Source organism: Conger conger, chromosome 6 (assembly GCF_963514075.1).
Source record: "Conger conger chromosome 6, fConCon1.1, whole genome shotgun sequence".
Classification (NCBI taxonomy): domain Eukaryota; kingdom Metazoa; phylum Chordata; class Actinopteri; order Anguilliformes; family Congridae; genus Conger; species Conger conger.
The window spans coordinates 4,314,310-4,436,809 of record NC_083765.1 but is presented as its reverse complement, the minus strand read 5'-3'; the positions used below and the strand labels follow the sequence as shown (position 1 = coordinate 4,436,809).

The 122,500-nt window shown below is 45.0% G+C and overlaps 12 protein-coding genes and 2 non-coding genes across 32 annotated transcripts in view; 5 read left to right on the top strand and 9 right to left on the bottom strand.

Annotated features, from left to right (window-relative positions):
- LOC133130215 (polyamine-modulated factor 1-binding protein 1-like) overlaps window positions 1-5,487 on the top strand; it is a 20,808-nt gene extending 15,321 nt beyond the window's left edge. Inside the window, exon 13 of the mRNA XM_061244613.1 lies at window positions 4,641-5,487. Within this exon, the coding sequence (XP_061100597.1) occupies window positions 4,641-4,722 (82 nt within the window). The 3' untranslated portion in view covers window positions 4,723-5,487. The remainder of the gene's footprint in view (window positions 1-4,640) is intronic.
- Window positions 5,488-17,159: 11,672 nt separating this feature from the next.
- zgc:162297 (uncharacterized protein LOC555865 homolog) lies at window positions 17,160-23,078 on the bottom strand. The gene is made up of 6 exons (XM_061246560.1): window positions 22,718-23,078; window positions 22,553-22,635; window positions 22,112-22,292; window positions 20,383-20,533; window positions 19,733-19,860; window positions 17,160-18,792 (listed from the first exon to the last, which is right to left on the bottom strand). Exons 1-6 carry the CDS (start codon window positions 22,788-22,790, stop codon window positions 18,602-18,604), a joined length of 807 nt encoding a protein of 268 aa, XP_061102544.1. The 5' UTR covers window positions 22,791-23,078; the 3' UTR covers window positions 17,160-18,601.
- Window positions 23,079-24,806: 1,728 nt separating this feature from the next.
- On the bottom strand, window positions 24,807-40,001 carry si:dkey-181f22.4 (receptor-interacting serine/threonine-protein kinase 2). 7 transcript variants are annotated; one of them, XM_061244386.1, is made up of 12 exons: window positions 39,871-40,001; window positions 39,207-39,385; window positions 38,056-38,218; window positions 35,444-35,593; window positions 34,665-34,795; window positions 34,516-34,565; window positions 32,915-33,076; window positions 32,074-32,159; window positions 31,476-31,544; window positions 28,038-28,182; window positions 26,875-27,186; window positions 24,807-25,920 (listed from the first exon to the last, which is right to left on the bottom strand). In XM_061244386.1, the coding sequence occupies exons 1-12, from the start codon at window positions 39,871-39,873 to the stop codon at window positions 25,631-25,633; spliced, it is 1,740 nt and encodes a 579-aa protein (XP_061100370.1). In that variant the 5' UTR covers window positions 39,874-40,001; the 3' UTR covers window positions 24,807-25,630. The 7 variants fall into 7 exon arrangements, with proteins under 7 accessions (XP_061100370.1, XP_061100371.1, XP_061100367.1 ...); XM_061244387.1 differs by having other exon boundaries at window positions 39,867-39,965; XM_061244383.1 differs by having other exon boundaries at window positions 39,713-39,959.
- Window positions 40,002-58,132: 18,131 nt separating this feature from the next.
- Window positions 58,133-65,699, bottom strand: LOC133130154 (zinc finger protein OZF-like). Of its 6 annotated transcripts, none has more exons than XM_061244470.1 (5): window positions 65,143-65,311; window positions 64,924-65,054; window positions 64,114-64,285; window positions 62,453-63,764; window positions 58,133-61,892 (listed from the first exon to the last, which is right to left on the bottom strand). In XM_061244470.1, the coding sequence occupies exon 5, from the start codon at window positions 60,536-60,538 to the stop codon at window positions 59,117-59,119; it is 1,422 nt and encodes a 473-aa protein (XP_061100454.1). In that variant the 5' UTR covers window positions 60,539-61,892; window positions 62,453-63,764; window positions 64,114-64,285; window positions 64,924-65,054; window positions 65,143-65,311; the 3' UTR covers window positions 58,133-59,116. The 6 variants fall into 6 exon arrangements, with proteins under 6 accessions (XP_061100454.1, XP_061100451.1, XP_061100455.1 ...); XM_061244467.1 differs by having other exon boundaries at window positions 58,133-62,639; window positions 62,845-63,764; XM_061244471.1 differs by having other exon boundaries at window positions 58,133-63,764; window positions 64,868-65,054.
- LOC133130487 (oocyte zinc finger protein XlCOF6-like) lies at window positions 65,576-71,314 on the top strand. Its single transcript, XM_061245106.1, has 5 exons — window positions 65,576-65,933; window positions 67,008-67,150; window positions 67,361-67,481; window positions 67,613-68,946; window positions 69,689-71,314. Exons 1-5 carry the CDS (start codon window positions 65,657-65,659, stop codon window positions 69,938-69,940), a joined length of 2,127 nt encoding a protein of 708 aa, XP_061101090.1. The 5' UTR covers window positions 65,576-65,656; the 3' UTR covers window positions 69,941-71,314.
- Window positions 71,315-72,222: 908 nt separating this feature from the next.
- LOC133130149 (zinc finger protein OZF-like) lies at window positions 72,223-75,653 on the bottom strand. Of its 2 annotated transcripts, XM_061244459.1 has the most exons (3): window positions 75,310-75,397; window positions 74,148-74,224; window positions 72,223-74,012 (listed from the first exon to the last, which is right to left on the bottom strand). In XM_061244459.1, the coding sequence occupies exon 3, from the start codon at window positions 73,945-73,947 to the stop codon at window positions 72,574-72,576; it is 1,374 nt and encodes a 457-aa protein (XP_061100443.1). In that variant the 5' UTR covers window positions 73,948-74,012; window positions 74,148-74,224; window positions 75,310-75,397; the 3' UTR covers window positions 72,223-72,573. The 2 variants fall into 2 exon arrangements, with proteins under 2 accessions (XP_061100443.1, XP_061100442.1); XM_061244458.1 differs by lacking the exon at window positions 74,148-74,224 and having other exon boundaries at window positions 75,310-75,653.
- An 898-nt stretch (window positions 75,654-76,551) lies between these two features.
- Window positions 76,552-76,624, top strand: trnar-ccu (transfer RNA arginine (anticodon CCU)). The gene has a single exon. It is a non-coding gene; the product is annotated as a tRNA-Arg (tRNA).
- Window positions 76,625-76,954: 330 nt separating this feature from the next.
- LOC133130138 (oocyte zinc finger protein XlCOF6-like) lies at window positions 76,955-94,504 on the bottom strand. Of its 5 annotated transcripts, none has more exons than XM_061244437.1 (3): window positions 93,497-94,504; window positions 91,952-92,147; window positions 76,955-80,774 (listed from the first exon to the last, which is right to left on the bottom strand). In XM_061244437.1, the coding sequence occupies exons 2-3, from the start codon at window positions 92,049-92,051 to the stop codon at window positions 78,601-78,603; spliced, it is 2,274 nt and encodes a 757-aa protein (XP_061100421.1). In that variant the 5' UTR covers window positions 92,052-92,147; window positions 93,497-94,504; the 3' UTR covers window positions 76,955-78,600. The 5 variants fall into 5 exon arrangements, with proteins under 5 accessions (XP_061100421.1, XP_061100422.1, XP_061100420.1 ...); XM_061244438.1 differs by lacking the exon at window positions 93,497-94,504 and adding an exon at window positions 92,513-92,664; XM_061244436.1 differs by lacking the exon at window positions 93,497-94,504 and having other exon boundaries at window positions 91,952-92,299.
- LOC133130485 (zinc finger protein 2-like) lies at window positions 93,706-96,423 on the bottom strand. Its single transcript, XM_061245103.1, has 3 exons — window positions 96,115-96,423; window positions 94,421-95,051; window positions 93,706-93,970 (listed from the first exon to the last, which is right to left on the bottom strand). The coding sequence occupies exons 1-3, from the start codon at window positions 96,395-96,397 to the stop codon at window positions 93,706-93,708; spliced, it is 1,179 nt and encodes a 392-aa protein (XP_061101087.1). The 5' UTR covers window positions 96,398-96,423.
- Window positions 96,424-100,151: 3,728 nt separating this feature from the next.
- LOC133130143 (gastrula zinc finger protein XlCGF57.1-like) lies at window positions 100,152-104,498 on the bottom strand. 3 transcript variants are annotated; one of them, XM_061244447.1, is made up of 3 exons: window positions 104,478-104,498; window positions 103,882-104,140; window positions 100,152-102,928 (listed from the first exon to the last, which is right to left on the bottom strand). In XM_061244447.1, the coding sequence occupies exons 2-3, from the start codon at window positions 104,120-104,122 to the stop codon at window positions 101,274-101,276; spliced, it is 1,896 nt and encodes a 631-aa protein (XP_061100431.1). In that variant the 5' UTR covers window positions 104,123-104,140; window positions 104,478-104,498; the 3' UTR covers window positions 100,152-101,273. The 3 variants fall into 3 exon arrangements, with proteins under 3 accessions (XP_061100431.1, XP_061100430.1, XP_061100432.1); XM_061244448.1 differs by lacking the exon at window positions 104,478-104,498 and having other exon boundaries at window positions 101,512-101,679; window positions 101,766-102,928; window positions 103,882-104,192; XM_061244446.1 differs by lacking the exon at window positions 104,478-104,498 and having other exon boundaries at window positions 103,882-104,192.
- Window positions 104,499-105,180: 682 nt separating this feature from the next.
- Window positions 105,181-108,315, bottom strand: LOC133130156 (zinc finger protein 235-like). Its single transcript, XM_061244474.1, has 2 exons — window positions 107,998-108,315; window positions 105,181-106,951 (listed from the first exon to the last, which is right to left on the bottom strand). Exons 1-2 carry the CDS (start codon window positions 108,278-108,280, stop codon window positions 105,864-105,866), a joined length of 1,371 nt encoding a protein of 456 aa, XP_061100458.1. The 5' UTR covers window positions 108,281-108,315; the 3' UTR covers window positions 105,181-105,863.
- Window positions 108,316-111,783: 3,468 nt separating this feature from the next.
- trnar-ccu (transfer RNA arginine (anticodon CCU)) lies at window positions 111,784-111,856 on the top strand. Its single transcript has one exon. It is a non-coding gene; the product is annotated as a tRNA-Arg (tRNA).
- Window positions 111,857-115,161: 3,305 nt separating this feature from the next.
- Window positions 115,162-116,274, bottom strand: LOC133130484 (gastrula zinc finger protein xLCGF3.1-like). The gene has a single exon (XM_061245102.1). It carries the CDS (start codon window positions 116,272-116,274, stop codon window positions 115,162-115,164), a length of 1,113 nt encoding a protein of 370 aa, XP_061101086.1.
- A 4,794-nt stretch (window positions 116,275-121,068) lies between these two features.
- Window positions 121,069-122,500, top strand: part of LOC133130159 (tetraspanin-5-like) — a 28,776-nt gene continuing 27,344 nt past the window's right edge. The window contains exon 1 of the mRNA XM_061244477.1: window positions 121,069-121,473. Within this exon, the coding sequence (XP_061100461.1) occupies window positions 121,393-121,473 (81 nt within the window). The 5' untranslated portion in view covers window positions 121,069-121,392. The remainder of the gene's footprint in view (window positions 121,474-122,500) is intronic.

Sequence of the window (122,500 nt, the reverse complement as noted above, 5' to 3'; positions counted from 1 at the left end):
GGGTGAACACACCTGACTCCCAGGTAAAGGGAGGGTGAACACACCTGACTCCCAGGTAAAGGGAGGGTGATCACACCTGACTCCCAGGTAAAAGGAGGGTGATCACACCTGACTCCCAGGTAAAGGGAGGGTGAACACACCTGACTCCCAGGTAAAGGGAGGGTGAACACACCTGACTCCCAGGTAAAGGGAGGGTGAACACACCTGACTTCCAGGTAAAGGGAGGGTGAACACACCTGACTCCCAGGTAAAGGGAGGGTGAACACACCTGACTCCCAGGTAAAGGGAGGGTAGAGAACCAGCAATCACCAGGACCGTCTTTTTGATGATCGCAGTCGGAAATTCTCTTTCACAAATAACATAATGGCCAGTGCAGTGTGTTTTTCTGTATTAAAAGTGTGTATTTAGGCCTGGCAGTGTACGTTCAGACCCTTCAGACCAGTAGTGCTGCTGCTTGTCATTCATTCCTCCAATCAGAACTGAGTTAAAGGTGCAGTAGGTCATTTTGGGCTTCTAACGGTCAAGAGAGGAATTGCAGCAACAATTGCAGCTCAAACCACAACACTGTTTATCCCTCCCCCTTCTCTGTGAACACGCTGACGTTGAAACGCCATTGGCGGCGGCAATTAGAACCAATTTTCAACCAAAGAGCTTGAATAGTACAGCTATACGATGCTTTGGTACAGAGTGCCGGCCCGTCAACTGCATATTTTGAAACCCGAATTTAAGGACTATAAACACAGGCAGAGGGTGAGTCAACATGTCAGTGAGCCTTTTTCAATGATAGGAAGGGATTTACAATGGTCTTGTAACAATGTTTTAACACAAAAATCTTACCTATTGTACCTTTAAAGCCAGGTACACCAGCTGCATTAAATCTCTGGCCAATCAGTGGCAGTAATCAATCAATGAACTATCCGATGGAAAAGAAAACTTCAAGGGCCAATTTGACCTGGAATATAGCAAAGACTTCCTTTTGACTTTGTTTGGCTGTAATGGATGTTTACTCTTCTGATGGAGGGCTCACTGAAGCAGATAAGCTGCTAATTGGTCAAACTAAATCACCATAATGCTACCCATATTTTTCCTTCCATTCTTTGAAACCAGGCTCTTCATCCGTAGTGGTTAAGGTAAATGACTGGGAGACACAAGGTCGCTGGTTCGATCCCCGGTGTAGCCACAATAAGATCCGCACAGCTGTTGGGCCCTTGAGCAAGGCCCTTAACCCTGCATTGCTCCAGGGGAGGATTGTCTCCTGCTTAGTCTAATCAACTGTACGTCGCTCTGGATAAGAGCGTCTGCCAAATGCCATTCATATAATGTAATGTAATGTAATGTAATCCCACACATTTCTATCAACACATATTTAAATCAGGAAGGGGACACATACATTTTTAATGGCACTAAATACTTTCAAAATCTAGAGCGAATATTATAGGAATTGTAGCGGTCAGTACCGGGGGCTGCCAACAAAACTGGGCGAGACCCTGACTACGAACGCCCCTCCATCTCTACCAGGGCTAACACTTGATTGGCTGATATATACACTGTGAGCATCAGAGTGCATTGCACAGTGACACATTTGCTGTTATTGCGGTTCTGTGCGCTGTAACGGTTGTGTTCCGATATGGATGAAAACACCCTCAAATGAAAGCTGACAGTCTGCACTTCAACCCCATCCTCAGCGCGTCCTTTCAATCTCAAAGTGTGAGAGAACAGAACCAAACCAAAGTGACAAAAAAATGTGCCACAGTCCAATGAATTGCTCACTGTATATTTGTATATGTACGTGTATATACATGTCATATAGTGGTATGAATCATATAGTGGTATGAAAAATAAATAGTGTGTGTCCTTCTAACCCATTCTGCTGGAAGTTGTGCAGGGAGAATGTTTGCTGTATGTGAAGGTTGTTCATCTCCACAGAAGATCTGAGGATCTTTTTCCTTTTGCCTTGATGGAAAACCTGAGATGTTAGTGCCTCCCTTTTTTTATATATATATATATATATATATATATAAAGCAGCTTTCCTTTTAAAGAGAAAAAAGAGAAAGAAAAACCCTCTCCCTGTGCGATGGCTGTCCAAAAAGCATCTTGTTTATTAGCAGTTTCTTCTCCCCCCCCCATCCCTCATCTTCCAGTTCACTTCCAGCTTGAAGGTCCCCTGATTGATTGAAAGCTTGTCTTGTTTATTTGGGCTATCAAGGAATGAAATATTCATATTGTGCGCTTTTCCGAGCAGAAGTTATCTAGATGCAGCGTAAATGGTACTTGGGATTAGATTTTCGCAGCAGATTGCTGTTATTAAAGGGAGGAAGAGTGCGTGGGGGGGTGGGGGTTCGGCAGCCATCTTCCTGCGAGGCAATCTATTTATTTACACGCTGAGATGGAGCAGCGGACAGCCTCTTAGCGCACTGGAGCAGAAACGCTCAAACCCCGTACACAGGCCTTCACCACCTCCCTCTCTCTCTCTCTCTCTCTCTTCCCTCTCTCTCCATCTCTATCTCCCTCTCTCCCCCCTCTGTCTCCCTCTCTCTCCCTCTCTCCTCTCCTCCCTCTCCCTCCTCCCTCTCTCCCTCATCCCTCCCTCTCTCTCTCTGTCTCTCTCTCCCTCTCTCTCTCTCCCTCATCCCTCCCTCTCTCTCTCTGTCTCTCTCCCTCTCTCTCTCTCTCTGTCTCTCTCCCTCTCCCTCCCTCCCTCTCTCCTCTGATTGAATAGTTAATAGCTTTGACTCGACTTTAAAAGCCAGGCCTGAGGTGACACGTGGAGCCAACTGGTGCTCTGCCTGCCCGTCTGTCTGTCTGTACGTACGTCTGTCCATCTGTCCGTCAGCAGGGAGGGCAAAAGGGGCTCGTTAGCATGGCGATTAGCACCCTCTCGTTAGCATGGCGATTAGCACCCTCTCGTTAGCATGGCGATTAGCGCCCTCTCGTTAGCCGTCGCTCGCCCTGTTCACTGGCTGTAGCGGGGTGAGGGCGGTGACTGTGTGTTTGTGCGTTAAACGTGCGTCAGGGCGGTGAGTGTGTGTTTGTGCGTTAAACGTGCGTCAGGGCGGTGAGTGTGTGTTTGTGTGTTAAACGTGCGTCAGGGCGGTGAGTGTGTGTTTGTGTGTTAAACGCGCGTCAGCGCGGTGAGTGTGTGTTTGTGTGTTAAACGTGCGTCAGGGCGGTGAGTGTGTGTTTGTGTGTTAAACGTGCGTCAGGGCGGTGAGTGTGTGTTTGTGCGTTAAACGTGCGTCAGGGCGGTGAGTGTGTGTTTGTGTGTTAAACGTGCGTCAGCGCGGTGAGTGTGTGTTTGTGCGTTAAACGTGCGTCAGGGCGGTGAGTGTGTGTTTGTGCGTTAAACGTGCGTCAGGGCGGTGAGTGTGTGTTTGTGTGTTAAACGTGCGTCAGCGCGGTGAGTGTGTGTTTGTGCGTTAAACGTGCGTCAGGGCGGTGAGTGTGTGTTTGTGCGTTAAACGTGCGTCAGGGCGGTGTGTGTTTGTGTGTTGAACGTGCGTCAGCGCGGTGAGTGTGTGTTTGTGCGTTAAACGTGCGTCAGCGATTCGCCTGTAACAGGCGCAGAGCGGGGTTTGTGTGCCGCTAATAACCAACAGCCAGAGGTTAGAGGTCAGAGGTCAGACACAGGCAGGCAGGAGCGAGGTGAAGCACCTGGAGCTCACTGCGTTTCATTACCCGTTACGCCGTGTGTCTCGAGTCCTGACCGGCGCAGCTCACCAAAACCTGCACCTGCTGGTAGCTTTATTCTTCATATCTTCATATTAAATGTCGCCTTTTCCAACGGCCTTTTTGCCATTTGCTTTTTTCTATTTTGCTTCTTTTTTTTTCTTCATATATTTAAAAGGTACTAGATTTTTGTGTTGAAACACTGTTACAAGACCATTGTAAATCCCTTCCTAACATCGAAAAAGGCTCACTGACATGTTGACACACCCTCTGCCTGTGTTTATAGTCCTTAAATTCGGGTTTCAGAATATGCAGTTAACGGGCCGGCACTCTGTCTTAAAACAGCGTATAGCTGTACAATAATTCAAGCTCATTGGTTGAAAATTGGTTCTAGTTGCCACAGCCAATGGCGTTTCAACGTCGGCGCATTTACAGAGAAGGGGGAGGGATAAACAGTGTCGTGGTTTGAAGGTGTTTGTTGCTGCTATTCCTCTCTTGACCGTTAGAAATCAGAAATTACCGATTGTACTTTTAAAACAAAGTAAAAATAACAAGTCAGAACATGAGTCCTGTTGTTTTCTTTGACTAAATTTAGAATTAGATTATAAATATATATATCTATATATCACTGCTAGCTAAAGGGCCTTAAATGTTTCACTGAAGTTAAACTGTCAGGGATCCTTTGGAAGGGAACCAGGCAAACAAAGCAGCAAGGTGTCTGAAAACATCTCTCTGATCCATCTTTGATGAAGAATGATCTGTCAGAGACAAGCAGGGCTTTTACTGAGAAATACAAGTCATTTTTAGCTCTATTTTTCTCTCTCTCCCCCCTCTTTCTCTTTTTCTCCCCCCTCTCCCCTCCCTCCCTGTCTCCTCCCTCTCTCTCTCATCCCTCCCTCCTGCCTCTCACACGCTCTCTCTCTCTCTCTCTCTCTCTCCATCTCTCTCCATCCCTCCCTCCCTCCCTCCCCAGGCTCAGGTCTGACCAGGTCGTTAGGGGCTCCATTAACGCACACAGGAAGAAGAAACCACTTGCTGCCAACCTGCACAGCTAAGGCTCAACACAGGGAGCCCCACACCTCTCCAACCTGTAGCCGCACTGCATTGTGGGACACGTGCGTGGACGATTCTCCGGTGGAAGCTGTTACAAGGGAACCGTGTGCCACTGCTGCCGCTGACTCACAATGATGTTTCTGAATTATTAGCTTTTTATTTTATTTATATTTTGTGCCAATCCGAAGATTATATTTTTTAAAAGCTGCAGGACATTTTAACGTGTCGTCATCTACTCACAACTACTCTCCCTTTGTCCAGTCGGCCACGTCTCTCCACACCGGATCATTTCACAATATTAATGCTTCTGCGTGGCAATTTTCTAGGATGGATATTTATATGTAAAATGCATTTGAAAAAAAGAATTCACATCAAAATTACTGGTGAAAGTGTGAAACCTGCCCCGCATTATCGCAACCGTATTCTGACAGAGGAGAGGCTAATTATGTTCATGAATATAGCAGGTTTTTCTATATTTCCATATATATTTTGTTTTAAATGTTTGGGAGGGTGGGTCACATGGTGAGGCCATTTTAACTGAAAATCAGCAGAACTCAGACAATCACTGTAATTACCATGGACGCCAGTTCTGCACCTTTTTAAAAAAATAAAAAAACAGGGTTCGTTTTAGAAATGTGATTTACGGTGCTAATGTAATCGTGTCATTTTTTAAAAGCCATTAAGTGTAGTTTGTGTGCCTTCATATATGACGTAATAAATAAATAATATACAATAAAATATTCAATAAAATACACATTTTGAATTCTTCTGTGTGTATGTTTGCCTTATTCATATTGAAAAGGTGGGTCTGTGCTATTTTGTGTTGGAGATCCCCAGGGCTAATGTCTGCGTCTTGCATGCGAACATCTTGTCCTGTAGCTATTTCTGATGAATGTGACTAAATTGCTCTTGACCCAAACGGCTTTCATGAAAGAAAATGCGTTCACATTAAAGAATGATGAGGGTATTCAAAAGTGAATCCATCTTTTACTCTGCTTTTTTTATTTTTTTTGTTGTTGACTGTTTCTCGGTTTAACTACAGTAGCAGCAACAGACAGACAAAGACACAAAAAAAAGGAAGATAAATAACTGCTGGCCACATGAGGACTTTTTCATTTATGGAATTAGAATGGCTGAATATATGTGTGTATATATATATATATATATATTTGCTCTTTTTTTCAGGAGTGTCGATCGACTATGACGTTCCACTTCTCTCCGATTTGACGTACAGTATTTCATTTGACGAATACCTCTGTACTCTCATAAATTTTATCCAGTAAGGGGCTTATTGGGGAAGCTTGGTCAGTGTTCTATTCAGAGGAGAAACGGAGAAGCCTCTCGCTGTGTCCAGTGAGTTGATCAACTGTAATTGGACACTGCAAGTCTTTTTTTGGTAACTGTATTTTCCCCTTTAGTTAAACCTAACCTCTTCACAAACACACACTGGAGTGTACCTCCTCAGGCGACAGAAGTCACCTCAACGTGTCCACCCGGCCCATTCAGGCTGGGGGGGGGGGGAGGGGTTGTGGGTATGGAGCAGGTGAAGGCCCCCCAGGGAGGGGGGGGGGGGACGGTGTTCCCGGTCGATGGCATCGAGCCGCGGCATTCCCACGGCGTTCCCACGGCGGCCCGGGAGGATTGATCGGAGCTGAGCAGGAAGCCCCGCTCGGCCGGGCCGGATCGATACCCAACATTCTCCCCGACGCGGCGCTCAATACCCAACACTTAAGGTGTCTGAGCCAACGGAACAACGCCAATAAGTGTAATTAATGCCCCCCCCCACCCCACGGGAGCGGTGTTTAAGGGTCATTCCAGCGTAACTGACACTGCTATCGTGCGCGCACACACGCGGAAGCACAGCACACGCGTGTGAACACGCAGACCACAGGCGCTGACGGGCACACGTTTTTTTAACTCTGGTTAAAAAACAAAATATTCTTTCAAATTACATTCATTCAAATACTCTTCTGTGCTTCTAAAATACGGAGGGAACGAGCCCTCCACTCCGCTGGGGGCCACGAGGGCTCCTCCAACACAAGGGCCGATCCGTTTCAGGATTTTGCGGCAACTTCTGGTCTTAATTATTGAATTGGCTCAATCATATCATCTGACATGTGAGTACCGGCTACAGCTGCAGACTGGGAGTGCATCCTCATGATTTTACGCTGCTGAACCCGAGCTGTCAGCTAATTAAAAACAAGGCAACTGGTTGGAACAAAAACCAGTAGACAGACCGGCTCTCGAGGACCGGAGTGGACCAGTGGAGACCGGGGGCAGTAGGGGCTGTGTTCTGATCCGATACTGTGCCCTGGGCTCAAAGGGGCTGGCTCTTTCTCTGCCGTTCTCCCATTTCAAACAGTGTTTGATGAACGCATCGCACTCAGAACTGAGGCTACTTTTACGCTGCTGAGTAGGGTTTACCAAAACATTTCTGGGAGGGGGAACGAAAATAAATAAATAAAAAACTTTTTAACGATTCACTCCGTCACCAAATGTCAGGATTCCCATCCCTGAAGTCATGAATAATGTATAAACTGTGACCATTAGTTTCCTTAAAAATGTATTTTTTACAAAATCCTTAAAAATGTCCTACACTTTGTATTCCCAATTGCAACTGCCTCATATAATCTGGGACAACATAACAGCGGATCCTCTGGCTGTCCAGGTCCGGGGTTGCCGACCCCTGTCACAGAACAAGCTGTAGTAGCCTGATTATTGGCTGCTGAACAACCAATCAGAGATCGAGGAAAGCCTTTAAACGATTGTGATTTTTCAGCATCTGAGTTCACCTGTGACCTCAAACCGTTCATTTCTACACCAATCCACCCATCACAAAACCACACTCTCAGTGTGTCCTCCACTAACAGAAAAAAAAAATGAAGGTTTAAGAACAAAACCACCTACTGTTTTATTTATTTTGGACTTTATGGATAACATTAGTAAACCTTCTGACCGTGCCGTTATGTTTATTTTTGAAGATGTCTGTGTCTTTAGGAAAGGTGAGGGCCCCCCCTGTCTCCTGAATGTTTGGTGATTCTGGTTAATCTCACCACATCCTAATACTCTCATTCAGGTTAAGATTATTACTAAGGAAATGTGTTCAAATCTAAAAGGGTGGAGTCAGAATGCCCCAGCGCCACACTGGGACACCTGCATGAAGTGATCCCTCCGACTCCCTCTGAAAAGGCGCTGGAGTGTTGGGTCACCTCTGGAGTGTTGGGTCACCTGTGGAGTGCTGGGTCACCCCTGGAGTGTTGGGTCACCTCTGGAGTGCTGGGTCACCTCTGGAGTGCTGGGTCACGTCTGGAGTGTTGGGTCACCCCTGGAGTGCTGGGTCACCTCTGGAGTGCTGGGTCACCTCTGGAGTGCTGGGTCACGTCTGGAGCCACACAGAGCCTGTTCAAGGGTCGTGTCTCTGAGCTCATCCTCTGCCGGTGACCTCTGCCACCCGATAGGCCAGTTTTACTCTCCCTCTCCATCCAATCAAAATGCATTCCCAAACAAATGTTCCATCAAGCCATTTTCTCACTGTGCCAGTCAATTTCCACATGTGAAGCAGTGTCATAAGGTTTTGCTCAGCGCAGCTCTTTAGCTCTACGACTGGACAAAAGAAAATTACGATCCTGGACGACACCAGAAAATCACCCTCCACTGGCAGCGACTCCCGTTGTTTGCCTCAGACTGACACCATTCTAAAACCGCTCCGCCATTTCAAATGCAATAATAAAATCCGCAGTGAAATCAGCGAAACAATCGTTGGCAACCCCCCCCCCCCTCCTCACCTCCACAGAACACAAAGGCCTGGGGTAAGGTCCTGGAGGAACGGGGAGTTCCTTCTTTTTTTAACGCGAGGCGGAGGACAGGCTAGCGCACCTCGGGCGGGTCGTCCATCACGATCTTAATTAGACAGAGCGAGCCCTCCTTTCTGCCCCATCAGCGGCCGCTGTAATGTATTCGCCGGCCGAGGCCGCGGCAGCTAATTGAATTGTGTGCCTGGATCGCAGGGGGACGCATTAAGCATCGTCAGGTCCGTCCAGCGAGCTCCGCTAATGAGCCAGCCGCGGCCGCAGCCGCGTATTTATTCAAATTAGCTTGGTTACGCGTATAATGTAGATATAAGTTCGGTCAGTAAAATATTGATAGTCGACACATTTTGTTCAATTTAACCAGGGATACAATATTATATCTTTGCACCCCTGAGGCTACACAAGAAAATGCCGTCACATTTCACATTTTGTACGTAATTAGCTGGGGGGGGGGTTAACTTCAGAACGCAGCAGAATCTGCCTTCTGGGGAAAACACAGACAAAATAACCCCAAACCCCGAACTCAAAATATAATTACTAACTTCTAAACCCTTAATCCTAAGTGCCACCAACCCTAACTCTAAACCCTAAACCTAAAATTGAAACATTTTAATGTTTTACGTAGAAAACATAAAAATATGTAAGACTATAGTCCACATCCATGTCATAAAACATGAAACATTTTCAAAATGTGTCACTTTTTGATTCAGATAGAAAATATCTGTAAATTTAACTACTGATGTAAAACAAATATATAGACATTTGAAGAAATGTAACAAATTACGGTTAGGAATGTGAATAAATTAATAGGAATGTGTTTTAAGAAATTATGATGAGAAATATATTTTGGTGGAAAACAGCAATATAGATCAGACTACAGTCTTATGTGAAAATAATGCAATCATGTTCATTTAACAGTCAAATAAATAAATAAAACTGTGCTTGATTAAATTTAGAATGACAAATTATAATTGTATAAAAAAATACATACATTAAAAAAATTAATTCAGACAGGAAATCATGTTAATACAAGGGGAAATAAACAAATATGTCTGAAGAAATGTTTGGGAAGAAATTTGCTGAAAAGTTAAAAACGCAAAAAACTATTCAGATGAAGGAAATCATGTTACAAACAACCACAGTGAAATAAATTAATTGCAATGTGTTATTTTGTGTGAAATCTATAATGAGAAATATATTTTGGTGGAAAACAATATAGATAAGATAATAGTCGTATGTAATTTTTTTTCCTGAGAATTTTTGAGAGTTGTTTTAGTTGAAGAAGAAACCTGAATATAAACATAGATATGATATAGATATAAAATAGATATATAATTTGGGCTTCTATAGAAAATTTAAATAATTAGGGTTAGGGCTAGGGTTAGGATTAGGGTTAGGGTTAGCATTAGGGGTTAGGCTGAGGGGTTTAAACTTAATGTGGGGTTCACAAATCTGAAATATTTCAGTGGAAAACAGCAAAACACAGTGGGCTCCAGAATTATTATGAATTTCTCTGAATAAAAAAAATCTGAAAAAAGGATGCATATAATAAACAACCTGGATAATGATCTGTACTTTATGTTCAATAATAATATATACTTTTATTTTAATACATTTCCTCTCATGTGTCAATGTTTTCTATTTAGTAATGCATTTTTTCTGAAAACCACAGGTGCCAAAATTGGCACATTTTAAAAAGTTATTTTTGTTCAGGTGCAAAGGAAATCATTCATTTAACAACTATGCTGAAAAATGAAAATAAATATGACTAATAGATCATTTTTAATACTCTGATGGATAGTAAATCTTGTAAATATAAAAACCATGTTGACAAAATGTAATAGAAATGTGCATATATAAGACTAAACTCTTTTTTGTCCAAAAAGTGTAAACAATGCTAGATTAGATCAGGGGTGCACAACAAGGGCCGGTCCCTTTCAGGATTTTGCGGCAACTTCTGGTCTTAATTATTTAATTGACTCAATCATATATCATCTGACATGTGAGTACCGGCTACAGTTGTAGACTACAAGTGTATCAAATTAAAAACAAGGCAATTGGTTGGAACAAAAACCAGTATGCAGACAACGAGTTGTGTACTCCTTTTTTTTTTTTTTTTATAGATTTTTTTTAGGCCTTTTTCAGCTTTATTGGACAGTATACAGTATAGAGAGAAAGGAAGAATGGGAGCGAGAGAGAGGGGAAGACATGCGACAAATGTCAGACGGCCGACGTTGCGCCTCGCAATGAGCATGCGGTCAGTGCTCTACAGGCTGCGCCACCGAGACACCCCACGAGTTGTGTACTCCTGGACTAGATTTCTGATGAGAGTTGTGTTTTAGAGGAAACCAGTGAAATAGATAAGATGTGTTTTTGTTGGGCGATGTTTAGAACAGGAGTTGACGGGGGACAGGTCAGAGTCCTTGGCCCAGCAGTCCCTGATCTCCACACCAGCAGTTCTGTTTCCCCAAAAAAAGGTGCAGAAATAAAATGAACGCATAAAAAGGTCAAAGGTCAACAGCGGGGTAAGAGCTGCACGATGCTAAACAAAATGGCCGGCATATTTCAGCCAAAACTCCCAAAAAGCCCAAATTCAGCACACAATTTAGAGAGAGGGATTAGACCACAGTCCTGCCCTTCAGCCTCACACAAAAACAAATTACTATAGGGGAAAGTGGGGTCTGTAGTTACACAGGGTCGATAGTTACGCAATGTTTTACACAATCAACTGCTTCCAACAGGGGGAGAAAACATACAGCACAGCCCTAGAAAAGGCAGAAAAACAATGTGTCAAATGGGCACATACTTCAGAACTGTATGTGCGCGTGTGTGTGTGTGCGTGTGAGCACTGTATGAGCACAGCACATTTATTAAACACCAGTTCCCATGAACACGAGACGTCTGTCTGTAACTCTGTCACTGACATTGAACAGTAATTTGTCTTTGTTTTGTTTTTTTAAGATCGGCTTGTTACTTTTCTGCAATATCCTAGATGACATTTACACACTGCGATTGATACACATTTCTGTGTGGAGAGAAATCAGGGTATGTAAAATGGGGGGGGGGGGGGGGGGGGGGGGCTCAGGTAAAATGGCATTAGCAGCAGTAGCTGCCGACAGACTAATGCTAGGAAGTTTGCAAGTGTAAAAAACCCAAAGAAAACAGCAGCCGAACCAGTCGCTCGGGAACAGCAGTCAGAAGAGAGCATTCTGGGTAATGAGGTCTTTTATAACAGGGTTGTGAACAGCTGAACACCGTGCAGAGGGAACTGCAGCACCAGCTGAAGAATGAAGGGGAGAGCTACAGTGACTACACCACTCTCACACATCGAATGTGCGTCCGCCATGAGCCTTATCTCAAGCGCAGGGCACTGCAGTCACACAGGCCCTGGAGGAGGGGTACTCTGCCAGTGGCTACACCGAGCCTTTCAGAGCTGGCCGTCTGAAACGAAGCACCAGAGTGAAGTTCATTCATAGGGCTGTCATTCCAGGCTCCGACCACCAGGTGGGGCTACTGCGGTCTTAAAGCGGGGGAAGGAGATATTATTTTTTTTAAAACAAAGAATGGGCTGAACTATCAGCTTTCGCACTGGATATGCGCCAAAGAAAAAGAACCTAGACGACTAAATTAAAATGCCTTTCGATTTGTTGAAAACCAGCCAGTGATTGGCAGCTCATTGTAGCCCCGCCCACTCTCTCTTGACGACACTGACAGTCAGCACCCTCATATGCGCGAGTGCTCTAGAACTCTAGAACTCTGGAACTCTAGAACTCTAGAACTCTAGAACTCTAGAACTCCAGTCTCATAGTTACCAGTAGATATTTTCAGATCAGCGCTAAAATGTCCAGTTAAGAACATTCTAATCACATATTTGTGATCTCACACCTTAAAGGGCTAATAAATACAAAATGGCACAATGACCACATTTGCCAGAAGGAGGGGGGGGGGGGGGTTCAGTCCCATTAATGTAATGAACCAATACCACATACACACTCATGTACACACATTCAGGCACATACTGTACAGACTGAGACAGAGAGAATGTTAGCAGGGAGTCCCAGCATTGGTGATTTAAATGTTTTGTAAAATGGGGATTTCAGTGCTTTTGAAGGGACAGGGTTGGACAAGCGTTGAAATGCTGATTAAACTATATTATGTTTTAATTTAGTAAAGGGCACATTAAGACATTAAGTGCAGCAACTCTTTTCCATGAAGGTGAATATGCGTAGGCTGAAAAAAGTTTTTTTTTCTGATTCATTTCACATCAAAACTGAAATGTAGTCTTAATGGCTGAATGGCAGAGGTGAATGTATCAAACATACAATACACACACACACACACACACACACACACACACACACACACACTCACTCACTCAGACACTCATACACGCACACAGACACACACAAACATACACACACACACACACAACACAAGTAAAAATAGAAGCCTTAACAGTTGCAGGCAGAGCTCAGCTTGAGATGGAAGAAATTAAATTTGTGTGGCAGGGAAATAAAACAATGGCGTTTTAAACGGATCCCCGGGGCTCCACATCGCTCCGAGAGCAAGCAGCAGGATGCAGGCGGGGGGAACACGCCGAATTAAATAAACCTGATTTAAAGATAGCCCACAATGAGCTCTAATTTCACTAAGTAAGTAAAGGAAGTAATTTCCTGGTGCTAGAGCACTGGGGATTAAAAACAACAAAAAAAACATTTGCAGTCTGCTTTCAATTAAAAAAAAATAATCAGCCCCGATATTACGAGGATTCAAAATGGTGCATATATTACACCGTTGTTGCTCGCTAGAGAGAACGGGGAAGGAAGGCTTTCAATTTAGCTGGAGGGGCAAGGCCAGAGCGCTGCCAGAACCGCAATGTTTAATACATGTGCCCCCTCTGCTGGTAAATCTGCGGAACTGCACCCTCGCAAAAACATGGAAACGCTAACGTCGAGGAAAAAACGCACCAAAGCCTTTCTGCAATCTTTGACATTGAAAAGGGCTCCAGGTGCTGTTTGTACACACGGTAGCCAACAGGAAACGCGGTTGAGACCAAGTGAAATTTCACGGAGGCACCATGAAAGAATGGGTTTTTGATATCTTACAGGGGGACCTGCAGGAGGGAGAACTACACACACATCTGACCTGACTCACTGACACACACACACACACACACACACTCACACTCTCACACACTCACACACTCACACACACACACACGCACACACGCGCACACACGCGCACACACACACGCGCACGCACACACGCGCACACACGCGCACACACACACTCACACACACACACACACACACTCACACACACACACACACACACACACACACACTCACACACTCACACACATACATTTGAGCTGACTCACTCGCCAGTCAGGTGACTCAGTCCTGGACAGAGAAACAGGACAGACGAAAAATTAAGAGAGGTACAGTACTGTGCAAAAGTCTTAGGCACCTGTATAACATTCTGTACAGATAAGATTCCTTCAAAAATAACACAATGAAAGGACAGTCAAAGCATGCCAGGCCCCGCAGAATGCAAGAATCTGAGTGTGCATATATGCTTGTCTGTGTTTGCATGCAGGCATGTGAGTGTGTGAGCCTGCTAGTGTGTATGCATGCATGTTTGTGCGTGTGTTTGAGTGTGCATGCGGGCATGTGAGTGTGTATGTGCGCTAAGCATTCTGGGTGTGCAGAACACAGACCCCGTCTCATTAACAGGAGAGATGGTACTACGAGAAAATCTAAATTCCATTTCCATCCCCAAGATTAAAGCCAAATCCCAAACAATGTTCCCATCTTCAGAGAATCCCGTTCAGAGTAACGCAGCAGAGAGGGGAGCTCACCGGTGGAGAAACATAAGAGCTTTAAAAGCGCTAAGATGGAGGGCTTCTTTTGAACTCTGTCCAGGTGCATTGTGGGCCTAACATAGCGCAGGAGTACAGTGGAGACAATGGAGACTATTATGCTGAGCACACGCAGACACACACTCACATACTCACAGACACACAAACCTGCACACAGACACACACTCACAGACACACAAACCTGCACACAGACACAAACACACACATGCACAAACATACGTCCACACGCAGGCAGGCTCTCACTCACACAGACATGCAAACATAGACAGACACACACACACACACACACACACACACACACACACACACACACACACACACACACACACACACACACACACACAGACCAGAGAGGCCGTGCAGGTGACCTTTGTCTCTTGCGCCAGGTGTGGGTATGGGAGCTGGCTCAGAAGGGCCGGTCGGCGTGGCAACCAGCCTCCACATCGCCACAAGGACAAGGAGCCCAGCGAGCAACAACCCGGGGGGGCGGGGGGGCGAAAATCAAAACCTCCCCAAACGCCATTAACGTGATTACACTCCGCCCATGTGGGCAGACACAGCTTCTGATCAACCGTTTGATGAGAGAATGTTGAAAGCATTGCTTTATCATTTTTTTTAAAAAGCCATCTCTGTTTATTTAAAAGCCATCTTTATTTTATTTATTTTTTTATTGTAATGCCTGCATGTGTACAGAATGTGTAGAAATAATGAATTACATTTCTGGGTATTTCTATTTCATTTTTAACAACCAAGACTGGATGAGATAGGAGATTCAAAGAGGGAGAGAAAGAGAGAGGGAGAGAGAGAGCGGGAGAGAGAGAGAGGGAGAGAGAGAGAGAGGGGAGAGAGGGGAGAGAGGGAGAGGGAGAGAGAGGGAGAGAGAGAGAGAGGGAGAGGGAGAGAGAGAGAGGGAGAGAGAGATGGAGAGAGAGAGATGGAGAGAGAGAGGGAGAGGGAGAGGGAGAGAGAGGGAGGGAGAGAGAGGGAGAGGGAGAGGGAGAGGGAGAGAGAGGGAGAGAGAGGGAGGGAGAGGGAGAGGGAGAGGGAGAGAGAGAGAGAGGGAGAGACCTGGTGAGAATGATGCCAAGTGAAGTGTAATTTGTAGAGAAGAAGCCTGAAGTCTTTACACTGAAGCCCCAGGAGCGGCAGGATGCAGACCCAGAGAGACCCCACCATTAGAGCTGGTCTGGGGGATATGCCTACACAGGCAGGACTAAACCCCCCCGCCCTGCGTCTCCAATCCCCCGCTCTCCCCCCTCCGACACTGAGCCCCGTGTCACACTGTAGCCCTGCTGAAGGGCACATCCCATCAACAGACCTCTCTCTGCATGTGCTGGTGCGCCATCTAGTGGTGAGAGGAGTGAATAACGCTTTCGCACAAAAGGCTTCTTCAGTTTGCAATCCAGGGAGACGCGCACAAAACACCCTCCGAGGCAGTTTTAACCAGCCCTGTGTCGGGAGCTCGACCGTACCGCCCGGCAGGTTTTCAGTCCCGTCCACAGTGTGGCGGGTGGGTTTAGACTCTTTTAACGCCATCGTGAAAAACAGAAATCGATTCTACACAGATGAGCGCGGTCTGTGAAGTGGACCGAGTGTTAGCTCTAAAGCACAGCGATACACATTACCGCGGACAGAAAGCAATGGTGTAATGCAGGGATCATCAAATCACGGTCCTCGGGGGCTGAGAACTGCTGATTTTCCACCCTCCTTTTACCTGGGAGTCAGGTGTGAAGGTGTGAAGTCTGGCCAATCAGTAGCATTCATTGTTCAGATAATTACCTGGGTCAAAAATAAAACCAGTGCTGAATTTGGATTCGAGCAAGGCCCGCATCCCCACACTGCTCCAGGGGGGATGGTCCCCTTCTTAGTCTAACCAACTCTAAGCCACTTTGGATAAAAGCGTCAGCCAATGATTATTTTTTTTATTATTCATCATTTCGATTGCAATAAATGGTAAATGGTTGGCATTTATATAGCGCCTTTATCCAAAGCAATTGATGCTTCTCATTCACCCATTCATACACACACTCACACACCGACGTCGATTGGCTGCCATGCAAGGTGCCCACCAGCTCGCCAAGAGCATTTGGGGGTTAGGTGTCTTGCTCAGGGACACTTCGACACAGCCCGGGCGGGGGATCGAACCGGCAACCCTCCGACTGCCAGACGACTGCTCTTACTGCCTGAGCCATGTCGCCCCCATTCAATTCCTTACAGCCCTGACAGGCAGTAGCTCGTGTTATGGTGCAGGGCCGTACGTCAGCAGGAGAGAGAAGGGAAGAGGACAGTAATTACAAGCCTCTGAAAAAAGCCACATTCTCCAAAACATCTCTTTAGTGTTCACCTGTTCACATTCATTCACACCTGAATATCAAACTCAACAAAGAAAACTGCTCTTGCCGCCTTCATTTCTCCCATAAATTCTCTGGCTCAGCGATTAAGTCACTTAAAACTTCATCACCTCAGTGGAAGTGAAGACGTAAGGATTATCCGACGCAACTACTCTCCGAGGTACATTACCCAGAATTCCACACATAATTAACACGGCGTCGATACACAGGAAACAAAGAGGCAGGTTTGGAGTCATTAGCCAAAGAGCCTCCAATGAACAAACCCACTGTTAACGATCCCGTTCCCAGCAACACAACATTAAAATCAGTCCTGCAGGGTCTTGAATTGACATCGTTATACACACATGTCACAGCCCTGAAACACTGACCTAACTTACAAAAATTGCAATATTAACACGTTTAAACAAGTAAATGTGATTTGTTTAATAGAATCAGTTCAAATATTATGTATGCGTTGAGTAGTTACAGAAATCATACAATCATTAGCCTTTCTTAGAATGACAGTTATTATACACCAATGAGCCAAAGCATTATGACCAGTCAGACGAAGCAAATAACGTTGATTATCTCATAACAATGGCAAATGTGAAGGTTCGGGGAGGTAGGCAAACAGTCGGCTCTCGTAGTCGACGTGTTGGATGTAGGAGAAATGGGCAGACATAAATTTGACACGTGCCCATCCATCCATCCATCCATCCATTATCTTAACCAACTTATCCTGAACAGGGTCGCAGGGGGGCTGGAGCCTATCCCAGCATACATTGGGGGAAAGGCAGGAATACACCCTGGACAGGTCGCCAGTCCATCGCAGGGCACACACACCATTCACTCACACACTCATACCTATGGGAAATTTAGACTCTCCAATCAGCCTAACCTGCATGGACTGTGGGAGGAAACCGGAGTACCCGGAGGAAACCCACGCAGACACGGGAAGAACATGCAAACTCCACACAGAGAGGCCCCGGCCGACCGGGATTCCAACCCAGGACCTCCTTGCTGTGAGGCGGCAGTGCGACCCACTGCACCATCCGTGCCGCCTTGACACGTGCCACCTCCCTGAAAACATGGTTGCAGACCTGGTACACCCCTTCACAGGTTCACCGGTATTCCCCGATAGCAGTGGCCTCTTGCAGCAGGCTAATGCTCCCTGCCACACTGCACAGACCGTTCCGGAACGGTTCGAGGAACATGATGAAAATTCACGGTGCTGCCCTGGAGCTCCGAATTCCCCAGATCTCAGTCCAATCGAGCGTCCGTGGGACGTGCTGGAACGACAAGTCAGATCCCTGGCTGCTCCACCTCGCAACTTACAGGACTTACAGGATCTGCTGCAAACGTCTTGGTGCCAGAGACCACAGGGCACCTTCAGAGGTCTTGGACAGTCCATGCCTCAGCAGGTCAGAGATGTTTTGGTGGCACGTTGAGGACTAACAGCATATTAGGTCATAATGATTTGGCTCATTAGTGTATTTTCACTTGAATTTGAGTTACTACGGAAATGCCATTATGTTCAAAACAAGCAGACTGTAATTACGCTGCAAGTCATTCTATACTATTCTATAGCCCCTGGTGAAAACTCCAGCTAAAACTAGCCTGGTCAAGATGGCTTGATCGGTTTTTGACACCTTCAACCAGCTGTTCACCAGCCTATATAGACAACTAGTCAAGCACTACCAGCTTAATCAGCTTTGACCAGCCACAGCCCTGCTATGTCTAGCTAGAGGTGTCAAAACCACAGCTTAAACCATATTAAACTAGCTAAGAACCCCAGCTGATCTTAGCTAGAATTTTCACCAGAGGTGTAGAGTGTAACGCAAAATTTGGATTACACAGCTTCTTAGAGTCTCAGCTCATGCATCTTTCCCATGAACCTTTTCACCCGCTCGGGATCCACCGGATTGGCCCAGTAGCCTCCGGTCTTGAAATGGGAGCCAATGATCATCGCGCTTGCATCGAGGTAGTGCTCCAGGTTACCATGGGTTACTCCTGAGCCAATGAGGACTGGGATTCTTACAGACTGTCCCACTTCTGCAATAAACAAAGGTCACATGACAGAGTGTTCAGCTGCACAGCATTCTGTGCAAATTTGCTTATCTTTACAGGCGGTGATGTACTATTCTTTAACCACATATTCAAGGTTTGATTTGAAATTGCGGAGTAGAGCAAAAAAAAAAAAAAAACCCTTTGTCCCAAACATTATGGAGCGCACTAAAAGTTGCGTATACAGTGACTCGGGGGGCGAGGCCTGAAGCTTGATTGACAGTGATTGGCGGTTATTGGCAGTGATCGGTAGTGATTGACAGCGACCGACAGAGATCGGCAACAATTGGCAAAGATCGGCAGAGATCAACAGTTATTGGCAGCGATTGGCAGCAATTGATTGGCAGTGAGTAACAGCGATTGACAGCGAGTGATTGACAGTGATTGACAGGGAGTGATTGACAGCGAGTGATTGACAGTAATTGACAGCGAGTGATTGACAGTGAGTAACAGCGATTGACAGCGAGTGATTGACAGTGATTGACAGCGACTGACAGTGATTGACAGTGATTGACAGTGATTGACAGCGATGGACAGTGATTGACAGTGATTGACAGCGATGGACAGCGATTGACAGTGATTGACAGTGATTGACAGTGACTGACAGTGATGGACAGTGATGGACAGTGACTGACAGTGATGGACAGTGATGGACAGTGATTGACAGCGATGGACAGCGAGTGATTGACAGTGATTGACAGGGATGGACAGTGATTGACAGTGAGTGATAGTGAGTGATTGACAGTGATTGACAGTGATTGGCAGTTATTGGCAGTGAGTAACAGCGAGTGACTGACAGTGATGGACAGTGATTGACAGTGATTGACAGCGAGTGATTGACAGTGACTGACAGTGATTGACAGTGATTGATAGTGATTGACAGTGATTGACAGTGAGTGATTGACAGCGGGACTCGGGGGGAACTGGCCTCTGAGCTCATGCGGATCGGCCTCCATGCCCGTGGCGGTCCCGGTGAGGATGACTCCGTCGGAGAGGAAGAACTCGGCCGCCCTCGCCGTCTCCACCACGCTCACGTCAGACGTCAGGGCGTGGGAACTGGGGCGGGCGCAGAAAGGGTCAAAGGTCAGAGAGGGTCTCGTTACGCCCCTCCGACCCTCAGAGGGGGGCCATCGAGGACCACGTCCGTTTCTGGTTTCCATGCCAACATCAGGCCTTAATTACTTCACTAGCCTGAACATTTGCGCCATCTGAGATTTTAACCACATTTCTTGATATGCACACGAATGACAGCCAAAGACTGTTTTCGTGTCCCTGAATGAAACTTTTTGCATTGAGCCAGTGTTGGCATCTACAGCCAATCAGCTCATTTAGACAAGGTAAACGGTCAGGGAAAGAAACCCTGCACACACACACACACACACACACAGGCCCTCCAGGACTGGAATTGCCCAGATCATGGCCTTTATGTTAATACCCAGAGTACTGCAGCCACAGCGGGAGACTACTGCGAACACAGGCTAATATATAACATCCCAGGTCCCTGCTGCAGTCCTGACAGGATCTGTCACTCATCTTATGCCACCCCAGTGCATCATGGGACACGGCGTCGCAGCGCACCTGTGCTTTTTTTTGACGTCGGTGAAAATCTGGACGCGCTCCGCTCCAATCTCCCTCCGGTACCGCAAGAGGTCGCCGGCGCACGCGTTCAAGAGGCCTTCGTCTGCGACGTGCGCAAACACGAACCCCTCCGCACGGACGAAGTCAAGACCTGCCCGAAGAGAGGAACGAGAAACGGGCCGAATAAATAAATAAAACTCACCCGACTGTAACGCGCGGAGCAGGGCGACTAGCCAAGGCTGGGCACCCCCGAAACGAGGATAATTCAACGTTAGATAGGGGCAGCCTGTAGTGTAGTGTTTATGGTAAATGGCCAGTAACGTAGTGGTTAAGGTACATGCCTGGGACACGCAAGGTTGGTGGTTCTAATCCCGGTGTAGCCACAATTAGATCCGCACAGCCGTTGGGCCCTTGAGCAAGGCCCTTAACCCTGCATTGCTCCAGGGGAGGATTGTCTCCTCCTTAGTCTAATCAACTGTACGTCACTCTGGATAAGAGCATCTGTCAAATGCCATTAATGTAATGTAAAGCTAGTAAATGTTCACAGGAACGTGCACATTAAACATGCACTGCCGCTTCATTCATGTGTACGGCCTTCAGACCTGTAGCATTACTTCACATTTATTTGGCAGACACTGTTGTATACAATTCTCATGAGGTTTCAGTATAGTCACAGCCAACTATGAACGTCAAGACGAATTAACACGGTAAGCATCGGCTAAGTCAGTGAAGTTCCGAACAGTGTGTGTCATGAACTAGGAGGGGCATGCCGACGGGAGGTACTTTAAAGACCTGAATGAATGAATCACTGAAACACTGCAGCCCAGCGGATGGGAGTCTAAACACGATCCTGGTCCCACGATGGTGGAATGACCTGGGATGGTGGGATGTCAGAATGGCAGAGTCTCTGACCTCCTTCAAGCGCAGACTGAAGACTCATCTCCACACCTTTCCCTCCCTAACTCACCACCATGATTAGCCTTATATATGCCATAGACTGTAATGGCACTTATATAGTTGTATAGATGTTGTTTTTTGTATTAGTTATTGTATTGTTGTATTCAGGGTATTCTAGCTGCCAACTGTGGTATGCTAGTTTGGAAGTTGATTGTACTCTTCAAGGGTTCTGATTATCTGTATGTTTACACTAGGACTCGGAACTGTACAGTCCTCTCAGGTCCTCTTAGCACTCATACTTGTGTTTGATTTGCACTTCATTGTACGTCGCTCTGGATAAGAGTGTCTGCTAAATGCCATGTAATGTAATGTAATGTAATGTAATGTAAACAATTGCCAACAGGCACAATACAAACAACAAACTGATAAAATCTGAATTTAGAGGGTGTGCAGACTGCAGATATCTTATGGGAACAACGGACAACCCTCAGAGCAGAACCACCCCAATCAACACTTCAATCAATACTTTCTACGGGTTTTTATTTTTCCATGCCATGGGAATTGAAGCAAGCATGGCCCACTAGCACCTTACACCTGAGTGAATCCTTTGACTCTTTACAATAGTCATACAACTATCATAAAGTCAGTATAACCCAGATGTTATGTTACATTTTACATTCATTCATTGCATTATTTCCGTATTGCGTTGGATTACAATATTATATTATGGCGCTTATCTGAAACCACATTGAGACCCTAGCGGGCGCTGTATTGGGTTATGAGACCTGATGTAAGGGGGGTTAGGAGCTGGACCGGCGGAAGACGAGCGCACCTGAGGCCAGAGCGACGGCCAGAGCTTGGCGGTTCGCCGCAGTTAGGATCTGAACCCCGAGGGGGAGAGAGGGACACGACTGCCTCACGGCGGAGCACACGGCCGTCATGCAGGCACACACCTCCGGCCCCGTGGTCAGCGTGTAGGGGATATCGTGCATGTTCTCAATGATCAGCCCATCCTGTAAGGACACACATGGCGTGGTAGCCTACGTGCATGGTGCTAGAACCACCTATTAGCGAGGCAGGTTGTCGCTTTCTATTAGCTGCACGCCGTGGAAGATAGATAGAACTTTAGATGATTGGCACACGTCACGACGAACATATTTTCACGAACAAATGCTAATGTTATGTGTCCAGGTCACGAGAGTATTATACAATAACATTTGAAGTAAACATTAGAAATTGTAACAATACAAATAAAATAAAAAGTTTCTCTTACAAGTCCTGCGTCGCTGTATATCTCAGCTTCACGGCACGCGCAGTCAATTATCTCCGAAATCGTAGATCTCCCCAACGGCGTGCCTGCAAGGTAAATAAGCATTTAGCCAACGCTGTATGTACAAACAGTGCCCGGTGTAACAGTAAACATTTAATATAATTAAACCTGGTAAGGCTTTGACGTGCACCATGCCAATTACTATTGACTTTAACCGTCCGAATAGATGTAAAAACTTCATTTTTCTTCAGTTTTTTTCCCAAACCAGTTAGGAAATCTTTAGCTTTTCGCGTCACGTGACAGGTCAAGGTGCATATTTGCCGTGAAACCGATTATTTACTTTCAAAATATTGTGCATTGTTGTCATACATAATGTGATGTGTACATTAAGACTTGTACATTGCGAACACAATCTGAGGCAAAATATTGACCACGTCTGACAGTAGGCGTGCTGTTTTGGCCTACTTGTTGTTGCAATGATTATGTTGTTGCAGGCTATTAATCATCTTCAGTGCAATACGGATGGCTCCCCAGAACTCAAAATGTCCGCAGGTGTACGTATCTTATGCATTTCAGTGATAATCTGCACATGGTCTAGACAGACTTGATCTCATCTTGTTCCAGTCAACACTGTACTATTAAGGGGTACCAGGCATTTTTTTTCACTGAAATAAATTAAAAGACTATCGTCTCCCTTCTGGTAAAGCAATGTATAATATTAAAGCTTGAAATATTTTCTTCAATAATATCTTCTCAAATTCAGTTAAAAAATATTGGCAGGTAAAAGGGATTTGTCAGATTTACCAGCATAGCAGATGAGATCACATGGTTTGTGACGTGTATTAAGAACGACGCAAAGCCTTATACGCTGTTGTCCAATCAAACGTCGCCGTTGGGTTTTATTCTCCCCAGTGAGACGCAGCGTCGGTGCAGGACAGTGTCTTCCAGGGTAAATGGTAAATGGTTGGCATTTATATAGCGGCAACCCTCCGACTGCCAGACGGGATCGAACCGGGGAGTTCTGTCATCTTTTATCACCCCTGTACACCCTCCGCTCCTCATTTGGGAGTAGTAACGTCTGTTTAGACACTTTGTCAGCTTTGATGTCAGATACTGTTCTTTTATTTCTTTTTAGTATGGTAACTAATGGTCACTTTTTAGTATGGTCACTTATACACCAGCAATACCCCTCCGTTCTGCCACTTCGTGCCGTCTGGCGCCTCCCCCTCGCCACACCTGCACTTCCCGATCACGACTGCTGTCTGTCCTGGTCCCACGGTGGTGGAATGACCTCCCGGTGGATGTCAGAATGGCAGAGTCTCTGACCTCTTTCAAGCGCAGACTGAAGACTCATCTCTTCAGGCTACACCTTTCCCTCCCCAACTCACCACCATGATTAGCCTTATATATGCCATAGACTGTAATGGCACTTGTATAGTTGTATAGATATTGTTGTTTTTTATATTAGCTATCGTATTGTTGTACTCGGGGTATTCTAGCTGCCAACTGTGGTATGCTAGTTTGGAAGTTGATGTATTCTTCAAGGGTTCTGATTATCTGTATGTTTACACTAGGACTCGGAACCGTACTGTCCTCTCAGGTCCTCTTTACACTTGTACTTGTGTTTGATCTGCACTTCATTGTACGTCGCTCTGGATAAGAGCGTCTGCGAAATGCCATGTAATGTAATGTAATGTAACCTCTGTGTGTGTGTGTGTGTGTGTGTGTGTGTGTGGTTGGGGCGCACCATATTGTTTCTTTTTTGCTGACAGTTTTATGTTGTGTGGTGAAACTTTGCTTTTACAAATGCTCCACTGTGGCTGTATTTGTCTGACATTGTCCTCCAAGCCCCCTAACTGACACCTGGAAGGGGACATTCTGAAGTAAGAATAAATACTAATAAAACTGAACAAGAACAGGACAAGAATTCTTATTAGCGTAAGCATAGTGTTTATTAAATATTTAGAATTGCAACCCTCCCTGTACCAAATATTTAAATAAATACAAAGTATATATGCATTCTGTCACCCAATGCAGATGTGTACATGTATAATAAAGATTTCCCCCTGCATGTTCTTGATACAAGATACCAGTCAAAAAAGTGATTTGGAGACATCCTCGCAAATTGTGGCTACTGCAGTCATGTAAATAAGAAAAAATATCACTGTGTACTGCTCCAAGAGCTTGGGTGACTTCCAGGAATTGGAAGAAAAATGTCAAGATAATATCACAACAGAAGCAGAATACATGTGTGCATGTGGTCCCACAGGAATTGGGTAAATGGTTGGCATTCATGTAGCGCCTTCATACAAAGTGCTGCACAATTGATGCTTCTCATTCACCCATTCATACACACACTCACACACCAACGGCGATTGGCTGCCATGCAAGGCGCCGACCAGCTCGTCAGGAGCATTTGGGGGTGAGGTGTCTTGCTCAGGGACACTTCGACACACCCAGGGCGGGATCGACCCGGCAACCCTCCGACTGCCAGACGACTGCTCTTACCTCCTGAGCCAAGACAAAATTGGCCAGCATGACTCCACACGCATGGAATCAGCCTGGAAAGCCCGGAAAAATGTTCCGTGGGCTGCCACGGGATTCCAGAGAACTGCGACTTGAAACAGTACGAGTAAAATAAGCAACATAATGTTAACCATGCGACCCTGGTGTACACGGCATCCCGACATTACACGATGCCGAAATGCGCTCCTTGAGAACTTTCGCAGTTACGCGGTAATGTCATTGGCAACGTCATCCCAATACTGGACACGGCATGTTTTATGAAAACTACACGGCCGTGTATAATGGCGTCTGTGGCGATGGCCGGAATTACGAGGGAGTTTAAACGGGAATGAGGAGGGGCAGTGGCCCCCACAAGCCACCAGTAATGACATCACAGGGGTTACATCGTGGGAGAGTGACTGCGGAGCGTTTCACCAGCGCGACCGTTAAAGGCAGCGCTGACCGCACGCACTTCAGATGGATGTCGGTAAAGTTCGGTTTGAGAAAAGCCCCGCCCAGAGGCATGTTCTTCCGGGGGGGGCGTCCCCAGACTCCCCAGCCTCACCACTGCACCCCTCAGTTGGAGCAGTGGCAGGGGTGGGGGGTGGTCGCCGTGGGGACCAGGCCCAGGGTGGAGACCACCAGAGCGGCCGGTCGCTCCCCCAGACAGAGGCAGGTGTCCAGCAGGGCGCGGGTGCGGGCGGGCAGGGTCAGGGCGACGGTGATCAGCTCGTACTCCTCGCGGTTCAGGGCCTGCCGCGACCGCAGCACGTCCAGCAGGTGGTTGAGACGACCGTTGGTCATGCAGCGCACGATGGCCTCGCGCCTCTCCCGCAGGATCTGGCAGCAGCTCTGGCCTGGGATGCCTGCAGAACCGGGGGAAGGCGGGGGTTAAAGGTCAGTGATGTCATAATAGCACCTCTAGAACCGGGGAAGGGGGGTTAAAGGTCAGTGATGTCATAATAGCACCATCGGAATGCCTCTAGAACCGGGGAAGGGGGGTTAAAGGTGAGTGATGTCATAATAGCACCATCGGAATGCCTCTAGAACCGGGGAAGGGGGGTTAAAGGTCAGTGATGTCATAATAGCACCAAGGAACATCAGGAGGAACAATGTCACTGGTATTTTCTGGTTTGCCCTCTTTATAATCACAGATTGGGAAGAAGGGGTGGCAGAAATGGCTTCAGCCACAGAGTGAGATACCGAAGCAAGCCACTAGAGGGCGGTACAGCTCCACTGGTACTCAGACCTAACGAGTCGATCACAAATGCAGGCCAGCAACAGAGGCCAGCAACAGAGAGAGAGAGAGAGAGATGGAGAGAGAGAGAGGGAGAAGGAGAGAAGGAGAGAGAGAGAGAGAGAGAGAGAGCGTGCAAGCAGCAACCCAGCTAATAAAGTGTGTCCCAATACTCAAAATATGTATCCTCCTTTCCTCCACTCCTCTCCTCCCTCCCGTACTTCCGGATAGGTGGTGGGGTGGCCGTGGAGCAACGGAGGATAAGATTTTCCAGTATTGGGACGCAGCCCAAACATTCTCATAATGTTGGGGCCATGTAGTGGCAACAATACCCTGCCGTAAAATCCAGCTATGACCAGCTAGAAATGACCAGCTACCGGCTGTTTAAAAACCCAGCCTCAGCTGCTCAGACTACGCTGAGCGTGGAGACGGTCTGAGCTGGTCAACCAGCTACCAGCCGGTTCAAGTTTTCTTCAGCAGCATATGACATTGACAAAGAGTGTGGCAACATTATGAGAAAGTTTTGTGTCGGCTGGGACCAAGCATGACTGCCCAGAGGAGGGAGGTGGTTTAGGGGTCTTACCCTGGGCACTGGGAGCGGGGGGTCCCAGGGGGGTGTGTTTGGAGGGGTTCAGGCCCCCAGGAGACGCAGAGGAGCACAGAGGGGCAGGAGGGCTCAGGCCCCCAGGAGACGCAGAGGAGCACAGAGGGGCAGGAGGGCTCAGGCCCCCAGGAGACGCAGAGGAGCACAGAGGGGCAGGAGGGCTCAGGCCCCCAGGAGACGCAGAGGAGCACAGAGGGGCAGGAGGAGAGGGGCTGTGTCGCTGTCCCTGCCTCCCAGAGGCACTCCTCGGGCGGGGAACCGGGGCATCCTGGCAGCACCACGCCTCTGGCTCTGAGAGAGGGAGACCGGAGAGACACACTAGAGAGAGGTCCAGCCCAGAGGGTACACCGCCCCACACGTAAAGGACTGCACCAACATTTTGGGAAATATACCTTTTTTCCTGGACTTACACAGACTCATTTCATTTTTGGGCATTCACTGGCTCGGATGCCCTGTTAGCATAGCGTGTTAGCCTAGCATAAACCATAAAATATAACCGATTAGCGCAGTGATCCGCGGGTTGTCCTGTTAGCATAGCATGTTAGCTTAGCATAAACCATAAACTATAACCAATTAGCACAGTGATCCGCGGGTTGCCCTGTTAGCATAGCGTGTTAGCTTAGCATAAACTATAAACTATAACCGATTAGCAGAGCGATCCGCACACCGTGTGAAGGCAGATCTAGGTCTGGCACGAGAGCTAGATACCTTCAGAAGGTGCGCGGATCGCTGCGCTCAACCGGCGGAAGACGGAAGTTCAGCGCTCATAACGTTCCAACCGTCTAACTTCTCCTTGCTGTAAGGAGGTAGGCTACTAACTCCTATAGGATTCAAGTCTTTATGCTAAGCTAAGACGCTATGCTAACAACGGAAACCAAGTCAGTGAATTCACAAAAATGAAAATGAAATTTAACATCTTGTCTTAAGTCCGGGTAAGCCGGGTGAAATATGCGTGAACACAGAGGAGAAAAAAGGCTTTTATCTCACAGGTGTTCTCGCCATCACATATGCGCATAGTGTCTTGACATCGAATGCTTTCTCTGGCTTTTCACAGAGAGGAGCGGTAGACTTGCGTAACTACTATTAATATTATTATTATTACTATCATTATTATTGTTATTATTATTTACCCATGTTCTCACCTGTGGAGCTCCTCCCCTGGCTGGGTGCGGGGAGGTGACTCGTGGGGGTGTTTTCGGGACTGAGAGCCGGCGGGATGGGCAGGGTGGCCGGGGCTATGGACACGGGCAGGGTCTTAGTCCCGGCGCTTTTTGTGTCCTGGCAGAGCTGTGGAGGAGAGGCACAAGCCTGCAGTTTCAGAGACGAACAGAGGAGCTGTGCTGAGCTGGAGAGCACAAAACCTGATCGTTTCAGATTAAAGAGAAACGTTCTCTTTATTCTGAAATAAGAGAACGGGCCTCGTGACAAACAGCGCCCCCTGCCGGACACAGAGGGACATAACTGCGTGTGCGTGCTTTAATGCAGAGGTGGAAAGTCCAGGGGTCAGAAAGTAAAAGTCCTGCCTTGTGTTTCATCCACCCACTAACTCATTCATTTCACTCATTAGTTCTACCTTCTGGCTGACGATTTGCGCTAATTAACAAATCCAGGTGACTGGAACAAAATACTGTGGAGGACTTTTGCTTTCTGGATCTGAGTTTCACATTTGTGCTACTCAGAACCCTCCCTCGGTACACACTCATGCATTACATTACTCTCTGTGAGCACACACACGCCTGTACACCAGCTTGTTGATGCAAATATTTCATCAGCCACTTATGTGGCGGCACCTAATTGCGTAAAACCATGCAGAAGTGATCAAGAGGCCCTCAGCTGCTCATCAGACCAGATGTCAGAACGGGGAAGAAATGTGATGCTAAAAGTGCCAGACAGTATCCCAGACACTGCTGAGCTAAGCTGGTTTAAAGTGCCAGTTTGAAATTGAAAAAAGGAAGAAAGTAGCATCTGGGAGTTTATGCGGTATTCTTTTACAGCCAACTATGCCCCACCCTCAACCCCATTCCCCTTTCTGTATGATTATGTCTTGTGGAAAAAAAACATAAAACATTTTTCCAATGAAGTTTCATTAACACATTACACTGCAGTCATTAAGCAGACGCTCTTAGCCAGAGTGATGTACACTCAAGAACCCAGGGACAAGTGCACCGAAAACCCTAAAGGGAAGTACAGTTTCAAGTGCCAGAGTGAACACGTGGATAAAAACCCGTAGAATAATCAGATAAACTGTCCAAGTGGCAGTGCCAGAGTCGGCAGGCTTTTCGCATTAAACATGAGAAAATTTAATCAGACTCTGAGGATAGGGCCTGTAGTGTAGTGGTTAAGGTACATGAGCCTGTAGCGTTGTGGTTAAGGTACATGAGCCTGTAGCGTAGTGGTTAAGGTACATGACCCTGTAGTGTAGTGGTTAAGGTACATGAGCCTGTAGCGTTGTGGTTAAGGTACATGACCCTGTAGTGTAGTGGTTAAGGTACATGACCCTGTAACGTAGTGGTTAAGGTACATGACCCTGTAGCTTAGTGGTTAAGGTACATGACCCTGTAGTGTAGTGGTTAAGGTACATGACCCTGTAGTGAAGTGGTTAAGGTACATGACCCTGTAGCGTAGTGGTTAAGGTACATGACCCTGTAGCGTAGTGGTTAAGGTACATGACCCTGTACCGTAGTGGTTAAGGTACATGACCCTGTAGCTTAGTGGTTAAGGTACATGACCCTGTAGTGTAGTGGTTAAGGTACATGACCCTGTAGTGAAGTGGTTAAGGTACATGACCCTGTAGCGTAGTGGTTAAGGTACATGACCCTGTAGCGTAGTGGTTAAGGTACATGACCCTGTACCGTAGTGGTTAAGGTACATGACCCTGTAGCGTAGCGGTTAAGGTACATGACCCTGTAGCGTAGTGGTTAAGGGACATGACCCTGTAGCGTAGTGGTTAAGGTACATGACCCTGTAGTGTAGTGGTTAAGGTACATGACCCTGTAGCGAAGTGGTTAAGGTACATGACCCTGTAGTGTAGTGGTTAAGGTACATGACTGTAGCGTAGTGGTTAAGGTACATGACCCTGTAGCATAGTGGTTAAGGTACATGACTGTAGCGTAGTGGTTAAGGTACATGACCCTGTAGCGTAGTGGTTAAGGTACATGACCCTGTAGTGTAGTGGTTAAGGTACATGACTGTAGCGTAGTGGTTAAGGTACATGACCCTGTAGCGTAGCGGTTAAGGTACATGACCTTGTAGTGTAGTGGTTAAGGTACATGACCCTGTAGCGTAGCGGTTAAGGTACATGACCCTGTAGTGTAGTGGTTAAGGTACATGACCCTGTAGTGTAGTGGTTAAGGTACATGACCCTGTAGCGTAGTGGTTAAGGTACATGACCCTGTAGCATAGTGGTTAAGGTACATGACTGTAGCGTAGTGGTTAAGGTACATGACCCTGTAGCGTAGTGGTTAAGGTACATGACCCTGTAGTGTAGTGGTTAAGGTACATGACTGTAGCGTAGTGGTTAAGGTACATGACCCTGTAGCGTAGCGGTTAAGGTACATGACCCTGTAGTGTAGTGGTTAAGGTACATGACCCTGTAGTGTAGTGGTTAAGGTACATGACCCTGTAGCGTAGTGGTTAAGGTACATGACCCTGTAGCGTAGTGGTTAAGGTACATGACCCTGTAGCGTAGTGGTTAAGGTACATGACCCTGTAGCGTAGTGGTTAAGGTACATGACCCTGTAGTGTAGTGGTTAAGGTACATGACCCTGTAGCGTAGTGGTTAAGGTACATGACCCTGTAGTGTAGTGGTTAAGGTACATGACTGTAGCGTAGTGGTTAAGGTACATGACCCTGTAGCATAGTGGTTAAGGTACATGACTGTAGCGTAGTGGTTAATTTACATGACCCTGTAGCGTAGCGGTTAAGGTACATGACCCTGTAGTGTAGTGGTTAAGGTACATGACTGTAGCGTAGTGGTTAAGGTACATGACCCTGTAGCGTAGTGGTTAAGGTACATGACCCTGTAGTGTAGTGGTTAAGGTACATGACCCTGTAGTGTAGCGGTTAAGGTACATGACCCTGTAGCGTAGTGGTTAAGGTACGTGACCTAGTAGCGTAGTGGTTAAGGTACGTGACTGGGACCCGCAATGTCAGTGGTTCTAATCCCGGTGTAGCCACAATAAGATCCGTTCAGCAGTTGAGCCCTTGAGCAAGGCCCTTAAACCTGCATTGCTCCAGGGGAGGACTGTCTCCGGCTTAGTCTAATCAACTGTAAGTTGCTTTGGATAAAGGCGTCAGCCAAATGACATGTAATGCAATGTCATGATAGACTTGCGTTTCAGTTTCTATTCACCCATTGGCCCTGGTTTTTTCCAGCACTCAATAAAAGCTGGTTTCGTTTTGATGCATAGTTTCCTCTCCTACGGCTGGTTCTCATTTCCTGAGCTCCGGCCAGGAGCTGGCATGCGTACAGGGCTTCGTCTGCGAATTTCAGCCAAGCCCCTGACTTTCACGTCAAGCTCCATCTCAGAGCAATAATGACGATTTCTTAAGCATTATTGGGCGTGTAGTTCCAAACTTACCTCCATATTGTTGAGCTCCATCTTAATTTGTCCGGCCTGTTGAGCCTTACAGCCCAGCAGCGCCCTCTCCTGGACACGGGGCAGAAAGCGACACACACATTAGCTCTCCCGCTAACTTCCAAACCAAAGTCACAGGAGAGCGGGCGCCTTAAACTCCCATACGGGACAGGGCTACTTTGATTGGCTGAAATCACTTGGATTGGGTGAATCACAAATAACTTACAGTGGGCCTGCACGTTTAACCCTTCGGAGAAGAGCCTTTTATGGCAAAAAAAATGTTTTCCAAGTTCTAGAACTCCACAGCATTCAGTGGCCAGCAGTGAATGTGGGATCAGTCAGAGCAGGCAGTTAAGCACGTTCTGATCACGTGTTTGTGATCGTACACCTTAAACGGCTAATCGAATAACGTGAATAACGCAACATAACGATGAAAGGACAGGCCACTCTGCCCAGCAACACTCGCCTGCTCCTACTGCTAAAGGGTACCCACTGGAGTCATTGTGCCACCCCTATCCAAACCGCCCCCACACACACACGACCCCCATCATCAGACCCCCTCTCCGGTCATGACCAGAAGGCTCAGGGACGTTTTCCGTACCTTGCGTTTTGTCAGCTGGACTGCTGCCTGGTTTGGGGAATCCATGTGAAAGGTTGCCAGCGCCTCCTTCAATTCCAGCATGCAGTCTGGAGTAATTCAAAGCATGTGATCATTGAATCACTCCTGCACATCAGAGTAAACACAAACTGCCCCCAGCAGGGAGCCGCAGTGAAATGGTGTCAGAGTTCACTTCCTTATTACACATACATACCAACGTATTATACAATCATCCCTGACTTCCTGATTTCAGTCTGCACTGACATCCTCAAAATTCCCTCTCACTCACTTTTAATGGAGAAATGCTGGTCACAACCACAACCCACCCTTCATACTGGTGAAGCCGACACTGTTTTAAAGGTTTTTTTACGTGCAGTGACCAGCTCGTGAATGCAAATGTCTAATCAGCCAATCATGATCTCAAATCAGGCCATGAGATTACAGAAATCCATGATTTCAGATCAGGTAATGAGATTAGAGCGAATTCTGCTTTCAGATCAGGCAGTGAGATTACATTATTACATTATTGACATTTGGCAGACGCTCTTATCCAGAGCGACATACAGTTGATTGGAGCAATGCAGGTTTAAGGGCCTTGCTCAAGGGCCCAACGGCTGTGTGGATCATATTGTGGCCACACAAAATTAGAGCCACCGACCTTGCGTGTCCCAGTCATGTACCTTAACCACTACGCTACGGGCCGCCCCACATATGATAATGGAGAACTCACTGCATGATCTGAAATCAGATCTCCCTCGCCTCTATCAGGCAGCGTGATAGTACTGTGTCAGTGTCGCAGAGACGCCACCAGGGGGCGCAGTGTGGCCCGGCCGGGGCCCCTTACCGGGGGCGGTGGGCCGGATTTGGGGATCTCCACTCCAGCAGAGGGCGATCAGCCGGGACAGCGCGTGCCTGTGGGGCGTCTCCGGGGGCAACGCGTTGTCCTGGGCGCCTGGCCACACCCCTTTCTGCACAAACACCAGCAGCTCACGGACGCTGGCGATTTCTGCAAGGGAGGGGGCGAGGGTCAGAAACACGTGTCATCAGTCACCCCCCCCTCCTGATTCACACCCACCCCGTCCGCCTCCTGGCACCCGCAGACTGAAGTGCATTTTCCACTTCCCCTTTTACAGCAATATCAGGCCCTCCTCACACTTTCTCAACATGCACTCCCCCCCCCCCCCCCCCACACCCTGGTTTTTAGCTGTTCCCCACCAATGCTCGGAAGTCCCCTGAAATCCCCCTTCATGACCAAGGTCCTGAGGGTGTTGTGCTGACACCAGTTTCGGGGGGAACACATTACAGCTAGAGACCACTTGTTTGCGGACATTCCTCGCCAGACCTGAGTGAAATACGTAATTGTTTCGGATTCAAATACTTTCCACACTTTGCTGAGCAAGATCACTCCAGCACAGAAAAAGTATTTCAGTCTGAAACAATTAGCTATTTGACCCAAGTCTATTCCTCCGCAAGAATCCTGGGTGTGCCCTTCTGCATTCTTCTCTCTAAGCAGTGATGCAATAGCCATCGGATACCCTGCAATAGAGTATCTAGCCCGTAGCCTGGTGGCTAAGGTACAGGACTGGGCCCTGGAAGGTTGGTGGGTAAAGCCCCGGTGTAGCCACAATGAGATCTGCACAGCCGTTGGGCCCCTGAGCAAGGCCCCTTAACCCCACATTGCTCCAGGGGAGAGATTGTCCCCTGCTTAGTCTAATCAACTTTACGTCTCTTTGGATAAGGGTGTCAGCTAAATAACATGTGATGTAATGTGACATGCGTGTATCCGTGGCTGTGGTCACTGTGGCCTCTGGTGAAAGAACGTCTCGTAGCGCAGGTTGGTTGTGAAACCGTTTGTACACAGTGACCTCTGCACATTACACAGAAGATTACAGTCTGAGCTGTTACTAACCCTTTGACACCGGTCCATCTCTTGCCAACATAGCTAAGATTCCTAAGATTCATTTTCCAGATTTTAACCACCCCATTCATCACCAGGGCTGTCACTCAGCACTCAGTGAGTTTATGTTGCTGTTACCTGTGACATTATTACAGGAAAGTGCTCCACGCCCACATAGCAATGCAGTCAGCACAACTCCAGCAGGACCGCAAGATTCACTGTGGCATTTTACATTCTCACGCAATCTCACACACACACACACACACACACACATACGCACACACACACACATATGCTCACACACATACGCACACACACACACATATGCTCACACACACACCCTCACACAGACACTCTCACACACACACACACACACACACACACGCACACACACACACATATGCTCACACACACACACACACACACACACACGCACGCACACACACTCTCACACACACACATATATGCTCACACACACACACACACACACATACGCTCACACACATATGCTCACACACACACACACACACACACACACAGAGTCTTACTTTCATATGGAGCTCTTCTGTTCAGGGTCTCAGAAAGCAGCAGTCCAAAACTACACCGGACAAAAAGAGAGACAAAAACTGGGTTTAATGTCTTAACCTAAATAATCACCCTCTCAGCTCCTCTGAGGTGTCGCCGCCCTCCTGCGCACCTGTACACATCTGCCTCGGTGGAGGAGTCGTCCCCGTGCAGAGCCTCAGGAGACAGGTACGCCAGGTCCGTCAGGCAGGGCAGGGGGCCCTGGGACAGAGCGGGGCCGGTCCTCTGGCTGAAGTCACACACCTGCAGAGCACAGGTGTGTTAACGGACACACAGGTACAACTCACAAGTAAAGGGGCGGTGGAGGTGCATGTTTCTGCTTTGTGGAACACATTTCGCAAATGTACCCTGAAAGTGCAATAATGCTGTCTTTGGGTACTATTTAGTATCTCTTCCAAGCAAAACATTCACAAATAAATTAAGTATTGCTGGCTAGCAATAATGGTATGTACCACCCCAGTGACACGCATTTGTACTAATGCGTAGTTTACCCAAAAACTAGATGGTATCTGGCACCATATCAAACCCCCAGACTTTCTGCCTCCACTACATGACCTGGCAAGCTGTTCCACACAGTGACCACTCCTGGTGAAAGCACCTGACCTTTTTTTTTTTTTCTAGCACATTTGCTGAAAATATAATCAACATTCGACAGTCCTAACTGACTCGCCAAAGTAATTATCCAGCGTCGCTGTAGTTTTTGCTAACCTCCTGCCCCAGTTACACAGGTTCGGTCAACGAGGCCGTACTGAATGAAATAAAACCACGTTGGCGCCCCCTTTGGCGTGAGAAAAATCATCAGATGAAATGCTGTTCTCAGGTTACTGAATAGGTGGAACAATAGCGGGCGCGTGGCGGCGCGTGATTGGTGGGAGGGGGAGCGCGGCCTACCTTGGCCCGGCCCTGCTGGTCCAGCAGCACGTTGCTGGGCTTCAGGGTCCGGTGAGGGACGGGGAGCGCGTGCAGGTGAGACAGCCCCTCCGCCACGTCCAGCAGGATCCGCAGCCGAAGAGGCAAAGGGAATTCTGGGTAAAGCTGCGTCTGAGGGGGGGGGGGGGGGGGGAGAGAAAATGCCGCCATTTTGATTTCTCCGGGTGTTGCTCGACCCGTTACACACGCACGCTCTGGATAAATGGAAAATGGTTGCCGTTTATATAGCGCCTTTATCCAAAGTGCTTCACAATTGATGCTTCTTATTCACACTCACTCACTCACTCACTCACTCACTCACTCACACACACAAACGGCGATTGGCTGCCATGCAAGGCACCAACCAGCTGGTCAGGAGCATTTGGGGGTTAGGTGTCTTGCTCAGGGACACTTTGACACACCCAGGGCGGGGATCGAACCGGCAACCCTCCGACTGCCAGACGACTGCTCTTACTGCGTGAGCCACGTCGCCCCTAATTACAAAGAAATCCCTCCTTCAGAGAGCTTTTACAGTTCCTCAACACAACTGCTCTTACCGCCTGAGCCAATGAGGCGACTGCTCTTACCGCCTGAGCCAATGAGGCACCTGCCCTTACCGCCTGAGCCAATGAGGCGACTGCTCTTACCGCCTGAGCCAATGAGGCGACTGCCCTTACCGCCTGAGCCAATGAGGCGACTGCTCTTACCGCCTGAGCCAATGAGGCGACTGCTCTTACCGCCTGAGCCAATGAGGCGACTGCTCTTACCGCCTGAGCCAATGAGACGACTGCTCTTATCGCCTGAGTCAATGAGACGACTGCTCTTACTGCCTGAGCCAATGAGGCGACTGCCCTTACCGCCTGAGCCAATGAGGCGACTGCCCTTACCGCCTGAGCCAATGAGGCGACTGCCCTTACCGCCTGAGCCAATGAGGCGACTGCTCTGACCGCCTGAGCCAATGAGCTGGGCTACATAGAGGAGCGTGTGTGGCACAGCTTGCGGGCCGGCCAATCGGCAGGTAAAACGCGACTCTCTTAAGAGTGTTCAATCACAGCCACGACACCTGGTCTCTCGGTCAGCCTCTCTGCTACCAGTGCGTATAAAAGCCAAGGACACCAAAAAACGTGAAGTGAAAGCCCGGTAATGACAGGTCATGTGCACACCACTCACCGCATCCTGGAGCCTGGAGTGAAACACAGAGACCGAAACATCTCAGCGAAAGACCGCAGCGACAAGGTGGTTACCAACTCGCTAAGCAAAGACGGGCTTTGTTAACCCAGAGCAGTGCGCCGTGTTCCCCTGAGAGTGCTGGTGTAGGGGACGCCGAGGGGCTAAAGCTGCAGTGGACTTGCACGCGCGTTCCCGTGAAAGTGGCGGCGTACGCAGGAACGGGCCTATGAGCAGTGCCGCTCAGGGCGTAGGCCACATCTCTCACCTGAGGAAAAAACTGATGCGAACGAATATAACGGACGGATATGAAGAATAGCAAAACGCAACACCGATTCTGCCAACAGTGCCAGGACAAGGGTTGGCAAAAACTGCTGTTAGTGTCAATTCGTTAGTGATAACCTTATTCAGGCTGTCATACCACTCTTAACAGATAAATCTACATACAATCTCGCAAATTTTTCCTACAGTTTATTTCTGCCGCGGGATTTAGGTGACTCCTAAAATTGATACAAGATATTAAAAATTATTATGCCTGAAGCTAAAATGTTGTATCCTCACGCAAAACTTTATTCTTAAACTCACAAATCTTATTATTACGGGACATGGTTCAGGCAGTAAGAGCAGTTGTCTGGCAGTTGGAGGGTTGCCGGTTTGATCCCCCGCCTGGGCTGTGTCGAAGTGTCCCTGAGCAAGACACCTAACCCCTAAATGCTCCTGACGAGCTGGTCGGCGCCTTGCATTGCAGCCAACCGCCGTCGGTGTGTGAGTGCGTGTATGAATGGGTGAATGAGAAGCATCAATTGTACAGCGCTTTGGATAAAGGCGCTATATAAATGCCAACCATTTACCAAGTAGATATTGACGCATAGGGTTCAAGAAGCTTGCGTTACGTCGGCTACTGTATTCTCTCCGTTGAGAATCTATCTCATATCTTTGGTACAGCGTAACCCACGGAGAAAGCCAGCCGATTCATTTCAGTCTCCGTCCAATGAAAACACCTGGAGAGAGACGTCCATTTCAAAGGAGCTGATTGGTCAAAGGGCGGCCTTTATGATTCAAGCAGATGGCCTGAGCATAACCTGCCGTGGACCAGGTTAGCCATGCAGCGGACGTTGCCCCTGCGATACACCCATGTTTAAAATAACCCAGCCTCGTAGCGCGGGAAACCCAGGGTTATAGTTTAAAGCACCTCGCTAACCCCATCGTCTTGCTTCTGATTTAACTGATGACCTAATCCCGGTCTTCAATCAGCACTTCAGTAAGGAGAGTCACGTGTCTTTGTGTTGGCTCACAGCAAAAACCTGCACAACTTCCCTCTGCCGGTTCCATCCCGTCCCATCATTGTTAGTCACTCTACAGAGAAGCGAAAGTGCTGTATTTATAAAATGTGTGGTTTTTTTTTTGTTGATTTTTTTTTTTTTTACCTCGTACAGAAGAGAGTGGAGAGAGCCGCCAGGCATCCAGTCAGACACCAGCCCAACCAGCCAGCCAACACTGTACCACCCCAGGGGAACCAGGACACGGTTGGAACAGGTCTGACGGACCAGTGTTAGATCCTGCATGTACTGCCTACTCCACCGCTGTCTTCTGGAAGGAGGGGGGAGGGGGGAGGGGGGAGGGGGGAGGGGGGGAACAGGTAAATGAAAGCATCACCTGACTCATGCAGACAGCCACATTTAGAAATCCCCTAGATTACCAGAAATCAGGAAACAAATAATGCATATCAATACATTTTACTTACAGCAATTTACATTACTTGCATTGAACCTTTCCCACATAGTAGCACAAAGCGCTTTAAAGATATATTATTTAAACAAGCATAATAAGCACAGTTTTTGGGAAGCTACAGCGCAGTATTTTTGGGAAAAAGTGGCACACACCAAAAAAAAGAAGGACTGGTTTTGGTTTCAGAGGTTGGAGACCGGGACAAAATCTCTGGGATGATTCATTATTCAAATTTATTATGTTTCCTGAGTTCCATTATATGAAATTATAGTCATTCAGCAGACGCTCTTATCCAGAGCGACCTACAATAAAGTGCACATCAGAACCAGGGGCAAGTTGAAGACCCTCGAGGAAAGTACAGTTCCAAGTCCTAGAGTAATCACACAGATAAAACTTGAACCCATGAACCCTTGAGTTGGAGCCAACATTGAATTAATTCAATAATGAAATTGAAACCGTGCTTAACTGCGCAGTTTTACGTTACGTGGTTAATAGCCTGTATATTGTACTGTGGGGTACGTCGTTGTTACAGTATTCGTCACGCAATAATCTCAGCCACGATTGAAAACGAGTGGTCTCAAAAGTTGTAAAAATGCAAAATAATTATTATTATTATATTATATTATTAAATTTCCAGTTGAAGATGGATTTGGTCTGTTCTCTTCAACGGGGCAGGCTATTCGATATCTTTTAGATTTACTTATAGATACTGTGCCCTTAAATGCAACTGTGGTTCGGACATTATCTATCACGACCGTGCTTCTGTTAATACGAGTTAATATCCTACTGCAGGCTACTGCTCAAACACTTTATGGATCAGATCTGTTGCGCCGTAGTAGCCCATACTCACCTCTCCGAAGGAAAGAATTTGAGACACACTGGGCCACCAGTTTTTCCGTATACACCACGGAGACACGCACCGGTGCTTGTCTGGGTCAGAACCACGTTGAGCACGTCCTGTTCTGCGATATTCACCAACGGGCCAGGCTGGGCCATAGTCCCATTCATTTGACAGCACGACATACGCGTCTGAAGAAAAATATTTTGCCGTGAATTAAAAAATAAAACAAAAAATGGAATAAACAAAGATCACGTAGATATACTCTTCAGCAAATAAAACATTACCGTTAAATCTGTCAACTCTGACTGCATTTTTGAGTGTTTACCCTCACGTTTAAGTGCGTGTATTAACTGTCCGCCTCCACAAATATCCAGTCGAACCAGAACAGACATGCAGCAAAAGCGAAAGAAGTTTTAGTTTTAGTGGGCTGTCGAAACGCTTAAGCAATAGCCTATTTCCATAAAACTAAATTGTTAAAAAATTGTTAAAAGAAAAAGAAGAACGTGTTTACGAACCATCAACATGCCAGTTTGCATCACCAGGGTATTTCAAATGGCCCGTCTCCCGTAATAACGCGACTAACTGTAGGCTACCTATCAACCTTAGCTTAAACAAAGCGTTCCCTGTGTGTAATCTGGATGAGAGTTAATAGACTTCACGATAAATTACCTACCATGTAGTTACATTCATTATTTTATCTTATCTTGCTCGACTCTTTCCCGAACCGTCACCACGTTAACCAAATCCTCTCTTCCTCACTCTCCGCTGGTTTACTGAAACTGTATTACCAGACCGCAACACAACACGTGCTATGACATGCCTGTTTACATGTTCGCTCATTGGCTGTAAACTTTCAGAAATCCCCGAATTAGTCGCTGCGCGAGCGCTCACAGATCTTGAGAAACGCCTATTTTTGTGTTTTGCCACAGTTGTCAAACAAATTGTGGACTTCACGAAAGCTTCCGCATATTTCTAATTATGCATGCTGTACTTAAACCGTATTCTGGTTTTAAGAGCACGCCGTTTATCCCGAGGGCAACGTTCAGTCAGCAAGAAACTCTGGCATTGAACACAGATTGTCGTTTAAAATTATGCTATTTTGACAATATTTCACGATTCACCCTTAAACGGAATGTGTTCACAATCTACAAAATGTATGTGTATTGCCCCTTTTAATACATTTTGATTGGATATTAACACATATTGTGCTGGAACAAATCTGATGTACTCTCTATAATGTGTATATCCAGATGATACCGTCTGTTTAGGAACAAAACTCCTTTTCTAAACGTGCGTAGTCTTGTGTTAATATTGCACATTTCACACATCTTTGTGTTCATCCATTTGACACAAATTCTGTGTAAACATCATTAACACACTGCTCTGAATATGCTAAAATATTGACACAATAAGTGTTCCAATGTCCCAGAACACACACATTTGCGTGTATGAATTTGATACGGTTTGTGTCATGTTAAGCACATCCCTTCTAAGATTGTTGTTTGTAGTATTTAGTCATGCATAGCCCACCCCATTCACTCAGTTTTCTATGTAATGTTTCGGTAAAAAAAAATTAAAAAATTCAACCATGCAACATGAGTATGGCTGGTTCTTTCAAATGTGGAACAGGAAAAACTGGTCTCGTTTACCCACTTACGACACTTTTTACTCGAAACCGGTCGATGTAATAAAACACACCAATCTTGTAGTGCAAGATTAACACACTCACACACACACACTTTAATAATTAACATACTCACACTCACACACACACACACGCACTCAGATTTGTCAAAGTTTTGAGTCTTTACTTGAAAACGGTGCCCACTTCAGCAACATCACGTCACTTACAAACGCATGTTCACACAAGGGGAAATGACACACAGTTCTGACCACTCTCCCGCCAATTTCGCCATCTGCAGAATCCCCACAAAGCCAAGGATGTCAGCATTTATGCCTGTAGGTCCTAATGACCATGAATAACAATAACAGGGAAAATGATCCTTTTAATGATAACCTTTAAACAGTACGTGCCCATTTCCCAAGTCAATCCTAAAACTGATGGTAGAAACAAGGTTAAGTGATTTTTAAAAGATGTGAAACACTAAATAGGGTGAAATTGACCCCAAACATAATAGGAGGGTTAAGATGTGTATAGTGGGGGTATAAAACTTCATCATGCAGGCATATGTGGTTTCCTTTCAATCCGCAGTCAAGGCCTTGAGAACAATGTGGTTTTATTGGTTTTGCATTTCTTCATTCTTTTGACCTTGAGAACAAGGCGTGTGAACTCTAGCCAATGAATGACTTAAACGAGTCACTCGTCCTGAAACACACCGAAGGCTAGCAGACACAGCATGCATGATCCAAAACTTGGGAAATGAACAGGGGAAACCTGATCCTATACCAGCACTTTCGCTGTCCAATATCCTTTTTTTATTGTTTTATTTTTATTTTTTAAATTATTTTTAGTTCTGGCCTACTTGAAGCTATGCCTCTGTCAAACCCCTGTCAAACCCCTGTCTGACCGTTCTGCTATTTTGTCAACATTTGGTCACACTTTACAATGAGGTTACATTAACTAATGTAGTTGTTAATCAAGCATTGATGATGGACAATGCAATAGTTAAGCATGAAATTAACTTGTTTTAGTTAACTAATAAACTAGTTTTGCTAACTGCTAACGAATGTATTAGTTACATTAATATTTATACATTAACACATTAACACATTACATTATAAACGTATAATTACTTAACCATTAGCAGCTATATAAACCTTTTTTCATTCCAATATGAATAGGCATTAACTAATGTAGTTGTTAACATGAATGAATTATGTACAAATGCATTAACAATGCTGTACAGATTGACTTCTCAGTAGTTAGTTAACAGCTACATTACTGAATGCCAATTCGTGTGACATTCTTGTAAATGTTACCTGTCAATGTTGCTGTGGGTTACAAGGCTTGTGATGTGTGTGATCTCACCGTTGAGTACTTTGAGTTCCCAGCGATTAGAGATTTCACCGCGGTTTTGTGTTATGCGTCATGTGCCGTGTTTGTGTACTCAATGTTGTCCTTGGCTCGTTTCCACCTGAGAATTACCTGAGATTGTTCTCATTCTCATCCCTCTGCAATTGAACACAACTTAACAGAATGACTTTTTGTACATTGTCTGTGAAGTTTAGCCGTTTAGCTGCGTAGGGCATTAATTGCGCTGCTTTCTTTATCCACGTAAAATAATGGATTTTCGTAGTCTCAAATTACCCTGACAGTAAAGAAAGCTGCTTAATTGTTGTTGTAACATTTGGCACGCTGGCAGAATAAGGCTCCTGTCTCTGAGGCATGCCATGTGTCTCGGAGTTTAAATCAAGGGGAAAAAAATGTGTGTAATTTTATACATTTACAGAGGGTCAAAATAAGTCCATGCAACAAATGCAAAGTTGGTACAGGACTTCTGGATACAAAGCGTTATGTTTATTGCATGTTTACTATTTAATCCCACCGAAATAGAAAAAATTTAAACTCATACAGTATCAAGATGAAAAAAATGTTAACTGGTTTTTAAAAGATGTCAAACACTGAATGGGGCCAAACATAATAGGAGGGTTAACAGAGCCAAAGCTTGAGAAGAGTACATCACTCAAATATAGTAATACAACCAACTATCTAACTATCTTTCTCAAGTCTAAGTCTTACACTGATCAATGTGAAACCTGTGTACATTGGCTTACAGCTCCTTGCTCCAAGGGCAGGGCTATTTTTTATTTTTATTTTAAGTTTTTTATTTTCGAATTCTTTCCTTTTTTCTCCCAGTTTGGTAGCCAATTGTACCCCGTCTGATTCAATCAGAGTTAGTGTTAGATACACCGCCCACACCCCGTCCCTCGGCGGCCCGAAGGAGAGCGACACGTCTTCTTCATGCCGTCTCGTCTCATGCTCGTGACTGTGATTCCGAGGCGCCCGAGGAGCTTTTTATTGTGCGGGGATCTACTAACCCTGCCAAGTCCAGAGCAGAGAGCCAATTATGCTGCTCCACGTGAGCTGACCAAGCGGGAATCGAACCCCGGTCCCCGGTGTGCAACTGCAGTGAACTGCAACCGCAAGTCCGCTGCGTCTTAGGGCAGGGATATTTTTAGTTCAGAGTACGCAGTGATGCAAGCCTGTGTCTGCCCTCAAGTCCGCTCTGTCTTCACTCTGAAATGATATCACCCAGCAAATGGGGGGGGAGGGGGGGGGGGGGGGAGGGGGGGGGGGGTGGGCGGAGGTTACCAGATGAGATATTGCTCCTTTCTTCCCTTTAGAAACTGCCTTTTCACTCATACAGTTTCCTAAAAGACTTTTGTCATTTCCCACTCGAAAAGGAGAAGTGATGTTTTCACGGCGGGCGGGGATGGATTTGGGGACATCCAGAAGCCCCCTTCCTTCCTCTGTGGTGTTGACTATTGTGTGCTTCAGTGCTGGCAGACAATGGGGCCTTGTGTTGTCCCTTTCATGGCTCTGGATCTTGGCTATGGTACCTGAGGCCTGCGTCTTGCTGACACATTCTAAATGGAATGTGAAGATAGTTGCACACACATACCATACAGTACACACACACGCACACACACACACACACACACACACGCACACACACACACACACACACACACACGCACGCACACACACTCTCTTACACACACACACACACACACACACACTCTCTCACACACACACACACACACTCTCTCATACACACACACACTCTCTCACACACACACACTCTCTCTCTCTCACACACACACACACACATACCATACAGTACACACACACACACAGACACACACAGACACACACACACACACACTCACACACACACACACACACACACACACTGACATACACACACACACACACACACACACACACACACACACACACACACATACACACACAGAAATTACAAATTCTCTTCGAGATTCAGACAAATAATGACCAATATGAATGAAAATGCATTATTTAGGTCACTCATGATGGTGGTGTTACCTGGTGTTAGACAAACTAATAATAAACAGGATGCATTGTCTGGGAGTTTATATGACCTCTTGGGCATCACCATATTAATGTGAATGCTAGTGCAGGGCCAGGCCAGTTTCACATACACAGATTAATCCTACACTGGACTAAATTGAGTTTTGTAGGTACGGAGAATCTCCATTCAGAATATAATTTAGTCTAGGATTATGCTAAATCCGTGTGTGTGAAACTGGCCCTGTTTGTAATAAAACAGGTTACGCCTCTCCTTAAAATAATATACACAACTTTATCTCTCTTTTATGGACAAAAACAGAGCAATTAAAAAAGGTTAATGATTAATATTGTCGACATTGACCATGAAAAATCCAGTCCTTCCATTCCATAAGGTTAATGGGTAACATTTTCCACCAACTGCCCAAATCTTTCAGTACCATTCCAAAAAGATTAATATTTTCTATCAGTTGACCATGAAATATCTTTCATTCAATTACAATCTGACTTTCCCCACCATAAAACCTGTTAATAAATGCAAATATTGTAATTATTAAAGTGGAATTTTAAGATTGTGCCACTTTAAATGGGACGGATACATACATAAATTGATATGCAGAGCAACCTGTCGGATCAAACTTCATCAAAATGCACAACTCACAGCCAAATTAAAATGAAGAAATGATTTTCATGTTACCACAAGTATTTCATGTCTAATCTAAAGGGGGAAGTTGAACAACCGTAACAAACAATGATTGTTACAGTTATAGATGACTAACAGGCACGAAATAAATGAATGGAAAATTACACCATCTGCAGCTTATCTTTCCCAAGGTAATCCTGAGAATGAAAATAATAAAACAGAGTATTCCCCCCGCTGACCTACCACTGAACCCGGAGCTGCCTGCAAATTCCAGCAACTACTATCCACACAGACTTCATGGGACAAAGATATCATACTGAAAGTCTTAAGGCCAGTTTCACAGGCACAGGTTAACTCTAGTCCCGGAAAGGGTTGCATTTACATAGCACTTTTATCCGAGCTTTACAACTGATTGAGGCCTCTCATTCACACACCGAGGGCGAGAGGCTGGTACCAACCAGCTCATCAACCGGGCAACCTTCCGACCGCCCGAAGGCCACTCTTACCTCCCGATGACTAATGCTGCCCCAGGCGTTAGTGTAGGTATGGTAAGGTAAGAGTCTAGTCCTCGATGAACTTCCACAAATTAATTTAGTCCAGTGTTAAATCTTGGTCAGTGAAACCGGCCTTTCAACTTTCAGTTGATCATTTCAAACATCCATCCATCCATCCATCCCATTATCTTAACCCGCTTATCCTGAACAGGGTCGCAGGGGGGCTGGAGCCTATCCCAGCATACATTGGGCGAAAGGCAGGAATACACCCTGGACAGGTCGCCAGTCCATCGCAGGGCACACACACCATTCACTCACACACTCAAACCCGCGGGCAATTTAGACTCTCCAATCAGCCTAACCTGCATGTGTTTGGGCTGTGGGAGGAAACCGGAGTACCCGGAGGAAACCCACGCAAACACGGGGAGAACATGCAAGGCCCCGGTCGACCGGGATTCGAACCCAGGACCTCCTCGCTGTGAGGCGGCAGTGCACCATCCGTGCCGCCCCTAATTTCAAACATTCAAACGTAAAATCGAAAATGAATTCCGTGACCCTGAGGGTGTTCCTTGGCCATGCCGGGCCCCTGGCCGTGTAGATGGCTCTGTGCTCCGGTGTCTCTTCAGAGCCAGTTAAAGCACAGAAGAAGCCTCGGCACACATCGATTAGGGCCTCAGCGTGTATATTACTGCCAATGGACACGCTTTCTGCCTGTGGAGGGGAGAAACAGAGAGAAACAGGCAGCATTTCTACGTTTCTAGTCAGGTCAACCCGACCAAACGTGGCAACATTGGCTCAGGAGGTAAGAGCAGTCGTCTGGCAGCTGGGGGGTTGCCGGTTCGATCCCACCCTGGGTGTGTCAAAGTGTCCCTGAGCAAGACACCTAACCCCCAAATGTGCCGGTTGGTGCCTTGCGTGGCAGTACGTGTGTGTGTTTGAATGGTTGAATGAGAAATAGATGGATAAAGGTTCTGTATAAGTTCCTATTTAAAAACCTGCGCAGGTAGGCCACTTAAAACAGTGTAATATGGCGTGCGCCAGAAACACGTCACATCAAATTATGTTGCCTTGAAGGCCGTAATATAAGCAAACATCTTTTCACTGTGACGTCTAGGCAACTCTCGTCCCGCAATACAAACTGACATCAAAGGACATTAGTCATTTTTACATTGTTGATGTCAAAGGTCCTTTGCATCAGCTTTCTATGGGGGAAACTCCACCTCACCTCAAACGATTTACCACAAGTCCAAAAACTAGATATCTGACAGCTTATTGCTAATAATACAAAAAAAAAATGCACAGAGAAATTTCTCCCTTTTTCAAAGCACTTTCTCGCTCTCATTTCCCCTCTGTCTCTCCCCAGTCTGTAGTGTTTTGTTGTTAAATCCCGACCCTGGAATTATTTGATTCTATCAGTGTTTTCCAAGCGGTCTTGAAAGATATACAAAGCGGACATGCTCCATGCAGATAGAACCTTCTAAACATTTTTCAATACTTCTTAAAGCAGTGTTTTTGTGTGAAACTTCACACCAGTAAATGGTAGATGGTTTGCCATTTATGTACACTACATTTAGTGCCCTATAAATGACACATTCACAACGCTAATGATCACAGCCTACGGCGTAGCCTGATGCGCAGCTCCCCGGAAATGTAACTGCAGAATGTGGCCCGACCTCTGCGTGGATTCGATGCCGAAGTATAACTCAGGCTCAGTGCATTTTTGTCAACAGTGTCTGTTATAATCCTTATAATCCGGGATATGTGGCCTGTCACCGCTATATGCATATTGAATATAATATTTTTATAGCGCTTTTTTTACAAGGATGCTTTACAGAAAAGGAAAAAAGGGCAAAGGCCAGACTTAAGTCCCCAAAAACGCAGCAGAAAAGTGCTCAAAAGGTCGACCGTGGTTGCCTAACTGGTGGAGTCTCCTCTTCCACATCCAGAAAAGGCACAGAAATAAAAATTGTGTGTGTGTGTGTGTGTGTATGTATGTTTGTGTGTGTGTGTGTTCAAATAAACCACTAACGTATGCGTATCTTGAGAGAATGTGCAGGTTAAATCATTTTATTACATTTTTTAAAAAGTAAACATATTGGGTGTCTCGGTGGCACAGCCTGTAGAGCACTGACCGCATGCTCATTGCGAGCCGCGATGTTGGCGGTTTGAATCAAACCCTCTGACATTTGTCGCATGTCTTCCCCCCTCTCTCTTTCTCTCTCTCTCCCCCCCTCTCTCTCTCTCTCACTCCCATTCTTCCTGTCTCTCTATACTATACTGTCCAATAAAGTAAACATATTTCCACTCTGGTGTCTGAGCAATCGTCCCTGCGCCACAAATACCGTACCAGTAATCTCAGGAGACCCTCTTCATACGCACAAACCAAAACCCAGATCGTAAAGGTGTTTGCTTTAACATGGCTGCTATCAGAATAGATTTAGCGCAGATGGCTTCACTGCGCAGGGAGGAACATGGTCCTGTGAGCTCTGGGTCCCACGGTTGACAAGAAGCCCTCTGCGAATCTCTGTTTGTGTGGGAGACAGGGACAGGGAGTCAGCCCCCAGCAGAAATGTTACAGTAATGATACTCCCTCTGCACTTTCCCCTTGCTCTTACAACCAGCCCTCAAACGCGTTCTCTCTTATTACACACACACAGGCACACACACACACACTCACACTCCCACACTCTCACACAGATATGCACACACACACAGACTCATAGGCATACAGTACGTGCATGGACACACACACACACACACACACACACAAACTCATAGGCATACAGTATGTGCATGGACACACACACACACACACACACACACACACACAAACTCATAGGCATACAGTATGTGCATGGACACACACACACACACACACACACACACACACACACAAACTCATAGGCATACAGTACGTGCATGGACACACACACACACACACACACACACAAACTCATAGGCATACAGTATGTGCATGGACACACACACACACACACACACACACACACAAACTCATAGGCATACAGTATGTGCATGGACACACACACACACACACACAAACTCATAGGCATACAGTATGTGCATGGACACACACACACTCACACACACACAGACTCATAGGCATACAGTATGTGCGTGGACACACACACACACTCACACACACACAGACTCATAGGCATACAGTATGTGCGTGGACACACACACACACACACACACACACACAAACTCATAGGCATACAGTATGTGCATGGACACACACACACACACACACAAACACAAACTCATAGGCATACAGTATGTGCATGGACACACACACACACACACACACAAACACAAACTCATAGGCATACAGTATGTGCATGGACACACACACACATACACACACACACACACACACACAAACTCATAGGCATACAGTATGTGCATGGACACACACACACACACACACACACACACAAACTCATAGGCATACAGTATGTGCGTGGACACACACACACACACACACAAACACAAACTCATAGGCATACAGTATGTGCATGGACACACACACACACACACACACACACACACAAACACAAACTCATAGGCATACAGTATGTGCATGGACACACACACACACACACACACACACACACACACACACAAACTCATAGGCATACAGTATGTGCATGGACACACACACACACACACACACACACACACACACACACACACACACACACACACACACACACACACACACACACACTCCCACACACAGCTGGAGTAATCGAGTGATCCCCCTAGCTGTGGTCAGGCATGCGGTGCTGTTGTGAAATGTTCCTCCCTGTCACAGAGAGAGTCTTGTGACTGCATCTTTTGAAAGGAGCGGGCTCCACCTCCCTCTGTATTTCCCCTAACCTACATACAGCACCATTTACAGGAAACTGAGGTGACCATGCAGTCGGTCAGAATTCAGCTTTTTACCCTTTGGACCATACTCCCACAGACTCTCCATATACCATATTGCCTGTCAGTATAATGGCTCAATACAAGCTGTCCTTACTGCCTGTGTGCGTGTGTGTGTGTGTGTGTGTGTGTGTGTGTGTGCATTAGGGGGATTCTTCCTCAGATATATTCAGTACATAGTACCCCCAAAACGTGCAATTACTGATATCTCCACGTGACCTTGAGATTTTGACCGTCCACAAGGCAGTTTTTCTAACACTGCTTTCAGACGGACGCGGTTCCGGTTCTGCCTCCGGTTCCGTTCCGGAGTCTCAGAACCTCGGTGCTTTCGGGCGAGCCGGCCCGCGTCCGTACCGGTTCAAGCAGAACCGAAGTTCCGCCGCCCTCCGTCATCAACGGAGTAATGACACGACTGTGACACGCCCACTGATGACATCACGGTTCATCAGGAAGAAAAAAAAAAACAATCTTTTGGTTCCAGCTGAGAACCAACATTTCAGGTTCCGAAACCAATTTGTTTTGGGTCCGGACATGCTGGCCGGTTCAAAATTAGGTTCGGGAACCGGAACCCGGCGGGGAGCCTTGCCGGTGGGAAAGGCCCATAAGCGCATGCCCCCCATTTCACACTGCTGATGTAATACAGAATATTTTTCCCATTATAGATTCAATGACACTTTATGGTGAATGAAATCTCACCATCGAAAGGAGAAAACGAGCAGGAAACGGGCAAGGATAAAATTAGCCGAAAAACAGGAAGGATGGGATGTGACTTTTTAAAACGGGCTCAATCAGTTTTTGCCTACATTGTGTGAATAGCAGGTGCACTCACCTAAATAAGGACCTTCCATTGTAAAGCAGTTCTCCAAAATTTTATTCTATTACTGTCGCACTTTATTTATAACTAAACAGTTGCACACCCTGGGAAGCCAGCCCTGCAGGCACAAAACACAAACAAAAAGAACAATACATCACATGTCAGATAATATCTGCATCTTCAGTGCTGTAAATCACCTGATGCATTACCTACATACACGAATATTCATTTAATGCACTTGATAGCATATTGAATTTGTTTAAGAAACCATTCTGTCTTAAATCTATAGTTTTTAAAATGGCCATTTTTAAAATAAGGGACTGAAGATTACATTAACTTTTCATTAGTCATTGCATGTGTTAGATGACACGGATGGTGGGGTGGGTAGCACTGCCGCCTCACAGCAAGGAGATCCTGGGTTTGTCGGCCAGGGTCTCTGTGTGGAGTTTGCATGTTCTCCCCGTGTCTGCGTGGGTTTCCTCCGGGTACTCCGGTTTCCTCCCACAGTCCAAAGACATGCATGTTAGGCTGAATGGAGAGTCTAAATTGCCTGTAGGTATGAGTGTGTGAGTGAATGGTGTGTGTGCCCTGCAATGGACTGGCGACCTGTCCAGGGTGTATTCCTGCCTTTCACCCAATGTATGCTGGGATAGGCTCCAGCCCCCCTGCGACCCTGTTCAGGATAAGCGGGTTAGGATAATTAATGAATGAATTGTATGTGTTAACTTCTAACAAATCTATGAGATACATGAAAATGTATACATTAGCAAACAAATACAGTAGTTTCTTCCAATATGATATCATTGAAACACATGATGTAGTTCTTAACATGAATTAATGATGTACAACATACAAAGCTCTACAGACTTTTCAGTGGCTGCGTAGTGTGGTGTAACCTCATTGTAAAGTGTTACTATATTAAGAAGAATCAAAATGCACAACTGATGGTCACACAAATGTTTGAGAATTAAGTTTTACTAGCTTTACAGATTTCATACATTACAGATTTTCCAACCACACCAAAAAGGTAAAATACATACAAAAATATATATTATTAGTTATTACAAACCAAATTACTGTACAAAAATAAAGTGCAAAATACAATAAGAATCTACTATAAATCATACATTCACTCTATCTGCCTCTGAGAATTCAGTCAAAGTTTAAAATAAGCTGAACTGCAAAAAATTGTTTTTTACAGTCACGTGAAGTCTGAGGTCTCTGTTGCCACCTTTAAGCAACATTCTAGAACACAGTATTGCCATGGTTACCTTCCACATTTGATTCCCTTTTAACAAATCAGTGCCTTTCACGCTTTCTGCCTGTCATAGATGACCTGCTATAATAATGTTTTCAGTGACTCTAACTCTTCCGAGTTATTCAGACTCGGAACACTCTATACCAGGAGTCACCAACCTTTTTGAAACTGAGAGCTACTTCATGGGTACTGAGTCATACTAAGGGCTACCAGTCTGTTTTGTCACGCGCACAATACTGACCTTTGAACTAGAGTAGGTCAGAGCTCACCTAAACTTATCTAAACTTCATGTATAATAAACATATTTTTAAGATATTGTCATTTTTAAATCTATATAAATGCAAGTGTGATTTAAAAAAAATAGCAACAGAATAAAATTAAATTTTAGATGCAGCTCACTAGTGAGTTGTGCTATTTTTAGAACAGGCCTGCGGGCGACTCATGTGGCCCTTGGGGGCGACCTGGTGCCCGCGGGCACCGTGTTGGTGACCCCTGCTCTACACACAGACGCACAGAGCTACTCCTGCATCAAACACACAAAGCAAACCTTGTTTAATTGGCTAAAGGTGGGGTTTCATTTCCAGATTACTCGTTTACTTATTATATAACATGCACGTACACAAAACCTCAAAAACTACAAGGGAGAAAAGTCTAGCAGGCAAGGAGAGGAAGCATATACATGAAAATAATTTCTACCAAATATGATATTACTGATTATGATATGAGGTGAATTAACAATGGTGTGATTGATTTCTTTGGTAACTCAATTTGAAATTCTCAGATCCTACGCGCAATGCTTTCCGTCAATTCGAGAGTGTGTCTGCTATGTGTGTAGTGAACCAGGGCAAACAGCTGCGGGCAAACAGGTGTCAGATTGACGGAGAGAGAGCGAGAGATGAGTGAAGAGACAGGGAATCCACCGCTGACACGCGCCCTCAGGCCCTGTCGTACGCGGCCGAACAAAGTCACATCACAGGCATGTGACTGGAGCGTTCTGAAGGGAACATTCTAATGCTGATGTAACGATCACCGCTGGCGACAGAAGTCTATCGAGTTTTGAAAACATTTAAAACATTACAAAATAAAACGTACTCTTCAAAGGGCTAAATAAAGATGCTTAAGCAGTTCAAGATCAGCTCTCAATGAGATCACTGAATGTTAAAAAAAAGAAGTAGTATTTCCGCAGTAACCAGCTCAAGTAGCTAAACAATTACAAAGTGCGGCACAATAACATACAATACAGTGTATGCACAGGTAGGCCTTACGTGAAGAAGACACGCTTACTCAAGGTCCACAGTGACCCTACAATGCCCAGGACGTCACGTTCCTTACACAAACCCGGTTCTGCTACTTCTGGAAGCGGTGCCGGATCTCAAACCCCCTTCCCCTTCCTGTAGGGCGACGTGCCGGGCGTAGATCCCTAAATCCGTCCTGGATGGCGGAGCGTGTTCTACCGGGTGGATCCCGTGGTTCTGCTCTCCTTCCCAGATCCGCTGCAGGAGGAAGCAGCAAGGCAGCCGCGGCAGAAACCCTGAATCCCTGAAACCTTGAAAACCTGAATCCCTGAACCCCATCAATCCCTGAAACCCTGAACCCCTGAAACCCTCAATCCCTGAAACCCTCAATCCCTGAAACCCTGAATCTGTCCATCTCCACAAACCTTCTAGACGAAGCCTTTCGTGTGAAGAGCGCCTGAAATGTGCAAGAATGCTGTTACTCAGCAGGGCCCCTGTGGCAGAACGTGTGTGGGCAGGTATCTATCACACCTAGGGCTGATAAGGCCATAGATTATACCTGTATGTAGATGGTGTCATAACAAAAAAGTACACTTGTTATTAAATGGACTGCATTTATGTAGAGCTTTTATCCAAAAGGCCGTACAATTGATGCTTCTCATTCACACATTCACATTCTCACACCAATGGCAATTGGCTGCCACGCAAGGCACCAACCAGCTCGTCAGGAACAATCGAGGGTTCGACACACCCAGGGTCGGGATCGACACGGCAACCCACCGAGTGCCAGACGACCGCTCTTACCGGCTGAGCCAATGCCGCCCACATATGGCACTAAGCCCCCCTGTGGAGTTTATCTCACAAACAGCAGGAATCTGCTCCAACTCACCCTGGAGAACGTTAGCGTTAATAGCTTATTCTCAATTCAATTATATTTTAGTTGTATAGCGCTTTTTACAGAAGACCATCACAAAGACGCAATACAGAGTAGCAGAAGGGCGAACACCAGGCCTGAACACCCAAACAGCAAGCACACGAGGTAAAGAAATAACAGCCCAGGAGAGAGAAAAACTGTTAACAGCAGTGAGAAAAGTCGGTTAATATATCAGCTGGAAAAGTAGGAATATGTGTGCACATGTGTAAGAGTGTATTTAAATTTGTATTTAAATGTTTAATGTACTATTATATAACTTTACATCATATTAATTGACAATTAGCTACTTCCCAGGTTTGTGATGACAATGAAGAATATTTCACATATACGCATACACTTGCATGAATTAAGCACATCCCTGCAAGCTAGGTAGTACCAAAAAAGTGTTGACTTATAATGAGACTTACAATCTTGTTTTTCTTCTCACAGGTAAAACATATTAGCTTAGTTTTAAGTTACTGTTTGCTCCACAAGTTACATTTAACATATTGTAGTGGTTAAGGTAAATGACTGGGACACGCAAGGTCGGTGGTTCTAATCCCGGTGTAGCCACAATAAGATCCGCACAGCCGTTGTGGCCCTTGAGCAAGGCCCTTGACCCTGCGTTGCTCCAGGTGAGGATCGTCTCCTGCTTATTGTCTAATCAACTGTACGCCACTCTGGATAAGAGCGTCTGCCAAATGCCAATAATGTAATGAAATGCTTATGTTTTGGGGGTTTTTGCAGTAAGCGGAGTGTGAGCTAAAGCTGCACCACTGAACGCCAGCAGGCTGAGGACTGTGGCCCGGGGCGGGCGGACGGGCCAGAAGGCCTTCAGCACCTCCAGGCCCATCCAGGAGAAGGAGCAGAGCAGGGTCGTAGTGGAGGGCGGCCCCCTCGCCCCCCACGTTCGCCCGCACAGACAGCGGGCGGAGGAGGAGCAGCAGCGATATGGCCAGGCTCAGCTGGATGTCTTGGCGGCCGTCTCCGCCAGGTTTCTTTTGTAAAAGAGATATAATATCTTAAGAGACTTCCTGGTTACATAAAGGTAAAAAAAAAAATTAACCAGAACCAGAAATTTGATGACAAAGTTTGAAGAGCAACAGGTTGCGTCATCATGCAAAATATATTTGGGGTTTAAAATTCAATCAAGCTGCTTTATTTCAGGGGTTTAGCGAAGGCGGGTACTTTTCTTTACCCTCAGGACAATGGGAGTATTCAGACTCGGTACACAGACAGTATCTGTACAGCTGTGCTTTCCTATGGATTGTTTTTTCGCTGAATAATTGGAGAAATGAAAATGGCCCTGTGCGGTAACTCGGGCGGGCAGTGGTCACGCAGGCTACATTAGAAACAGCACGAAGGGGGACCGCAAGGAGAAGGACGGGTAGGCAGGCTACTGGCTGTTTTCAATCGCTTATTTTTCACCTCCTAAGTTTCCTTGCCCATTTTCTTGCTCCTAGCTCCACCCATCAGATCGGGGGGGAGGCACAGCAGGGAGCGAGAAAAGGAGGTAAAGACGGGGAATCGAGAGACCGTGAATTAGGCAAATTTCAGCTTCCGCCTAGAGCTCTTAGAAGGAACATTTAACGGGTTGGAATTTCCGTAAAGATGGGGGGGGGACTTCGGGGTCAGGCAAATAACCAGGAGATAGCAGGCGAAACATAACGGATCGATCATTAATGGATTCAGACAATCAATCAACTTACCAACCATTCAGTCAATCAACTATCTTATCAATAATTAAATCAGTCCAAGTGCCTGGCAGCTAGACCTCGCTCCTCCACTGGTGCGTGTGAGCTGACCCGGGGACCCGGTACACACCAGGATGGCGGAGTAGGTGAGGTGGTCACAGCGACACTCCTTCCTGTCTCCAGGTCTGCACAACGCGGGCTACAGGTCCACTGTCAAACTGACATCACATCTTGTATATTCTCATTATATAACATCATATTTTCCTTTAGGGAAAATGTATTTCCATATTTAATTTAATTAGGTTTTTTTTTTTTTTACCTCTCTTTGTGTCCCAGACATTTAGTCCACATTTGGTCGTTTCATTTTTCTGTAAATGAACAACGAAATAAATTAATACTTCAGTTCCACCACAAGATGGCGCCGTTGCGTGTCTTTGGTCACTTCACATCAGCGGTATGGACTGAGTCATCTCTTGTCCTACAAACGTACGTTATGCAGTTTTCAAAACATTCGCGGCTCGTCCGTGATAATTAGGCGGTGCTTTTTCCACTAAGCATAGAGACCGTCCAGAGAACTATTGTTTCTGTTTTTTGCGTGTCAGCATTAGATAGTAAGGAAACCTTGTGAGTTTCCCAGCTCTGCTAGTTTTGTTAGTCAAATTGGCGTGTTAGTTAGAACAGCTGAGTTGCATTTTGATATTAGTTAGTGAACCACTGACTCTGCATCTTCCGCCCTGCTTTCCTCTCTCTCCTCAGCCCTTGACTCTCTCTGTCCTCTTGTCTCCCGGCCTGCTCGATCCTCCCCTCCCAGCCCATGGGTTTCTGACCTTCTCCGTTCCTCCAGGCCCAGCCTACGTGCAGCTGAGAGGAAGTGGAGGAAATCAATCGGACCTGTCTTCCTACCAGTCTCTCCTGGTGGCATTCTCCTCCGCTATCACCACTGCCAAAAGAAATTACTACCAAACCAAATTTCAAACTCCACCTCTAACCCTCGTCAACTGTTCTCCATTTTCTCCTCTCTCCTCAGCACTCCTTCCCCACCATCTCAGTCCTCCCTCACTGCTGATGACTTTGCAGTATTTTTTGATGAGAAGGTTGCAGACATCCGCAGCACCTTCGCGCCCACCACTACTTCTATGCCTTTCTGTGTCTGCCCCGTTTTTCCTCTTTCTGTCCCCTTACAGATGCTGTTGTGTCTTACCTCCTGCTCTCCCACCGCCCTACTACTTGTGCCCTCAACTCCCCACAAACCTCCCTCAGGCAATCACGCCTGACATCCTCCCGTTTGTCACCTCCCTTGTTAACATCTCTCTGTCCTCTGGTTCTTTTCCTCATTATTCAAGAGGGCATACATCACCCCACTCCTAAAGAAACCCACTCTAGACCCCTCCTGCATTCAGAACTACCGTCTGGTATCTCTCCTTCCCTTTCTGACCAAATCCATTGAACGAGCTGCCTCCAACCAACTCTCTTCCTTCCTCTCACAGAATAACCCGCTGGACCCCCACCAGTCCGGCTTCAGACCTGGCCACTCGATGGATACCGCACTCCTCTCCATCAATGAGTCCCTTCAGGCTGCACGAGCAACCTCCCTCTCCTCTGTCCTGGTCCTCCTTGACCTCTCTGCAGCCTTTGACACGGACAACCACTCCATCCTCCTAGCCGCCCTGGATCTGTGGCACGGCCTTAGACTGGATTAAATCTCATCTCTCTGGCCGGTCCTCCAAGGTGACCTGGGCTGGAAGAATGTCAACCCCTCGCCCCCTTGTTACAGGAGTCCCCCAGGGCTCAGTCCTCGGACCCCTCCTCTTCTCCATTCACGCCAGATCCCTTGGCCCTGTTATCTCTGCTCAAGGCATCTCCTATCATTGTTATGGCGATGACACCCAACTCTTTCTCTCCTTCCCCCCCATCGGACACACAGGTCTCTACCCGTATCTCCGCCTGCCTGAGAGACATCCAGAGCTGGATGGGCAACCACCATCTAAAGCTCAACCCAGGTAAGACGGAGGTGATCTTCATCCCTGCTTTAACCTCTCCCTTCTCCGATTTCTCCATCTCACTAGGGGATACCACAGTGACCTCATCCCCAAGTGCAAGAAACCTTGTAGTGGTGATGGACGACAGGCTGTCCTTCTCCGAGAACATCGCCACGGTGACCCGGGCATGCAGGGTCTTCCTGTACAAGCGGAGAATCTGGCCCTTCCTCAAAACATACTCCACTCAGCTCTCCTGAACGTGCAGCTCGACCGCCAGCTGCTCATAGAGAGGGAACCATAAGGCGACCAGAGCTGGCAGACCGGAGTGGTCTAGCTGGGGAGTAGGGAGTGATCAAGGATTGTATGTAAGGTGGGGCAGTCCCCTTGTTATGGCTTGCATCAAATTTAAAACTACTAACAAAAAAAGACATGTTTGAATGGCATCCTATCAGTCTCGTTACAGTGACATCTAGTCAGTTAACTAGCCATCTAACTTCTGATATTGCCCAGTTTCTCTTTGGTTTGTATGAGAGTGTACTGTTGTATTGTATTTTGATTGGTGTCCATCATTTGTAGTTAATGCATCTGACTCAACCAAATGTTTGGTACACAGGAACTAAACAACAGCAATTGTACAGTGGACCCGACCCCTGATCTCAAGTGCCAGGCCAACTAATAAAGAAATCAGATGACTATTCCCAAAAAGTGAGTTTATATGAATAGCAGAATCATCCTGTAGTATCAATTTTAGAAACTTTTTGTAGAGAGATGACCATAATATTGTGTGATGAAACTTGAGGTATGGCATTTATTATTTTCAATAAAAGCTTTTAATGTTTTTGAACACCATCTTTCATCAAAACAAATGCCTGCTTCATGTCAGTAAATCAGTTCATCAGAAACAAGCACTTTGGATTTCATGGTAAAGATAACAGATGAAAGATGCAAAAACAAACTCAGCATTGTATTTATTGATATGAAATTAGTGACAAAGGACAACCTATTCATAATTCTAGCCCACAGTAGCTCTGATATTCATCATCAGCGATGACCGTCATCTTGAATTTCAAGGTTTAGATTTTCTGAAAATGTAAGATTTCTGAAGATTTTCTCTCTGTGTGGAGTTTGCATGTTCTCCCCGTGTTCGTGTGGGTTTCCTCCGGGTACTCCGGTTTCCTCCCACAGTCCAAAGACATGCAGGTTAGGCTGATTGGAGAGTCTATATTGTCCATGGGTATGAGTGTGTGAGTGAATGGTGTGTGCCCTGTGATGGACCGGCGACCTGTCCAGGGTGTATTCCTGCCTTTCCCCCAATGTATGCTGGGATTTACTCTTTACTGTTTCTTGCTTGCTTTACTGCTCCAAAGTTTCTTAATCACTTTTTAACCACCCAGAAGGGAATGTGGACCGTCCAAAAGTTAAAACGTTGTTTTTCATCATTATTCAGTCATTCATAGTGATTGTTGACACACATCCAACAAGCACATTTTGTATCCACACTGGCAGGCTAAAACAAAGACTTAATGTCGTAAAATAACTGTCGTATGTGTACCTATATGCACCAGTGGTGGTACATAATAAAAATAAAATAACATATCTGCACAAATAAAGTGGCACTCAAGCACTGCTGACTACAGTATAATAAAAAGATTGTGTGGCGATCAAAGTCGATAATAAATAAAAACCCTCTTCCTTGTCTTGTCTGTTCAGTTGCCAACTTACTCTCAGTCTAGATTGTACAACAAGGAAGGTTGGCCAGTGGAATTAATTTAGCAGAGATATTATTTTTGCGGGTCAACCAGTGCCAACTATTGGCCAGTGAGAGGGGATGGGTGCTGAACTGGCTCAGAGTAATGTGACAAACGAAAAAAAAAAAAATTTGACAAAAAATTAAAAAGTGTCCTGGGAATGATTTCAGTTTGTCCCGAACACCTTATTTATCACCCCGGGACGTTGGGATGCTGTTAGTCTGGAGTCCTGATTGTGAGAAAGTACGTGTCTCTGAAGAGTGCGATTCTGGTTTCTCTCCCATGTGGACCCTTTGGTGAGTTTTAAGATTGCTCGTCTGGGAGAAGCACTTTCCACACTGCTCACAAGTGAAGGGCTTCTCCCCCGTGTGGACCCTTTGGTGAGTTTTAAGATAACTTCGTTGGGTGAAGCTCTTCCCACACTTATTGCAGCAGTGGGATCTCTCTCTGGGATGGTTCAGGTTGTGTTGTTTAAAGGAGTCTACACTATCAAAAGATTTCCTACAAAGTTTGCAAATGAAGCTTGGCTTTCCCCAGAGTGAACAGTTTCCTGTGTGGATTGTGTGATGTTGCTTAAGAACATGGAGATGGGAAAAGCTCTTATTGCACTCTCCCATGTGAGTAACCTGGTGAATTTTAAGATTACACTTCACGGAGAAGCACTTTCCACACTGCTCACAAGTGAACGGTTTCTCTCTGGTGTGGACCCTTTGGTGAGTTTTAAGATTACCAAGTTGGGCGAAGATCTTCCCGCACTGCTCACAAGTGAACGGTTTCTCCCCAGTGTGGACTTTCTGGTGTTGCTTAAGAACATGGAGATAGGCAAAGCTCTTATTGCACACTGTGCAGCTGAAGCATTTCTCTCCAGTGTGAGTCACCTGGTGCAATTTAAGATGGCTCTTCTTGGAGAAACACTTTCCGCACTGCTCGCAAGCGAAGGGTTTCGCTTTGGTGTGAACACACTGGTGGGCTTTAAGGAAGTCTTCACAACTGAAGCGTTTTCCACACTTTGCACAAACGTGAAGTTCCTGCCCCGCGTGACTGCTTTCGTGCGCTTTGAGGACGTCTGACTGGGAGAAGCTCTTGCCGCACTGTGAACAGCTGAACCGTTTCCCCGCGCTGTGCTGCTCCTCGTGCGTCTTCAGTTCGAGAGCGTCCGGGAACGTCTTCCCACAGCGTGTGCAGATGAACTCCTCCTCCTGTCCCTCATTTCTGCAGGGACTCGTCGCTTCTGCTGACGTGTCAGAACTCGCCTCACACGGGGCGCTTCCATCACACTCTCCTGGAGAACCCAGAGGGAACGGCATCTCTGCTGAAACCTCATCAGGCAGCCCATTACAGCATTCCTTCTCTTGCGGGTGGGCATTTTGTTTCTGTACCAGGTGTGACGTTGGCCCCTCATCCTTCTCCGGGCTTCCACCACGCGCTCCGTTTTTCCCCCAAACAATTTCTGAGCTTTTGGCCACGCTCCACACACACTGGAGCTCCAGCCCCCAGTCTGCGGACTCCAGCAGGGGGAGTGTGGGGGTGAGAGGCTGCTCCTCTGGCTCCTGTTTGAGTTCTGCTTGCAGCTCCTTTTCTGGGACTCCTGCAGGGCAGGGCTGCATGTGCAGCTCCTCCTCCTTACAGAGGGGTCCTGTAAGCAGCAGCTGCCCCTGAAGTGCCTGCACAAAAACATAAATCTTGAAATCTCAACTGCAGTTAATTGATATGTTGTTGAAGTCCTTAGCAACGATAACCAGTAATGACTAATTACAAACATATCATTATTAATCCCCATGGGATATTACCACAGGTATTCTCCTCACTGACCTGTCCAACTGTGATTGGCTGCTCCTGGCTAGGATGCACCTGACCACAATTTGTAGTGCCACAGTAAAGGGTCTGAATACTCATGTAAATGAGAGATTTCTTTGTGCATACATTTCTAAAAACATGTTTTCACTTCGTCATTATTGGTTATTGAGCGTAGATTGAAGGGCACTGCCCATTCAAATTAAACCCACAACACAAAGTGTGCCAAAAGTGAAGGGGTCTGAATACTTTCTGAAGCCACTGTATATTTTAATTTACATTACAAAGCATTCCTATGTAGCAAGTCATTGCTCGATGCTGTGATTTGAAATTAGACATACATTTTTAAAAGGTTGATGAAGGGTTGATGCAGTAATAGATTAAACCCTGTTTAAAAAGTGGAATATTCCCAGAGACTATACTGGTAATTGCAATCCATTTCAGATAAAAGGGGTGTTACAGGTATGTGGAAATGTATGAAGTTAGGATAGTTGAAAGTGTTGCAAAGACAAAATCCAGGAGAACCAAAGCGAACTCTTTCTAGGATTTAACTTCCAACATACCCAAGGTACAGAGACGTGTTACATTTCCGACATTGGTTTCCGGAAGTCTGTATGTGCCAGAAAGATCAAATTGAATATTCCATGGCTGTGTCCGAAATTGCTCACCATTGACTAATTACTCATCCATAATTAGTGAATGTACATTCAGTGCGCTATATAGTTTACTAAATAAACAGTGAATTCGGACAGCAGACGTATTTAAGACATGGCCTTGACTTATTTTATGTGTGGGACATGTAAAAGACGCATTTTCACTGAGTAAACATCTACAACACATCCCCCTACACATTTATATTCGAAAATTTCACAGGTTTGGAAGAACGCTGTTGACGCGTTTAGTCGATAAACTGGATGTAACCTACTCACTCGTCACAGATAACGTTACTGTCAACTATAAGACGCTATAGCGTTTTAGCTCGCTAACAAACAGTGCCACTTACCGGACGAACAGGGGTTTGGATTATTGAATAATGAACACAGTATATTAGGTTATATGAGGGTAGTTGTACTTGCTGAATGGTACTTCTTTCATCAACGTGGCAAAACCCAGAAGACCGTTCTTTAATTTGAATTTCTCCTGGACCGCGCCATCGACTCTCGACAGCTTAAAAGGAGAATGAAAACAGGTTTGTGTATAATGAAGTTAGGGGAAATGCTGGTCGCAAACCTCTGTGGTTCGTATGCACCTTTCTAGTGACCAGGGCAGTTAAGTGGACCATGGTTGTTCACTAGACTGATATTTCAAGTGCCCTCAAAGTGTAAATACAATTGTATTTTTGAATTCGGACACAAGAACAAGATGCCAGTTACATGCAAGATGCAATCTGGTTTGCTAGTTAGTAAATAGTGAGCCATTTCGGACACAGCCCGTGTGTCACATCTCAGCGAATGTTCGTAGTCACGTGTATATCCCATAGACTAGAAAGCGTTCCCAAAACTAATCTTATTTACAAATAAAATTACGCTAAAGATAGGTTTACCTTTATAGATATAGATAACACCCCAAGATGGCGGGATTTCTAGGACCACATTTCTCCAAAACGAAAGTAGATATCAATTTTATATACCAGATATAAAACATTTTATATGCTACATACAAAACAATGAAAAGTGCGACATTTTCATGTAATAAGCTGTGCAGGTTTAGAGAATTGGCCGGCGTACCCTCTCCGTATCCTCGCACAGCCCTGAGCTCTCCCTCCATCAGCAGTAACTTCGTTTTTAGAGCTTCGTTCTCTCTTTGGCTTCTGCACATCTCCAATCGCAAGGCAGCAGACCCATCATCAACTAGTTTAGTAATTTCTGCTGCTGCCGTTTTCACTAAAACCTCCATTATGGAGGCCACCTGAACCTGAAAAGAAGCACAAGACGACATTTCTTGGAAATTACTGTAACTGTCTAGAAACAACACATCCGTAATAAACCCGTCCAGCGGAAAAACTCTGCAAGAGAGTTATCTTCTTTAAGCTTATTGAGATATTCAACAGTACGTTAAGGTGCATATCGCCCCCTACTCTACCGGAGTGTATGACATTGTGTATGACACTTTCACTTACATTTGACATTTTAGTCATTTGGTAGACGCGTTTAATCCAAAGCGATTTACAAGTGCATAGGTTCTTCTGCAGGTTAAAGCGTCAAATCCGTAACTATCAGTGGTTATCAGTGGTTTCCAAACTCCTGAGTTTGCTGGTTTTTGTGCCAGCCCCTATTGCCATTGAATAATTTTAACAAGCTGTTCTTTCTTGATTGGGTGTTTGTCATCTTAATATGCATTATTCACACAGAGCAGGCGAACGGTTTCTCCCTGCTGTGAACCTGCTCGTGCTTCTCCAGGACGCTGGAGGAAGTGAAACCCTTGCCGCACTCTGAACAGCTGAACCGTTTCCCCGCGCTGTGCTGCTCCTTGTGCGTCTTCAGTTCAAGGCATGATCCGGGAATGATTGATACACATTTTGGGGCAATAGCAGCAATGTTTTTTTTGTTGTTGTTGTTGTTTTTGTTTTTTAATTTTAATTTTATTTTAATTGTGCGCCGATCCAGCCGACAGATGAATATGGTGAAATCTACAATAAAGAATAAGGTCACAAAATGACGTCACTGGAGACACTTTCGTGACTTCTCAGAATGTGCTTTTTCAGCTTCCGCTTCAGTGGACACAGAGTGCAGTGAGGGCACTGCACTTTCCTTAATTTTTGGCAATGAACCAGCTTTGGTTGTGCTGGAGGGGTCTGTACTTCAGGGGCCGTCTGTACTGGGGGGGACGTCTGTCCTGCGGGGGCCAAGGGGGCCGTCTGTCCTGCGGGGGCCGAGGCAGGGACTGGTGGACTGGTTTCAGGGCATGGTTGACTGTCCTGCTGGCACTTGGTCAGATGCTTCATTAAATCAGACCGTTTAATATACATTTTGGGGCAGTAGCAGCAAGGAAAATGCTTTACTGTGCGGCATCCCAGCCGACAGCTGAATATGGTGAAATCTACAATAAAGAAGGACACATAACGGCAATGTGCGTTAATTAAGTTCGTACACAACATATGTACAATACTTCAGGACAAGGGTGAAAACATACCAATAACGTTATACTCGGACGTATTGGCTGTGTCCTTATAGCTTTAGTGATTAACTGATAGAAAATTTTAATATCTGACTCCAAATAATTACTTCTTTGTTTACTTTTTTAAAATTTATTTAATTTAATCAGTGACAATTCCTTCATGTTGAGGGGAACCATCAAACCCTAATGTGGCCCATATGTTACGATGTGCTATAAATATAGTATGTTAGCCAACAAACGGCAGAGCTCCTTCATTCGCTGAACTACTTACTTCCATGCTGCACTGACCGCAGTCGGTGGCACTCCAGGTGCGTACTTAATTTGTGTCGCTCGCTCGGCTGGTACACACTTGTTGCGCAAAACGGTCAGCGGTAGAGCGCACCGCCGGCGCACAGCACTTCCGTGGACGGAAGCTGGCCTCGCGTTTGAACCGTAACGTGTTGCTATCGAGGAAAAATAACGGGAGAAATTCAGTGTTATTAACTGGCCTGTTCCATTTCTCTCAGGCTGATGTAACCTGCCGATGCTTGTTAGCTACCTAGCGCTAGGTCATATTAATCAGCTGATGTTCAATTCTCAGCCTCACTTTTAATCGTTTTGACTGCTACAACGGGTGATAAAACACATATTGTGGACCGTAATTCATAGACGATCAAACACCATTTCAGTGGAGAGGAATTGCAGCAACAAACACCCTCAAACCACAACACTGTTTATCCCTCCCACTTCTCTGTGAACGCGCTGACGTTGATACACCCTACAAGCAAGGATCTGTTGATATTTCTGCTGAAAGGTTTATGCTCATGTTTCACAATAAGCCCCCGCGCAATTGGACGTATTCAATCTTCAATCACCGAGCTTGAATTATTGTACAGCTGTACAATGTTTTCGTACAGCTGTCGGTATAAAACCCGAATTTAGGGAATATAAACACAGGCAGAGGGTGAGGCAACATGCCAGTGAGCCCTTTTCAATGATAGGATTTACAATGGTCTTGTAAAAATGTTTTAACACAAAAATCTTACCTATTGTACCTTCAATTCACATCCATTATTTTTTTTATTTTCTTTAAACTAGCTACCTCATACTTTATATCCAAGACATCGGGCGCAGTATTTTTCCTCTCAACTGGGACGTTCTCGTCGTCTTTGGTCGGACCTGTGCTCAATTCCTCCCCAAAGACTCTCTCTACGGCGACAGCACTTCCCGTGCCTGCAACATCGGGTATGGCAAATACAGAATCAACTGCACGTCAACACCTAGTCGTATCCATCGTCATTCAATACGATGTGCAACTTACGTTTTTGTGCTTCTCTAGATTCATCGCAAACCTGAACTTCAAAAGAGATGTTTAGAGAATTTCCCGGCGTTCTCTCTCCGTATCCTCGCACAGCCCTGAGCTCTCCCTCCATCAGCAGTAACATCGTTTTTAGCGCTTCGTTCTCTCTTTGGCTTCTGCTCATCTCCAATCGCAAGGCAGCAGAAAAAAAAGCTGAAAAACAATTCGCCATTTCGTGCAAATTCCATGAAATAGACAACAGCAGAACCTGGCTACCGTCTTCTTCGGTTTTGTTTAAAGGCTGTTGAAAATATATAAGTGTATTACTGCCACCTACCGAATGTACGTAATAATTTATTTAGCGGCAGGCACCAGCAAAGACATGTATATATATCTATGGACTCCAGAGCACATAGGATATGAGAGGTCAGTAGGTGGCGGTATGCACCTCAGCGTTAGTTGTCCAGTACGGAAATAAACTGTAGAAGAAGATCCTCGACTGTTGTGTCTAGGGGGCTAACACAATTTACAAGAAATGTCGACTTCTTTTCAGGTTCAGGTGGCCTCCATCATGGAGGTTTTAGCAAATACGGCAGCAGCAGAAATTACTAAACTAGTCGATGACATGTCTGCTGCCTTGCGACTGGAGATGAGCAGAAGCCAAAGAGAGAACGAAGCGCTAAAAACGAATTTACTGCTGATGGAGGGAGAGCTCAGGGCTGTGCGAGGATACGGAGAGAGAACGCCGGGCAATTCTCTAAACCTCTCATTTGAAGTTGAGGTTTGCGACGAATTCAGAGAAGCACAAATAGGTGAGCTGCACACCTTATTCGCCTACACGAAAATGTGGTGGCGCTTTTTCTTTTATTTGTTCTTTTTTTTCCTCCAAATTTGGTAGCCAATTGTACCCCGTCTAATTCAATTAGAGCTAGTATTAGATACACAGCCCACACCCCGTCCCTCGGCGGCCCTACGGAGAGCGACACGCCTTCTTCAAGCCGTCTCGCCACATGCTGGTAACCGTCATTCCGAGGCGCTCGAGGTGCTTTTTTGTGCGGCGATCAGCTAACCCTGTCAAGTCCCTCCCCCTGGAGCAGCGAGCCAATTATGCTGCTCCACGTGAGCCGGCCAAACTTGGCTTTTGGCAGGACCGAGAATCGAACTCCAGTCCCCGGTGTGCAACTGCAGCAAACTGCAACCGCAAGTCTGCTGCATCTTAGCCTGTTGGTGGTCGCGCTTTTTATGAAAATTATATTTTGTTGTCAATTGTAGTTGTTTATATGTGGAGAGGTAGCTATAGTTGGAGCAAAGCGCAGTATTTAGCTTGCAGTTACATGCCTACTCCAGGAGGTCGCACCACAGCAGTTTTTCTGTGTGTTGGTCCACAATGCTGGTACAGCCATCTCAGGTTCGCCGTGTGTTACCGTTTTTGAAAAGACACGCCTGAGATCTGAGTACATTTTTATGCAGTGATACTTTTGAAAAGCATGTTAAACATACTTTCGTTTTGGAGAAACGTGGCTCTAGAAATGGTTGTTTAGACCGGGGGCGCCGTTTGGAGAAAGGACCCCTCCCTCCCTTTGCCAGATACGAATTTTGCACCCAGTTTTACATACTCCCAGGTGTAAATTATCAAAGATTTAGAGCTTCAGCTATGGACCTCTGAAAGTCTAATTTTGTGCTGTGATGCTTTTGTCATTGCGACACCTGCTGAACTTCATATGACCCCACTGTCAAAAATTTTACTTCTAGATCAAATTTTCTACCAACACACAGAAAAGAAAACCTCTCCAACGGAACGGCCCTGGAGCATGATGGGACGGCCCTGAAGCGTGATGGAAAGGGGTTGTTCACTTGCAGTTGATTCTGTATTTGAATCCCAACAGCTAAGGTTGCAGGGAAAGGAAGCGTTTCTGCCGCTGAGAGAGTCTTGGACGAGCGATCGAGCGCACATCTGACCAGAGACGACCAGAACCTCCCAGTGGAGAAGAGACGGGCAACAGCAGATGTCTTTGATATAAAGTGGGAGGTAAATTCAATAGAAGTTATGGACCGTGCATGAGTTTGTATTTATGTTTTTATGATTTCGGTGAGGACAAATGTGAAGTAACATCAGCATGGTCATTGTCCTCACTAAAATCACATAAGGTCGTTGTCCTTGCCTTGAATGCACGGCGACAGGTCTCAACCAAAGCAACAAGGAGGGCATTTCTGAATCTTCATACTTCCTGTTTGTCAGCCTGTAGATGGGGAGCAGGATTGGTCTGAATCTCTGCTGCTCAGTGAGGATAGGCTGGAAGAGGATCCAAAGAGCAGCCAATCACAGGCGGAACAGATGATCAGTGAGGAGAATACCTGTGGTAATATCCCATGGGGATTACTTTATTTGTTATTTAGTAAATGCAAGTTATACTGTTGTTGCTAAGGCTGTCAAGTAGTCATATGACCAATTAACTGCAGTTAAGATGAAGATATTTATATTTTTATGCAGGCACTTCAGGGGCAGCTGCTGCTAATGATGGTGAAGGACCCCTCTATAAGGAGGAGGAGCTGCACATGCAGCCCTGCCCTGCAGGAGACCCAGAAAAGGAGCTGCAAGCAGAACTCAAACAGGAGCCAGAGGAGCAGCCTCTCACCCCCACACTTCCCCTGTCTGTGGACTTGGGGCTGGAGCTCCAGTCCGTGTGGAGCAAGGCCAACAATTTGGAAATTTCTCAGGAAAAAAACAGACAGTGCATAGGAAGCTTGGAGCTAGTTGATGCCCGGTTAGATGACGAATTCTCTCCTCCGCATTACACAGCTCGGAGGCCACGCTCGGAGAAGGGCGAGGGGTCAGCATCACAACAACAGAAACAAAATGGCCGCCCCCTCTACAAAGAGTGCTCTTATGAGCTGCCTGATGAGGTTTCAGCAGAGCTGGCATTCCCTCTGGGTTCTACAGGAGAGTGTGATGGAAGTGCCCCGTGTGAGGTGAGTTCTGACACGTCAGCAGAAGCAAAGAGTCCCTGCAGAACTGAGGGACAGGAGGAGGAGTTCATCTGCACACGCTGTGGGAAGACGTTCCCGGACGCTCTTGAACTGAAGACGCACGAGGAGCAGCACAGCGCGGGGAAACGGTTCAGCTGTTCAGAGTGCGGCAAGGGTTTCACTTCCTCCAGCGTCCTGGAGAAGCACAAGCAGGTTCACAGCAGGGAGAAACCGTTCACCTGCTCTGTGTGCGACAAGAGCTTCTCCCAGTCAGACGTCCTTCAAGCGCACAAACGCACTCACACAGGGCAGAAACCGTACGCTTGTGAGCAGTGTGGAAGGCGTTTCGCCTGGAAGAGCAGTCTAAAAATTCACCAGGTCACTCACACAGGAGAGAAATGTTTCAGCTGCCCAGTGTGCAATAAGAGCTTTGGCTATCCCCATGTTCTTAAGCAGCATCAGAGTGTGCACACAGGAGAGAAACCGCACTACTGCAAGCAGTGTGGAAAGTGCTTCTCCCAGACCAGCACCCTTAAGGCTCACCTGCGCGTTCACACCAGAGAGAAACCGTTCTCTTGCAAGTGGTGTGGAAAGTGCTTCTCCCAGACCAGCACTCTTAACACTCACCAGGTTACTCACACGGGCGAGAGGCCGCATCGCTGCAACGAGTGCGGGAAGAGCTTCGCCCATCGGGGCAATCTCAAATCGCACCAAAGGGTCCACACCGGGTGGAACAATGTTCAGTTGCACACTGTGCAGCAGGAGGTTCTCCCAGAATCACCCCAGAATCACTCCAGAATAACAGCGTCCCAACATCCGTTGGGCGCGTTATACAATGTGTTCGGAACGAACCGAGCCTAGGACGTTCTCAACCGGTTGAAAATAGGATGATGAATTGAAAACGCTTACTTCTCCCAAAATGGGGCGGCACGGATGGCGCAGTGGGTAGCACTGCTGCCTGACGGCGAGGAGGTCCTGGGTTTGAATCCCGGTCGGCCGGGGCCTCTCTGTGCGGAGTTTGCATGTTCCCCCCGTGTCTGCGTGGGTTTCCTCCCACAGTCCAAAGACATGCAGGTTAGGCTGATTGGAGAGTCTAAATTGCCCGTTGGTATGAGTGTGTGAGTGAATGGTGTGTGTGCCCTGCGATGGACTGGTGACTTGTCCAGGGTGTATTTCTGCCTTTCGCCCAATTTTGCCGTATGTGTGACCAACCACCATGTTACTCCTTTAAAATACACAATTGTGAATTCAATCAGGCATCCGTTTTTACACAGGGATGTTCTGCCATATATACTGTATGTATATATACAATGTCCTGTTGTTTTTATTACACTGGCCAACACAAATTATAAAAACTACATTAAAAGGAGTTGTTACTGAAATTTGGGGGGGGGGGGGGGGGGGGGGGAACGCAGACAGAATTCATAAAAAAAAAAGGAGGAAAAAGAAGAGACTAAAAAAACTACTGTGCATAAAAACAATTTACAAAATAAATCTGGGTTCCATCTGTGCTCTTGCCCATGGAACATACTACACTATCGTCTACATAACATGATTTCCCCCTGACTACTCTGCAGTGTGTCTCTGCAGTATGATCTAGAAGGAGTTCATCTGCACACGCTGTGGGAAGACGTTCCCGGACGCTCTCGAACTGAAGACGCACGAGGAGCAGCACGGCGCGGGGAAACGGTTCAGCTGTTCAGAGTGCGGCAAGGGTTTCACTTCCTCCAGCGTCCTGGAGAAGCACGAGCAGGTTCACAGCAGGGAGAAACCGTTCACCTGCTCTGTGTGCGGCAAGAGCTTCTCCCAGTCAGACGTCCTTCACGCGCACAAACGCACTCGCACAGTATGATCCAACGGGCCGGCTCCACTGCATGGAGGACAGGCACACCAGCTGCTGTTCAGAGCGCCTCTCCCACTATCACTCCTGCCCCCGCTCTCCATCTGTCTCTCACAACAGTGCCAACACAGAAGAGCTCACACCGTTCGCCCTTTTATTTGTGCAAAAGCTCCGATTGTGGATCACATCATTTAAGCAACTACTGGTTCACCTGTGAAGAGTGCGCGTGTTCAACTGATAAGTGAAGTTCAGCATTTTTTTTAATTTCGGTGCTTTGCATGTGAATGCGAGAGATTAACTTATTTATTTATTTTAAAGTGTTAAATGCAGCACACTGATCTTTGAAAATATTAGTTTCAGGGTGAAAATGGTTGCGAACAATAAAAAAAAGGTGCCTTGCATTTAGCACATGGGAGTTTGGATTTATTGGAATGTGTTATGAATACCATTCTTTGAGACTAGTATGTGTGAAATTCCCAGGAGATCAGCCGTTTCTGAGATACTCAAACCATCCTGTCTGCCACCAACAATCACTCCACAGTCAAAGTCACTTGGATCACATTTTTGCCCCCACTCTGATGGTTGATGTGAACAGTAACTGAAGCTCCTGACCCATATCTACACGATCGCATGCATTGCACTGCTGCTACATAATTGGATAATAGGTAATCGCATGTAATAAGTAGGTGCAATAAAATAAAAATGTTGCTAATAAAGTGCTCGGTGAGTGTATATAGTGATATGACTCCAAGGGGTTTGGAGAAAGGCAATCTTAAATTCCTTTGTTCTGTAATTTTGTTCATTACTTGTAATTTCAGTATTTTTTTTGTCACAAAGGGGAAAACGGGTAAAAACATAGCATAGGCCTTAATGGAAGCTCATGCTAACGCTTCCTACTGCAAACGATCCCACGAGTCTGAACCAGAAGAAGATTTTGCACAGAGAGGAAAAAAGCCGAAGTATCCCCGTTCCTATCTCTAAAACCATCTCCGCTTCTTCAAAGAAAACTCTTCTCTCATAGAACTTGATAACTTGCACGTTTCAAGCTTTACAACATTAACATGTGTAAATACATCGTAACACGTTTTCACTTGGTTACCTTGTCAATATCATTGCTCGCTATATGTTGCCTACTAATACAATAAAATACTTTGCCAAAGTTTTAAACTCTTAAAACACATATGCTTTACTTAAGACAAAAGTACTGGGTGAAAATTGTTTCTGATGTATGTATAACTTGCATGTTTCACACTTTATGTCGTTGACATTGTTACGACCGCTCCTTTTAGTCACAAACAGGAAAATGAGACGCAACAAAAGGCTTACAGGACAACCAGCTAATTTATTGAAGGTAAACTAGAATGGGGTATGAGAAATCAGTATGACGGCAGTCGGTGTTGCAATGTTGACGCTGCAAGAACCAACCAAGACGTCTGTCCTGAGACAGGCGTGAGATTTACTGCCCCCCCAAATCAGCAACACTGGAGTTCCTTTAACCTGGAATTAAACCAGCTCCAGGTGCCACTTGTGGAGGGACCACGCCCATCAATCAACCTGCTGGAAGTCAAAAGGGGAAAATGATCAAATAGAGCAGGGGGGCATGACTATATATACATTAATATGGAACTAGATGTTTTAGATCATTTAAACTGTTTTTACATTTTAACACGTTTTCACTTGATTACTTTGTACCAATGCCCGCTATGTTGTCTACTAATACGCTAAAATGCTTTGCAGTAGTTTTAAACATGCTTGTTTTAAATGATTAACACAATGCTTCACTTAAAAACTATAAAGATTCTGAACTCTAATAGCGCAAGCACTTTTAAATCCCCTTTTAAAAAATAGTAATAAAATAAAAAAACCACAAAGATCTTCACAGGCCCCTCACAGAGACCTTTACTCTGAAAACATTTCCCATGAAAGGGGATTTTTGTGTAAAAGTGCTTGCTAGTTCAGAATGTTTCCTTTATTATTATTATTATTATTATTAATATTGTTTAGCAGCAGTGTCAACCAGACACCAAATACAGGAAGGAACAAGAAATAAAATGTATGTATGTGCATATCTTTTTTTAATCAAAATTAATTAAAATAATTTTTAATTTTTTTTATATAAAGGGGCAGGTCATAACTTGTACATGATGTCATCAATAAGCCATTAATCAACTGCTTTGTTTACCATACCCAATTATCTTCTGAGGGAGGAGGGGAGTGCGTGTGTGCGCGTGTGTGTGTGTGCCTGCGTGTGTGCGCGTGTGTGTGTGTGCCTGCGTGTGTGCGTGTGTGTGTGTGCGCGCCTGCTGTCCCAATGTCATCTAACAATGTATCTGAAGATTGGATGGGGATCACAATCGACACCGCTGGCACAATGAAACCCTCTTCCCGGACTTCCGGGTCTGTGCAGCAGTCCACTTGCCCTCCGGAGGGTGCCATGGCCAGTGCCATGGGAATTAATTTAGCGGAGATATTATTTTTGCGGGGCAACCAGTGCCAACTATTGGCCAGCGAGAGGGGATGGGTGCTCAACTGGCTCCGAATAATGTGACAAACGAAGATTTAACCCCAATAATGTAACCATTGTTGTCCCAAATGTGCCCCGGGAATGTTTTCAGTTTGTTGCGAACACATTATTGATCACCCGCTCATCTGGAGTCCTGATCGTGAGAAAGTAAGTGTCTCTGAAGAGTGCCATTCTGGGAGAAACACTTCCCACACTGCATGCAGATGAAAGGTTTCTCTTTGGTGTGGACCCTTTGGTGAGTTTTCAGATGCCATAGGCCGGCAAAGCTCTTCCCACACTCATTGCAAGAGTGGGGTTTCTGTCCTGTGTGGACACTCTGGTGAGCTTTAAGACTGCTATTGTGGGAGAAACCCTTCCCACACTGCTTGCAAGTGAACGGTTTCTCTTTGGTGTGGACCCTTTGGTGAGATTTAAGATTCCATAGACAGGTAAAGCTCTTTCCACACTCCTTGCAACACTGTGGTTTCTCTCCTGTGTGGACACTCTGGTGAGCTTTAAGACTGCTATTGTGGGAGAAACCCTTCCCACACTGCTTGCAAGTGAACGGTTTCTCTTTGGTGTGGACCCTTTGGTGAGTTTTCAGATGCCATAGTTTGGCAAAGCTCCTGCCACACTCGTTGCAGCAGTGTGGTTTCTCTCCTGTGTGAAGACTCTCGTGAGTTTTAAGATTGCTCTTGTGGGAGAAACGCTTACCACACTGCTTGCAAGTGAATGGTTTGGTGTGGACCCTTTGGTGAGCTTTAAGATTACGTAGTCGAGCAAAGCTCTTCCCACACTTGTCACAGCAGTATGGTTTCTCTCCTGTATGGACACTTTGGTGACTTTTTAAATGGCTCTTCCAGGAGAAGCACTTTCCACAGAGCTCACAAATGTACGGTTTCTGCCCTGTGTGAGTGCGTTTGTGTGCTTTGAGGACGTGTGACTGGGAGAAGCTCTTGTCGCACACAGAGCAGGTGAACGGTTTCTCCCTGCTGTGAACCTGCTCGTGCTTCTCCAGGACGCTGGAGGAAGTGAAACCCTTTCCGCACTCTGAACAGCTGAACCGTTTCCCCGCGCTGTGCTGCTCCTCATGCGTCTTCAGTTCAAGAGCGTCCGGGAATGTCTTCCCACAGCATGTGCAGATGAACTCCTCCTCCTGTCCCTCAGTTCTGCAGGGACTCTTTGCCGAAACCTCATCAGGCGGCCCATAAAAGCATTTTTTCTCTTGGGGGCAGCCATTCTGTTTCTGCTCCAGGTGTGATGTTGACCCCTCGTCCTTCACCGAGCGACTTCTGTCTAACCGGGCGTCTCCATGCTCCAAGCTTCTTCTGCACGGTCTGTTTCTTTCTTGAGAAATTTCCAAGCTGTTGGCCTGGCTCCACACAGACTGGATCTGAAGCCCCAACTCTGCGGACTCCAGCAGGGGGAGTGCGGGGGTGAGAGGCTGCTCCTCTGGCTCCTGTTTGAGTTCTGCTTGCAGCTCCTTTTCTCGGTCTCCTACAGGGCAGGGCTGCATGTGCAGCTCCTCCTCCTTACAGAGGGGTCCTTCACCACCGTTAGCAGCAGCTGCCCCTGAAGTGCCTGCGTAAAAACATAAATATCTTCATCTTAACTGCAGTTAATTGGTCATATGACTACTTGATGGCCTTAGCAACAACAGTATAACTTGCATTTACTAAATAACAAATATAACAAGTAATCCCCATGGGATATTACCACAGGTATTCTCCTCACTGATCTTCTGTTCCGCCTGTGATTGGCTGCTCTTTGGATCCTCTTCCAGCCTATCCTCACTGAGCAGCAGAGATTCAGACCAATCCTGCTCTAAATCTTTGACATTTTTGATCAAGGATGTATGCCGTAATACATTAAACCTGGTTTAAAAAGTGGAATAGTCACCAGTGGCTACGCTGGAAATTGCAATACATTTCAGGTAAGGGTGTTACACCTATGCAGAAATGTATGAAGTTAGCACAGTTGGAAGTGTTGTATAAACAAAACCCACTGAGTACCAAAGCTAAATCTTTGTAGGAAAGTTTATTAAGGATGTAACTTCTGAGGTCGAGGGTCAGGTTACATTTCTGACACCAGAAAGAGTACACTCAGTGAGCACTTTATTAGGTAGACCTGTACACCAGCATGTTAATGGAAATATTTAATCAGCCAATCATGTGGTAGCAACTAAATGCATAAGAACATGCAGATGTGGTCTAGATGTTCAGTTGATTTTCAGACCAAATGTCAGAATGAGGAAGAAATGTGATCTAAGTGACTAGGGAATGGTGGTGCCAGACCAAAAATGGTCAAATTGAATATTACATGGGTCATATGTCAGCTAAGGTTATTATAGTTATCAGTTATCGTTACACGCTGAGAAAGTGTTCTCAAAGGACCCCCAAAAATTGGTCCCCAGTGTATTTCTAGATCCACGCATGTCCAAAACGAAAGCAGATACCGTTGCAATATGCCATATATAAAAAAGGATAGGCTACATATAAAATTATGCTCGCATACAGGTTGACAGACCTATGTATTTTCTTTGCATTAAAAATCACATTTCGTGGCGTGACACGTTTTTCACGGAGACAAGTAACAAACTTAAAATGGCTCTTCCGGCAAAACGAAAATTCTAATTTGCACCAATTTTATATTTCATCATAGTAGACACACAAAAATGAAAATAAATAAATAAATCCAAGAGGTGCTGTGGTGCAACCTCCTGGAGTTGGTATGCAAAGGCCCTTCTACACTGGAACTTCACCTGAAATATTGCGCCGTGCTCCAACTAGAGCTAAACAGCTACGATTGACAACAAAATACACTTTTAACAAAAAGTGCGACCACATTTTCATGTAGGCTATTAAGGTGTGCAACTCACGCGTTTGTGCTTCTCTGGATTCATCGCAAACCTCAACTTCAAATGAGAGGTTTAGAGAAATGCCCGGCGTTCCCTCTCCATATCCTCGCACAGCCCTGAGCTCTCCCTCCATCAGCAGTAACTTGGTTTTTAGCGATTCGTTCTCTCTTTGGCTTCTGCACATCTCCAATCGCAATACAGTAGACCCGTCATCGACTAGCTTATTAATTTCTGCTACTGCTGTTTTAGCTAAAACCTCCATGATGGAGGCCACCTGAACCTGAAAAGACGCCATTTCTTGTAAAGCACACGAACAATCTACGGAACCAACTCAATACAACATACGCGCATGAACCAGCCCTGTGGACTTCTGTTGTGGGAGGATCTTCTTCTTTAGGTTGTTTTGGCGGATGAGCTATAGCGTTACGGAGAATATCGCCACCTACTGGCCTCGTATGTCCCATCTCCCAACCCAAGTTTCTCTTCCGAGTTCCAATCTCTTACCCGTTGATACAACATTTCACTCTCTGGATAATATTATTATGCACTGTTAAAGTTCATGTTCAACATTCTCTTTGACATTGCATTCCTCACACGTATCTGAACTATGTTTAGCCATCAATAATAAAGTAGAATTGAGCCCTAGATGATCAAATCAGTCTCTATAATATGACCTCTTCTCTTTTGCACTGCCTCACATTAATTCATTTTTGTATATTACAGAATCCACAGATTCTTTCAAGCCCAATTTGGTGAAGATGGGCAAAAAATCTACAGTCAAGTTCACAAAAGTAGGTTTTACAAATGGTTTAAAATGGTGCCAATGTTGGTTCTTGAGGTAAAGTTGTTTTGGCTGAAGGATATTCATAGAATAATGTATGATTTGCCATTAACTACAGCCAATGATACACTCTTAAAAAACTGACTTATTTGCTCCAAAATGGCTGACTGATTCCCAATTTCACACAGGAGTACCAAGCCATAGGTCAATACATCCAACCAAAATTTCATGATGATCGGCCATTGCGAAGCCTGTGAAATGGCAGCTGATGTCTGAATGGTTGATGGCAGCCATGTTTTTTTAAGATACCTTTCGATATTTTAACATCCTGTTGGAATCTTGCAGAGATGGAAGACAACAAATGTAGTTAAATATTCAATCTTATTAAGACTTAAATTGTAAAAATTACAGGACTTCTTCTTGTCTCTCTTATAGCATGAGTGTCCCAGCCCTATTCTCTCATAAACGGGAGAGACCACAGTGCCCCAGTGGCCTAATGGATAAGGCACTGGCCTCCTAAGCCAGGGATTGTGGGTTCGAGTCCCATCTGGGGTGGACTTCTCTTTTGCTTTGTCCCTTTGCTTGGGGTGGGGGAGCATATTTAATGAAAATGCCTTCATAATTGGTAGAATGGTGTCATGGGAAACCTCAGATAGACACACATTTATTTACACATCAGGATTCCTAGAGGAACTGGAATGGAAACAGAGCGAGGCAGGAGAGAGGTGCAGCAGAGGCATGCTGGGCCCATAACCCAGAGGTCCAGGTTTCCCCGCACTGTGCTGCTCCTCGTGCGTCTTCAGTGTAAGAGCGTCCGGGAACATCTTCCCACAGTGGGCGCTGACCTCCTCTCCCTGGAGGGCTAGCGTTTAGGATTCTGTGCCATCACCACCGTGGCCTACGTTCGATTCCCGGTCGGGGAATGTATCTTAGAGTAGCAATCTTGGGCTGATCCAGTCCCAAGCAAAACAGACTTTGTATTCTGTTTGTATTATTTCCAGCCATGGGTTTTGTTGATAATTGGGGAATAGCCGTTTTACAATACATTGAAGGTGGTTTGCCAGGTAATAATGTCTGCTAAGGCCCCAAGCTCTTTGCTTTTTGAAAATATCAATACCTCAACTTGAGCAGCTTGTGTTTCTGAGAATGTGTTTATTACACTGAAGACTTCTGGTAGTGATGCTATTGGATTTTCTAGATCGAGGAGAATATCCTCTGCATATGAACTCATTTTATGGGAAGTATCTGGAGTCTGTATTCCTGTAATGTTATTGTTTTGTTGGATGGCAGCAGGGCTCTATAAATATGGCATATTAAACTGGAGAGAGTGGGCATGCTTGTCTGGTGCCGTGGTCGAGCATGAATCTTTGTGAAGTAAGACCGTTAGTGATCATGGACGCTGTGGGCGAGTAATATAGGATTTTAATCCACTGAATGACTCTCCAAAGCCAAATCTCTTTAATGAAGCGAATAAGAAGCTCCAGAAATCTTCTTCTGTGGCCTATTAAGACAACAAACATAACTGAAACTACATGCAAGCAGGCACAGAACAAAGTACACAATCACATGATAGCGTTGTATCCATTAGGCCTCAGATAGGCGTGCTGTCATTCCCACTGGAAAGATCTATGGTTCATTAGCGTTCTCTAGACTTCCGGGTCAAAACATCTGAGCATCTCTGCGAGAAATTAATTTGTAAAAATGCTTTCAAATTTGGATAAGGACATTTGGATGTTTGTTTGTATATGAAAAAAGAATACTTTTCGTATTTTTATAGTAAAAAAAACAAAATTGTGTACATTTAAAAAGCAAATTGTTAGGGCTATGTTGTTGGCAACTCATCGCAGAGCAACATCATGTAGTGTTGTATGACTGTATTTTCAGTTACCATAAATTATAATTCATACGTTTATTCTACTTAATGTTGTATATATAGCTATACATGTATTTATTCTCGTCATAGTTGTTCTCGTTGGTAATTTCCAGAGGTGTTTCCAAATTTTGTATCCACACCGACAGCCTAAAACAGTCTTACCGTCGTAAATAACTATAGTATGTGTACCTACGGGTGGCATGGATGGTGCAGTGGGCAGCACTGCCGCCTCACAACAAGGAGGTCCTGGGTTCGAATCCCCGTTGGCCGGGGCCTCTCTGTGTGGAGTTCGGATGTTCTCCCCGTGTCTGTGTGGGTTTCCTCTGGGTACTCCTGTTTCCTCCCACAGTCCAAAGACATGCAGGTTAGGCTGATTGGAGAGTCTAAATTGCTCATAGGTGCGAGTGCCCTGCGATGGACTGGCGACCTGTCCAGGGTGTATTCCTGCCTTTCGCCCAATGTATGCTGGGATAGGCTCCAGCCCCCCTGCTACCCTGTTCAGGATAAGTGGGTTAAGATAATGGATGGATGTGTACCTAGGTGCACCAATGGCGCTAAACAATAAATAGCAACACACATATGGGCAAATAAAATCAACCGGCATTAACTTTTTGTCAAAAAGGTGTCCTGGGAATGATATCAGTTCATGCCGAACACATTATTTATCACCCTGGGACATTGGGACGTCGTTAATCTGGAGTCCTGATTGTGAGAAAGCACGTGTCTCTGAAGAGTGTGATTCTGGGAGAAACTCCTGCTGCACCGTGTGCAACTGAACGGTGTTCCCCCCGCTGTGGACCTTTTGGTGAGATTTAAGATTTGATAGGTGGGCAAAGGTCTTTCCACACTCGTTGCAGCAGTGGGGTTTCTCTCCTGTGTGGATTTTCTGATGTCGCTTAAGAAGACTAGGATAGAAAAAACTCTTATTGCACACAGTGCAGCAGTGGGGTTTCTCTCCAGTGTGGACACCCTGGTGAATTTTAAGATGATAACGACGGGCAAAGCTCTTCCCACACTGCTCGCAAGTGAAGGGTTTCTCTCCTGTGTGAGTCACCTGGTGAGTTTTAAGACGGACCTTCAGGGAGAAGCACTTTCCACACTGCTCACAAGCAAATGGTTTTTCTTTGGTGTGGACGCTTTGATGATATTTAAGGCTACCTAATGTGGCAAAGCTCTTCCCACACTCGTTGCAGCAGTGGGGTCTCTCTGCTGTGTGGATTTTCTGATGTCGCTTAAGAACACTGTGATAGAAAAAACTCTTATTGCACACAGTGCAGCAGTGGGGTTTCTCTCCTGGGTGGACACTCTGGTGAATTTTAAGATTGCTCTTCAGGGAGAAGCACTTTCCACACTGCTCACAAGTGAAGGGTTTCTCTCCTGTGTGGACCGTTTGGTGGCTTTTAAGATGATAACGATGGGCAAAGCTCTTCCCACACTGCTCGCAAGTGAAGGGTTTCTCTCCTGTGTGAGTCACCTGGTGAGTTTTAAGATGGCCCTTCAGGGAGAAGCACTTTCCACACTGCTCACAAGCAAATGGTTTTTCTTTGGTGTGGACGCTTTGATGATATTTAAGGCTACCTAATGTGGTAAAGCTCTTCCCACACTCGTTGCAGCAGTGGGGTCTCTCTTCTGTGTGGATTTTCTGATGTCGCTTAAGATCACTGAGATAGAAAAAACTCTTATTGCACACAGTGCAGCAGTGGGGTTTCTCTCCTGTGTGGACACTCTGGTGAATTTTAAGACTGCTCTTCAGGGAGAAGCACTTTCCACACTGCTCACAAGTGAAGGGTTTCTCTCCTGTGTGGACCGTTTGGTGGCTTTTAAGATGAGAACGATGGGCAAAGCTCTTCCCACACTGGTTGCAGCGGTGTGGTTTCTCCCCTGTGTGGACTCTCTGATGTTCCTTTAAAACACTGGGATAGAGAAAGCTCTTATTGCATACTGTGCAGCTGAAGGCTTTCACTCCTGTGTGAGTCACCTGGTGAGTTTTAAGATGACTCTTAGAGGAGAAGCGTTTTCCACACTCCACAGAAGCGCACTGTTTCTGCCCTGTGTGAGTGTGTTTGTGAGCTTTGAGGATGTGTGACTGGGAGAAGCTCTTGTCGCACACAGAGCAGGTGAATGGTTTCTCCCTGCTGTGAACCTGCTTGTGCTTCTCCAGGATGCTGGAGGAAGTGAAACCCTTGCCGCACTCTGAACAGCTGAACCGTTTCCCCGCGCTGTGCTGCTCCTTGTGTGTCTTCAGTTCAAGAGCGTCCGGGAACGTCTTCCCACAGCGTGTGCAGATGAACTCCTCCTCCTGTCCCTCAGTTCTGCAGGGACTCTTTGCTTCTGCTGACGTGTCAGCACCAGCCTCACACGGGGCGCTTCCATCACACTCTCCTGGAGAACCCAGAGGGAACGGCATCTCTGCCGAAATGTCATCAGTTGGTCTACCAATGCTCGTCTCCTCTAGAGGGCAGCCATTTTGTTTCTGCTCAAGGTGTGATGCTGACCCTTCGTCCTTCTCCGAGCGTGGCCTCTGAGAATCAGTGTAATGCGGAGGAGAGAAGTCATCATCTAACCGGGTGTCTCCATGCTCCGAGCTTCCAATTTGTTCCTGATCAACTCTCAAGCCGTTGGCCACGCTCCACACACCCTGGAGCTCCATCCCCCAGTCTGCGGACTCCAGCAGGGGGAGTGTGGGGGTGAGAGGCTGCTCCTCTGGCTCCTGTTTGAGTTCTGCTTGCAGCTCCTTTTTTGGGTCTCCTGCAGGGCAGGGCTGCATGTGCAGCTCCTCCTCCTTACAGAGGGGTCCTTCACCACCATTAGCAGCAGCTGCCCCTGAAGTGCCTGCACAAAAACATAAATATCTTAATCTCAACTGCAGGCTTGGTGTCCTTAGCAACTTTAACCAGGAATGACTAATTACAAATGTGTCATTATTAATCACCACGGGAAGCTACAACAGGTATTCTCACAGGTGTGGCGGCCTGTAGTGTAGTGGTTAAGGTAAATGACTGGGACACGCAAGGCCGGTGGTTCTAATCCCGGTCAAAGCCACAATAAGATCCGCACAGCCGTTGGGCCCTTGAGCAAGGCCCTTAACCCTGCATTGCTCCAGGGGAGGATTGTCTCCTGCTTAGTCTAATCAACTGTATGTCTCTCTGGATAAGAGCGTCTGCCAAATCCTAATAATGTAATGGAAAGGTAGCAGCAGAGAGCCAGACCAATCCTGCTCTAAATCTTTTGCTCTAAATGTTGATCAAGAATGTATGCAGAAATGCATTAAACCCTGTTTCAAAAGTGGAATAGTAATTGCAATACATTTTAGATAATAGCAGTGTTACACGCAATGGAAAAAAACCCAGTATAAACAAAAAGCCACCGAATATCAAAGATAAATCTTTATATAAAATGCAACTTAAACATATCCAAGGTAGAGGGCCGGGTTTACAGTACAGAAGAGTCTATATGCGCCAGAAATGGTCAATTGAGCGATTGAATATTCCATGGGTCATATCTCAGCTAATGTTATTCGTAACATGTTTTTACGTTTACACCTTGAGAAAGTGTTCTCAAATGTCTCATTTACGAATCCAGTTACACTAAAAATATGTCCAAAACAAAAATAGATAAGCCAACCGTTTATATAAGCCAGATATGTAACATTTTATATGATAAGTTCAAATTGCTCCCGACATACAAATTTCCGAAGAACAAGGACTTTTCTTTCCAACGTTATGGACGTCTAAAAATCACATTTCGTGCCGTGACACGTTTTTCCTGGCGTCACCCAGCGAACGTAAAAACGAAGTTCAAAGGAAGGACCCCTCTGTGTTGTGGTGCAGCCTCCACGTGTCGGAAACTGAAATATTGCACCATGCTCCAACTAGAGCTAGGCTACCTCTCTGCAAATAAAAAGCCACGATTGCCAACAAAACTGATATTTCATTTTTTTTAAGTACGAAGAACTTTCAATGTAATAAGCTGCACAACTCTTTGTGCTTCTCTGAATTCATAGCAAACCGGAGGTTGAAATGAAAGCTTTAGAGAATTACCTGGCGTTCTCTCTCCGTATCCTCGCACAGCCCTGAGCTCTCCCTCCATCAGCAGTAACTTCGTTTTAAGCGATTCGTTCTCTCTTTGGCTTCTGCACATCTCCAATCGCAATACAGTAGACCCATCATCGACCAGCTTATTAATTTCTGCTACTGCTGTTTTCGCTAAAACCTCCAAGATGGAGGCCACCTGAACCTGAAAAGACGCCATTTCTTGTAAAGCACACGAACAATCTACGGAACCAACTAAATACAACAGACCCGCATGAAACAGCCCTGGGCTTCTGTTGTGGGAGGATCTTCTTCTTTAGGTTGTTTTGGCGGATGACCTATAGCGTTACGGAGAATATCGCCACCTACTGGCCTCGTATGTCCCATCTCCCAACCCAAGTTTCTCTTCCGAGTTCCAATCTCTCACTGTGGATAATATTATTATGCACTGTTAAAGTTCATGTTCAACATTCTCTTTGACATTGCATTCCTCACACGTATCTGAACTTTGTTTAGCCATCAATAATAAAGTAGAATTGAGCCCTGGATGATCAAATCAGTCTATAATATGACCTCTTCTCTTTTGCACTGCTTCACATTAATTCATTTTTGTATATTACAGAATCCACAGATTCTTTCAAGCCCAATTTGGTGAAGATGGGCAAAAACTCTACAGTCAAGTTCACAAAAGTAGGTTTTACTAATGGTTTCAAATGGTGCCAATGTTGGTTCTTGAGGTAAAGTTGTTTTGGCTGAAGGATATTCATAGAATAATGTATGATTTGCCATTAACCACAGCCAATGATACACTCTTAAAAAACTGGCTTATTTGCTCCAAAATGGCTGACTGATTTCACACAGGAGTACCAAGCCATAGGTCAATACATCCAACCAAAATTTCATGATGATCGGCCATTGCGAAGCCTTTCAAATGGCAGCTGATGTCTGAATGGCTGATGGCAGCCATGTTTTTTAAGATATCTTTTGATATTTTAATATCCTGTTGGAATCTTGCAGAGATGGAAGACAACAAATGTAGTTAATTATTCAACCTTATTAAGACTTAAATTGTAATTGCCTAATGGATAAGGCACGCCGCGGGTCTGCGCGCCGAAGCCGCGGATAGTTAAGCTTAACTTTCCTTAACTTTTCCCATTCATTCTCAACGGAAGTTCTTATCACTTCGGATGCGATATATTCTTGGCCGCACGTTGATATCGCGGCGCTGTTCCGAGAAAAACCAATGACGTCCTTACAGCGCGGATTCCTGAACTTTTCCCATTCATTTTCAACGGAAAATTATCCATGGGCTCCTTTTGGTAAGTCTTATTTAGATAATTATTTTGGCATTAACGGGTCCTCGAATGATATTCATGTTGTTGAGGTATTCCCGATGTTGTATTGCTATTTTGAATGTTCCAATTGTTCGTTTTTTTATGTGGGAAAATTACAGGTAAACGGGATAATGTCTCTGCATGTCTGCTTCTCAACGTCGTAGCCAGCTACATTAACATGCTATCACATTACGGTTTTAAAATATCACCGTCATTAATAGTATTGACAATTTGTATACACGTTTGATTCGTGAAGGTTTAGACATAAAATGTATTATTGTTGCTCGTATTTCACTGGCAATTGTTTATTGACATTGGCCTAACTTACTGTCATTCAGACATCTTGGTATATGTTCCTTTATTTTCCATTAATATATTATTATTATTATTATTGTTGTTGTTGTTGTTAATGTTATGTAGTTGCCCAGCTAAGTACTTAAATAATAGAGCAGTTTCCACAATTATTATATTATACAATATTTACACCCATGTTACCTTAAATTATATGAATGTACAGTAAATACATATACTTTTTGTTCTGTTTTTTCTTTGTTTAGTACAACAATGACTGTAATGCCAGGCATTGCAGTATAATTAGGCACACAGTATAATTAATACAGGTCTCTTGGTTACTTTCATACATTTGATAACTAATGTTACTTTGATATCTCCAGGTGATCAGCATGTGGAGGCGTCTATATTTTCTCCCAGGTAGGCGCAGATGTACTTCCGAAGAGGTCTGTGAAGTCCTTGGCAAAATCGGAACAATACCAGTACTTCAGGAGACCCAGCCTTCACCTTCCCTCCTGCCCTGGCTATTCCAACTGCCCCAGTCCCAAGCCCAGTCTCCTTTAATACCTATGCATATCCACCATGCTAATATTGTTACAAACAACAATATATAGTTATTCGTTGATATTTTTGTTGCTGTTGTTGTGTTTATATGTTCATAAGAATTGTAATATGCAATGCCCTCCGTAATGCTTGGGATAAAAACATTAATTTAGCTCAGTACACCACAATTTTATATTCATAAACAAACGATTCAAAGTGCAAGTTCTCATATTTTATTAAAGGGTATTTTTATGCATTCTGGTTTCACCATGTAGACATGACAGCACTTTTTATACATAATCCCCCATTTCAGGGCACCATAATGTTTGGGACATATTTATGTGATGTAAATTACAGTCATGTTTACTGCATATTTTCTGTCTGCATGACTGGTTGAAGTCTGTGACCCACTGAGACATGACTGTGGTCTTTTGTGGACAGTAGTCTCTGACACATCCACGCCTGCCTCCTGAAGGGTGTTTCTGATCGGTTGGACACATGTTTGGGATTTTTCTTCATTATGATGAGAATTCTTCAGCTATCAGCTGTAGAGGTCTTACTTGGCTTGCCATGCCCTATGCCCCATTACATGTTCTCTCTCCTTAATGCTGTTCCAAACAGTTGATTTTGTTACACCTAAGGTTTGGCATAACAAAGCAGACATTACAGACTTTTTATTTTAATTTTTCAGTCTCATAATGGCTTCCTTGACATTCATTGGAATTTGGACATTCTGGCCCTCATGTTTAATGCCAACAATAATACAAACCAAAGGCAAGAAAAAGCAGAGAAAAATATGATGTTTATTGTTACTATATATAAAACACACTGTAATTTCAATATGGTGAAACCAAAGTCTGTAAACATGCCCTTCAATATTTGCTGAGAATATGCATTTTTGATTACAAATCTAAAATTGTGGAGAACAGAGCCAAATAAAAATATGTCTTTGTCCTAAACATTACAGATGGCACTGTATATAACATTGTAATCTTTTTTTGTGTATGTAATAAATTGCAATCATTGATCTAATGTCAGTAGTGATGTAATGTCAGTTCTACATCTAATGTGGAACTTTCCACATATTGTTATACACTGCTATTTTCACATACATACTACTGTACTACTTTTATGTTGCCTCATTGTGTAAGTGTAAATATGTTCATACGGTTCTGTACTTTAATAAGCTATACCCTTCACCTCAGTTACATATTTTGCATGTTCTATTTGAAAATATACACTCACTTTATTGGGTATTTATTAGACGTATTAGGTCTTCTGCTGCTGTAGTCTATCCACTTAGAGGTTTGACGCATTGTGTGTTCAGAGATCTGTTCACTGATATGTGCAGTTATTTGCATTACTGTCACCTTCCTGTCAGCTTAGACCAGTCTGGCCCTTCTCCATTACCTCACTCATCCTCAAGCCATTTCCGTCTGCAGAACTGCCGATCACTGAATGTTTGTTTTTCGCACCATTCTGAGTAAACTCAAGAGACTGTTGTGGATGAAAATCCCAGGAGATCAGCAGTTACAGGAATACTCGTACCTTGCACCAACAATCATGCCACAGTCAAAATCACTATTGGTGGATATGAACATGAACTGGAGCTCCTGACCCATATCTGCATGATTTTGTGCATTGCACTGCTGCCACGATTAGGTAATCGCATGACTAAGTAGGTGTACAGGTGTTCCTAATAAAGTTCTCAGTGAGTGGATATTTTGGCAATTGTCTGTACCTGTGTGCATGGATAGTAGACAAGTTGTAAATATTGTTGTCCTTCAGTTGCCATAAAAACTTTTACCCAACATCCAACCAGCTGCCTACCTTTCATTTTATTTCCTGCTTGATATTATTATGTACTTCATTATCGGTCACGACCTGGCTCATTGGCCGTGACAAAGAGGGAGACGCACACTGACGCATTTAAAAAACAAGGTCAAATTTATTTGAAATAACCAGTTAACAAAAATGTGTAGTGTGAAAGTCAGTTGCATCAGTAGTGTGAGTAGATGTGTGAAAAGTATGCTGAAGCAATGTTGTCTCATGCAAACCCAAAAAGAACCAACAGGTACGTGGGAAGAGAGTTCCCTCCTTCAGGCAAGAGTCAGGTACATTTTAACATCTGGTCACAGGTGCTCCCAATTGCGCAAATGACCTGGTACTCCACCAACAAGGCACCTGTGAAGTAACGCCAGAATAAGTAGCACAGAGCAGGGGGCCGTAACATATCCCTAATTTTAACAATTGTTAAAATTATAAAACAATAAAATTAAGAAATTTAAAAAACATTCTCAGAGTTACAATAAGGATTGACAATTTGTCTACACGTTTGATTGGTGAAGGTTTCGACATAAAATGTATTATTGTTGCTCTTATTTCACTGCCAATTGTTTATTGACATAGGCCTAACTTACTGTCATTCAGACATCTTGGTATATGTTCCTTTATTTTCCATTAATATATTATTATTGTTGTTGTTAATTTGCCCATATTATGTAGTTGCCCAGCTAAGTACTTAAATAGAGCAGTTTCCACAATTATTATATTATACAATATTTACACCCATGTTACCTTCAATTATATGAATGTACAGTAAATACATATACTTATTGTTCTGTTTTTTCTTTGTTGAGTACAATAATGACTGTAATGCCAGGCATTACAGTATAATTAGGCACACAGTATAATTAGTACAGGTCTCTTGGTTACTTTCATACATTTCATAACTAATGTTACTTTTATATCTCCAGGTGATCAGCATGTGGAGGCGTGTATATTTTCTCCCAGGTAGGCTGCAGATGTACTTCCGAAGAGGTCTGTGAAGTCCTTGGCAAAATCGGAACAATACCAGTACTTCAGGAGACCCATCCTTCACCTTCCCTCCTGCCCTGGCTATTCCAACTGCCCCAGTCCCAAGCCCAGTCTCCTTTAATACCTATGCATATCCACCATGCTAATATTGTTACAAACAACAATATATAGTTATTCATTGATATTTTTGTTGCTGTTGTTGTGTTTATATGTTCATGAGAATTGTAATATGCAATGCCCTCCGTAATGCTTGGGACAAAAACATTAATTTAGCTCAGTACACCACAATTTTATATTCATAAACAAACGATTCAAAGTGCAAGTTCTCATATTTTATTTATTATTATTTTATTTTATTTTTTAACAGCAACATCAAGCACAGTGTTGTATGACTGTATTTTCAGTTACCATAAATTATAATTCCTGTGTTTATTTTACTTAATGTTGTATATATAGCTATACATGTATTTATTCTCCTCATAGTGTTCTCGTTGGTAATTTCCAGAGGTTTTTCCAAATTTTGTATCCACACCCACAGCCTAAAACAAAGTCTTACTGTCGTAAAAATAACTATAGTACGTGTACCTAGGTGCACCAATGGCGGTAAACAATAAATAGCAATACACATATTGGTAAATAAAATCAACCGGCATTAACTTTTTGTCACAAAAGTGTCCTGGGAATGATATCAGTTCATGCCGAACACATTATTTATCGCCCCGGGACGTTGGGATGCAGTTAGTCTGGAGTCCTGAAAAAGTATGCGTCTCTGAAGAGTGCGATTCTGGGAGAAACTCCTGCTGCACCGTGTGCAACTGAACGGTGTTCCCCCCGCTGTGGACCTTTTGGTGAGATTTAAGACTACGTAGTTGGGCAAAGCTCTTCCCACACTCGTTGCAGCAGTAGGGTTTTTCCCCTGTGTGGATTCTCTGGTGTTGCTTAAGAACATGGAGATAGGCAAAGCTCTTATTGCACACTGTGCAGCTGAAGCATTTCTCTCCTGTGTGAGTCACCTGGTGAGTTTTAAGATGGCCCTTCAGGGAGAAGCACTTTCCACACTGCTCACAAGCAAATGGTTTCTCTTTGGTGTGGACGCTTTGATGATCTTTAAGGCTACCTAATGTGGTAAAGCTCTTCCCACACTCATTGCAGCAGTGGGGTTTTTCCCCTGTGTGGACTCTCTGATGTTGCTTAAGAACACTGAGATAGGCAAAGCTCTTATTGCACACTGTGCAGCTGAAGCATTTCTCTCCTGTGTGAATCACCTGGTGAGTTTTAAGATGGCCCTTCAGGGAGAAGCACTTTCCACACTGCTCACAAGCAAATGGTTTCTCTTTGGTGTGGACGCTTTGATGATGTTTAAGGCTACCTAATGTGGTAAAGCTCTTCCCACACTCATTGCAGCAGTGGGGTCTCTCTCCTGTGTGGACTCTCTGATGAGTCTTAAGATGATACTTCTGGGAGAAGCCCTTTCCACACTGCTCGCAAGTGAACGGTTTCTCTTTGGTGTGAACACACTGGTGGGCTTTAAACAAGGTTTTTCTTTTGAAGTGTTTTCCACACTCCACAGAAGCGCACTGTTTCTGCCCTGTGTGAGTGCTTTCGTGCACTTGAAGGACGTCTGACTGGGAGAAGCTCTTGTCGCACACAGAGCAGGTGAATGGTTTCTCCCTGCTGTGAACCTGCTCGTGCTTCTCCAGGATGCTGGAGGAAGTGAAACCCTTGCCGCACTCTGAACAGCTGAACCGTTTCCCCGCGCTGTGTTGCTCCTCCTGCGTCTTCAGTTTGAGAGCGTCCGGGAACGTCTTCCCACAGCATGTGCAGATTAACTCCTCCTGTCCCTCAGTTCTGCAGGGACTCTTTGCTTCTGCTGACGTGTCAGAACCCGCCTCACACGGGGCGCTTCCAACACACTGTCCTGGAGAACCCAGAGGGAACGGCGAAATGTCATCAGCTGGTCTACCAATGCTTGTCTCCTCTAGAGGGCAGCCATTTTGTTTCTGCTCAAGGTGTGATGCTGACCCTTCGTCCTTCTCCGAGCGTGGCCTCTGAGAATCTGTGTAATGCGGAGGAGAGAAGTCATCGTCTAACCGGGCGTCTCCATGCTCCGAGCTTCCATTTTGTTCCTGATCAACTCTCGAGCCGTTGGCCACGCTCCACACACCCTGGAGCGCCATCCCCCAATCTGCAGACTCCAGCAGGGGGAGTGTGGGGGTGAGAGGCTGCTCCTCTGGCTCCTGTTTGAGTTCTGCTTGCAGCTCCTTTTCTGGGTCTCCTGCAGGGCAGGGCTGCATGTGCAGCTCCTCCTCCTTACAGAGGGGTCCTTCACCTTCACCATTAGCAGCAGCTGCCCCTGAAGTGCCTGCACAAAAACATAAATATCTTAATCTCAACTGCAGGTAATTGGTAATATGTCACACTTTGACTTGGCGTCCTTCGCAACTTTCACCAGTAATGACTCATTACAAATGTATTATTATTAATCCCCATGGGAAGGTACAACAGGTATTCTCACAGGCGGCCTGTAGCGTAGTGGTTAAGGTAAATGACTGGGACACACAAGGCCGGTGGTTCTAATCCCACAATAAGATCCACACAGCCGTTGGGCCCTTGAGCAAGACCCTTAACCCTGCATTGCTCCAGGGGAGGATTGTCTCCTGCTTAGTCTAATCAACTGTATAAGATCTGGATAAGAGTGTCTGCAAAATGCCAATAATGTAATGTAAAGGTAGCAGCAGAGATCCTGCTCTAAATCTTTGACATGTTGATCAAGAATGTATGCAGTTATGCATTAAGTCACACGCAATGAAAAAGTGTTACACGCAATGAAAAAAAAAACCCCCAGTATAAACAAAAACCCACGGAATATCAAAGATAAATCTTCATAGAAAATGCAACTTTAACATAAGGTAGAGGGCCGGGTTTCCATTACAGAAGAGTCTATATGCGCCAGAAATGGTCAATTGAGCGATTGAATATTCCATGGGTCATATCTCAGCTAATGTTATTCGTAACGTGTTTTTACGTTTACACTTAGATAAAGTGTTCTCAAATGACTCGTTTACGAATCCAGTTACACTAAAAATATGTCGAAAACAAAAATAGATAAGCCACCCGTTTATATAAGCCAGATATGTAACATTTTATATGATGAGTTCAAATTGCTCCCGACATACAAATTTCCGAAGAACAAGGACTTTTCTTTCCAACGTTATGGACGTCTAAAAATCACATTTCGTGCCGTGACACGTTTTTCATGGCGTCACCCAGCGAACGTTTAATGACCGGAAAAACGAAATTGAAGGGGCCAAGATGGTGGCGATGTAGGAGGGCGTGTGTTTTTCGCTCTGCCAGGTTCTTAGGAGGGTTTTTTGATTAAACAACCGATGCAATCTCATTTACTAACATAAGGCAATGCACAAGTGACGTTGTATGTGTTGAGATGATATTAACTTGAATGGGGAAAAGAAGAAAAGGGAGTAAAGCTTTGTTCACAGACACGACACAAGCTAACGTTGCACGAACCTGTTGCTAGCAACAACCCAGCAATCATGCAGGATTTAGAGGAACTTAATGAAGAGGGGGCCGAAGCTAACTTTAACTTCCAATCAGATGACATCGCGTTTCCACACTTAGAAACTCCAACAAAAAAGACAAAACGTGACAGTGGAGATAATGCTGAGATTCTAGCAGCAATACATTCGCTCTCTGAAAAGCACGATGAAACGCCTTTCTCTGGAATAATTGTGACATAATGATCAGAAACAAATCCTTATTCTTTCCTAGATGGTTCCAAAGAGGTATAAATTATGTTTCTTTTCGATGACTTTGGTAATATGCTGTCCGATGAACGGTTTATATGTGTGCAGTTTCCCTATTCCCTTAAAAGATTTTAAATCTTAATCTTTAGCTATTCCTGCAGGAATAACTCAATTTGTGAAAAGCCATTTAAGTTACAGTGAGAATTTTATGACACAGCCTCTTTTGATGTCAGATGGAATTGAACTAACAGATATTAAGTGTAATAATAAGCATATTCGCCAGACATTTCAAAGAAAGAATAAGACTGTTCCTAGAGGCACATTTTTCTGGAGATCGCAATTTGAAAATATTAATTGGAGAAGGGCTTGGCTCTTGCCCTATAAGTACTGTATTCTAAACAAAGCTAAGGTAGTGCACTTCAATATTTTACATACGATATACCCTGTTAATTGCCTTATTGCTAAGTTTGTAGACATTGATACTTCTTTTTGCATTCATAATATAGAAACAATATCTCATCTGTTCTTTGACTGTGAAATATCTCAAACATTTTGGAAAGACCTAGAATCTCATGTTTTTGAAGCCGCTGTTTATTCTTTTACTCTAAAGGACATTATATGTTACTACGATAACCCAGTAGATGGCACTCTTGAATTTGTAGTTAATTTCATTATTTTATATGCCAAGTTTTTTGTTCATAAACAGAAGTTTGCTAAGTCATTACCTGAAATATCTCATTTTCTCATTGAATTAAAATTTCTCCTCAAATCTCTCAATTTGTTTAAAAATGCAAAGAATGACAAATTATTGAAACATTATAGATCCTTTTTTCCTGAAACCTTTTTAAGTAATTGTACGTGAATAACTGTATTGTATACTCTTTATACTATGACCTTTGATGTTAAGTGCTAATATTGTTTACCTGATTGTTTGTATTATCTGTTCTTTCATTAAAAAAAGGGAAAAAAAAAGAAAAAAGAAAAAAAAAGTTCAAAGGAAATGACCCATCTGTGCTGTGGTGCAACCTCCAGGTGTCGGCAACTGAAATATTGCACCATGCTCCAAACTTGAGCTAGGCTACCTCTCTGCAAATAAACAGCCACGATTGCCAACAAAACATTTTTTTTTAAGTACGAAGACATTTCCATGTAATAAGCTCACAACTCATGTCTTTGTGTTTCTCTGAATTCATCGCAAACCGGAACTTGAAATGAGAGTTTTAGAGAATTACCTGGCGTTCCCACTCCGTATCCTCGCACAGCCCTGAGCTCTCCCTCCATCAGCAGTAACTTCGTTTTTAGCGCTTCGTTCTCTCTTTGGCGTCTGCACATCTCCAATCGCCAAACAGCAGACCCATCGTCGACTAGTTTAGTAATTTCTACTACTGCCGTTTTCGCTAAAACCTCCAAGATGGAGGCCACCTGAACCTGAAGAGAAGGAAAAGACGACATTTCTTGCAAATGTTGAACTAGCGAGACAACAACCGCGTATGAAACAGTCCTGTGAACTTCTAATGGGGGGGAGGATCTTCTTCTTGTTTGAGTTTATTCGGGATGATTGTTCACGTTAAGTTGCAGACTGCCACCTATTGACCTCCCACACCCCCCCTCTCCCAACCCAACTATCCCCTCCAAGTTCCGTCCCCGTCCAACCTCATCGACACAGCCTTTCAACTCTCTGGATAATATTTTGTGCACGGCACAAGTACGTGGTCAACATTTCGTTTGACGCTGCATTCCTCACTCATATCTGAATTGAGCCCTGTCCGATCCAATATCGTCACGATAATGACCTTTTCTCTTCTGCACTTCCTTTCAGACTGCGTGACACTAATTGATTTGTGTCACAGCATCTCCGTCATTTACTCCGTCATTAGAAACGTTTCTTCGTCTTATTTATTTGGGCAACTTCCTTCGTCTAGTCCTGGACTAAATTTGATTTTGAATGGAGAATCTCCGTATGAAACTCAGTTTAGTCCAGGACTAATCTTAACCTGTGTCTGCGAAACCAGCGCAGAGTATCAAGTTAAATAAAATAAAAGAAAGAACAAAAAAACAACAACATATTCGCCCCCTATTCTGAAAAAGTGGGTTAATAACAACAACAACAACAACAATAATAATAATAATAATAATTAACTATTTATATAGCACTTCTCAAAAACAAAGCGCTTTGCACGCATAAAAATGAAATTAATGAATCCAAGTACAGGAATACAGATAAGAAAATAAGTATACAGATTAGCCAAAGAAGCAGAATGAGAGGGGCGTGGGTAAATAAAATAACAAATTTGTACAGCAAAATACAAGATAGCTGAGCAAACAGCTATACACTCCAAGCTCATGCTGGCTAGCGTCCTAAGAAAGCAAGCAATTCATGCAACAGTTGAGACTGCAGTAAAAATGTACAGCGTCACAGTTCAAATTACATAGCGATCTTTTAATCTGAACACCGGACGTGCTATACAATGCTCGTCTGTATGAATAGCTGGTAGTTTTCCCGGTGGCCCGGAAGATAACTAACATAACTGAAAATACAGGCTACCAGGCACAGAACAAAGTTTCAAAATACACAATCACGTGACAGCGTTGTATCCAATAAGGGGTTGAAACATCATGATGACAATGGAAGTAGAAAGAGAGCGATGCCCAGATTTGTAAATCAGGTGACAAGAATTTTGTATCCACATCGGCAGCCTAAAACAAAGTCTTACTGTTCTATATCACGACAGTAGGCTAGACTTGGGTTCGCCATAATGCTAGCCTAGTAACCTTACCTAGCAATACTGCTGCCACAATAGGACCCACTTCCTTGTCTTCTGTCTGTGCAGATACCCATCTACTGCTCTCAGTCTCTTCAAATAGCACGACATGTTGCACTGAGAGAGATTGTTGTACAAGCAGGGAAGGTTGGTGGATGCCACAGAATGGATGCCACGGGGCTTTCGTGAAAAATAGTAGTCCTAAACGTGTCCCGGGAATGATTTCAGTTAATCACAAACACACTGTTTATTGTCCCCGGGACGTTGTTAGTCTGGAGTCCTGATTGTGAGAAAGCACGCGTCTCTGAAGAGTGTGATTCTGGGAGAAACTCCTGCTGCACCGTGTGCAACTGAACGGTGTTCCCCCCGCTGTGGACCTTTTGGTGAGATTTAAGATTTGATTGGTGGGCAAAGGTCTTTCCACACTCGTTGCAGCAGTGGGGTTTCTCTCCTGTGTGGACACTCTGGTGACTTTTGAGATTGCTCTTCCTGGAGAAACACATTCCACACTGCTCACAAGTGAACGGTTTCTCTTTGGTGTGGACCCTTTGATGTGATTTAAGACTACCTAGTCGGGTAAAGCTCTTCCCACACTCGTTGCAGCAGTGGGGTTTTTCCCCTGTGTGGACACTCTGATGTTGCTTAAGAACACTGAGATAGGCAAAGCTCTTATTACACACTGTGCAGCTGAAGCATTTCTCTCCTGTGTGAGTCACCTGGTGAGTTTTAAGATGGCTCTTCAGGGAGAAGCACTTTCCACACTGCTCACAAGTGAACGGTTTCTCTCTGGTGTGAACGAGCTGGTAGGCTTTAAGCAAGTTTCTACAGCTTAAGTCTTTTCTGTACTTTGTACAAACGTACAGCCGTGTGTGAGTGCTTTCGTGCGCTTGAAGGACATGTGACTGGGAGAAGCTCTGGTCACACACAGAGCAGGTGAACTGTTTCTGCAGACTGTGCTGCTCCTCGTGCATCTTCAGTTCAAGAGCGTCCAAGAACGTCTTCCCACAGCATGTGCAGATGAACTCCTCCTGTCCCTCAGTTCTGCAGGGACTCTTTGCTTCTGCTGACGTGTCAGAACTCACCTCACATGGGGCGCTTCCATCACACTCTCCTGGAGAACCCAGAAGGAACGGCATCTCTGCTGAAACCTCATCAGGCAGCCCATGAGAGCACTCTTTGTAGAGGGGGCGGCCATTTTGTTTCTGTTGTTGTGATGCTGACCCCTCGCCCTTCTCCGAGTGTGGCCTCCGAGCTCTGTAATGCGGAGGAGAGAAGTCGTCATCTAACCGGGTGTCGCCATGCTCCGAGCTTCCTATGCACTGTCTGCTTTTTTCCTGAGAAATTTCTAAGCTGTTGGCCTTGCTCCACACAGTCTGGAGCTCCATCCCCCAGTCTGCGGACTCCAGCAGGGGGAGTGTGGGGGTGAGAGGCTGCTCCTCTGGCTCCTGTTTGAGTTCTGCTTGCAGCTCCTTTTTTGGGTCTCCTGCAGGGCAGGGCTGCATGTGCAGCTCCTCCTCCTTACAGAGGGGTCCTTCACCACCATCATTAGCAGCAGCTGCCCCTGAAGTGCCTGCACAAAAGCAAAAATATCTTGAAATCTGAACTACAGTTAATTCATAATATGTGTCACAACATGACTTGGCTTGATGTCTTTAGCAATTATAACCAGTAATTCCAATTTTTTATATATATATCATTATTAATCTCCATGGGATGCTCTCACAGGCAGCAGCACAGATTCAGACCAAGCCTACTCTCGTTGATCAAACAGGTGTGTGCAGTAATACATTAAACTCTGTTTAAAAAGTGGAATTGTCGTTGGTTATTGCAATCCATTTTAGATTATAGGAGTGTTACACGAATGTAAAAAAAATAAATAAAAAAAAAGGAGAAAGTTGGATGTTTTAGGAAGGTTTATAAAGGATGTAACTTCAACATATCCAAGGTAGATGGTTGGGTTACATTTCTGACAGGGACTGGGTTTCCAGAAGAGTGTGCCAAAAACAGTCAATTGAAAGGGATTTAAATATTCCATGGGTCATATCTCAGCTGATATTATTAGAAACGTGCTTATTTTTACACATTGAGAAAGTGTTCTTAAATAAATAATCTACAAATAAAATCAAATTTTAAATGTTTAGCCCACCCCCACCTTCTTAAAAAAAGAAAAAAGAAAAAAGAAAAAAAGCTCCCTTGTGAAAACAAGTGTATTTCGTTGGCAACATATCTCCAAAAAGAACGCAGACATCGTGTTTATATTCCAGATATGAAACATTGTATACGCCACGTACTCCCTAAATTCTAATGTTCAAAGACCTTTGGCTTTTCTTTCCTACGTTATGGACCTCTGAAATCATATTTCATGGCGACACCCGGCTAACTTTGAATAGCTCTACCAGCGAAATTAAATTGGAAGTTCAAATTTGCAGGAATTTTCTACATCATTGTGCACCAAAACACAGAAAAATAAAAAAATCTAAGAGGCTAAATTGGAATTGCAACTGAAATATTGCGCGGTGTTCTTGCTACAGCGAACTGCAAATAAACAGCTACGACTGGCAAAATGTTTTTTGTTGTTGTTTTTTCTTTCATAAAAAGTGCGACATTTTCATGTAATAAGCTATGCAACCCACGTATTTGTGCGTCTGTGAATTCGTCGCAAACCGGAACTTCAAATGAGAGTTTTAGAGAATTGTCCGGCGTTCCCTCTCCGTATCCTCGCACAGCCCTGAGCTCTCCCTCCATCAGCAGTAACTTCGCTTTTAGCGCTTCGTTCTCTCTTTGGCTTCTGCTCATCTCCAATCGCCAAACAGCAGACCCATCATCAACTAGTTTAGTAATTTCTGCTGCTGCCGTTTTCGCTAAAACCTCCATGATGGAGGCCACCTGAACCTGAAAAGAGGCAAAAGACGACATTTCTTGCGAACTACATGAAACAGCGAGACACAACATCCGCGTATGAAACCATAGATATAGAAACGTAGTTATTTCTAGATTTGACGTGCTGCGTCTGCGCGGCCGCCATCTTGGGGCGGTCAAGATCCGCTTGTAAGTAAATATAAACGAGTTCTTCGGATCGCTTACTTTTAATGCGTTCTATCATATAACGAAGTGAGATAACTAACCAGTGAGCTGAAAAGTCCCAAGGACCAGTTTTACCAAGTGTACAGTGAAAAATAGCATCCGTTTCTGTACGCGACGCAAATAGGATGCCTGTTCGGCGGTGTGTTTACCTTTGAGTCGTGCTGGTGTTTGCCACATTTGCCAGAGGGCCAGCAAAATTAAATATGTTGTTATAACTCAAACGCAGTTACTCCACTACATTTATTTGACAGCTTTAGTTACCTCGGCCAGTAAGAATATTCAAATATTAATTGCACATTAATGTTCCAGAAATAATTAAATATTACATAATATAACATGGCCCAAATGCATAACAAGTACATCTACTTTTGATACTTATACTGCATATTTTGCAGAGAATTTTGTTATAAAGTGAAATGAATGTATAACGTTTTTGGAGAGATTTACAAAAGCTTAAATTCTAAATAAGTTACACTTGATGTTACCTATTCATAGATCGGAGCCTGCTTGTCCCAGTGGAAGTTGTGGCTATTCAGAAGGTTAATGTTTTGGCATAGAGCTGATGCGATCCACCCACAGCATCCATCCATCCATCCATCCATCCATCCAGTATCTGAAACCGCTTATCCTGATCAGGGGGCTGGAGCCTATCCCAGCATACATTGGGCGAAAGGCAAGAATACACCCTGGACAGGTCGCCAGTCCATCGCAGGGCACACACCATTCACTCACACACTCATACCTACGGGCAATTTAGACTCTCCAATCAGCCTAACCTGCATGTCTTTGGACTGTGGGAGGAAACTGGAGTACCCGGAGGAAACCCACACAGACACGGGGAGAACATGCAAACTTCGCACAGAGAGGCCCCGGCCAACGGGGATTCGAACTCAGGACCTCCACTGCACCATCCGTGCCGCCCCACCCACAGCCACTGAATTTAATTCCAAGTATCATGTTCATGTTCATCTCACGTTCATAACAAACCAAATTTCATGAAAATCTCAACTAAGCGAGATTGACTACAGTCGGTTTGTAGTGAAGTCTGCATCTCTCAAAACACATTGTATTTGTTTCCATTACATTAGTGGCATTTGGCAGACGCTCTTATCCAGTACGACGTGCAACAAAGTTCAAAGTGCATCCTCATCACCAGGAAAAAGTATTCTGAAAGACCCTAGAGGGAAGTACAGTTTCAAGTGCTAGGGCCTATTTGATTAATCTGACCTGGCGTTCCCTCTCCGTATCCTCGCACAGCCCTGAGCTCTCCCTCCATCAGCACAGCACAGCGGAGACTGCACTTCTCTCTGTCAACGAGTCATTACATTACATTACATTACATTCTGCGAGCCATAACAGGCAGCCAGTAGAGGTTGCTGAGCAGGGGGGTGACGTGAATGTCTGGGAACATACCAGACGGGCTGCAGCATTCTGGATGAGTTGTAGGGGTCTGATGGCAGATGCTGGAAGGCCAGCCAGCAGAGAATTGCAATAGTCCAGGCGGGACAGGACCATTGCTTGAACAAGGAGCTGAGTGGAGTAGGTGGTGAGAAAGGGTTGGATTCTCCGGATGTTGTACAGGAAGAACCTGCACGCCCGGGTCACCGTAGCGATGTTCTAGCGAGTCCCTTCAGGCTGCACGAGCAACCTCTCTCTCCTCTGTTCCGATCCTTCTTGACCTCTCTGCGGCGTTCGACACAGTCAACCACTCCATCCTCTTAGCCTCCCTGGCATCTACAGGAATCTGTGGCACAGCCTTAGAGTGGATCCAATCTTATCTCTCTGGCTGGTCCTCCCAGGTGACGTGGGCTGGAGGAGTGTCAACCCCTCGCCCCCTTGTTACAGGAGTCCCCCAGGGCTCAGTCCTCGGACCCCTCCTCTTCTCCATCTACACAAGATCCCTTGGCCCTGTTATCTCTGCTCATGGCATCTCCTATCATTGTTATGCCGATGACACCCAACTCTTTCTCTCCTTCCCTCCATCAGACACACAGGTCTCTACCCGTATCTCCGCCTGCCTGAGAGACATCCAGAGCTGGATGGGCAACCACCATCTAAAGCTCAACCCAGGTAAGACGGAGGTGATCTTCATCCCTGCTTTAACCTCTCCCTTCTCCGATTTCTCCATCTCACTAGGGGATATCACAGTGACCTCATCCCCTAGTGCAAGAAACCTTGGAGTGGTGATGGACAACAGGCTATCCTTCTCCAAGAACATCGCTACGGTGACCCAGGCGTGCAGGTTCTTCCTGTACAACATCCGGAGAATCCGACCCTTTCTCACCACCTACTCCACTCAGCTCCTTGTTCAAGCAATGGTCCTGTCCCGCCTGGACTATTGCAATTCTCTGCTGGCTGGCCTTCCAGCATCTGCCATCAGACCCCTACAACTCATCCAGAATGCTGCAGCCCGTCTGGTATTCAATGTTCCCAGACATTCACGTCACGCCCCTGCTCAGCAACCTCCACTGGCTGCCTGTTATGGCTCGCATCAAATTTAAAACTTTGGTGCTCGCATACCAGGCAGTTAAAGGATCAGCCCCTGTATATATTCAATCCCTTATAAAGACCTATACACCAAGACCCCTCCGTTCTGCCACTTTGTGCCGTCTGGCGCCTCCCCCTCGCCACACCTGCACTTCATGCTCACGACTGGTGTCTGTCCTGGTCCCACGGTGGAGGAATGACCTCCCGGTGGATGTCAGAAGTTCCGTCCCCGTCCAACCTCATCGACACAGCCTTTCACTCTCTGGATAATATTTTGTGCACTGCACAAGTACATGGTCAACAGTTTCCTTTGACGTTGCATTCCTCACTCATATCTGAATTGAGCCCTGTCCGATCCAATATCGTCACGATAATGACCTTTTCTCTTCTGCACTTCCTTTCAGACTGCGTGACACTAATTGATTTGTGTCATAGCATCTCCGTCATTTACGTTCATGATCTCATTTCCTTTGCCACACGCCCATTATTTTATGCTTGATTAAAGCGTTTTCTTAACCCATTCCAAGGGTCTGTGAAATATTTCATTTTCACTTATGCAGGGTCCTTTGAGTCTTTGTCTCCTCTCCACAGTTGTCTCCTCAGTAGGTTCGTCATGGTTACTGAATTGTGATATATTGATTCAAAACAAATTCAATACTGAAAGCAAGAATGATCTGAAATCATAACTACTCTGCAGGAGCAAATGCACAGTATGTTCGGACCGACAGGGATGCACAGCGTACAGCATTACAGAAAACACGCGCCTTTTTTCTTCGTCTTATTTATTTGGGCAACTTCCTTCGTCTAGTCCTGGACTAAATTTGATTTTGAATGGAGAATCTCCGTATGAAACTCAGTTTAGTCCAGGACTAATCTTAACCTGTGTCTGCGAAACCAGCGCAGAGTATCAAGTTAAATAATATATATATATATATATTTAAAAACACAACATATTAGCCTCCTATTCTGAAAAAGTGGGTTAATGATAATAATAATAATAATAATAATAATAAAATAATAACAACAATAATAATTAACTATTTATATAGCACTTTTCAAAAACAAAGCGCTTTGCACGCATAAAAATGAAATGAATGAATACAAGTACAGGAATACAGATATGAAAATAAGTATACAGATTAGCCAAAGAAGCAGAATGAGAGGGGGCGTGGGTAAATAAAATAACAAATTTGTACAGCAAAATACAAGATAGCTGAGCAAACAGCTATGCCGAGTCGGCTTACACTCCAAGCTCATGCTGGCTAGCGCCCTAAGAAAGCAAGCAATTCATGCAACAGTTGAGACTGCAGTAAAAATGTACAGCGTCACAGTTCAAATAACATAGCGATCTTTTAATCTGAACACCGGACGTGCTATACAATGCTCGTCTTCATGAAGCTGGTAGTTTTCCCGGTGGCCCGGACGATAACTAACATAACTGAAAATACATGCTAGCAGGCACAGAACAAAGCTTCAAAATACACAATCACGTGATAGCGTTGTATCCAATAAGGGGTTGAAACATCATGATGACACTGGAAGTAGAAAGGGAGCGATGCCAGATTTGTAAATCAGGTGACAAGAATTTTGTATCCACACCGGCAGCCTACATTTACATTTACATTATTGGCATTTGGCAGACGCTCTTATCCAGAACGACGTACAGTTGATTAGACTAAGCAGGAGACAATCCTCCCCTGGAGCAATGTAGGGTTAAGGGCCTTGCTCAAGGGCTCAACGGCTGTGCGGATCTTATTGCAGTTACACCGGGATTAGAACCACCAACCTTGCGTGTCCCAGTCATTTACCTTAACCACTACGATAGAGGCCGCCCCTAAAACAAAGTCTTACTGTTCTATATCACGACAGTAGGCTAGACTTGGGTTTGCCGTAATGCTAGCCTAGTAACCTTACCTACCTTACTGCTGCCACTATAGGACCCACTTCCTTCTGTCTGTGCAGATACCCATCTACTGCTCTCAGTCTCTTCAAATAGCACAACACGTTGCACAGAGAGAGATTGTTGTACAAGCAGGTAAGGTTGGCATGTGCCACAGGAATTGATTTTGCGGGTAAAGCAGTGCCAACTGCTGGCCAGTGAGAGGGGAGAGGGGAGAGGGGATGGGTGCTCAACTGGCTCAGAGTAAGGTGATGAACATTTAACCTTAAAAAAGTTTTTTAATAAATAAATTGTCGTCCTAAAGGTGTCCCGGGAATGATGTCAGTTAATCCCAAACACATTGTTTATTGTCCCCGGGACATTATTAGTCTGGAGTCCTGATTGTGAGAAAGTACGAGTCTCTGAAGAGTGTGATTCTGGGAGAAACTCCTGCTGCACAGTGTGCAACTGAATGGTGTTCCCCCTGGTGTGGACCCTTTCATGAGTTTTAAGATTACTTCGTCGGGTGAAGCTCTTCCCACACTCGTTGCAGCAGTGGAGTTTCTCTCCTGTGTGGATTCTCTGGTGTTGCTTAAGAGCACTGAGATAGGCAAAGCTCTTATTACACACTGTGCAGCTGAAGCATTTCTCTCCTGTGTGAATCACCTGGTGAGTTTTAAGATGGCTCTTCTGGGAGAAGCACCTTCCACACTGCTCACAACTGAACGGTTTCTCCCCCGTGTGGACCCTTTGGTGAGATACAAGAAGACTTAGTTTGTAAAAGCTCTTATTGCACACTGTGCAGCTGAAGCATTTCTCTCCTGTGTGAGTCACCTGGTGAGTTTTAAGCTGGCTCTTCAGGAAGAAGCACTTTCCACACTGCTCACAAGTGAAGGGTTTCTCTTTGGTGTGGACGCTTTGATGAGATTTAAGACTACCTAGTCGGTTGAAGCTCTTCCCACACTCGTTGCAGCAGTGGGGTTTTTCCCCTGTGTGGATTCTCTGATGTTGCTTAAGAACACTGAGATAGGCAAAGCTCTTATTACACACTGTGCAGCTGAAGCATTTCTCTCCTGTGTGAATCACCTGGTGAGATTTAAGATGGCCCTTCAGGGAGAAGCACTTTCCACACAGCTCACAAGTGAACGGTTTCTCTTTGGTGTGGACCCTTTGATGAGTTTTAAGATTACCTAGTCGGTTGAAGCTCTTCCCACACTCTTTGCAGCAGTGGGATTTCTCTCTGGTGTGAACGAGCTGGTAGGCTTTTCTGTACTTTGTACAAACGTATCGCCCAGTGTGAGTGCTTTTGTGCGCTTGAAGGACATGTGACTGGGAGAAGCTCTGGTCACACACAGAGAAGCTGAACTGTTTCCCCGCACTGTGCTGCTCCTCGTGTGCCTTCAGTTCAAGAGCGTCCGGGAACGTCTTCCCACAGCGTGTGCAGATGAACTCCTCCTCCTGTCCCTCAGTTCTGCAGGGACTCTTTGCTTCTGCTGACGTGTCAGAACTCGCCTCACACAGGGCGCTTCCATCACACTCTCCTGGAGAACCCAGAGGGAATGCCAGCTCTGCTGAAACCTCATCAGGCAGCCCATAAGAGCACTCATTGTAGAGGGGGCGGCCATTTTGTTTCTGTTGTTGTGATGCTGACCCCTCGCCCTTCTCCGACCGTGGCCTCCGAGCTGTGTAATGCGGAGGAGAGAAGTCGTCATCTAACCGGGCATCAACTAGCTCCAAGCTTCCTATGCACTGTCTGTTTTTTTCCAGAGAAATTTCTAAGCTGTTGGCCTTGCTCCACACTGTCTGGAGCTCCATCCCCCAGTCTGCGGACTCCAGCAGGGGGAGTGTGGGGGTGAGAGGCTGCTCCTCTGGCTCCTGTTTGAGTTCTGCTTGCAGCTCCTTTTCTGGGTCTCCTGCAGGGCAGGGTTGCATGTGCAGCTCCTCCTCCTTACAGAGGGGCCCTTCACCATTATTAGCAGCAGCTGCCCCTGAAGTGTCTGCACAAAAGCAAAAATATCTTGATCTCAACTGCAGGTAATTTGTAATGTGTCACAACTTGACTTGGCTTGATGTCTTTAGCCATTATAACCAGTAATTCCAAGCCCAATTTTATATATATACCCCCATGGGATGCTATCACAGATATTCTCACAGGTAGCAGCACAGATTCAGACCAGTCCTACTCTCTTTGATCAAGCAGGTGTGCAGTAATACATTAAACTGTTTAAATAGTGGAATTGTCGTTGGTTATTGCAATCAATTTTAGATTATAGGAGTGTTACACGTATGTTTTAAAAAAAAGAAAAAGATAGTTGGAAGTTTTGTATCAACAAAACCCACCCAGTACCAAAGGTTTTAGGAAGGTTTATAAAGGATGTAACTTCAACATATCCAAGGTAGATGGTCGGGTTACATTTCTGACAGGGACTGGGTTTCCGGAAGAGTGTGTCATATCTCAGCTGATATTTTCAGAAACGTGCTTATTTTTACACATTGAGAAAGTGTTCTTAAATAAAATGTAAAATGTTAACCCCACCCCCACCTTCTTAAAAATATATTTTTTTTTAAAAGCTCCCTTGTGAAAACAAGTGTATTTCGTTGGCAACACATCTCCAAAAAGAACGTACACATCGTGTTTATATTCCAGATATGAAACATTGTGTACGCCACGTACTCCCTAAATCATATTTCATGGCGACACCCAGCTAACTTTGAATAGCTCTACCGGCGAAATTAAATTGGAAGTTCAAATTTGCAGGAATTTTCTACATCATTGTGCACCAAAACACAGAAAAAAAAAATCCAAGAGGCTAAATTGGAACTGCAACTGAAATATTGCGCGGTGTTCTTGCTACAGCTAACTGCAAATAAACAGCTACGATTGGCAAATGTTTTTTTTTTTTTTTTTCATAAAAAGTGACATTTTCATGTAATAAGCTATGCAACCCACGTATTTGTGCTTCTGTGAATTCGTCGCAAACCGGAACTTCAAATGAGAGTTTTAGAGAATTGTCCGGCGTTCCCTCTCCGTATCCTCGCACAGCCCTGAGCTCTCCCTCCATCAGCAGTAACTTCGCTTTTAGCGCTTCGTTCTCTCTTTGGCTTCTGCTCATCTCCAATCGCCAAACAGCAGACCCATCATCAACTAATTTAGTAATTTCTGCTGCCGCCGTTTTCGCTAAAGCGTCCATGATGGAGGCCACCTGAACCTGAAAAGTAGCAAAAGACGACATTTCTCGCAAACTACATGAAACAGCGAGACACAACATCCGCGTATGAAACCATAGATATAGAAACGTAGTTATTTCTAGATTTGACGTGCTGCGTCTGCGCGGCCGCCATCTTGGGGCGGTCAAGATCCGCTTGTTAGTAAATATAAACGAGTTGTTCGGATCACTTTATCACTGGTAAGCTTACTTTTAATGCGTTCTATCATATAACGCAGTGACATAACTAACCAGTGAGCTGAAAAATCCCAAGGACCAGTTTTACCAAGTGTACAGTGAAAAATAGCATCCGTTTCTGTACCCGACCCAAATAGGATACCTGATCGGCGGTGTGTCTACATTTGAGTCGTGCTGGTGTTTGCCGCATTTGCCAGAGGGCCAGCTAAATTAAATATGTTGTTCTTACTCAAACGCAGTTACTCCACTACATTTATTTGACAGCTTTAGTTACCTTGGCCAGTAAGAATATTAAAATAATAATTGTACATTAATGTTCCGGAAATAATGAAATATTACATAATATAACATGGCCCAAATGCAGAACAAGTACATCTACTTTTGATACTTATACTGCATATTTTGCAGAGAATTTTGTTCTCAAGTGAAATGAATGTATAACTATTTGGAGAGATTTACAAAAGCTTAAATTCTAAATAATTTACACTTGATGTTACCTATTCATAGATCGGAGCCTGCTTGTCCCAGTGGAAGTTGTGGCTATTCAGAAGGTTAATGTTTTGGCATAGAGCTGATTAGATCCACCCACAGCAACTGAATTTAATTCCAACAAGTAACCGGTATCATTCATCTCACGTTCATAACAAACCAAATTTCATGAAAATCGAAGTAAGCGAGCTTGACTACAGTCGGTTTGTAGTGAAGTCTGCATCTCTCAAAACACATTGTATTTGTTTCCATTACATTAGTGGCATTTGGCAGACGCTCTTATCCAGTACGACGTGCAACAAAGCAAGCAATTCCTGCAACAGTTGAGACTGCAGTAAAAATGTACATCGTCACAGTTTAAATTACATAGCGATCTTTTAATCTGAACACCGGACGTGCTATACAATGCTCGTCTTCATGAATAGCTGGTAGTTTTCCCGGTGGCCCGGAAGATAACTAACGTAACTGAAAAGACATGCAAGCAGGCACAGAACAAAGTTTCAAAATACACAATCACGTGATAGCGTTGTATCCAATAAGGGGTTGATACATCATGATGACACTGGAAGTAGAAAGAGAGCGATGCCCAGATTTGTAAATCAGGTGACAAGAATTTTGTATCCACACCGGCAGCCTAAAACAAAGTCTTACTGTTCTATATCACGACAGTAGGCTAGACTTGGGTTCGCCGTAATGCTAGCCTAGTAACCTTACCTAGCAATACTGCTGCCACAATAGGACCCACTTCCTTGTCTTCTGTCTGTGCAGATACCCATCTATTGCTCTCAGTCTCTTCAAATAGCACGACACGTTGCACAGAGAAAATAAAATAAAATAAAAATTGTAGTCCTAAAGGTGTCCTGGGAATGATGTCAGTTAATCACAAACACACTGTTTATTGTCCCCGGGAAGTTATTAGTCTGGAGTCCTGATTGTGAGAAGAGTCTCTGAAGAGTGCGATTCTGGGAGAAACTCCTGCTGCACAGTGTGCAACTGAACGGTGTTCCCCCCGGTGTGGACCTTTTGGTGAGATTTAAGATTACCTGGTCGGTTGAAGCTCTTCCCACACTCGTTGCAGTAGTGGGGTTTTTCCCGTGTGAACTCTCTGATGTCGCTTAAGAACATGGAGATAGGCAAAGCTCTTATTACACACAGTGCAGCTGAAGCATTTCTCTCCTGTGTGAATCACCTGGTGAGTTTTAAGATGGCCTTTCAGGGAGAAGCACTTTCCACACTGCTCACAAGTGAAGGGTTTCTCTTTGGTGTGGACACTTTGATGAGATTTAAGACTACCTGGTCGGTTGAAGCTCTTCCCACACTCATTGCAGCAGTGGGGTTTTTCCCCTGTGTGGACTCTCTGATGTTGTTTAAGAACACTGAGATAGGCAAAGCTCTTATTACATACTGTGCAGCTGAAGCATTTCTCTCCTGTGTGAGTCACCTGGTGAGTTTTAAGATGGCCTTTCAGGGAGAAGCACTTTCCACACTGCTCACAAGTGAACGGTTTCTCTCTGGTGTGGACCCTTTGATGAGTTTTAAGATTACCTAGTCGGGTAAAGCTCTTCCCACAGCGTGTGCAGATGAACTCCTCCTCCTGTCCCTCAGTTCTGCAGGGACTCTTTGCTTCTGCTGACGTGTCAGAACTCGCCTCACACGGGGCGCTTCCATCACACTCTCCTGGAGAACCCAGAGGGAATGCCAGCTCTGCTGAAACCTCATCAGGCAGCCCATAAGAGCACTCTTTGTAGAGGGGGTGGCCATTTTGTTTCTGTTGTTGTGATGCTGACCCCTCGCCCTTCTCCAAGCATGGCCTCCGAGCTGTGTAATGCGGAGGAGAGAAGTCGTCATCTAACCGGGCATCAACCGGCTCCAAGCTTCCTACGCACTGTCTCTTTTTTTCCTGAGAAATTTCCAAGCTGTTGGCCTTGCTCCACACAGACTGGAGCTCCAGCCCCAAGTCCACAGACAGGGGGAGTGTGGGGGTGAGAGGCTGCTCCTCTGGCTCCTGTTTGAGTTCTGCTTGCAGCTCCTTTTCTGGGTCTCCTGCAGGGCAGAGTGGCATGTGCAGCTCCTCCTCCTTACAGAGGGGTCCTTCACCATCATTAGCAGCAGCTGCCCCTGAAGTGCCTGCACAAAAGCAAAAATATCTTGAAATCTGAACTACAGTTAATTCGTAATATGTCACAACTTGACTTGGCTTGATGTCTTTAGCCATTACAACCAGTAATTCCAAGCCCAATTTTAAATATATCATTATTAATCCCCATGGGATGCTATCACAGATATTCTCACAGGTAGCAGCAGAGATTCAGACCAGTCCTACTCTCGTTGATCAAGCAGGTGTGCAGTAATACATTAAACTGGAATTGTCGTTTGTTATTGCAATCAATTTTACACGTATGTAAAAAAAAAAAAAAAAGTAAGAAAAAAGACAAGAAAAACAAAACCCACCCAGTACCAAAGGTTTTAGGAAGGTTTATAAAGGATGTAACTTTAACATATCCAAGGTAGATGGTCGGGTTACATTTCTGACAGGGACTGGGTTTCCAGAAGAGTGTGCCAAAAATAGTCAATTGAAAGGGATTTAAATATTCTATGGGTCATATCTCAGCTGATATCATTAGAACCATGCTTATTTTTATACATTGAGAAAGTGTTCTTAAATAAATAATCTACAAATAAAATCAAATTTTAAATGTTTACCCCACCCCCACCTTCTTAAAAAAAGAAAAAGAAAAAAAAGCTCCCTTTTACAAGTGTATTTCGTTGGAAACATATCTCCAAAAAGAACGCAGACATCGTGTTTATATTCCAGATATGAAATATTGTATACGCCACGTACTCCCTAAATTCTAATGTTCAAAGACCTTTGGCTTTTCTTTCCTACGTTATGGACCTCTGAAATCATATTTCATGGCGACACCCAGCTAACTTTAAATAGCTCTACCGGCGAAATTAAATTGGAAGTTCAAATTTGCAGGGATTTTCTACATCATTGTGCACCAAAACACAGAAAAATAAAAAAATCTAAGAGGCTAAATTGGAACTGCAACTGAAATATTGCGCGGTGTTCTTGCTACAGCTAACTGCAAATAAACAGCTACGATTGGCAAACTGTTTTTGGTTTTTTTTATAAAAAGTGACATTTTCATGTAATAAGCTATGCAACCCACGTATTTGTGCTTCTGTGAATTCGTCGCAAACCGGAACTTCAAATGAGAGTTTTAGAGAATTGTCCGGCGTTCCCTCTCCGTATCCTCGCACAGCCCTGAGCTCTCCCTCCATCAGCAGTAACTTCGCTTTTAGCGCTTCGTTCTCTCTTTGGCTTCTGCTCATCTCCAATCGCCAAACAGCAGACCCATCATCAACTAGTTTCGTAATTTCTGCTGCTGCCGTTTTCGCTAAAACCTCCATGATGGAGGCCACCTGAACCTGAAAAGTAGTAAAAGACGACATTCCTCGCAAACTACTTGAAACAGCGAGACACAACATCCGGCGTAACCATAAATATAGAAACGTAGATATTTCTAGATTTGACGTGCTGCGTCTGCGCGGCCGCCATATTGGGGCGGTCAAGGTCCGCTCGTAAGTAAATATAGGCCTAAACGAGTTGCTCGGATCAATTTATCACTGGTAAGCTTACTTTAAATGCGTAGATCATATAACGCAGTGACATAACTAACCAGTGAGCTGAAAAATCCCAAGGACCAGTTTTACCAAGTGTACAGTAAAAAAAAATAGCATCCGTTTCTGTACCGGACCGAAATAGGATACCTGATAGGCGGTGTGTCTACCTTTGAGTCGTGCTGGTGTTGGCAACATTTGCCAAATATGTTGTTATTACTCAAACGCAGTTACTCCACTATATTTATTTGACAGCTTTAGTTACCTCGGCCAGTAAGAATATTAAAATAATAATTGCACATTAATGTTCCAGAAATAATTTAATATTACATAATATAACATGGCCCAAATGCAGAACAAGTACATCTACTTTTGATACTTATACTGCATATTTTGCAGAGAATTTTGTTCTAAAGTGAAATTAATGTATAGCTTTTTTGGAGAGATTTACAAAAGCTGAAATTCTAAATAATTTACACTTGATGTTGCCTATTCATAGATCGGAGCCTGCTTGTCCCAGTGGAAGTTGGGGCTATCATGTTCATGTTCATCTCACGTTCATAACAAACCAAATTTCATGAAAAAGTAAGCGAGATAGGTTACAGTTGGTTTGTAGTGAAGTCTGCATCTCTCAAAACACATTGTATTTGTTTACATTACATTATTGGCATTTGGCAGACGCTGTTATCCAGTACGATGTAAAACAATGTGCAAAGTGCATAACCAGGGATAAGTGCGCTGAAAGACCCTAGAAGGAAGTAGTTTTAAGTGCTAGGGGTACAAACAAGATAAGTACTAGGGCCTATTTGATTAATCTGACAATGGATTATATCTAAAACTGCACATATACAGCACAACGTAATAGAACACTGACGTAGGAACAATAAACAGCTTACATATCCAAACAAAACTCGCAAAAATATCCTAGTGAACAAGTTATTACACAAGTAAACATCACTGAACTGATCAGGATCCAGAGCCTCGCCTACCATTACATTACGTTATTGGCATTTGGCAGACGCTCTTATCCAGACCGACGTACAGTTGATTAGACTAAGCAGGAGACAATACTCCCCTAGAGCAATGCAGGGTTAAGGGCCTTGCTCAAGGGCCCAACGGCTGTGCGGATCTTATTGTGGTTACACCGGGATTAGAGCCACCAACCTTGCGGGCCCCAGTCATTCACCTTAACCACTACGCAACAGGTGGCCCCCCTACCACATCAACAGCACCATACAGCTCAAAAACAAAACCGCATACATGAACCGCTTCTACTTTGCCACTAGTTTCCTGCATCCTGGATCACAGGCACCCCTACTCCGGAGATTGCCTGGAGGGTGATCAACATCACCAAGAACTCTTTATGGGACTCGAGCAATATCATGTTATTTCAAAAACAGGAACTTCACACTGTCATAATTACCCGCCAGATCAAATGGTAAATGGCAGGCATTTATATAGCGCTGTACAATTGATGCTTCTCCATTCACCCATTCACACGCCGACAGCGATTGGCTGCTATGCAAGGCCCCGACCGGCTCGTCAGGAGCATTTGGGGGTTAGGTGTCTTGCTCAGGGACACTGACTCGACACAGCCCAGCCGGGGGATCGAACCGGCAACCCTCTGACTGCCAGACAACTTACTGCCTGAGCCATGTCGCCCCCCATCACCCCCCATCACCCCCCATCACCCCCAGATCACCCCCAGATCAAAGACTACTATCACCTGGACTGCCAAAGCTGGAAAAAATACCACCAACACAAAATGGAAAATCCAGAACTGCACATAAATCTATTTATAACACAGACTGCCTGGACAATTGCACCTTCACTCCCAACATTAAATCATAAGACACTACCTATTACCTGAACCTTCCCAAACCCGTCCCTATTGTATTGTATTGTACGGAATGTTTACTGTCTACTGTCTTAATGTGGTGTGATATTGTCTGCTGTCATGTTTAAATGTAACCCTGTTTGTACTGTCATGTCTGAAATGTAAATAATTGTATTAAATAAAATAAAACTCAAATAAAAGAACGCATACTGCCACCTGCTGGCCTCCCATATCTCCGCTATATTCAACATACTCGTCGACTAGTTCCGGAACCTTTCGCTAAAACCTCAATGGTGGAGGCCACTTGAAATTGAAAAGAAGTCGACGTTTCTTGCTAATTATATGAACTAACTAGACACAATAAATGCGTATGAAACCATCGAGAGATATATATAATTTGAGACAACCTCCCCTTTCCGGTCCCATGGATTTCAATGGGAGCTGCTCAATGGCGCGAGAAACCAATTCACGGAGGCGGCCATGTTGGGCTACGGGACTTTTGGCATTAAAACCAAGGAAGCAGACTTATTATTTGATGAAGGATGCGCCAAAATATCACTTATATCCGTAAATTGTTTATTTGAACATTATATTGTTCTGAAAGGAAATAACTTTTTTTTTTAAACAAAGGAATACAGTAAGAATCCAGTATACGGGGGATAGTATACAAACAGAACAAAAACAGCCAGGGGTACATCACACTGGATAAAGATATTATCAAGTATACAAATATTAAATGTTTTGATAGCCTTTTTATTAGTTTTATTAAAAAGTAGTTTCGCATATCGCTCAACATCTTTCATGAAAACAACAAAGTAAGGTTTTTTATTACTACATTTATGAATTAAATATTTTGCCAGCATCAATATCAAATTTATTATAAAATAATAATAATCCCAAAATAAATTCTTTAAAGATATTATCACTGACAAATCTGCAAAGGTCTTGCCAGAATTTCTTGGTTTGAGAACGCAGTGAGAATTCAGAAAGTGGAAGCTAGATCACCTCGCTCGTTCTCGCGCTTATTGAGCGCAGTGAAGGCCTACAACTACGGGGCACGTTGTACGAGTGTCTAAAATGTCGGAAAACTGGCTGGAAATAGTGTGGCTTTCCAACCAATTTTAGGAAAATATTTTGTGCATTGGACAGTATAGTATAGAGAGAGAGGAAGAATGGGAGCGAGAGAGAGGGAAAGACGTACAACAATGTGTCGGACGATCGGATTCGAACCGCCGACGTCACGGCAAGCAATAGAGGACGCGGATAGCGCTCGACAGGCTGCGCCACCCGAGAGACCAATGTTTCATAAATAAATTAAATTGGCAATGTAATTGTACCTAATTCAGTTAATCTCAGTCTGAAGGAGTGTCAAATTCGCGAAGAATCAACCGGATGTGTGCAGCGTGACTGCCATTACAAAGTTCTGTAACAACAGACTTTTCTTTGTTATATCAAGAGGGCCCCAGCCCTAGCCTCTCATAGACGGAGTGACCACAGTGCCCCAGTGGCCTAATGGATAAGGCACTGGCCTCCTAAGCCAGGGATTGTGGGTTCGAGTCCCATCTGGGGTGGATTTCTCTTTTGCTTGCTGGTGCACTGTGAATGATTTATAATTCATTACTATATTAGTGATACACTTCCTGAATTTCATGACACATGAATGCAAACTGCAGTTTGAATTTCTGGGACAAAATGTTAAATGTGCTTTGCGTTTCATCCATTCATTCATTTTTAAAACCAATAACCAGAATGTCCATTCCTGGCACCAGCATCTGCTGCTAGAAACTCGATCTGACTTGTTATACGGCTTGGTACTCAGAGGTCCCTTAAGACTTGAAAGATCTCAATCTAGAGTCTTTTTACTTAAAGGTACAATAGGTCATTTTGGACTTATTAACAGTCAAGAGGAATAGCAGCAACAAACACCTTCAAACCACAACACCCTCTCCATTCACTGTAAACACACTGACATTGAAACACCATTGGCTGTGGCAATTAAAACCAATTTTCAACCATTGAGTTTGAATTATGGTACAGTTATACAATGTTTCGGTACAGTGTGTCAGGCCGCCAACTGTATATTTTGAAATTTAAGGACTATAAACACAATGGTCTTGTAACAATGTTTTAACACAAAAATCTTACCCATTGTACCTTTAATTCAGTACCCGTTACTTAATTCAGTTCTGAGATGTCCCTTTAAGATGTGAAATCGAACTCGAACTGCGTGAGGTGTGGCCGTGTCTCCCAGATTGTACACAAACCTCAGCACCTGAGACGGCAGGCTACTGGATACCTTCCGTCCTGCAGGTTTTCACTTCAACCGTAATCTGCCACACCCGGTCCTACTAATTAGCAGTGCAGCGGGATCTCTAGCTATTGAATGAAGTGTGCTTTGGTTACAGTGAAAACAGTCAGGACGCTAAATCTCCAGGAACAGGGTTGGGCAGCCCTGAAAATTTTCAACCATGCCCCTGTCAGAAAACTCCCCGAGTCTGCCTTCTCAAACAGTAATTGGCCCAGCTCTGATACATGATCAATACCAACAGCGATGACCTCGTGCTCTGACCTGAAACAAAGCTTAGCATTTAACACCTGCAGGTTACATAAAATAATAACTCTTCGTGAAAAATAGTACTTTTAGTAATAGTAGAGTTTTCATTCCATTTTTTTTTTTTCTGTTGACCCACAAAGGCAAGCTAGAAGGCTAACTGTTGCATGCATTGCTATCTAGGTTTGTAAGTGTATCCACCTAGCTAGCTAACGTTAGCTACCTATTGTAATTCACATCTGATTTCTAGCTAGGTTAGGCCTTTTTTGCTACAAATCAGCTTTTGTAGTTTACAGGCTAGCAAGACTATTAAGTAACCCAACTGCAACTATATGTACGCATATACTATATGCATCAGTGCAGAACTAAGTTTCAAACTGCACAATCACATGATAGTATTGTATCCAATAAGGGGTTGATGCTTCAGGATGGCACTGGAACCAGAAATAGGGCATTAACTTCCGATGTGTCACCGTTTTCACAGTTAAAACGGTCTGGGGACCAAGAGTGTGTAAAGACAGCAAATTAAATTGCCTGTTATATCGCCAGCAAGTACATTTACATTTAAGTCATTTGGCAGACGCTTTTAATCCAAAGCGATTTACAAGTACATAGGTTCTTCCACAAGTTAAAGCATCACATCCATAACTAGTAAAATACACATGAAGTGCTGTTCTAAACAAAATAGTCATCGTAAGTGCAATTATTATTATTATAATTTTTGTTAGACATTCCACCACTGAGGAACCAGAACGGAAAACGGGCGTGAACATGCGACGTGAACGTGCAGCTTGACCGCCAGGTGCTCGTAGTGACGGAACCGTAAGGCGACCAGAGCTGGCAGACTGGAGTGGCCTAGCTGGGGAGTAGGGAACGATTAAGGATTGGATGTAAGGTGGGGCAGTCCCCTTAGCAGCCTGAAATGCCAAAACTAGGGCCCTGAAGCGGATGCTTGCGGCAAAAAGGAAGCCAGTGGAGGCCAGTGAGGAGTGGGGCGACATGAGCCGACCTGGGCTGACTGGTGATCAGGCGGGCTTGCAAGTAGCTTATTGCCATTTCAACCATTACACATCTTGCTGTACTGCAAAAGCAGTTCAAGTTCATATAAAGTTGAACAGATTCTCTTGAATATCAAATAATACCATTTGGTGTGTGTATTTCATAGAGAAAAGGAGCAAGATCAAACTGAAAAACAAAGAGAAGTTTTAGTTTTTTTTAGAAAGTTACATGTTCGGCCTTCTGTCCTAATCAGCATTTATTTATGAATGAAATCCGCTAATGCCTACCAAAACAAGTCTATATCCAGCAAATTGAAATAATATTGTTGGTTGCTGAATTCCCCTTTAAATGAATCAAAGTGTGGCATTTGATGGACATGTCACTCACAGGTTTATACTGTCAGAACTGCAGTACTTGTTTTGGGTGCCTGGAAATGCACCCACAGGCTGTCTGCAGCAGAGCCAAAGCTGCCAGGTCTGGCTCAGCCGTGCCCTAAGAGGATGAGCTTTTTCGATTTTGACGAGGAAATACGACCTTACAGTTTAGTGAGGGCGATGGACAGCGGGAGGACGAGGCAGCCGAGGCGAACCGCTTTCTAGCAGCTCCGACCGCTTATCGTTATGTCCGGAAATCCGAAATATTGAGCATTGGGAGAAGAGCATCTTTGCCGTGCTGCAGAGACTACACACGATGGCAGCACAACTCTTACAACTCTCCGCAGTCGTTCGCCATGGAGTACCCATTCAAATAGCCAACGGTACGGTCAGAGCTGCTAGAAAGCTCACTTGGGCTGCCTCGTCCATCGCTGTTGATTCAAGGCTCCACCGACGGTGATTTTAAGAATGCCTACACACGTAAGTTAAGCATTGACAGCGTGACAGTGCTCCTTTCAGGAACAGAGAGGACGGAATCCATGAAGGAGCCACATTAGTGTGGTGGCCTGTAGCGTAGTGTAGTGGTTAAGGTAAATGACTGGGACACGCAAGGTCGGTAGTTCTAATCCTGCTGTAGCCACAATTAGATCCGCACAGCCGTTGGGCCCTTGAGGCCCTTAACCCTACATTGCTCCAGGGGAGGATTGTCTTCTGCTTAGTCTAATCAACTGTATGTTGCTCTGGATAAGAGCGTCTACCAATAATGTAATGTAGTGAAACTTCACTGCCCAGAAGGAGCAGTACAGCTTAGATTTTCCTCAAGGGCCCCTTGGTTCCTCCTTACTGTGTGAGAGTATGTGCCTCTGAAAATTACATTTCCTGCTTCAGTGTGCAACTGAACGGTTTTTACCTGGTGTGGTCTCTTTGCTGAGCTTAGTCAACTTAAGACAACTTAGTCGAGCAAAGTTCTTCCCACAACCTGAGGTATAGTTTCTCTCCTGTGTGGACACTGGTGAGATTTGAGACTACGTTTAGTGGTCAAAACCTTTTTGCACAGTGCACAAATAAAGCAATTCTCCCCAGTGTGGCCTCTCTGATGTTTCTTAAGAACACTGAGATAGGCAAAGCTCTTATTGCACACTGTGCAGCTGAAGCATTTCTCTCCTGTGTGAGTCACCTGGTGAGTTTTAAGATTGTACTTCTGGGAGAAGCACTTTCCACACTGCTCACAAGTGAACGGTTTCTCCCCCGTGTGGATCCTTTGGTGAGATACAAGATGAGTTAGTTGGGAAAAGCTCTTATTGCACACTTTGCAGCTGAAGCATTTCTCGCCTGTGTGAGTAACCTGGTGAATTTTAAGATTGCTCTTCTGGGAGAAGCACCTTCCACACTGCTCACAAATGAACGGTTTCTCCCCCGTGTGGACCCTTTGGTGAGATACAAGATGACTTAGTTTGTAAAAGCTCTTATTGCACACTATGCAGCTGAAGTGCTTTTCTCCTGTGTGAGTCACCTGGTGAGTTTTTAGACCATTCTTCCGGGAGAAGCCCTTTCCACACTGCTCACAAGTGAAAGGTTTCTCTCTGGTATGAACACGCTGGTGGGCCTTTAGCAAGCATTTGTACCTGAAGCATTTTCTGCACTCCACACAAGCGTGCTGTTTCTGCCCTGTGTGAGTGCTTTCGTGCGCTTTAAGGATGTGTGACTGGGAGAAGCTCTTGCCGCACACAGAGCAGGTGAACGGTTTCACCCTGCTGTGAACCAGCTTGTGCTTCTCCAGGACGCTGGAGGAAGTGAAACCCTTGCCGCACTCTGAACAGCTGAACCGTTTCCCCGCGCTGTGCTGCTGCTTGTGCGTCTTCAGTTCAAGAGCGTCCGGGAACGTCTTCCCACAACGTGTGCAGATGAACTCCTCCTCCTGTCCCTCAGTTCTGCAGGGACTCTTTGCTTCTGCTGATGTGTCAGAACTCACCTCACACGGGGCGCTTCCATCACACTGTCCTGGAGAACCCAGAGGGAATGCATCGGATATCTTAAAATCGCAACTGCAGGTGGTAACTATCATGACACTTGACTGGACCTGGCTTATTAGCCTTAGGAACTACAACCGGTAATGACTAATTACAAATGTATCATTATTAATCCCCATGGGGTATTACCACAGGTATTCTCCTCACTGATCTTCTGTTCCGCCTGTGATTGGCTGCTCTTTGGATCCTCTTCCAGCCTATCCTCCCTGAGCAGCAGAGATTCAGACCAATCCTGCTCCCCATCTACAGGCTGACAAACAGGAAGTGCGAAGATTCAGAACTCCCCTCCTGGTTGCTTGGGCTGAGACATATCACAATGCATTGTGGGATGCAAGTGTAGTATCCTATTTTGCTATTTTACGCAAATGTGGTTCTGGACAGGCTAAAAGCATTTGTTTACTATTTTGGCAGACTAAATGGTGTACGAGTGTACAATTTAAGAATTCAAGAAACTGAATGAGAATACTTCTTGGTTGTTCGGGTTTCTTATTCTTACCAGCAAGGCAAAGTCAATTTTGGCTTATGCGATTTCACCATGCAATGACGTCATTTCACACCTGTCCTCACCAAAACCCCTTAACATAAATACAGACTCATGCACGGTCCATCGCAAACTTCTGCTGAACTTACCTCGAACTTGATATGAAAAGCATCGTTTGTAGCCTCTTTATTATCCACTGGGAGGTTCTGGTCGTCTCTGGTCAGATGTGCGCTCAATCGCTCGTCCAAGACTCTCTCAGCGGCAGAAACGCTTCCTTTCCCTGCAACCTTAGCTGTTGGGATTCAAATACAGAATCAACTACAAGTGAACAACCCCTTTCCATCACGCTTCAGGGCCGTCCCATCATGCTCCAGGGCCGTTCCACGCCAACTCAAGGAGGTTGCACCACAGCACGAAATGTATTTATTTTTCTGTGTGTTGGTGGATAATGAGACAAAATGTGAGCTTCATGCACCTAATATTTGGCTAACGTTAGATTCACTTAAATTAGAATGCCTTTTAATAAATTATATTCATTTAGCTATTTAGCTAGCTAGCTAAATGTTAGCTAGCTAGCTAGTTTGCCTTCATACGGACGTTATAGATCTGCTTTTCTCAATTTGCCTAGTAGCCATTAAAAAATATCATTGGATAAGTCAGCGTCCGGCAGCTATCGACAGTTGATATACTAAGTCAGCTAGCTTGGAGGTAGCTATGGTAACAAACAACAATGTGCGGAAAATGGGAACACTGTCAATCATAGCTAATTGACAGTTCTAATTACCACGCCCAAAATATAGACCCTTTCCCCAGGACAATTATCACGTGAAAAATATAAACGGTACAAAATGCCGGATTCACCAACCTTTGACTTAAAACAATTTTCAAGTCCGTTTTCCGACATTTCGGACGCTGTTTAAACTTGCCACAGAGCTGTTTCAAACTACGACTGACAAAATATACTTTTCATAAAAAGTGCGACCACATTTTCATGTAGGCTAATAATGTGTGCAACTCACGTCTTAGTGCTTCTGTGAATTCATCACAAACCTGAACTTCAAAAGAGATGTTGAGAGAACTGCCCGGCGTTCCCTCTCCGTATCCTCGCACAGCCCTGAGCTCTCCCTCCATCAGCAGTAACTTCGTTTTTAGCGCTTCGTTCTCTCTTTGGCTTCTGCACATCTCCAGTCGCAAGGCAGCAGACACATCATCGACTAGTTTAGTAATTTCTGCTACTGCCGTTTTCGCCAAAACCTCCATGATGGAGGCCACCTGACCCTGAAAAGAAGCACAAGACGACATTTCTTGCGATTTACACGAACTGGCGAGACACAACAGCCGCGGATGAAACAGGAGAATTCTTCTTCTTCGTCTTTTAGTTGGTAATACTCGGCACGTTCAGCACATTGCTGCCTCCACCCGGTGTGGAAGCGCCATCCAAGTTATATACCCTGGGATATAAACCCGTAAATATGGCTCCAAATCCAACGAGACTGCTTTTAAAATCATGTTTATTTCCGTGTTGTGGATTTTATCCCTTCTCGGCCGACTCACCGTGAGAAAAGACAGGTGTAGCGTGTGAACTGGTTGAAATGCGTGAGTCTCACGGTCAATGGGTGAGACTTGAGAGGTTTGTGTTACCTATTCGTAGATCGGAGCCAGACTTGAGAGGTTTGAATACATGCGGCACTCTCTCTATCTCTGCACACCCATCACATTCCCATTTTCCCGCTCTTTGAGTTTATTGCCGGAATTAGGATAAACGTTCCGCCACCTACTGACCGATTTAACCTTTCACTCTCTGGATAATATTGTGTGCACTGTTAGGGTACATGTTCAACATTTTCTTTGACGTTGCATTCCTCACACGTATCTGGATTGAGCCATGCACGATCCATTAACGTCTCGTTAATTATCTTTTCTCTTCCGCACTTCCTTTCACGTGTCACATTAATTGATTTCTGTATGTTACAGTGTCCCCATCCTTTAGGCCATACGCCCATTACATCATTCTTCATTAAAGGTACAGTTGGTAATTTCAGACTTATAATGGTCAAGAATTGCAGCAACTGCGACGATCCTCTGTGTCTAATTGACTTGTACGCCGCTTAAAGCTGTTTCTCCTTTTTGTTTGGTTTTTACACCAGTCTCACCATAATTTCCATTGCATTCACTCACCTACACTACTGACTTGCTGACTACCACATCCCACTTGATTTTTGTACGTATATGTTTTTATTTTGTATTCAATAATATATATTTTTTGTCGCCAAATTGTGTGTGTTTCCAATTTTGTTTTGGCCTAGAGACAGACCATAACAGCAAAAAACACTCTCAAACCAGTTGCCCTTCCTGTGATCACTCCCTGTGTTGCCCTCCCTGTAATCACTCCCTGTGCCATCCTGCCTGTGATCACTCCCTGTGTTGCCCTCCCTGTAATCACTCCCTGTGTTGTCCTGCCTGCAGTTTCTGTTCAGGCTGACCAGAGGCTGCAGAGAGACCTGAAGCAGTGGTAGGGCGGCCTGTAGCATAGTGGTTAAGGTAAATGACTGGGACCCGCAAGGTTGGTGGTTCTACTGTGTACTGTAGCCACAATAAGATCCGCCCTTGAGCAAGGCCCTCAACCCTGCACTGCTCCAGGGGAGGATTGTCTCCTGCTTAGTCTAATCAACTGTATGTTGCTCTGGATAAGAGCGTCTGCCAACTGCCAATAATGTAATGTAATGTAATGTAATATAATGCAGTATGCTCCTGATCTGCAGAAAAGTAGCTGCCCAAATCGGCCTCTGCTGCCCTCTATTGGTCACATATTGTATAGCAATCCTCCCTTTCCAGCAGGCAATGTGTTATACGGTGTTCTCTAAAGCCGCTTTGTTATGTTTAATTCATATATTGTATGATATACAGACATATTTTAATATTCATGCACACATATACTATTGTTTCCGTCCCATTTTGTTAATCTCTGACATCTCTCTGTGCAGCGCCTGCGTTTCAGGAGCTCGGTGTGTGATCAGCGTGATCCGTACAAATGAGCTGCTTCCCAAAGATTGCAGGTTCAAACCCTGGGTGCAACAGCTGCCATTTCAGCCTTGAGTGAGGGACACTCACTGTTGCATTAGTTTGAGGCTGAGGAAATGGTGAAAGCTTAAAAGGGAAAGCTCTCCAAAAATCCCCATTCAGAAGGGTTGGAACCAATTATTTCAGTAGGAATTACTCTGATTTGGCTTGCATGGTGGCGGCACGGATGGTGCAGTGGGTAGCACTGCCGCCTCACAGCAAGGAGGTCCTGGGTTTGAATCCCCGTCGGCCGGGGCCTCTCTGTGCGGAGTTTGCATGTTCTCCCCGTGTCTGTGTGGGTTCCCTCTGGGTACTCCAGTTTCCTCCCACAGTCCAAAGACATGCAGGTTAGGCTGATTGGAGAGTCTAAATTGCCCGTGTGTGTGTGTGTGTGTGTGTATGTGTGTGTGTGTGTGTGTGTATGTGTGTGTGTGTGTGTGTGTGTGTGTGTGTGTGTGTGCGCGCCCTGCGATGGACTGGCGACCTGTCCAGGGTGTATTCCTGCCTTTCACCCAATGTATGCAGGCTCCAGCCCCCCTGCGACCCTGTTCAGGATAAGCGGGTTGAGATAATGGATGGATGGATGGATGGATGGCTTACATGGTTGATATTGCATTGCAAAGCTATAGAGACTCTGTATGAGCTGAACACTAGACATTGGCTCAGGCAGTTGTCTGGCAGTCGGAGGGTTGCCGGTTCAATCCCACCCTTGGTGTGTCGAAGTGTCCCTGAGCAAGACACCTAACCCCCCAAATGCTCCTGATGATCTGGTTAGTCCCTTGCATGGCAGCCAATTGCTGTTGGTGTGCGTGAGTGTGTGTATGAATTGGTGAATGAGAAGCATCAATTGTCCTGCGGTTTGGATAAAGGCGCTATATAAATGCAGACGTCTAGTTTATCCACTGCTATTTCAAGCCCATCCGAAGTACCGTTTCCATTTAGGAGGAGAGTAAACACATATATCGCTTCAATTTTCCCACCTGCCATTCGTATCGATTCCGAAAGCCATCTGCGCCCTTCACGCACCACGTTGCCCCGGTAACCGACCACCGATTGTGGCCAAACCAATCTGAAAATGCACACTTGAAATGCCAAACAACTCGCATCCTGCGATAACCATTCCTTAATGTTAACATCCAGTCGGATTCAATCCCGAATGCCAAATAATAACCCTGGAGGGAAGTCCAACCCTTAAACCCCCCCAAAAACAGATCTCATTGGTGGCCGCGGAAGCCTGTCACCCTACAGCCGTGACGGGGGGGCTCACTAACTGGACACAACAGTGATATTCCCGGGATTGTGCGCCGCTATTCTGAACGGTGTTGTCTGCAAAAATATAGGATTGCATTAAAACACCCGGGATTCCATTTTGATGAGAAACGACGTGTTCCATCGCTGCTCGCGGAGGCGTTCTGAGACCGTGCCAGTGTTGGGAGGAGATGTTGTTTATTTTATTCAGACGCGACTGAAGCGATTTTAAACGCGTCGCTGGACCGCCGTCCAGTCGGGGCTTATCGCCGGATCTCTGAACCTGTCTTACTCCGTTTATAATTCTCAGTGGCAAATAGCTACGTATTACAAGCGTACCATAAGCTATTCATGAAAACCAAGCATGTCAGGTAAACACTACAAGGCGCACGAAGTCAGTTGCTGCATCAAATATTTTATATTCGGTTTCAATATAATATTTTGGGTAAGTGCCTTTTCCCCCGTACGATCTTGCTCCTGACTGTGTAATAGCCAAATGATCTATTTTATAATGTTATAACGTTGGCTAGGCCGCAACATAAGGCTTTAGCTGGTGGTGTTCTTTGTTTAGTCTGTTTATTGATTGGGAATGAATGAATGCAATGTTTTAAATATTTTTGAAGATGATATTTTTGTATTCATACGGCATATATATTGGTTCAAACTTCCTCTACCGGCCAGTGCTGCGTAAGCTATTTATGTTGAGCTATTTAGGTTTTGTCCTGCTGACCGTTACGGCAGTTTGGCGAGCTCGCCTGTCATTATTTCAATACGCGCCCTGAGGAGACACTTGATAATCCGCTTTATTTTTCGCTATCGCTTATCACTAGCGGTTCCATTTTGTGACAGCCCATCGCCGTGTTTTGTTTGCTGGACGGGTGCCTCTGCTGTTGCATCTCAATTACAACATGATTATCTTACTCGGCCGGACCAGCTCGTTTACTGATACAGGCGAACCCTGCCGTCGCCGGGCAGCGGCATTGTGTCATGTTGTTCCTCCACACAAAATGACTGGCTTCCACGATTATGAATATATTTATATAATATATATTCCACGAATATGGTTCTTGTTCCTCGGCGTATATAAGTGTTCGCAGTTGCCTAGCAAATACTTTGCATTGACACTACTGCGCAAGATTGAAATCATAAGAATTGCCCTTATGATAACTGTATGTTTATAACAGCACTTCATCCACTAGTTATGGATGTGTTGCTTTAACTTGTGGAAGAAACTATGCACTTGTAAATCGCGTTGGATTAAAAGTGTAAAACGTAAAATGTAAATAACCAGTTTGTGTGTCAGTGCATGTATTGAAAGAAAAGTAGTTCAGCCTGCAGCCTTGTAGGGAAAAAACCTTGTCTTTTTTAATCCTATAGTTCAGTCAGTTACAAACGAAGGCATATTAATGATGCCAGTCAGTATACCTTCATGAACTCAATGTCAAAGCCATTATTTCCTGATGTACCGGAAA

Coding starts and splice junctions, on each gene's coding strand:
- zgc:162297 (XM_061246560.1), bottom strand. CDS start 22,790: ATGAAGTTTTTACATCTATTCGGACGGTTAAAGTCAATAGTAATTGGC. Junction 20,534..22,111: donor GGCCGTCGCTCTGGCCTCAG/GTGCGCTCGTCT, acceptor CTCTTCGGGCAG/GTCTTGACTTCGTCCGTGCG. Junction 18,793..19,732: donor CGATCCGCATGAGCTCAGAG/GCCAGTTCCCCC, acceptor TGTTTATTGCAG/AAGTGGGACAGTCTGTAAGA.
- si:dkey-181f22.4 (XM_061244383.1), bottom strand. CDS start 39,733: ATGCAAACTGGCATGTTGATG. Junction 34,796..35,443: donor ACCAGCAGGGCCGGGCCAAG/GTAGGCCGCGCT, acceptor TGTGCTCTGCAG/GTGTGTGACTTCAGCCAGAG. Junction 32,160..32,914: donor AATCCGGCCCACCGCCCCCG/GTAAGGGGCCCC, acceptor GAATTACTCCAG/ACTGCATGCTGGAATTGAAG.
- LOC133130154 (XM_061244473.1), bottom strand. CDS start 60,538: ATGCAGCCCTGCCCTGCAGGAGTCCCAGAAAAGGAGCTGCAAGCAGAA.
- LOC133130487 (XM_061245106.1), top strand. CDS start 65,657: ATGTCGACTTCTTTTCAGGTTCAGGTGGCCTCCATCATGGAGGTTTTA. Junction 67,151..67,360: donor TCTTTGATATAAAGTGGGAG/GTAAATTCAATA, acceptor CCTGTTTGTCAG/CCTGTAGATGGGGAGCAGGA. Junction 67,482..67,612: donor CAGTGAGGAGAATACCTGTG/GTAATATCCCAT, acceptor ATTTTTATGCAG/GCACTTCAGGGGCAGCTGCT.
- LOC133130149 (XM_061244458.1), bottom strand. CDS start 75,583: ATGGCGTCTTTTCAGGTTCAGGTGGCCTCCATCATGGAGGTTTTAGCT. Junction 74,013..75,309: donor ATCCAGAGAAGCACAAACGC/GTGAGTTGCACA, acceptor GTTTTTACGCAG/GCACTTCAGGGGCAGCTGCT.
- LOC133130138 (XM_061244436.1), bottom strand. CDS start 92,171: ATGTCGTCTTTTCCTTCTCTTCAGGTTCAGGTGGCCTCCATCTTGGAG. Junction 80,775..91,951: donor ATACGGAGTGGGAACGCCAG/GTAATTCTCTAA, acceptor GTTTTTGTGCAG/GCACTTCAGGGGCAGCTGCT.
- LOC133130485 (XM_061245103.1), bottom strand. CDS start 96,397: ATGTCGTCTTTTGCCTCTTTTCAGGTTCAGGTGGCCTCCATCATGGAG. Junction 95,052..96,114: donor ATTCACAGACGCACAAATAC/GTGGGTTGCATA, acceptor GCTTTTGTGCAG/GCACTTCAGGGGCAGCTGCT. Junction 93,971..94,420: donor CAGCACAGTCTGCAGAAACA/GTTCACCTGCTC, acceptor GTGTTTCTCCAG/GAAGAGCAATCTCAAAAGTC.
- LOC133130143 (XM_061244446.1), bottom strand. CDS start 104,164: ATGTCGTCTTTTGCTACTTTTCAGGTTCAGGTGGCCTCCATCATGGAC. Junction 102,929..103,881: donor ATTCACAGAAGCACAAATAC/GTGGGTTGCATA, acceptor GCTTTTGTGCAG/ACACTTCAGGGGCAGCTGCT.
- LOC133130156 (XM_061244474.1), bottom strand. CDS start 108,280: ATGTCGTCTTTTACTACTTTTCAGGTTCAGGTGGCCTCCATCATGGAG. Junction 106,952..107,997: donor ATTCACAGAAGCACAAATAC/GTGGGTTGCATA, acceptor GCTTTTGTGCAG/GCACTTCAGGGGCAGCTGCT.
- LOC133130484 (XM_061245102.1), bottom strand. CDS start 116,274: ATGATAGTTACCACCTGCAGTTGCGATTTTAAGATATCCGATGCATTC.